This window comes from Channa argus, chromosome 7 (assembly GCF_033026475.1).
Source record: "Channa argus isolate prfri chromosome 7, Channa argus male v1.0, whole genome shotgun sequence".
NCBI classification, from domain to species: Eukaryota; Metazoa; Chordata; class Actinopteri; order Anabantiformes; family Channidae; genus Channa; species Channa argus.
The window spans coordinates 4217565-4339460 of NC_090203.1; the positions used below are offsets into that span (position 1 = coordinate 4217565).

At 40.3% G+C, this 121896-nt stretch overlaps 6 protein-coding genes across 18 annotated transcripts in view; 4 read left to right on the forward strand and 2 right to left on the reverse strand.

The window, feature by feature from the left end:
- thsd7ab (thrombospondin, type I, domain containing 7Ab) overlaps positions 1–33216 on the forward strand; it is a 140489-nt gene extending 107273 nt beyond the window's left edge. For 3 of the 8 annotated variants that reach the window (XM_067510482.1, XM_067510487.1, XM_067510488.1), the window contains 11 exons: positions 829–970; positions 6723–6838; positions 7417–7534; positions 9915–10060; positions 11868–12042; positions 18474–18647; positions 20501–20599; positions 21467–21549; positions 24410–24623; positions 26868–26955; positions 31769–33216. In XM_067510482.1, the coding sequence (XP_067366583.1) occupies positions 829–970; positions 6723–6838; positions 7417–7534; positions 9915–10060; positions 11868–12042; positions 18474–18647; positions 20501–20599; positions 21467–21549; positions 24410–24623; positions 26868–26955; positions 31769–31859 (1446 nt within the window). In that variant the 3' untranslated portion in view covers positions 31860–33216. Of the gene's footprint in view, positions 1–828; positions 971–6722; positions 6839–7416; positions 7535–9914; positions 10061–11867; positions 12043–18473; positions 18648–20500; positions 20600–21466; positions 21550–24409; positions 24624–26867; positions 26956–27034; positions 27356–31768 lie in introns of those variants that run through there. The other 5 variants (XM_067510481.1, XM_067510483.1, XM_067510484.1 and 2 more) reach the window with 4 other exon arrangements.
- A 1927-nt stretch (positions 33217–35143) lies between these two features.
- LOC137130960 (neurexophilin 1) lies at positions 35144–46795 on the forward strand. Its single transcript, XM_067511692.1, has 2 exons — positions 35144–35479; positions 42284–46795. The coding sequence occupies exons 1-2, from the start codon at positions 35399–35401 to the stop codon at positions 43049–43051; spliced, it is 849 nt and encodes a 282-aa protein (XP_067367793.1). The 5' UTR covers positions 35144–35398; the 3' UTR covers positions 43052–46795.
- Positions 46796–55030: 8235 nt separating this feature from the next.
- ica1 (islet cell autoantigen 1) lies at positions 55031–64697 on the forward strand. 2 transcript variants are annotated; one of them, XM_067509751.1, is made up of 13 exons: positions 55031–55200; positions 56868–56911; positions 57009–57180; positions 57446–57518; positions 58744–58867; positions 59056–59254; positions 59914–60039; positions 60268–60366; positions 60466–60566; positions 60736–60782; positions 61063–61293; positions 62805–62894; positions 63108–64697. In XM_067509751.1, the coding sequence occupies exons 2-13, from the start codon at positions 56895–56897 to the stop codon at positions 63227–63229; spliced, it is 1401 nt and encodes a 466-aa protein (XP_067365852.1). In that variant the 5' UTR covers positions 55031–55200; positions 56868–56894; the 3' UTR covers positions 63230–64697. The 2 variants fall into 2 exon arrangements, with proteins under 2 accessions (XP_067365852.1, XP_067365851.1); XM_067509750.1 differs by having other exon boundaries at positions 55041–55200; positions 61033–61293.
- On the reverse strand, positions 64694–84170 carry LOC137130067 (glucocorticoid-induced transcript 1 protein). 3 transcript variants are annotated; one of them, XM_067509749.1, is made up of 9 exons: positions 84012–84170; positions 83484–83867; positions 78561–78706; positions 73426–73515; positions 70689–70814; positions 69681–69818; positions 68433–68622; positions 67297–67417; positions 64694–66977 (listed from the first exon to the last, which is right to left on the reverse strand). In XM_067509749.1, the coding sequence occupies exons 2-9, from the start codon at positions 83788–83790 to the stop codon at positions 66626–66628; spliced, it is 1470 nt and encodes a 489-aa protein (XP_067365850.1). In that variant the 5' UTR covers positions 83791–83867; positions 84012–84170; the 3' UTR covers positions 64694–66625. The 3 variants fall into 3 exon arrangements, with proteins under 3 accessions (XP_067365850.1, XP_067365849.1, XP_067365848.1); XM_067509748.1 differs by having other exon boundaries at positions 70689–70811; positions 78561–78709; XM_067509747.1 differs by having other exon boundaries at positions 78561–78709.
- Positions 84171–85306: 1136 nt separating this feature from the next.
- mios (missing oocyte, meiosis regulator, homolog (Drosophila)) lies at positions 85307–98690 on the reverse strand. Of its 2 annotated transcripts, XM_067509745.1 has the most exons (12): positions 98552–98690; positions 96260–97126; positions 95622–96115; positions 95021–95115; positions 94626–94880; positions 92606–92775; positions 91942–92007; positions 91595–91753; positions 90684–90836; positions 89496–89700; positions 89093–89222; positions 85307–86769 (listed from the first exon to the last, which is right to left on the reverse strand). In XM_067509745.1, exons 2-12 carry the CDS (start codon positions 97076–97078, stop codon positions 86679–86681), a joined length of 2637 nt encoding a protein of 878 aa, XP_067365846.1. In that variant the 5' UTR covers positions 97079–97126; positions 98552–98690; the 3' UTR covers positions 85307–86678. The 2 variants fall into 2 exon arrangements, with proteins under 2 accessions (XP_067365846.1, XP_067365847.1); XM_067509746.1 differs by lacking the exons at positions 85307–86769; positions 89093–89222; positions 89496–89700 and adding an exon at positions 91021–91058 and having other exon boundaries at positions 90688–90836.
- Positions 98691–99363: 673 nt separating this feature from the next.
- Positions 99364–121661, forward strand: col28a1b (collagen, type XXVIII, alpha 1b). 2 transcript variants are annotated; one of them, XM_067511819.1, is made up of 35 exons: positions 99364–99542; positions 100000–100142; positions 101382–101968; positions 103703–103723; positions 103809–103868; positions 103982–104035; positions 104114–104158; positions 104265–104291; positions 104402–104446; positions 104531–104575; positions 108469–108522; positions 110031–110099; positions 110426–110494; positions 111310–111378; positions 112549–112617; positions 112735–112803; positions 112929–112997; positions 113251–113319; positions 113616–113687; positions 113771–113839; positions 113954–114025; positions 114668–114736; positions 114820–114888; positions 114972–115040; positions 115126–115194; positions 115439–115507; positions 115627–115695; positions 116176–116244; positions 116415–116495; positions 116614–116649; positions 116937–116973; positions 117064–117618; positions 119220–119404; positions 120441–120735; positions 121217–121661. In XM_067511819.1, the coding sequence occupies exons 2-35, from the start codon at positions 100001–100003 to the stop codon at positions 121384–121386; spliced, it is 3618 nt and encodes a 1205-aa protein (XP_067367920.1). In that variant the 5' UTR covers positions 99364–99542; position 100000; the 3' UTR covers positions 121387–121661. The 2 variants fall into 2 exon arrangements, with proteins under 2 accessions (XP_067367920.1, XP_067367921.1); XM_067511820.1 differs by having other exon boundaries at positions 101403–101968.
- The last annotated feature ends 235 nt before the right edge of the window (positions 121662–121896 follow it).

A 121896-nucleotide genomic window follows, 5' to 3' on the forward strand; every position in this document is an offset into this window, starting at 1 on the left:
ATGAAATTTGTAAAAAGACACTTACTCACTGCAGCAAAGCACATACCCAAAAGCTAAAACACATACACAATATTGCTTTTAATTTTTATAAAAAACCTCTAAAGTAGGAGAATATCCTGTTCAGCTCCTATGCTTCTGACACTGATTCGTGGTAAAAGGCCATTTAACTGCTCTGGTTTCACCTGCTGTTCTCACAGCTGCACCCTGCCCATTGTTAATCACACCCCATTCTCTCCCAAAGTGCTCACCACACGGACTTCCCACAATTCCAGTCTCGACATGGAGTCTGCAGTGGCACCAGCGGGGCCTCTCGCATGTTTTATTCATTGCACCAGCAATGGAGTTATTCAAAAGGCTGTCATTTTCTCCCCCAACTCTCTTCTCTGCGAGCAGCGGCTGTGTAGAATCTGGCACTTAGCCATTCCAGCTGAATATCTGTTTAAGCTGTCCTGTCATTTCCCACTGGACAAAATCCCATTCCCCAATCTGGGAATGCCAGGAGAGTGATGAACCGAATTATATTTTCTTTTTCCCTTGGGACCAGATGTATGCATACTCTAAGATAATGTCTTGTCAAGGAATCTTAAATGAATTGTTGTTCAGTCATTCAGGAAATTGTCCAGAACACGGGCAAATTTACACTGTTAGCTGCATTAATGTTCAATAAATAAGGACAGTGGCTTGATAGGAGCGCTGTAAACTCTCTGGCCTTGTTCCAGTTTAGGGATATGTCTGCATTCAGTTCTTATCATTCTCTGCAATATGCCCTCGTTTAATCATGTATGCTGTCTAAAGCTTACAGATTTTAATGGGGAGACTTTGTTTCAGCCCTGTACCAGAACTAACAGTCGAGTGAGGACTGCGTACACCCTTCGATCGCCTAGTGCGGGCAGACAGTGTCCAGAAACAACTGATAAGGAGCCCTGCAGCCTCAACCTCAACTGTTTCAATTACTTCTACAACATCACAGGTAAAATGATGCATGAAAAGAGTTTAAGGAGAATTTCTTCTCTCAGTATGGTCATGGCAGGAGTTTGTGGGCACGTGTGTCACCGCACTGTTCGTGTTTTGTGTTATGGATGATGGAGGTTTATGGGTTGCTGTCATGGGCGTGTCAGATTGATCATTTCTCAACTTTTACCCAAATAACCAAAATTAAAACAACCCTTTATATTGTAGTTTAAAACCTTGAAATGTTAATGATTGACAAAAAGTCTGAAGTTGTTGGTATCCTACTTAAAATGTCTATTGCGAGATCATTTTGAATGCATCTATTCTGTGACTCTGCATTTAAACATGGAAACAGAATCCAAATAAATACCCTGATAAATAGATATATATCTTGTCTCATAAGAGAAGAGGCAGGGTACAGTCCATCTAGCACATGGCAACCTATAAAGTCAGATAACCATTCATGCCTACAGGCAATTTAGAGTCACTGTTTTCCCTATCCTGCATGTTTTTACACTGCCCTTGCAGGCATGAAGAAAACATGGAAACTCCACATAGAAAGCCACAGCTTGCCAGCGGGTTCGAACATAACATGTGGTGAAGCAAAACTGCCAGCTATTTGGCACAATAGTGTTGTAGCATTTAGTATGCAACCTGGGCCACCATGAACGAGAAGTCTGCGCTGCCTGTTATCCTGAAAAACTGCATTACAAACATCAGCCAGCACACCAGATATTACAACTTTAACGCTAACAGTATGCAAATTATTATTTTGTTTGTTTATGATTACAGTACTCAATTGTTCTTTTAAGCCTAGGGGTTTTAAAATCTCAGTTCCCGAAGGCCCCAACATCTGGTATCATTCTCATCACACAAACAGCTTGTTTTGTTTGGACATCACACACGTGTAGTAGTAAGATGCATTAAAGGAACAGACAGTTGCACAAACTTAAACCTCGCTCCTTCAGTTAGCTTCAGTGCCGTGCTAATGCTTAAAAGGCTGTTGTTCATTTCAGTTCATGAGTCATAATTTATGAATGTGAGTCGAGTCTAGAGTGAATTAGGGGTGGGTTTCAAGTCAGGAATATATTTATGTGGGACTTGACTAGGACTTAAGTATGAGTTGGCAACTCTGTATTATAACCTGTTAATATTACTAAAAACAAAGCCTCGTTTTAGCATGAGCAGAATTTATCTGTCTTGACAGCAAGATGATTAACTGACACTAGTTTTTTTTTTTTTTCGGCAGCTTTATCGCTTCTGTTTCTCCAGCTAATTGCAATTGTTTTGTGCAATGATATGGTTTTATTAATGAAGCCTATCTGAGTCTTGCTTACTGCTGCTGATCTTGTCTGATCAAGGGCAACTTTGTTGGTTCTTTTCGGCTTCGCCCCGTATGAAGGTCGAAGTTTGTTTCTTCAGCATCCTGTAGTTACAACCATTAAAACTTGGAAGATGCCAAGTACTACTAAAAGGTTTTACTGTTGGCCACTGGAGGTTCAGTGTCTTGCTCAGTTGCACATCTCTGGTAATTACTGAGAACATAGAATACATTTTTGATTTACTTTGAGAAAGAAAAATCTCAAACTATGCAGAGTTGGCAGGCTTCCCAAGTGCTTGTCTGTAATATGCGTCTCCACTAATCATGTGTCACAGAAGCTACTCTTTCACATTCATTTTGGAAACCATAACAACCTATTTTAATAAAATGAGCAGAAAGGGAGATTGGCAGCATTCCTATATTTTATTTGTTGAAAAATTTGTTTTGTTGCCTTTGTTGCTGCCAACCCACATTGTTAACCAGCCCATCTTCCCTTTGCGTTGTTACACTGAGAGATGTGACATAGAATGTCTACTGCTGGGTTCACAGTGGCATACAGGCATCCCAGGGTATAACTACATAATATACAAGCCGGAATTATTATTGAGTAAAGCGCCCTGGTTTTCACTGTTGATGCCGAGCAGCTACCATCCAAGCTGCTCACTCCTTAAGTTTCTTCCCTTGGCTTGCTGTCTTTCTCTCTCTCTCTTTTACTGTCACTCTTTCTTGTTGCAATCTCCCTATTTTCAGTCCCCAGAGTGCCACAAAGCTCTTTGGCAGAAGGAGACACAATTCCCCAAGTTGAGCTTGCAAACGAGCTCACTGCAGCTAAAAGCAGCCACTCATCTTTGTCAGCGGATCGCATCCTTCATGAGTGATACCTCAGCCTTCCTGTTTTTGCAGTGTTTTTTAACAACAGCTGACACGCTGGTATTGACACTTTAAGTCTGAAATAAAATGTAGTCTTTAAGCTACAGGGAAATCATTTGTGGGAGCCAAAGTTTAGCCTCATGATGCTTATTAAGGAAAGTGTTTTGATGCTTTTAAAACCCTAGTTACATTTTTAAACCGAACACCTACATCGGACACGCTGGGCAGAGTTTGCGCAAAACAATATTGATGGGCAGCCAGGTTTAAAACCTTCAATGACACGTTTGCTGACAAAGTAATCATGTGCTATCACCGGTGATCTTCACCAGCCTGAAGCTATTTAGAGCCTGACTCCAAACAGATAACAAAAACCACAGCGTATTTAAGGCATTTCAGTGCTGTGGCAGAATAAAGGGATGGATGGTAGAGGGAGATGTGTCACGCAACAAAGGTAATGAGCTGAAGGGAAACTTACAGTAGGGCAATTATAAGGCACGTTCACCATTCTGCTGAGTCAGCTCAGAGCCTAAGTGGTTCATTTGTATGCATGATCTGTTCGTCCCTAAAGATCCATCAAGTTGCAGTGCAGTGAAGCCATACGATTTTTACTTTATGTCAGCAAAGTAACTAGTAATTGATTTGATTGTGTTGCACTGTATCAGTATATCTTAGGGCAAACTAATATTTTATATTAAAATCCTGGTTCTCTTGCTTTCTGGGACATGCTGTACATCCAGATATCAAATCTCAAGCTACACAACCATTAAACGACACAAGGCAATGCGGTGTGATTGTGTTTTTCTCGTGTTCACCCAGAAAAGCACCAGGGTTGTTTGTGAGAAGTATAAAGACTTTGTGGAAGCGGAAATTTTCAACACATTTGAAACGGCATCTCCTTGTGTTTTGTCCCAGTACATCTTCCTGCATCAACTGAAAATACACCCAACTACAGAGGCAAAACACTAGTTTCCTTCATTTTCCTTCCTGCTCCCCTCTAAATTTTGACATCCTCTCAAATACCAGCCGACTCTGCTTGCACCCAGGGTGGTAACATCAACAGCAGCAACCTGCTGAACACTGGTAAATATTTGCTATATGTGGTAAAATTGTGTGCTTTTCAAGCTAACTGGTAACTGGTCCTCAATTGTGGAGTGATGTGGATCATTTGACAGTTGGTGGAAAAGAACATTTTCAAGCATTCTTACATTCAGAATTCAGCTCATTTTGTAGAAAAACATAAAAAAATGTCTCACCCAGATTTATGTCCCTGCAGTTTTTTAACCAGCAGTTAAATGTGAATCATATTTACTCTACAGCTGCTGTCGCAGCTCATCAGTGTTTTCATTTTTAGCAATGGCTGCCATATGCCAGCAGGGTCACCGATGGACTGTGTTTACATGCACGACAGTAACCAGGTTTGGCCTTTCTCTCCGGTGGTCTGCAACCTTTTGTCATGTCATGTTGCAGAAAGGTGAATAGAAATCTGGTTACACATATACATGGCAGAGGAATTGGAAATCTTTGTGGGGAACTAACGCTCACCTCATCGCCCCAATTGTAGAAACCAAGTTTCCCATTTACACGATAGTTAAGAAGACAGCTTCCTAGAGAAAGCCGACTGTAACTTCCTTACTTAAGTGCATGTTAATGCACTGATAGTGATGAGCTCTACAGCAGACATGGGTAGATGACACCTCACTGAGTGTATGACACAGTTCTCTAACTGTGCTGACACTGTGTTGACACTGTGGTCGGTGTATCGTTTAACCACGATAAACCCGTTGGGAGACTGAATTTGGTTCATCCCTTCTGACATGTGGATAAATAGTCCTGTTTACATAACCAGCTGATAATGATGTTCTCACTAAAGGAAAGAGAATTTATATTTTCCAATTAGGTTGAACACAGTTAAAATACTATGACTACTGGTATGTCAAATGCAGAATGTACAATAATGTTTTTGGCAAGGGACTATAAGTGGAAACACTAAGTTAAAGTGGGAGAGCTTGTGAACCTATGTGAGGGGGAACATTTTTATGAAGAGAGAACAGTTTTTTTAGCATGTTGGGTCCAAGGCCATTTTGTCTCTTTCAGACCAGTATTCCTGCTTTGGAAGAAACTCCCGTGTACTCCCACCTCATCCGTACCTAAGAATTTATAGCAACTTTGTAGAGGTGCATTAATGATGTTCTCCTGTTTATGTAAGACAGCTCTGTAGAGCAGAGCCGACATTCTACCTGCAAATAAAATGAAAAGTTAATTAATGTTAAATAAATAGATGAAGAGACCTTATGCATTAATTAACTCAATGAAAACTGAGCAAACGTGGAAAGAGGGAAGGAAAACATTAACCTTTTTGGCGTTATAAGATCAAAATGATCCCAGACTGGAGAAATGTACTTTTTCTCGATGGTTCTATAAATATCAGTGGATAACGATTAAATAAAATCTAATACGAACGGCACCAAACAAAGTCTCCTGTCATAAATGCAGTCAAAAGTAGCGCGGCTTGATACGTGCACCGGCGCTTTAGTATTGTATGACTCATCGCTATTCTACAGTGTTTTAGCATTTTCATTATATTTTTTTTTCATCTTTCATTAACTTTCATCAGCAACATTTTCGGACACAGCAGCAGATTTCGGCAAAAACGCTCTAAAATGCACTTTTCACTCCATAACCTGTCCAGCACCAAACTAAAAGAAAGTCAACTTTGGCACTTTACAGTGTATCTAGGGACCTGAAAACTTAAAGTTAAAACATTTGCTTTGTGAGTTGCTACAATAAAAGAAACGGAAGCAAACGATGAGGAAGGGCTTTCACAGATATGCTGATATTGACACACTTGAAATAGTGTCACAACCAAAATAGTGTCATTTACTAGCTTTGAAATGAATTTCTTCAAAAGGTGTGCGATTCTATTGAGTGTTCAAATCTAAAGGATATACATCCTGACTGGCTATGAAATTGTAAAGATCTGAACTTGATTTGATACATGCCTGAAACAACTTTCACTCAATTTGATTCGGTCATGCCCTGTATTACTTCTGCTTTGATGAAAAATTACCTTTTCCTAGAGCTATAGTAATTATATTCAGAGCATTTTTCCCGTGTTTACACTATGTTGGATATTTCTGTGGCATTTAAGTTATTCACACAAAGTAGACAAAATCAGTCATGTAAAATACACACTGCATATTCATTTAGCCAGTCAATATGTGATATTGTTTAATATATGTGTCTCAGAAAGCTATTGCCTGTTCAGAGAGCTATTGGCTTTAAGCCCTGATATTAAGCCTTGTGGCCATTAAGACATTTTGTTTGCCTTAGAGTCCAACTGAGTACGATGTGGGTGTTTCTCCATTAGGTTAATGGGCTAGTTGTGACACGAGGGACACACGGCTATAATGGGTGTCAATAAATAGTAATTGCTAATAGCTTACCAGTTCTACTGCATATTGTAGGGTATTGTATGTCATTGGTGTTGTAGCCTGGCACCTGTGTGTCTCTGTAGCATTTTACATCATGCACTCTGAGCTGTAAACCGTAAATGTAAATATGACTGTGTGTTTCTCATTAGACTGGAGCACATGCCAGCTGAGCCCGAATGCTGTGTGTGGGAGCGGCATCAAGACCCGGATGCTCGACTGTGTTCGCAGCGACGGCAAATCAGTTGACTTAAAATTCTGTGAGGAGGTGAGAGCTCTGAAAATTCCTCAAATGTCCTTAAATTTTGTACTGTTCCTTTTGTTTCTTGGGTAGTTTAGCTTTTACTTTCTTTGACACACGGATCTTTCTTAATGACTTAATCACATCACTCATTACAATATATTATCGCACTCGTCCAGTACTATTAGGCCTGCAGTAACATGAAATATTCAGACCTATTTCCATGCAGAGTGTTGTCGTTGCTTCAGGCTGAACGTTTTGTTCATTCATAATGCGCCTCTGCTCCCTGTAATTGTAGCCGCTGGGCTGTGGCAGAGCCATCCCCACAGCTATTTAACCCCTGGCCCATTTCATCATCTGGCTCATTCACAAAAAACACGTGTCAGAACTGCTTTCATATCCACACCGAAATTCCAACTCAGCTGCCCTGACGCTGCTCAGCACAGTCTGTCCCCTGTCACAACAAAGGCTTCTGGGAATTGCAGTGCTGAGGGGTCAAGCTCCCGTCTGGCTGTAACAGATTGCGTTTGCTGTTTGCCTGTTGTGAACAACCTGATGATTTGTCGTGAATTACCTCCTTCAATTTCTGTGCTACTGTGCTGCAGTTGAATTTGGAGAAGAAGTGGCAGATGAACATCTCCTGTGTAGTAGAGTGTCCCGTCAACTGTCAGCTGTCGGAGTGGTCGGCCTGGTCCGAGTGTTCACAGACCTGCGGACTAGAAGGTAAAATTCATAATACAAGGGATTTTTATCCTGAGGACAGATATCGAGAATGATACGGGCATATTTTAATGGGTCAGTGTCCGCTAAAATAAAGCTCATCAAAGTCCAATTCTTTCTTTATTAAACTCAAATTTGTTTGTCTAGCACAACTGTGGCTCTATACTGCAGATATTTGAGTGGGAATGTGAAAAATAATTTGTGTGCTTAACCTGAAACACTGATGTTGGCAAAATACATGGATTTACAAAGCTCTTACACTAATCATCAGCAAATTTATGGCTGGCGATTTTTGTGTCACGTTGAGCTGATGCTCTCGTATTGTAAATTTGTAACCTAAGTATGCAGAGATAACGTAACCATTTATTTCTGCATAGTCCTAACTCCAACATATAATCACTTGCCTTTTCTGCTCCTCTTTACATTGGATTAGTTAGAAAAAACATAGCAACTAAAATGCAGACACTATACATTTATGCCAAAATGTCCAATCTGCACCTGTTTAAAATAAATTAAAGCTCATTTCATTCAGGTTTTTAATGGGAATTAGTTAATTGGCTGTTTGTTTGTTTGTTTGTTTTTTTTACTTATCTATTTGCCTTTTTTTTCCAATTGAATTACACGTATTTTTAAAGTTGACTAAAAGCAGCTGGTAAAACTTGTTTTTTTTTGTTTTTGTTTGTTTTTTTATTCAATAAATACACAATGTTCCCAAAGTCAATGTGTAATTATCTTACAGTTATATTGACCAGAATAATATGATTTGTGCCATAACTGAGCATCCTAATGTCAGTATTTGTATCAATTATCTCCATAAAAATAAAGTGTGTCGCATTAGGTAGGAGTCGGCTTTTATTTCAGTTTGATGCATTTTTTAATAGCATTTAATGAAGATAAATGCTTTAAAAATATTGGAATGTATACAGTGCCAGCATTTATCTAAGAATTTGGATTGGTCCAAAAAAAAAATAAAATAATTATTAAAACTTGTTGCATCACCAGTTTCCTGTGCATGCGTATACCTCCTCATCATGGTGTGGCTGAAGGGAAAAACATGCATTCTCAGCAAATTGTGCTTGAATAAATTTGAAAAAGTCCCATCTCAGACACTTCCTGCTCCCACTCTGGGCTACAAAAATGCATAGAAGCACAAGAGAGGAAATGTTTATTTAAGAGAGAGGGATTATATTACAGTCCTGCCAAATGGCCGGCGAAAATTCGTTCGCCCGTTTCCTGGTTGGTATTCCAGTGGTTCATACAATTGATTCTGTCTATTTACATCTTCCTGCACCTCAGGGCTGTGGGCTCTGAAGCAGCAGTTAAATCACAAGAAATAAGATAAAAGTTTGATAAAGGCCACTGGAGCAAGAAGAAACCTAATTTGATGGAATTCTGCGTGTGCATGTGTGTACATGAGCCGGATGTTTTTGTTTAAATCGGATATGAGGTTGTACTTTTATTTAGTGTTTTTTTTAGTGTTTTTTTTTTTTTTTTTTTTTTTTTTTTTTTTTTTTTTTTTGGTGCAAGTATGAGGGAGGGCTGGTTTGTGTTTTATGTGTTGAAAGGTGTCGTGGGTTGGTAAAGGTGCATGCTGGGGTGAACAGATTGCTGGCTAGGCAGTGTGAAAATTAAAGTGGATATGCAGCAAATGAAGGGTTCTGAGATTTGAGAGTGGGCGGTTTAAAACAGGTTGACAGCGAGGTCGTAGTTTGAAATGTGTGCGGGGCATGCATTGAGTTTTTTTTAGCTAATTCATTGCATCAGTTTTGCACTTCATATCAAATAGTCTCTGAGATGTTATCTGCCGTGATTTATTGGATTTTTTTTTTTACAGTGAGTTTGCTGATGGTACAGGGATAAAAGCCATTTTACTCAAGTGGGCAATAACCAATCAAGATGGCACAGAGAAAGTGCTGTATTTCAGGCCGCTTTAGAAAACCCTGGTCTGTTAAACGAAGTGCTCTTGTGCACAGTAAGATAATTTTCGAGCGTTCAAAAAAAAACCCGTGCGTTTAAAATGAGTTGTTTATAGAATGGATGACTGCTGTGTGGTAAACCACAATGGTCACTGCATGTGCCAAATGTGTTTACATTTGTTTATTGTGAAGACGCCACTTTATACTTTTTTAGAAAGAAATCCAAACCTCCAGGGCTGCGGAAAATTAAAAACAGTGAACATTTATATTGTGCTATCTGCTAATGTAGACTCAAGTTTTAATAATTGGACAGACTGTCACAGATGTCACAACTCGTTAGTTTCTAGCTTCCATGATGTCGGACAATAATCTGAACCTTCACAAGTAAAGTTGTACAAGAATACATGAAGGACAGAGGAGCATGATTAATACTTAAAATGATGCTGCTTCTTTCTTTTTTTGTACAGGTAAGATGTGGAGGCGGCGGTCAGTGGTCCAAGCATCTCAGGGTGATGGCCGGCCCTGCCCTTCTCAGATGGAGCAGTGGAAGCCCTGTCCTGTTCGACCCTGCTACCGCTGGCAGTACAGTCCCTGGTCCGAGTGTCGAGTAGAGGTAGGTCAATAAATTGTTACATTATACTCTAATCCGGGGACATTAAATATTAATAAGTGTATTGGCCTCTGTCAGCTACAGGAAAAGCAACTTTGACAGGTCCTGGTTTAGCTGATATCAATAGACATAAGAACTGAGCCAAAATCTCTTTTTGCAAGATGTAAAAAAAAAATAAAATAAAAATTAAGTCTTCAGTATTGATGAACAATCTCTTCAGAGCTATGCTCATACTATTATTCTGAGAGATGGACACTGAAAATCAATCTAATGCATCTTTAATGCTGATACATTACTGTAAACCAATACCTTAGCCAAGCAATTTGGCAGCCTCCATCCTTCATTTTGCATTGTGTGCCACCAGGTCAGATTATTAAAGATTTGCACTACATTGCTTTATGACAGAACAAAATGTTGCAAGTGTAGGTGTAGTTTTATGAGGAGACGGGGAGACGTTTCTATTAAAATTAATTTACACAATTTGTTCCGCTTAATTAACTCTATCAAGTGCCCAGCAGTCTTTTCAAGTGTGTAAGCGAGATAGATAGCCAACATTTTCTAACTAAAGTCACGAGAAAAAGAAAATATCACCGTTTGCCCTGTCCACAAAAATTGGACAATATTTCTAAACTCATTTCATGTCTTTATTGAACATACAAAGGGATGGTGGAAAACGTCATGGCATCACAAGCCTTCTTATGTCCCTTAATGTCAACTGCAGTCCAGCGTTAGACACCCAACAGTGTCAATCTACTATTCACAAGCAGCATGAGCTGATGAGGGCCATGCCTTGCAAAAAAGCTATTTCTCAGAAGACCCACAATCTAGAGTTTTTGATTTTCGATAAAGCTGATAAAGGTTACAGAGTAATATCAAAGACTTCAGGTATTGCAGCACACACAGGCTGCAGAGACAGATTCATACCCATGGTAACAAACTAGAGCTCTAAGAGAAATGTGGAAGGATCCATTCCCTTTGGAGGGCTATGTTTTTTAAATCAGTAAAATATCACTTCTCTTCCCTGTTGACAACTCTGTGAGCCCTGATCAGATCAGATCTCTGACTTGGATGACAAACTTTCTTACTCCCCTTCCTAAAACATCCAAGCTGCCTTACTAACTAGCATCCACACTTAGATATATCTCCATAATCTGTATGAACTAATGCCATCACCATCATTTTGTGTGTTTAATGGGCTTGTTAAAAGAAGAAATGAAAGATAATGACAGTCGGTGTGTAATCAGCTTCAAAATAGGCTTTTGTTAATTGTGACTTTGGTGATCAGATCACATTTCTACGCAGAAAACCAGAAAATTGCAAACCATTCCATTGTGGAAGGATCCACAACTCTATTTGATTTGAGAAGGTCAAAAACATTCTTCTAAATTGAGTCTCTTCATCTGCCCTTTATGACTGAGTATTGTCTTACATCTGAAAGGGACATTAACTCTGACCTTTGATCACCTTAAACATGATGGGATAGGGAGCGCTATGGCACTTATTAGTACTTTAAGCTGTTAAGCACTCATTAAGAACATTATTATACACTTTTCAAACTTTTTTTTTTAAATCATCCACTGCACTTATTTTATTAGCTGCATTTTTTTATGTGACTTTTAGTTAATTTTAGTTTTCCGTTGAAGTGGCCAGACACAAAATTTAAACATAGGCAGAGTTATCACCAAGTAACTGTAGGGTCATGGCCCCCCCCAACCCCCCCCCAACCCCCCCCCCCCCCTATCGCTGTGTAAGTCGTCATCTTCGTCATCATTCTCCTTCTTCTACTTCTGTGGTGTTCCTGTTCTATCAGAGTGTAGTGTGTGGACACGGCACACGCTACAGAAACCTTTCCTGCTTCGTGTCAGATGGCTCCAGCGATGGCGAGAGCAGCCTGGTAGATGAGGAGCTGTGCAGTGGACTGGAGCTGGCTGTCGATGGAGACAAGCAGATCCGATTGAAAGAGGCCTGCACGCTTCCATGCCCAGGTATAAATGATGTTCAAATTATGATTAAAAATACACTTTGTTTAGAGTTATATTATAATCCTGTAAATTGATTCTAAATATAATATTGAGTTTCTTGTGATCCAAGGGTTAGATTAGGTTATAACCTAGCTAGTGTCTTCAGTGGTTTGGCATACATGTAGAGTAGTGTGGGTCACTCCATTTTAAATAGTTTGCATCGAGATAAACGATCTACAATCAAGTACAAATACTGTTGTCCTTCTCAGCCTGAAATTATGAGTAGCACTATTCAGATGTGTGCCCCTGTAAATCATACTCTTCGTGGCTTCAACCAGGAGGAGTGAGCCAGTTAGAAGCAACATTAGCCTGCAAGTCTGTTGTTTTTGTGGCCAAATCTTTGACTCTTATATGAGTTTTACTATAATTATCTATTAATCTTGACACCCAACACAAAACATTGCAATCATTACTGGAGAATGTGTCACTAGTGGTAAAAGAAGTACTAAGATAATTTACCTTTGTATGGAGAAGCAGAAAACAGTGCATGTTGTGCGGCGTACAACAGCTTCTCAACCTCCTGGTTCAGCCCCCGTCTTTGCGATTTTTTTTTTTTTTTTTTTTTTTTTTAAAACATGAGTGTGAGTGTGTGTGACAGAAGGTGTGTGAAAACACTTGTAAGTTACAGTACAGCTGAAGTCTGCAGAATCAGATTTTTACTAAATCTAAAATCTGAAGGTGGGAAGGATATGGTAAGCAGGAGGAAGCAGTGCACACAGAAGCAGAACAGGGGCAAATGAGGTGGCTTAGCTATGCTAAGGGCCACAACTGACAAGGGACCAGGAGATGAAGAACTGTTGTGCACTTTTGACTGAAAAGTGGCTGAATAGCAACATACTGGACTTAGCAGCATGCTATTCTTCTTCGTCTGGAAAACTTAGGGAGGACGAGTTGCTGCAGAACTAACAACCTCCACATCCATGTGAAGAAACCAAAGGAAAAGACCGTGGACTTCCGCCCTCTTGCATCCCTCTGTGTTTTAGGAATAGTTGTTGAGGTCATCTGCAGTCTAAATAAAGAGAGCCCACCAAGGACCCTGTATTTTCTGAGCAGGTTTAAGTGGGCTGGCTGGGGCACTACTATCCTTACATCCCTGTTCTTACATTTATACGTGAGTGTGTTGATGAGTAAGGTCATCATTTTTTTAGCAGTTGATTTACATCACACAGCACCCACTGAAAAAAAAAGCCTGTTCCACTATAGACTTTACTCTAGTCAGTGGTCACTTTTAATGACTTCCAAAGTCAAATGTATCGTAGGCGTTACCTAGAGGCAAAATAAATGGACTCCATTATAACAGATACTTTGTGTAACTGTGCCTTTTCATGGGAGTTAAGTTACTGTTGGTTTCCATTTTACTGCCTGTAGCAACTCGGAGCCCTCTGCTCTCCTCTCCCAGTGAAGCAAGTAGTCTAAATCAAGATAGATGTTCCACTGTATTGTACTTGCAGATGAGTTTCTCATATTTAGGTCAGTTCAGTTCCAGTTTTCTACATTTTCTCCCTCTTTACTTGATGTCTGTCATCAGTTCTGACGTGTAAGACAACAGTAACATCTTTTCACCTCCATAGTGAGAGGGCTCATATGAAGATTCTCACTGGAGTTTTTACCAGTGCAGCAGGCAAAACACAATTCCTCATAGCCCTCCCACCAACAAACACGGTTAGTTGTTTGTTGAAGTGCAAGAACAAGTCAGAGGCACTGCCGTCAACTATTTTCTGATGTAAGTGGAAAGCACAGGCTATTTGGACCACCTGCTCTTCCAGTGAACTGCGTAGACTAAGATGACATACAGGCACATATGATTAATCTAATGAAGGGTGAAGATGTTGAGCTGAGATACAGTCACACTGAATAACACCTCTGCTAAGCTGTGACAAAGTTGGAATTTTATGCTTTTACTCACCTCACAACAGAGAATAGAGATTCTGATTAAGATGAGAACAGACTAAAGTATTAATATTATCAGTGTTTATAATAAGACTGGCTCATAAAAGAAGGAGGAGATGCAACTTGCATGCTTTGTATAATCACTGTACAACAGGTAATTTTGCAGATTTCATACATAAACACAGTTCAACGTTACTTACATTCTATATTGAAATATAGCTTATTAAAACAGTAAATAAAAGTATAAAAGCAGGCAGGAAATCTGGTATTTAATGAGCCCCAGGGCTAAATTACTAAGGACCATACTGTAGGATCAATAAGCTTCAATGGTATCTGTTCTGCTCTCGGTACTGGAGGAATTAAGAAAATTGATTTCCTGTTTATTGTTGCCACTTAAGAGTTATCCTGAAGTTTTATCTGGCCAACTGCATTTCGGATCAAGAAATTGGTCTATGATGCATTGTCGCCATTTCCCGTCATGACGAGATCAGTCTGAAGCTGTGTGCAAAAAGCGGGGGCAGCTTCTCCTTCGCTCTCTCTCGTACACTGCAGCACCATGCAGCTCACACACGGAAAGAGAAACCAGGCTTTAAGTAACAATGGCAGACAGAAGTAAAGATTCAAAATTGCGATTACTCTTCACTAGAGTGTTGAAAACACTTTAGCAACAACAAGTCTTTAGCTTGTAAAGGCGAAAACTTGAACATTTAGCGATCACAACAAACAGGTGGGGAAAATGCACAGTTTGACTGATTACTTGTTGCTCAGGAATGTTATGTTAGCAGCCTGGAGCCCACACGCCGTACCGCACAGACATTGGTCTGTCACACTGTGCAGTCCTCTGATCTGAGCTCAGATGCTCAGATTGATTTTAAAACTAGTTGGAGCTACAATCACCCAATCCACTCTTCCCTCTACTACAGCTGTTACAGTTCACTGGTCAACAATGTTATTTTATATACAGTTCACTTGAAATAATAAAACACACGGATAACAGTACTGTTGAAGTAGCAGATCTGTAAGAATAGTAATTCTGTTAAAACGTCAATGACACCGAAACCTAGAACGAATTTTAAGTAAGTAAAATAGAAGTAAGAGGTTAGGCTCAATTTGACGTCTTTGTAAAATAATGAGGTTAATCTCCGTGAGTTGGTTGAAAGCTGTCAGCTGGCTGACTTTAATGTTTCTGGGTGACTTGTATTAAAATGGAAAAATGTTGGAGTGTTGACGGCTGCATACTTAATATTCTGCTAAAAGACAGAGGGTGAAGCTGGCCGGTCCCAGGCAAAACATCAGCCTCCTCACCAGTTCACGATCCATGTGGGAGTCCTAGAGAATTCTATGGTTACTGTTGAAGGTTATAAAGTGCTCCACTAGACTTGCTGCTGATTGCAGCTTATGTTAGAGGAGCTAAACACAAGTTAATTTTGATACTATTTTTTTATACGGGTTAAAAGATGACTGATCACTGGTTCAGGAGAGTTTCAGCAAATAATGCATTTAGTGTACTTTCAGGTTTTACCTATTTCTGTGTTTTGGACATAATTTTCGCAGCCTTTTTTTACTGGCTCCTGTTCAAACTATTCATGCATAAGTGTTAAGCAGACCCAGATGAAGTGTAGAAAAAAAAACTGGCACCTTGTGCCATTTGGTGTTTGCTTTTACCCACAGCTTGTTCGTGTGCCATGTGTGCTCACACTTTCAGCATGGGTAGCCCCAGTAGGGAAGAAACCCTCAAACCTGGCAATGTAAGCCCACGGTCGAGCGGCACAGGAAGACCTTATTTTATTTGGTGAGTGATCAGGTCTCAGCACAGTCTTAATGCTGAGCTGGACATCTGGTGTGATTTACATGATGCATGACCATGCAAAGCACAATCTGTTTAAGGCTTATACACTGTCACTACACAATGTTTTATTTAATTACCATTAAGTCCTTATGTGGTTTATTGCCTCCTGTTTAAAGAGTACTCGCACAACCTGGTAGTTTAGAGCCCAATATAACTTCTTTTCTCTGAACATAAAGTAAACAGACTCCTCCTATTCTCCAGTCGCTTGTAAATTAGCCTTGCAACTAGTTGGAGAACACTGCTTCAGGGTAGTGATGTTTTAAAAGTCAGAGTTGGGCCTCACAGGTCAGAGATGGATGCTTTCCAGCAGCAACAACAGGATTTCCTTAAAAATAAGTAAATAAATGTGGTATTTAGCAGCAGTAAACATAGTGGATATAAAGTATCAAGACAAAATATAAAGGCACTAGTTGGCCAACGTAGCCAACTGACCCCATTTTGATTTCTCAACATTGCAGCACAAACACAGCACAGAGTCTGCTGCTGCCAGTGTCAACCACCAGCCCAAACAAGGAAAATTCTATGGGATTATGACTTCAAAAGTTGGGTGTGATGAGTTGTCAGGTTTTGTGACAGAGGCTTGTCAGCTGCAGGATTTGATGTAGCTTTACAGTCTAGAGCAGAGCAGACAGACAGGTGAGCTGCTGGACTCTGTCCATCAGGGCTGCAGCTCAGACATATTAGTATCAAAGAAACACCAACATTTTGCTGCATATGAAGAAATGAACACAAATATTTCTTTTTGTTAAATAGGGCAAAGCAGCATTCCAATAAGAAAGGTTAGGAGTCTGTACCCAAAATGTACTGTATGATTCAGCTTGATAACGAGTGTATTTTCACACACTATCTCTCTTATTTTCAGTGTCAGTCCCTAAAGGGGGAATTATTGTTCCTCATTTCTGCCAAAAGACAAATGTGGAGATCGTTTCCAAAGTGCTATTTCGGGTTATTGTTGATCGTTCATCATTCATTCAGTATCACCAAAAAATATAGAGGAGGAAAAACGTAAGCCTTTCTTCAACCCACAACATGCCCCAATCTGAATGCATTTTATATTTTAAAGTTCACGGCCTGTGTTTAAACTGGCAGATTTCTCATTTGGGAGAAGGGGGAAAAAACTCATCAGATGTCTGCTGGTCCCTGAGATAGAAAACACTGAGAAACGCTGCCCTAAATAACAAGTCAGTCCCACCTCTTTTGCCAAACTGCAGGGGCACCAAAGTATGAAATGGCTATTAAAAGCACAAACTGCTTCTGTGCAGGGATGGTGGAGGAAATTCAAGGGTTGTTTGTGCAAGACTGGGGTCAGCTTGGGAATTCTGGATCCACACACACACACACACACACACACACACGTACTGCCACCCTTGACCCCCATATTCCATTTCCTCTGCTGTTTGATGATCTGTGGTTGTCAACTGTGATCAAAACCATCACAGTTGACAACTGCAGGATCATCACAATTTTTGGTTCATCATCGCAAAGACTTTCCTCCTCCTCAAACTATTCAAAGCATTTTAGCCAGCATATTAAATGTGTAAATATATATATTCTGTAGCATCTCCTCTGCCTGAATTAAACTGTACTCATCAATAGATAAAGACAGATAGTACTGCATTAGTACTGCTATAGTTGCAGATCTAATTTCCACTAGGTACACCCACACTAATGAAACCCCAAGCAGATATGTTACGCAAATAAATGAATAGTAAACATGAAATAAATCTAGATGTGTAACGTGGGACAAATCGTTCCGGTCAGCTTGAGCTACTCAGCCCTGATTGCAAACGTCTAGTCACCTTTTAGTGTTAAACTCTGAAAAGGCCATAAGGGCCGTTTTGGATGACCATCTATGTCTGCACACTGACGTAGAGGAAATTATAAGATCTGTGATATGGCCAAGGGACAGAACTAGCAACTTTTACAGGATATTGGTCAGTTATTTCAGAAATTCCGGACTGAACAGGTAACAGCAGAGATGCCAGTGTGTCGTTGGTGGCACATAGTACATTCATTTGTAAGGATTTCGTGTAACTTCTTAAACCTAACTAAACATCTGATGTTGGTTTTTGTCCCAGTAACCGACCGTGGACCTAGTAACAAAGCTGACTAAGTGGTTTCACATGTCGAACACCAAACAGTGATGCTGATGTTCATTTTCACGTGTCACAGTAATTAGGGGTTATTGCTTTCATTTAACTGGTTTCGTTAAGTTTAGCTACTTTTTTCCTTTGATAATATAAAATTTGTTTCTTTAAAAAGATATTTTTCAGAATGTTTGTTCTAAATGTTATTTTAATTACCATTTAATCTCCAAAGACAGTGGAGTGCTCCCACAAAACAAGACAACTTGTTGAGAATCATTAGATCTTTACCTTCTCATTTATTAGTAATTCAATAAGTGTTGTGTAAACATTGCTACACTGCAAAGTAATTTGACATATATTTGATGGTCTCACAATGTTAAAAAAAACAGGAAGTTGGCAGAATAACAGTTGGTAATTGTAGCTATAAATATTACTGGGATCGGGAGGCTAATTATGCATGAGATGAGATCAAATATAATATTAAAACCATCCATCCTCCCACCGAGAAATACAGCATATCTAGTATGAATGGAGCTCTAGTGATTTTTCATATCTCTTTATGCCTGCAGGTGAATGCTACTTGATGGAGTGGTCAGAATGGAGCTCGTGTGTCAGCATCTGTGTCAAAGGGGCTGGTGTGGACTTTGGCTCAGTTCAGGTTCGCTCAAGAGCCGTGTTAGCCCAGGAGCCAGAAAATCTGCAACTCTGTCCAGACCAGGCGTGGGAGTCACAGCCCTGTACTGGTGAGTGACTGCTGCAAGCTTCACAAAGCTGAAATTTGAACTTTAATTGAATGCAAATTAGCTGGGTGCCCCAAACTTTTGTAAATTAGTTTAGATCCTTCCCCAGGTGGTTCTAATATGCATGATCACTGAGGCTGGAAGATGGTAAAACGCTTGACAGTGCGTCAGAAAGCGAACGAGAAAGTCACATATATTGAGGGTTGTACCCGTAGGCTATTTAGTCTCCCATCCATCAGAAAGGTGCACGTTTGTACTGTCTGAGAAAAGCGGAGCAAAAGAATTAGTGCTCAGAAAAAACATTTCTTTGATGGAATGTTTGGATTTTTGACAGGAATTGGATGAAGATTTTTCTTGCTGTGAGGTGACAACATTGACCCCTTTGGTTCCAAGTCCCAAACATGACACCATCACTTTCTGTTTTCCCTCGGTACACAGGCTTAATTTGCACTCACCCACATGGGATTTCTCAAGTCAGACCTCCAAGTGAAGGAAACCCCCAACCGTCATTTACTGTTGTGCTCTCTGTGGCTCCCCAGGCTCTAATCACCCATTAGATGCAGCTTGGGCTGCGACCGCCACAACAGCTCAACATATCAAAATAGACTCATTGTGTGAAGCATACAGCCCCTCCCATCCCCTCCTCCCCTGTCTCCCACTCTTCCCCTCCTCCCTCCCTAGCTACTGTACACACCCCCACAGCAGTTTGCACAGTCCTGACCTGGTTTCACAGCATCACTCAAGGCGCTGTGGGGAAGAGTGGCCCAGTCAGGAGTAAGAAAAACTAGGAGGTGAAGAGTTGAGGGAGGGGGGATGGTAGTGAATAAGAGTGCAGCTGGGGACACAGCAAAAAAACAAAGCTCTGTCCTAATTACACACTTTACTGTATATAAAATCTTACCACGTGTTCTGTCTGTTACGTACACAATGAAATTTTAAAACAAAACCAAAACAAAAGAATGATTTTGCTTCAGTGCAGCCCATAAAAGCAAGTACTCAAGGACTTTGCACGTTGGACGAGTCTGAGCAAGAGTTAAGTTTGATCTTCTTCTCTCAGTTGCTCAGTAACAAATGTGATGTAAACAAACATCATGTGCAAGGACCAAAAAAAAAAAAAAGCAGAAAAGCACGAGGAGGATTTCACCGCAAATATTGGAGCATCAATGTTAACAGTAACATCTTTTAGCACTATGAGGATGTGCTCACAACAAGAATGCAAACATAATAATAATAGTCAGCAGTGTCTATTTACCATGTCCACCATCTTGGTTCAGTGTGTTGTGGTAACATTTATTAGCAGCAAATACAAAGTGAGGCTGAGGCTGAAGGCACTGTTTCCCCAAAAAATTGGTTTAAAAAAAAAAAAAAAAAGAGATGAAATGGGAAAATTTATGAACATCGTCTGAGCTGCAGGCAAATAGTCTTGTGAAAACTACAGATAGAGCTGGGCCATCGACTGCAACAGAGATACTGTACCCAGGCCTGCGGAGAATAGATCTTTCTTTTGTTCAAGGTTAAATTGTTCATTTACGGTAGCTGGATGGGCTGGACAGATGATTAGTTACACAGGACTCTATAGGGAAATATGGTCATTTGCTGCACTGATGGAGATATTGATAAAGTCATAATAGCATTGATAGAAAGTCATTAAGCAAAAGCTCTTACTGAAGATTAAAACACTGACTGGACCCTTCTGTGAGGACAGTGATATTATATGACAGCAGCCTATTATACAGTCATAATTTAGCAGCTGCTTTATTAAGCCGTCACCCATATGATTAATGGTCTCTGCTGAAGACTCCCACCGTCTTTATAGCTGTTGATTGTTTTTTTTGTTTTTTTTACTTTGTTCTCAGGGGGTGAGTGTTATGAGTACAAATGGTTCAGCAGCGTTCGTCCCAACTCCACGCGACCACTCATCTGGTGCCAGCGCTCAGATGGACTGAACGTTACCAGTAAGGAACAGTGGACAGAACAGACCGTACACAGTCTTGAGCGTTGGCCTCTTATCAACGAATTACAAATTGAACCTTCATGACCTACACCAGCAGTTCCAAACCTAATTTTGGCCACTTAAAAGATATTAGAGCAAAAACTACTCATTTTTTTTATTGTTTATTCTGGTGATTATTTTACATCATGGATTTGATCACATCATCACAACTTCTAACTGCTAAAACTGACAAATCCAAACTGATATTTTGTCAGAGCAACAACACAAAAGAACCACTGTACTGTTTATCAAAGAAGACTAAAAAACTGGAAGCTGGACCCACAGGGGAAAAAAAACAGTTGTATGCTTAATTGATTATCAAAATTACAGATTAATTTTCTGGCAGTCAGAATATTCACTTTAGACTTGTTTTAGTATTTTTAAAGGGGTGATAAAACATTTTATATCTTCATTTACCTTTAAAATGAAAAAGTGGGAGGGTGCAGTAGCTCCAAGTCTAAAATTTACACCAAACATGTCAGAACTAACACCCAGGCCTGAAAAACAAGGGACCTCATTCTATAAAAAGCAAAGGTGGTGGGTGATGGCTGCCTGTGCAGCTGTTCTTCTGCATAAAATGAGCATGTGGTAACACACCAAAAATAGTTAAAAAAAATAAATAAAAAATCTCACTAGATCAGCTGTATGAACTATATGAATGTACAGAGTTTGTAATGAAATATGAAAATGTTGTTTTACTTTTTGGAGATAATACTAGTTTTTAGCAACAGAGCTGAGGATCCACCAGGACACAGACAATGTTTCATTTCTTGAATTCCTGTAAGATCTTGATGTACTCTGTTTGATTCAGTGGTCTTTTAATCTGCAGAAGGTTGTCCTCCAATGAACCCTCCAACAGACAACAGCTCCTGTGACCCTCCCTGTCTCATGTCAAAGTCTTTCTGCAGTGAGGTAGGGCGCTCTTTGTTCTCATATCACCAATTTAACCTCAAATGAAATAAGAAGAGCAGGCTTAGAGAGAAAAATTTGATTCTGGGACAAAAACACACAATAAAAACCAATAAAAAGACATAAACCTGAAAGCACAGGTTCTGTAGATGAATGGCAGCCTCAGTACTCGCTGTGACACACTGCTGTCAGAATTGAATTTAAATGCAGCAGGAAATTCAATTATGGCAGCATAAAGATGTAAAACCTAAAAAGAAAAGAGGTTCTTGTCCATAAGATGCATCAGCTGGTAAATTCAAAAGTTTATCCATTTTAATAGCTTGTATAGTATTTAAACAAATTTTGTCCAGGCAATATAAGGTGCTGGTCAGCTGTACTGGCTGTTTCGAGCAAGCAGACTCGGAATAAGCAGGTCAGAATGATCTGATGAGAAGTACGCTTAGGACCACCGAGGTCACTGGTTCAGCATCTGGATCTGCATGATAATCGGTCAGTTTCAAACTATTGTGGTTTTATACAGCAATCCCATGATAAGTGCTATAGTCACAAGGGTTGTAATGCTCAGTTCAAATGTTCAAATAGTTGTATAAACCTAATGATAATTTTGAGGCAAAAATCTGTAGTGGTGTTTATGTTTATGTTGTATTATACCAGGAAATGTTTCACCATAAACATCAGCTATCTTCTTTAAATCTGCTTGAACAAAAACTTAAAACATTATAATGTTGAAATCCCAACTTCAAGTTAAGTGGCTTCCAAAATTATTGACAACCCAATTCCAAAAGAAGTTGGGACGATGTGTAAAACTTAAATAAAAACCGAATGCAATGATTTGCAAATCTCATCAACCCATATATATTATATATACCCATATACATTAAAACATAAACGTATCAGATGTTGAAACTGAGACATTTTACCATTTGGAAGTATTTGATGGTAATGTAAATAAAAACAGAATCCCAGGATTTGCAAATCTCCTCAGCCAATATTTTAATAACAACAGAACATAAACAATATATCAGATGTTGAAACTGACACATGAATCAGCATTTACACATCCTCCCAACTTCTTTGGAATTTAAGCTGTAGACTTTTTACCGTTTTGTTGTGTTGCAGATTTATTTTACATTGATAAAATTTCCATTTTGTTTTTCAGTCTAAGCCCAATGACACATAATGACCAGCAAAAACATGTTTCAAGAAGAAACTGAACTCTCTAACATTTCTTCATCCAGAATTCACTCATTTGGCAGCAAGTAGCTTTAAGTCCTCTGGGATAAGTCTCTACAAGGTTCTCTTACCAAGATTTAGTTTATCGAATTCTTCCTCGTGGACTCTTCTGGAAGTGCCTGAACGGTCATTGGGTTGCGACACAGATGTGCTATTGTTTTGAAGTTTGGGATTTGGCTGAGAAACTTGAGGGCAGTCAGAGACTGAATTCACTCCAGTTTTTGTGGACATGTCAGGTCATGGTTGTATTAAATTGTTGTCTCAGTCTCAGGTCTCACGCACTCTGGAGAAGGTTGTCTTTGAGGATTTAGCTGCATTCATACAGTATTTCGCCCATTTCTAACCAATCTTTATTCATCTGCTTGTGTACTTCACATATGTGATGAGCTGTGCCAGATGTTTACCAGAAATAGTGTTGGGACTAAAATTGTTATGTCATCAGATAACAAATCAGGAGTCAGAATTGAAATGCTGTTTGTTGTCGTGTCCTCTCTTTTCTTTTCTCAAAAGTCCATTAGCTAACCTGCCTTTAAAGTCCCGATTGAACATTTGCTGAAATTTCTGCTGAGGACTTTGGTTCTTTGTCACCTCCAAAGACCTTGTTGGCCAGTTACTCAGCTTGGCCAGGCAACGAGCTCTGGGAAGGCTCCTGGTGGTTAAAAATGCTTTCTATTTTACAAATAGAGGTTGCTGTGCTCGTGGGAACACTCAGAGCTTAAGAAATTGTAGTTTTATACCCCTTGTTCAATCCATCCATCCCCACAATTTAGTGCAGAGGTGAGTGAGTTTCTTGGCACAAAAACCAAATCACGATCATGAACGTGCAATATGAATTCTTGGACCTTTTTATGTCTGGTTTGTGTCCTTCATAACTATGTACAAGAAACTCAAAGTTTTCTCAGTTTTTGATGAATTGCCAAATTCCAGACGTTTAAAACCTGTAGAGACAAAACCAAGTGGACTTCAAACTCTGTGAATTTTATCCATTTCAAACTAAATGTACAACACAAAGTGTGTAAAAGGTGATGGGGTCTGGATACTTTCCTGAACTCTATTACAAGATTGTGAAATGAGACTGCGAGTGTTTTAGGTCAGTGGACCCTATAATCTGTTGTGAGTGAGTTTTGGATGTCCAACCTCAGCACCTTCCCTTCCCCCCATTACCGTTAAAATGCCTATGAGCGAGGCGTGTAACGTGCAAGGAAGAAAGTGTGTCACTATGTGGAGCAGCAGGTCTACGGTCAGCCGTTTGACCATGGCTTTAAAAAGAAGGTAAAAATACAGCACAGTTTAATGCCATCTTGTTTCATAGATTGGAAACAGGTATTAGCAGAAAATACAGTTTATGAAAATGAGGCCAACAGGTCAAAAACGTGGTTTGAAATGTTTCGTTTTTTTCTGGAAGCTGATGCTTTTATGTAGATTGAAAGAATAAGAGACGTGTCAGCACATGTCAACTGAGGACAGTGACTAAATCAAACTCTGACAGATAAGTTCCCCTACTGTACCAAGGTGCAGGGTCTCTTTCATCCTCTAGATTAAATTCGCTCCATCCTGACGCTGCTCTACACCCCTTTGATATACTGTACTGCTGCTTAAACCAAACGTGATTCTCTGCTGCCCCCTGCAGACTGGTATTTGCATGTGTGAGGAGGGATTCACAGAGGTGCTGTCACCCACTGGGCAGCTGGACCAGTGTGCACCCATCCCAGTCTTGGAGATCCCCACAGCAGGGGACAAGAAGGGAGATGTGAAGACCAGTCGTGCCATTAACCCCACACAGCCCACCACCATCCAGCCTGGGCGCGCCGGGCGCACCTGGTACCTGCAGCCCTATGGACCAGGTCAGACCACCTCACACTCTGATTAGTTAAAATACACATTGTTTTCAACTACATTCATGTTCACAAAGCTACAGGACACACATGGAGTTGGAAAAATTGTTGCTGTGAAGTGCAAAGCTTTTAATCTCTTAAACTGTCATGCTTTGGGTAGGTAGCCCAGCCTTAATGTACTCTACAGAAGCTGTAGACACAAACATGGAGGAAGTCAGACGCATATGAACATTGGCTGGCTTTTATTTTGGGAAATACCACCTTAACAGTCTTCGTCTTTTACAGAAGCAAAGCCACAAACGGCCTGTAACGATAACCAAAAGGCAGTCAGTCAATCAACCTATCGAGAGCAGACAGTGGTCAGCTAAACACAGCACATACTCGGCAAAGCTCCCATTTGCAGTATTTATTTATTTGTGTACAACATATGTCAGAAACCAGAGTGTCCTCCATTTCTTTTTTAGTTCATCTAAAAGGAAAAGGTTTTTAAAAGCCCAGCATTTGTAGAATTTTCTGCAGAGCACCACGTAATCCTGGACGTGCAGTTGAGTCATGAAGCTGCGAGGTTTTCACTTGGCAACAGCAGAATGTACGTTACTGCAGTTTATGTTAGGCAGGATGTAATTATTAATTAGCTTTAATGCATTTGTTCTTAAAACTGGGCATTAACCAAAACTGGCCTCTTATTTATTAGACATGTTAGCAAACGTCTCCTCAGATGCATGAATGAATCTTCCCACTTACTCCCAACTACTGCTGCTATATTAACCTTTGAGAACTGTTTGCACAGAGTGTTTTGACTGACAGTAAAAGAAACCTTGCAAAAGAACAGAGAAGATTTGGTTAAAGTCTGTCAGGAGCAAACACTTCATACAGTAATGTTAATATTCCCAATAATTGCTCGTTTGTGCCTTCTCACAAAGAAAATGATGGTAGCAGTTTTTAATACTGTCCATGAATTACAGTGCAATATTGTTGTATGGCTCCTACTAATACTTGAATGTTGGTGCAGTGGGGAAACATAAATATGATTAACAATTTGGGATTTTAATTGAAAGGAGAAATGAATAAATAAACCTACTACGCTGTGTTATGTTAGTAATTGCTGGGTACAAATACACAGAAGCAAATCTGATAAAAAAATATTTTGGCACTATGGCAGTTGAAAGCCCTGCATGATTAGTTGATCTGTTGAAAATTGACGTAAGACTATGTTCGTAATTTACTATTTGAGTTGTTCATTTTTCAAGCATAAAATTCAAACATACAGGGTAATTGTTCCTCTAGTTAGCAAAAGGTAAGGTTTCACACTAACTTGTGAATCCGAATCAGTGCTGTCTGCTCTGCCTAATTCTTCTAAAAGTTAAAAGTTCTTGTCCTTTAATGTTGTCAAATAATGAAGAAAATAATTAATCATCGATAACAAAAATAACCATTAGTTACATTTTCAGACTTCATGCTAAACTATGCTAATTTTCTTTTTTATCTCTTGGCAAGAAAGAAAATAAGCACATTTCCTCAAATGTCAAAATAGCCTATTATAAGTAGCTTTCTAGTGTTTTCCTTAGTAACCACAATATTTAGCACACCTATGAAAAGTACTCGTGCAGAAGAAGGACCTGTTTGATCCTTGTAAATATGAAGAAAGTCTTGAGTTGAAGTTGATTTATTGAGCCCAGTATCACAGATTTGCCTGAAGGAGCTTTATGGTCCGTACAGCAGAGTGTCTTCTACATGCTGTGTCTACAGAACAGGGGAAAACTACAACTACAGCATGAGGAGGACCAAGGACCGATTCCAGTGCACATGCTGATCTCTGTAGAAATGTTTGCCTTTTCCCTGTGACAGGTTTATTACTAAGCCCAGGTGCCTTTTGCACTTGTTAATCTGGTTTCTGTCCGACCAAATCGGCTGAAGCAAAACACTGACAGATTTCAGCACAAGCTACACTCAAACTGAGGTTTTTAAATCTACGTTTAAGTTTTGTGAAATAAAAAATCGGTACATTGCGGATGAAATATTTCTCCTTTTAGCTAAAATGTCCATGTTTCACTTTATGTATATCATGAAATGACACTGTAAACCGTGGGCTGTATTATTATAAAGTGTTAGATAAAAATTAAAGTAGCTATTGTACCAATGTGTTGCAGTTCCCTTTAAGCTTTAACAGAATAAACTGTTGGAGCTTTAAGTGGCTGTTGGTGCCATGTTGAAATGTAAACAGAAACTGACGAGCCGCCTCCTCCTCCACAGATGGGAAGCTGAAGATGTGGGTGTATGGTGTAGCAGCCGGAGCCTTTGTGCTCCTCATTTTCATAGTGTCTATGATATACCTAGCTTGGTGAGTTGACCAGTTTAATCTCCCCTATTTTACCATCATCCTCATTCATGAAACCAAACCCTCTTCATTTTCCCACCAGTTTGAGTTGACGCATCCTCTCCCTCACATCAGTCGTCTCTTTTTGATTTTGCCTCCTTCATGCCATCCTCTTGCGAGAGCAGCAAATACTGTGCCAAGGTGCATCACTCTCTTAAGGCCCAAGAGTCTGACGCCAACGGGACGGCGGTCTGGATGGGCCAGAATGCACATGAGATGAGTTACACCTGTCCCAATTGCCAAGAGCTGGCTCAAAGCAACAGCAGCAGCTAATAAGGATGCAAAGGGTTTACCCCTCCCCACCCCCACCTTTCTCTGTGAAAAGTGTCACATATCCTGTCTGACTAGCTGATTGCAGGTGCAGGTGAGGACAAACCACCCAGGAATGTTGTCTTTTCAGCCCTTGTAGATTGTATCGTAGTCCACTCACCAGTCTCTATTTGTCCTGTTTAGATACAAAGTCTTTAGCTGAGATTGTTCTGCCTACAAGCTTTTACTTAACCCAGTTTATACCTACTTTGAAAAGTGACCCATATCTGATTGTGTTTACACCAGGAGCCTTTAATATATGCTTCAAACTACAGGAAATAAAATCACCAGGAGTCTGAGCAGCATTTATAGCAGAGTCATCATTATAGGAAACAGTGTTCGGTACTTTGTTTTAAATTTACCTGTGTGTCACAATACTGCTTACGGACGCAGTAAGTACTAACAGAGTACTGATACACAATGATGGAAGTATCAACCAACCCAACACAGTAGGACATTTAAGCCCCTTTGCCATTTATTCACAGTCTTGCTTGGAGTAAATACCACAATAGTAAAATTACAAAATTATCTCCCTTGAAATATAAATAAAAGTCGCTTAAAAAAAGAAATAACAAGTACAACCATCTCAAAACTGTAGTTAAAGCTACAAAATGCAACTTTAGCAAGTGGCTTTAGACTTAAATCAACCCAGTGAGCATTGTCCAGCGCTGCTATGCTGCACAATGCTCTGCATAACCCTTCAGTTTGTCGTTAAAATCAATTTGCAATACGCAAGAACCTGCAAACGTGCTAAAACAAGCAGAAATATGTGACATTCTCTAGTTGGTTAGACGTGCAAGCGCTGCTCAAAAACATTTAGCAGTGAACATCTCTGCAACGCTGCCAGTGCTGCTCAATGGATCTGGGTCACGGGAGGATGGATAATCCCCTCTGCGTAAAGAGAATTCTTTACATCATTTCTAGCTTGAAACAATGTGGTATGTCAACGTAGTTAGTTACATTTTATTGGATAAATTTGCAAACAATTAAGTGTTTTTAAAAAAACTAAATTACAGGCTTGTTTTTTTTATTCTTTAAGCAAGAAGAGTTTAAATTTGGTACATTTTGTTCAGCAGAAAGAAGAAACCTGCTCCGTGTCTTGGGTGTGATAACAAAAATGTAGTGTTGTGGATTTAGTTAGAAAACACTTCCACGGTGATGAAGAGAGAGAAGATTGCAGCACGACTGCAGCTTGGGCGACAGTGATTGCTGTGTATTCTGGCTCAGCAACAAGTGTTGTAAACAGTATAACTGGCTAAAGCTCCTTTTGGCAAGAATTCCCCATTTCTGTGGCTAAAAAAAGCCTTTTAGTTTTTCATAAAGATTATATTAATTGAGAGCGTCTGGTGGCGTAAGAGGTGGAAAATCACGTCTGTCACATTTAGAATCACATATGAACGTGTAAGAAATTAAGCCTGCAAGTAGTCAATTCATCAGTCCATAGAAGAACAAACTAATAATCTTCTTCAGCCAAACATTTCTGTTTCCAGTTTGTTGTGTTAGTTAACTCACCACATTTGGGCACAAAACAACATTTGAAGTCATCGTCAAGCGTATGAAGAGCATTTTCACTTGTTTCTGACATTTCATTATCAAAACAATGAATATTGAGTAGAGTGGCCACATTATCAGCAATGGGTCCTTCACAAGGAGGTGCAAACAGTAAATGAGTAGGTAAACATAGCATAGTATCCCTGTAATACTTCATGTACTGTTTCAAATTACTACAAGCACAATACATAGTATGTAATGTCACAGTCTACATTATTATTTGTACTTCTGTATTGTGTTATTACATCCTGCTGGATATGTCAGTATGACTGTAACTTTGTACAGCAGAGAAACAACTTAGCATTATTGACATTTGACATAGTTGTAACATAATTTGGATGGAAAACAGGAGACATCTGAATATTACTGCAGGGATTCGTTTCTGTACCACAAATGAAATTTAAATGTGTAGATGCTGAAGTGAGTGAGCTTCATTAGCCTGATGTCACACTGCCATCCTGTGGCCAAATGAGCTAGTAGAGCAACACGTCCCCTCCATGTCCTGTCATTTTAGGAGCTCATGATCATTTCTATTACTTTACAAAAATTATTTTTATCTCAGTTTAAGTAACATTAGCTTCTGATCATTTTTAATTAGGTGATTAAGGAAAAAATGTTTTTTTTAATATAATTAATTTAGATGCTAGAATGATGGACAGACAAGACATATTTAAAGTCACATTAAGGTTCGAGCTTTAGTCGTATTCTTAGTAGTGTTTGTGAGCCAGAGAAACAGGATGATTTTTCTGAGAAAATTAAGGGTTTACAGTTTTTTTTTTGTGTGTGTATCTTTTTTCTCATCTTTTCATCAGAGAAAATTCCCCCAAGTGCTTTTGTGATTGTCCTTTACAGAATTTTCTTTTTGAAGCATCTGAACTCTCCAGAGATAATTACATAACATTTTTCTGTTCTCAGGCTTTGGGAAGTTCTGGGAAAAAAGGTTTCCATGGTTAGATTTGATAATTGGACTGTCCTCCAAATGTAGACGTACTGGATTGGAATAATACAAAAATGATAATACAAATGACAGCACACATAAGTATTGGGTTTACTGTCTTTCACAACCATTTTCTAGAGGATAGAAAATAACTGAGCTTCTAAATAATTCTTATAAATCATGCTGTCTTCCTCTGAGGGAGATTTTCTTTCCTCCCTAAAGGGAAAGTAACAAATGTCTGGCATGTGCACAGAGTTTGCATGCAAATTAACTGACTAATACCTCTAACGCTTCTAGGTCTGGACATATCTGCTCTTATTCATGAAAACAATCTGTGTTTATTCCACACTGTCAACCAGTAGTTCATGTAAAAGAAATTATTCTTTGACTAGTTGATACTGGTTTATAGGTCTCGGGTTACCGATGAAGCCAGATTCCTGTTCTCTGTGCTGCACTTAAATTAATGTATGCGGGCATCACTGAGTCCACCAGGGACAGTGTATAGAAATCATTACAGTCGGCTACTGAGCAGGGCACCTGCCTGCAGACAAACATCATAAACTGCTGACAAGATGGTCGACTCTTGACCTCAGCTGGAAATTGTCAGTTTTCTTGGAATGTTTCGGGGGCTTATTGTCTTCAACCACAGCTTAGCCCGATCCCAAACCCGTGACCCGGATTATCTTTGGCTGCTATTGAGTACGTTTTGGTGGAGTCAGTAGTCTGCTCCTTCACTGCAACCACTTTACCTTAGTAATGTGTGAGGTGAAGAGGAGCCTGAATTAGGTTTTGGGTCTTACGTAGATTCTGTGTAAAAAGTAACTGCTGTTCAACATCTGTTACTTCCAGCTCAACATTATCCGCTCGGTTTCAGTCACCGGTGTTTGTAGAAAATCAAAAATGCAGACGAGTGTAAATGCCCACAATGGCCTAGACCAGTCAAAGAGCCTGCGTAGGTTTGATGCACCAGTAGAAATCTTTAGATTTACCAACATAAATGGAGGGAAGAAACTTTGAAGAGGAATTTAGTTTTCTATTCTCTAGCTGCTCCATTTTCCTCTTCATTTCTAAGCAGCCTCCTGACATGCAGGACTGCACCTGTTTTAGGAATTTGATGGCTGCTCCTCTGTGAGCCGACAGTGACCTCCAGTAACCCGCAACACGCTTCTCTGCACATGTAGACCCTTATGTGCATCTTTGAAGATGCATAATTCTGGCTTAAGTCTGGTGATTATCTGTGTTTTTGTCGTCGTCTTTAGAAAAGACTCTCTACGAAAAGACCAAAACCAACAGTGAATTGCTTCTTCTGACAAATCTTGTCTGTGCCATTAAAGCAGTGGTAGTTATTCCACGACGTCGAAGCCTCAGCTCTGCTCGTTTTCCAGCTGTTCCAGCACTACCCATTGCTGACCGACTTAGCACACCTGATCCAGGTAATATCAGCATGGGGGAGGGCAGGGATAGCTCCAAAACTAGCAGCGCTGCAGCCCTCGATGAAAGAGTTGGGCAAACTGCAGTTTCCTGGAGGTGAAGGATATCGCTGAACTTTAGTAATGAAAACGTTTAATGGTTTTGTTTCATCATCAGAAGGAACCGCTGGGCTTGAAGTACTGACAGGCTTAAACATCGTTAGTTTTGGTCTTTTCATAGCATCTTAAACTAGAATCATGTCTTTTCCTTTAAAAATCTTTGTCATTTTTGTAGTGATTATCACTAATTCGGACTAATTAGAAGCTCTGCTTTAAATAGGATAATTGCAGCGGACAGGAACAAAAATCTGATGTGCTAAATAAATTTGTGTTAAATCCTCCAAAGCTTTGTTTGGTAACAGTAAATATTAATGTCGTAACTTGTTTTAGTTGATTTGGAAGGTGCCGTGAGCATTTTGAGTTTCCCAACTACAGTATTTAGACTTCATTACCAGTGTGATTATTTATGGTTTTTGTCTTTGTCTGACTCCATTTTAATGTTTCCACACAGCAAAAAGCCAAAGAGACCTCAGAGACAGAGGCAACAGAACAACCGATTAAAACCTCTGACTCTCGCCTACGATGGGGACACGGATATGTAGTCCTCTAGGAGACACTTAACCAAGCATTTCACCTGTCAAAGAGACCCACTTCATCCCACCGCTACAGTGAGGGACATGGACGTCTGCAGCGTGAATGGACACATCACACAGCAGCTAAAGACACGAGCAGGGTTTGGCCATTCGAGTAGAGCTGCATTCATTCCCGTTTTTTTTTTCCTTTTTCTTTTGCAAGAGCCTTCAAGATTTCCATTTTATTCAATTATATGCCTTTTTTTTTTGTCCCCTACACGTCCACATTCTGTAAAGACCAACTCTTCCCTCGCGCTTTGCTGCTTGTCCCTAAAAATGCTGAGTAGCTGGAGGCTTAGGATGCTCTGACTGTTCATACGTTGCCAAAAGTCACCGGGAAGAGGAGGAGGAGGAGGGAGAGGACAATCTCCATAAAAAGGTTTGGATTCCTTTTTTCTCAATCCTCAACTGGGTTTTGACTCAAATCTCTTTTACAGTCTTGAACAAAAGAGAGCCATTTTTTTTCTCTTTTTTTTTATTCTTTTGCTTGAATCAGAGGCACACAGGCCTGTGTTTGTGGGATAAACTCATCCATATGATGCTGATGGAGGAGTAGCCTGCCATCAGTTGTTCTTGGAACCTACTGCCTGCCTCCACCTTGCTTCGTTACAGGCACTACATTGCACTATATTAGTGCAGCATGATATGCACATGTGACTTCTACCTTCTATTGCCATAAAACACTGCCTCTTCCACATTCAAAACCACAGAGCAGAGGAACAGCTGAGGTCAACACCCGAACATTCAAAAGAAAACGGCGGCAAGAGGAAAAGACGTCTAGATGTGTCACATACAACACAGGTGTGAATCTCATATGTATAGATTTTATTTCTCGCAACTGAATTTTTTTTGGTTGTAGTAAAGTACCTTTTGTGGTTTGTAGAGTTTGTCTAGTGTTACTTTATTTCTCCCCAGATACAGTTCAACTGTCAACAGGTGATTTCTTTGAACGAATCACCTGCTAAGATTCTTTACTTTTTTTACCTACAGTATTACATTGTGGAAATTTTTTTTTTTTATTTATTTTTTTGCTGTGACTAAAGAATAAGAGACCAATAAATTTAAAAGACGATTAGTCATAAATGTCATTTCTGCCTTACTGACAATACTACTAACTGTCCTGTACTACAGTTTTTACATACTTGAATGGGGCAAACATACACTTTAGGAGTAGGCTTTAATATACTAAATTTTGCTTTAGATTTCAGTAATGATTCCGGCTTTTTATTTTTTAATTTTAATTTTCATGTAGTAACCGTATCATAGGTGCTCTATTGTCACACTACATGAGTTGATATATAGTAAAAAAATAAAAATAAAAAAAAAATCAGTAAAAAGAAATTATACCCATTAATAAGAGAACATGCTTCTGCTGAGTTCGACGTAAAAGCAAACAGATGTGGAGAATGTTTACTTTTTGTTGTGGGATTTGTAAATAACGGCAATTTTTTGGGGGGGCGAGAGAAAAAAATTTAAGTATGTGTACATTTATTTTGTATTGCACAGAAAATGTTTAGTTTGAATATTGCAAAGTGGGTGTATGATATTGCTGATTGTTGTTATGCAAATTGTATGGTGTGAACACAAAAAGGACAGAAAAAAAAGAACCAGAAAAAGATGAAGGCTCGGCCGTTTTGTACAGGTTGTTTACATGTATGGCAAGAATTACTGAAAATAAATAAGGAAATGGTTGTAAACACACAACAATAAAGTTATTGTGTCGTTTTTGTACTTTTCTCTGCTTACGACAGAAAAGAATCTGATCATTTCTTGTATAGTTTGCTTACGGTCAACAAATCCCATAAAAAAAGTCCATTGCTCAGTTATCACATGATGTATGGATTCTTGACACCAATGCTGACATTTGCATTTTTTCCCATAACTATGTGTCGATCTACAGTAAGTTAAACAACTAACGATTTTGTGTATTTGCTGGGGACCATTTTCAGCAGTGGGTAAGATCTAAACTAATCAGCATCACATAGACATCAGCAGGTCGGCAGATTATGAACAACTCCTCTACGGCACAGAGCAACGACAAGCTTTCAGCTACACGGTGTTTGTCAGAAGGATCTCTTCATATTTGGTTTTGGACTTTTCATGTGATTTGTTGACAATATGAAGAATGTCAAGATTTGTCCTTTAAGGCAGAAAACTAATGAAACAAGTCACTCAATGTGTAAAAGGACACCAGAGTGAATCCCTTCATGTTCATACAGGAACAACTACAACTACTTGTGTGTTAACACTAGTCTGGCTGAGCTGGATGACTTCTGATAATTATCATCTGATAAACATATATCCTTCCACTTAAACCACAACAGGTGCAGTTTTTTTAATTGCCGCTATGAATATAACTAATAAAATCGGTGTCAGTGTTCTCACGGGCACCTGACTATAGTTTTAAGATTTGCCAGAAAAACATGAAATGTTATTTAAACACAAAGAGGTTGTAGATTTGGATTCAAACTTAATGTAGCTGTGTATATAGTGAAATGTGTTTTTCCCCCATTTGAACTATTCTCTTCAAATATTTAACAAAATAAACTTTTTCATGGAGTTTGAAAGATGTCATTTGCCAGAAAGGGAGAGTCTGACGAAATCCCCAGTAAATTATCTGTATCTAATGATTTTGGCGCTGGTTCAGCTCTGATACTACAGGACAGCACTACTGTGACTGCTAGTGATTAGATTTGGAGTTTGTTCACAAGCTGATAAAAAAAAAAAAAGGCTTCATCACAAATGCACAGTCAGGCACAAACTTACCTCACACAGTATATCAAGACTGAATAAGCTACTCACTGAAATGAAGAAAAAAGTCGGGACTTAACTTCTGGATATTTAGATTCTACAATTAAAAAAGCGATTAATTTATTTTTGCGTGGCCAAAATAATAAAAACACTTTACCGAAGTACTTTTCTCTATTTGTTGTGTCGCTGTAATAAATAAATAAAAAAATGGATGTTGCAGGTCGGAGAAAAGCCTCTGCAGCTCACGGCCACTAGATGTCAGCCCCTGACGACATTAAAAGAAAAGTTGCTTCTGAAAGCTCTACATTGTGAACCTCCTTCTCTGCTCCCCCCTTCCTCTCAGACTCTTATTTCTCTCTCCATCCCTTCAACCACCCCCCCCCCACACCCCTCTCTCTCTCTCTCTCTCTCTCTGTGTGTGAACCTCAGAGCGTGCTATATAAAACATCCCTCCACACTGACACTCAGATGTACAAACACCTCCGTTCTCACCCCAGCGCCTACAAATCCTGCACACTCCCCCCCCCCCCCACCACCTCAAAAAAGAAACATCCCAGTAGTCCTTTGAACAGTTTTGCCAGTAGACATCTGACCCTACTGAATGAGACAGAAGATTCATCTGCGCCCTCTCTCGCCTCAGGACCATCTCCCTCACTCTTTATTGCTCCTCAAGTTCGGCTGCTGATTCCAGCTCCGTCAGAAGGAGATTTTTCTGTTTCGGTTTCTAATTCTTTTGTGAAGATCGAGGACAGTTTGACATGAGGGGAGACACTCCACAAAGAGACATGAAGACCACATGTCTGTGGGCTACCGCTGTGCTGCTGTCATTCATCTCGCTGGTGAGTTAAATGTCATTTTGATTTGACCTTTTTTAATTTCCTTCACTTGAAATATCTGATTTCTAGAATTGGTGTTTGCTCTTGTTAAGTCTGCCAAGAGACATCTGGACAAGTGTGTTTTAGATGAAGGACCTCAAATGGTAAAAACAACAAGAAATGCTACTGTGACAAAGTTCAGCTCTGTCTCATAATCTGAGAATGTAGATTTTCTAAGAAGCGTTTTCTTTCTCCGATTTGATTTGTTTCCCCTCAGACAGTTTAAACATGTTTTTAAATGTGATTTCCTAAAATGTGACACACGTGATGACAAATGTAACTGCTCCGTGCATTGGCTCGTTCTAAACCCAAATCTGCATCTTGACAAATCCACCCACGCACCGTCCATCCAGTCCTTCCTTTACGTTGCATTTCCCCCCCCCCCACTCGTTTCTTCCATTTTACACGTTTGGTTCAGTACGACGAGATCTCCGGGTTCGGCGGAGAGAAGCCTGAGCCCATTATGACAAACACACCAGAATGCTCCTAACTCAGTGCCTTGACAGTTTGTGACAACCCAATTCCTTTAATCCTCGGAGAAACAGTAACCCCTCACCCACTGATAAATCTGTCAACAAAGCAATCAAAGCAGAGCAGGAACCAGTCCTGTCTCCAACAAATATTCCATAAACTTAATCCCCACAAACTCGACTGGCCTTAAAAAACTCCCGTGGTGTTATCTGTGGTTAATTTGCATAGTGATGGAAAGAAGTCAATTACTATTAATTATTCTCTACAAGTTAATACCCATTATCGAATTGAATTCACCGTCTTGAAAACCATAAACTCAATTTCACAGCTGACTAAGCACACTAATCATTTCACCCCCCTTTTTCTTACTTTACAAAGCCCTTCCTGCTTTGAAGCAACACAAGGATTCTTCGATTTCTGGAGCAATAACATTAATGAACACACACTTCCCCATTGTCACAACATAAAGATAAACATTAATCTTTAACTATGTGAGGTATATGTATAATAGCATCATGGCAGAACATGGCAGCACGAGCTGATCTCTCAGCATCACTTGATGGTAGTGTTTTTTTTTTTTTTTTTTTAGGTTTTTTTTTCCCAGACTCAGCTGCCAAATTGCTTCGCTATGCTTTAATGGGATGATCATAATTGTTTCGTACTTGGTGCATCCTAAGCTTTCGCCTGCAGCTCCTTCAACAGATTGACAGACCCATGGGAACCTCACAAACTTATTTTGGCCGCCTTTGAACCAAGTCGTGTGTGAAATAATATGATTATGCATTTTTCCTCTGGGTAAGTTGGAAAACTGGTGGCTAGGTTTTTTTTTTTTTTTCCTTTCCTCCCTCCTTCTCCGTCTTCTTCTTCAAACTGGCCCACTCTAATATCCCGCAGTCTGTCCGCGTACAGTATTTATCCTTCTCAGAAGTCATGGTAATAATTGTGCCCTGGCCTGTCAAAGCAGTGCTGCAGTGATAGGACTCCGCTCCATCCACAGCTGCCTGTGGTGTCTTGACACACTCTCTGATTTGTCATCATCTCTGACCCCCCCTCAGGCCGTACTTTGATATCACTGGGAGAATATAGACCTAAACTCTTAGTGGGTGTCAAATGCCCTTAGTTGGTCCATCAGCTCGACTACAGGGGGACCTTACAAGGCGAGACAAGTTAAATTCACTGTAAATGACTGTGACGACAATCATACCCCAAGTGCCCTGTCAGGAGACACGCTAAGAGTGTAAACACGCCAAGAACCCAGAAACGAGCCTCGTGTCTCAGGAACATCTCTTAAAGACAGAACAGTGGCTCCAAATAACGGAATATATTTTGTACTCCTGAAGTCTCGAACTTGTGACTCATGCCTGAAAGTCATAAATTAGATTAAAGTAAGCTTTTGCTGAATGTTGAAGCCAGAGGTTGGAGTTACTGTCATGCCCCAAAGGTCACAGGTTTGATCCCACCACATCCCTCTGTCCTTGAGTTAAACTCCAGTAGCTCCTCACACTTTAAGCCTCTGTGGATAAGAGCATCACTTTAATACCTCAAATATGAAAAGTAAATAAATCCGCACAGCTTCCTTTTTTAACTTATGGATGTAGAAAACTATTAAAAGCACAACAACTCTATTAATATCTGAACGTTGCAGCCGAACTCCGAGCACGCAGCAGCCAATCAAGATTCAGAAGTGGCAGCACAAATCTGCCATCGGCCCCGGTGCTTCTCTATTCCAACTCTGTTAAACTAGAACTGTCGCACTCACAAATCTTGCCCACACAGCAGTCACAGCAGCCGCAGCATTCAGGTAAATGAAAAGTGACACACACTTTCATTCTTCCTCGCAAGGTTTTGTGTACAGCCCACCGCCAAGTCATCTGGCTCCTCCGGTGGTTCTATTAAAGGTGGAATTTGTTGGCTGTTCGAGGGTCCAGACCATAGAATATCCTCCGAGCTCCCGAGGGAAGCCGGGGTTGTTTATCTTCCTGTTTCAAAGAGCCGACGCCGGTGCCTTATCACAGCCTCGCCAAGAGTAGATAGCATTTAGGTTTGTCCAACAGCCTGGATGCCGCATCTGGCAATCTGAGAGTCGTTTCCTAAAGGACTTCTGCATACTGATGCTGTTTGTGTTATCGTGTTGAGGGATTCTGCCTCATACACTGAAACTGGAAATAATATTAACAGGCAGTTAAATAGGGTTTGGAGGATGGGAGACTCCTGCATAATAAACTACAGGTTTGAAAAGTAGGAAAAACACTGAACAATGCAATAAAAGCCTCAAAATACGATTTCGAGATACAAATCTTGGAATGAAAACACTGCACTCAATGTTCATCTGTTAATCTTGCATTCAAATTTTGTCACTCGCTGCACAAGCCTTTGACAGATGTGACTGTGTGCAAGCATTTTTGGCATAAAAGGAGCAGGCCAGTGAACGAGCCTGGGGTTCCAACTGTGCAAGAACGGTACCAACAAGTACAGTAGGACCAAACAATAGCACAATTTGGATGATTTAAAAAAAAAAAAAAAAAAAAAATCTTAATTCATTTCCTTTCAGACTCAATGCTTCACATTTTTCTAAATTAAAAAAAAAAAAAATTGTTCTCCTTGCATAGACATTGCCATATTTTGTCCCTGTGGGGACTATCAGAGAGTCCGACTCGTCATCATGCAAAGCACAACCACATGAGTGATGGCTCTTTTGTCTGTATAAGGGCTGCAACTCATTAATCTACAGGCTTTCTGGAATAATACCGGTGGATAAAAATGGCAAATAACTGCTAATAAACTCATCACAGTTTTATCAAGTTGAAGCCAGTGTCTTGCAGATTTATTTTGTCAAAGTTCATTCAGTTCAATCATTTCAGTGGTTTTTAATGCTTGTTCTGCTACTTACAGTAAAAGCACCTGACAAAAAGCTCACTTCACCGTATCTGGCCAGTCATCAGTCATCAGACGTTTCACTACAAGTCTTATTGATTTGTAGTAAACATGCAACAATGTCCTTTGAGGCAGATCTGAGAGTTATTCTCCCATGTTTGGCTTTCTCTTAAAAAATAAAATGCTGGACTGTTTTACTTTGACTCGTCTTCGGAAAATGCTGAAATTAAACAGGCTGAGAAATCGAATGGGAAATTCACTCTTTGGTTGAACTGCTCATAATTCATAGTCGGACACAACCTGTGATGAACCGTTGCAAGTAATTACATTAAAGGCATTTTTACTTCTGCTCTGGGTGATATTGTTTGTCCCCTGATCTTTAATAAAAACCAGCGTTGACAAACTAATATCTGTTAAACCCAAAGTTATCAAAGTGTGACTGTTGACCTTTACGCTGCCATGTTTGTTTTTCTCGCCGCTGCTTGATCCAGCCCTCCCTCCATTCTCTGCAGTATCTCCTTCAGACACATTCATACATCCCACACTCTCTTTGTGCCTCGCTTGCATGTTTTCGAAGCAGGCGAGAGGTAAATCTTGGCCCTCCGAGTGTTGGTGCAGTCAGTCGGGGTGTTCTGGATGTAAACGTTGCTTTAGTCAGGACTGCCTCTGATCTGCCTAATCTCCCCGGGCTGGATTACAGGTTGGGTTCTAATCCGTGAAGTGGGGTCTCTGTGAATGTGCCTCCAAGTGCTCTAATCCAGAGACTGTCAGGTGCTTTAGATGAAAGCTAATTGCATGTCACAGTTTGGGGACCATACACAGCACCGGTGACAACAGAGTGAGCTTCCACACAACGACTTAGGTCTGATGACGACTGGGCGCGCATTGCAGATGCGCTGTGTAATTTTGATAATCTTGGAAGAAAACATTGAAGAAAACTAATCTGGATCCAGTGACACCACGTCTTCGAAAATTATTCATAGCCTCAAGTTGCAGAAAATTGTGGCACTTCAGGCAAAAGGATAAAACCCGAACCATCTGAATCCTAAACAGGTTTAGATTCATATCGTTTATATAATATTTTCTACATTTACGCCTTAAAATCCAATATCTACACATGCACTGCTCTTTATTAGCCTGACAGTCTTTTAAAACCCGCTCAGAGCAGTTTCCTAAAATCCCTGCTCTTTTGAGACTGAAACCCTGTTACTGAGAAACATCAGTAATTACTGCACAATGGAAATGATATTTCATTTGATCATTAGAGACTAAAGACTTTTAACCACTAAGAATAGAAAACGGCCCTAAAAAAAATAAATAAAAAATAAATGCTTTTACAGTCTGGATTATTAGTCCAAGGCAATTTAGAAATGAAGTTTATGTTGAAGTTTGCAGGGGGATTAACGCTTTGCAACAAACATCTTGCATGACGGACGAATTTGACTTTATTTTTAGGGTTAGTTAGCAGCTAGTAACATTCATTTGCACCACTATAACTTCAAATGAAACATGATCAAACATGAAATATTCTTAAACCCCAAAGTAAAAGTAATGTCATAATCAAATTTACTGCTGCGTGCCCGTCTATAAGATACTATTTCACTGAACTTTTACATCCTAAGGAGCTTTATGTTTGACTATAATGGTGCCAATAAATCCTGAACAGGAAGTCGCCCTCATCCTCACACTCACTCTATCTTTTTTGCAATGCATCACCAGCAAAGCAACGTGACAGTTTTTGGTTTCCAGCGATGAAAGACAAAAGGAGATGTTCATTAATACAGTTTAACTGCCCTGTTGCACAAGCTCCAGCTGAAAATCCATATTTCTCGTCACCTCGTCGCTGCAAATATTGTGCTCTGAAGCTGCAGCTGCTTTTCCTGCTGCAAACGTTCGGGCCACTCTGAAAGGGACCAAGGATGTAGCAGCTACCAAGCCAAACTTTTCACAATGCCACTAATGGTTCATATCAGGTCATTCATCACAGGGGCCTCTTCAAAACAACTGGAGGCCATCTTTTCAAACTCCACCGCATAAAAGGAGCGCGTACGTCTCAGAAAGACCACAACCCCTGCCACAGTTTACTCAGGAAGCGCTCCACTCACACTCCGGCCTACAATGTCATTCGGTGAACTTGGTGAATGAGAGACTACCCTATTTTCAGAGTATCGATCGCAGGGTGAAGGTACAAAATGTAAACGCTTCGGCCAGATAGATCTACTGTCACGTTCCTCGACTGGGGCTTGGACATCACTGTCATGGATCTCTGTGGGGTGCACGGGGAGGCTTCGTGCTCTCATCTGTGTGATTGTTAAAAAAAAAAAAAAAAGGAGACAGACTGAATCATTAATCATCCATTCAGGGCACATTCAGCAGGTAATAGTCTGCTGTTGCATCACGTCTGCATCCAAGAAGCGCTTCATTCATCTCAGGAACACCCTTAATCTTGATTAGGACGCCCCGCACAAGACATTTCACACACTGTAACACTTGGATACACCATTAACACAGTTTGTCGTAAGTGCTGACATGCGTGTGGATGGATGAAGCATCTGTAATTGCTGGTGTTTTCTTACCGCTGCCTAGGTTTTGTTGTGGGTTACAGGATCCATTAGTTAGACAGGGAGCCCAGAACATGTCAAGACATTTTAACTGTACAGCCCTCAGAATGCCTCTGGCAGGACACTGCTGTTGGACTCCAAAAAATTTTATTGGAGTGTTTTTATTGGACATGTCTCTAAATTATTGCACTGGAACTAAAAATTGGCTACGGTTGTCATTTTTGGGGGGGATTGGGCTCATCCACCAAGGCTGCACAAGCCACTAATTCTGTGGATTTTAAAACAAAAACCAGATATTTACTGAATATGGTGCAGAAAATATCAACAACCCTGCAAAATGTCTCATACTGTCCTATCATTTAGTGCCAGATTCTTGAGAGAAGCTGCCATAACTCTCCAACAAAATGTGACTGAGCAATCATCCAAGCTACGATCACATTCTACCCTTAGCTTGAGCTTCTCCACCATGGCAGAATTCAACCCCCAATAGCCCCCCGAGCCAATTAGAGAACTTCTAACTACAATATGTCGACACGCCCCTCGAAAAGGACAGAGCATTTTCTGATTTGATAATCCAATCAGCAGGACAATTTACCTTCCTAAACCTGATCTTACACCGTTTTGGATCAGGTCTGGTTAGGTACGTAAATGAGCTGGTTAAGGTTTGAGAAACCTAAGAATAACCGTGTTTCAATTAAGTTAATAGTAGAATTATCACCTTCCTGACAGTTTCAACCTAACAACTGACTAACTGTAACCTTGTAAAAGTACAAATTATGGCAGAGCTGCTGTATTGGATTTCACTTATGTTCTTTCCAGTTGAAATGTCTAACCAAATATATATATTTTTTTATTTTTCCAGGTTACCTGTGCTGATTCACCAAGTTCAGAGAGTTCAAAGTCTAAAGTGAAAACCTACTGGACCGAAAGCAGCAAGGCCTTGTCCATCAGCCGCCTGCTATCTCAGAGCCTCTATGGCAAAGAAAACTTCACGTCTCTGGATCTGAGCTACGATGAGGGAGACACCTTCTCTAAACAGGAGCACTGGAACTGGCTTTACAATGTTTCCAATCCCCCCGACCCTCGGTCCAGGACGAAAAGGAGGCCCATTGTAAAGACTGGCAAGTTCAAGAAGATGTTTGGTTGGGGTGATTTTCATTCCAACATTAAGACGGTGAAGCTCAACCTTCTCATCACGGGTAAAATTGTCGATCATGGCAACGGGACCTTTAGCGTCTACTTCCGACACAATTCGACCGGTCAGGGCAACGTGTCCGTGGGACTGGTTCCTCCGACCAAAGCTGTGGAGTTCCAGGTCCACCCGCAGCACCAGCAGTACCACCACCAGCAACAGCAGACGGCCCTGGAGACCAAGGACACCAAGCTCTTCAACTGCAGGGTGGAGTACGAGAAGGTGGAGAAGGGCACCAGGAACTCACTGTGTGCCCACGACCCCTCGCAGAGCTGCCCACAGGAGCAGACCCAGAGCCACGTGTCCTGGCTGTGCTCCAAGCCCTTCAAAGTCATTTGCATCTTCATCACCTTCTACAGCACCGACTACAAGCTGGTGCAGAAGGTGTGTCCAGACTACAACTACCACAGTGACACCCCCTACCTCCCCACCGGGTGATCACATGATCAAACGACTGGAAAAGGGAATGATAAGATGCGGGGACAGACTGTTTGGTATATTATTTAAGCAAAAATGGAGTCGAGACACTTATAACCCGAGATGTTGACAGGCATTTTAAAGCTAACATATCCTTATGGCAAGACTTATATTGCTCCAGTGAACAGACCTTCCCCCTAAGGTCATTATGAGAGCATTTAGGGAAGCATATACAGGCTTGCAATACTCATATTATATGCATAGCTGCTTACACTGAAAGGAAAGTTGCTGATTGTGTTTATGTAAATACCGTGGATTTCACACCAGACCAGAAAACAATTTTGTTAATGTTTTCTTCTCCTAATTTTGTTGTTTTTGCTGATAGTGTATTCCCGTCTCAATCATGCTTTCTGTCATTTCCAATCAGTCACCGGTAATCATTGCAAACACATAAATGTCAATGCAAATAAGAAGAATCTGTCAATATGCATTAGAGGGCATAATGGAAAAAGCAAACATGTTCCGAGTGGCATCGTTTTCTGCAGTGTGATTGTTAGAGTCAATATAGCTCTGATATTGTTGGAAATCTCGTCCATGTTCTTGCATGAACCGAATGTGGTAAACAACTGAATAATGTCCATCTATGTTCTCACGTTATTTTAAAATTTCAGAAATAATCTGGAGGGGAAAAAAAAAAAAAAAAAAAAGTAGCACTTCTATTTTGATTCTGTGTCATGTGTTAGCAGGCATGAGGCCATGGAGGGTGCACAGTTAATGACACCGATGGAGGGCTCCCATCTGATCAAACACAAAAAATAAATAAACCTTGCAAAAGACGCACAAGATGACAGAGATACAGAAGATCATTTTCTGCAGAAATATATCAAACATTACTGTGCCCCAATTCTGCTGTTTTCCAATCGTGCATTTCCATTTTTGACATTTAAGCGTTGCTCTCTACTTTGATTTACAACAAGTCCAGTATAATAAGTTTCAAGTCTTGCATCACTAACATGACAAGCAGCCAGTAGTAAGAATTGTCAGAGGCACAGTGCCCCCGCATTATCCAAAAATAACTATGGAATAATCACTTATATAGAAAAGTGCAGAATGATGTGGAGAAAAAAAAAAAATAAAAAAAAAGGTCAATAATGTTTTACAAAATAGATCTTCAAATAGGTGAAATGAGTAAGTTCATTTAACAAAGGGTGAAACAGAACAATGTGGTAAAATGTGAGACGATCCACAGAAGACAGCGTATACATTAAACAGCAGGTGCTAATCACACATTCCACCTATGAAACATTGGCACCTCTGGTTATCAAAAAAAGGCGAATTGTGCATGAGACGAACGCCGGCTGTTAATGATATTGGATGTTCCAATTGGCTATTAAAGCTTCATTACATAAATTGGGAGCCAGTGGCTCCACACGAAGCATTTAGAGGAAATGAACACAGTGTAAGTGGGAGCTCTGCAGAGTCAATACCACAGGAAGAATGAATTAACGTGTCAATAGAAAACCTGTAAAAAAGTACAAATGTGCACCTAGGGGTGCAATCACTGCTGTCTATTTAAATTCAGTGCTCTTTTACAGTGTACGCTATGGTACACGCAACACAGTAACTGCTAATGGCAGCCTGGACAGCATCCAACATGCCAACATGGGGTGTATTTTCTGACAAGGCAGGCCAAAGAATAGGCTTCTGCCTGTGGGATGAGTGAGCATAAAGAGGAATTTATGATGTGGGGGAACAAGGCTGGCAGAAACCACTGGAAGCACCTGACTCGTAAATTGAGAGCATGCTTCTGTCACCAAGAAGAAGGAATGACTAATGTCTCAGATTGCCGTTTGGGCCAGTTCTTTCATCTCAATAAAGTGACTTTGAAATCTCCGCACCCCTGCCCAAATGTGCCAAGGACAGTTTGTTCGGCTTCAAAGAACTAAAGCAGCGCTTTGCGAGACAATGCAGCCTCATTATGCACACGATCTTACAAGTGTAAACAGCCGGGCACGAAACTGTTGATGACTGACTGATGTTGTCTGAGGGCAAATGCAGTGTATCGTGTTGTGCACAGTTCGGGGCCCAAGTAACAATGATGACAGAAATTTAGAAATGTTACTTAAAGCTGCACTAATCAATATTTTAACGCGAAAGGTTGGTCGACCGCGATGAACCGACAGACTGTTTTTCCTTTCAGCTCCACGAAGCATTTTAGCACCTTTCAGCTCATTGTTTTGGCTCCACAGTCTGTATTCGGTCCGCTCTCATTATCTACAAACAGCTGAAACAGCGACTACATGGAGAACATACCGACACGTTTAGCAGTTTAAAAGCCGGAATTTTTAGTTTCATTTTTACTTAAGAGTAAATACTGAACTTGGCAAATGAATACTTAAATCTCCCCATTTTGAAACTAACACATTAGCCAAATCCGTTTAGGAGGTGATAATGTGTTTACAGGTTGCTGTGATGTCTGCAAGTTGCCAAACAAATCAATTAAAAGCGGGTTCAAGAGTTTGATGGAAGGTGTTTTAAAAAAAAAAAAAAGAAAAGAAAAAAAAAGTACTGCATGTTTCTGATTGTCTTGCTTCTGTGATTCACTAATTCAAACCATCCTTCATCACCTGGAAATATTAATAACTTAGATTTAGGTGTTCAATCTAGTATTAGTGCCTATATTAGTACGTGTCAGTCATTTTAGGAGGACAGCACGTTTAAGCGCAGGGGTTATTCTTTTGTTAACTTTCAGATCACTTATTGTACTTTCAACTGAACCCAATGAAATGATTAAACAGAGGAGGTGTTGAAAGTGGAGTTGTGTAATTAAAACGAAGGAAACACAGCTTTTCAGAAATTAAATTCAAACCAATTTCAAATATCTAATAACCTCAATTCAGCAGCAAATCTCCCTCTCGGAGACTGATTTGCACAACTGGGAGCGGCTGGGTTCATTTACCTCCTCTTTAAAGCTAACATTGTTTAAATTATGTTAATTTCAGCACCATTTCACCCAGCAACAAGCACAACGAGCTATTTCCTTTTAGAAACCGTCCGTTCAATGAGCTCTCCGCGTATGAATGAAAGCGACAGCGTTGCAACCCAGCACTGCCTGGTCCTCTAAGTTATCTCTGGGCCCAGATCTTTTCCCTCGGTTCAGCTGTCCTGGGCTGGAGCCATCCATGCCTGCCGTCTATCCCCTAGCTCGCCCACAATCCCTGATTAATGTGGTCTGGGCGGGAGCTGTCAGAAATGGCAGAGAGAATCATGGGATTTCTCCTTCAGAGTCCCAATGACACCCAGCAGCTGCAGGAGTAAACAGATGACTAACCACTGGCCTTTTGGCAGCCTGTGGAGATTCACACGGAGGGAGAGCTGCGAACGTTGCTTTGACATTTAGGTGGATTAGAAAGTTCTTGGGTTCTGCTCTCGTGGTGTCAGAGGTGGCTGGCATAGTAATTATTTGCATCTTGGTTTTCTTCTGCCTGACCCACAGCGAAAATCGGAAGCTTTGATTTTACCACCTACATCTCAAATGAAATGATTAAGTGCAAAACATGCCTCGCGTCTCATTTATAAACAAATCACATTTTGTTTGTGCTGCTAAAGAAGAAATTATAGATAGAAAAAAAAAAAAAAAACCCAACCAATTGTCATTTCACATTATGTCCTGCTGCAGAATTTATTTCAAATCTGGGGCTGAAGCTGTCCTGAGGCACCGTATTGTGTGAGGTATTGACATATTAAAGGTTCTATCAGACAATGGCTGCTGTTTTTTTTTTTTGTCTTTTTTTTTTTTTTAAAGTCACAAATAAATTACTCTCCTCAAAACACTATTACTCTTCGGGAAATGAAAACTCGCTCATTGTGAATGTCTCATATCAGGTAAAAATTGGAGAGAATTAATTAACCTTTGTCATTTTAATTGCTTTAGTGACAGCTGTCCTTTGGTGCCGAAGCTATCCTAATGCACATACTGTGGGCTTGTCAATTACTTTGCCACTGAATAGATTAAAACGCCACAGAGGATAGAGTCATTTCATTAGTCAGACTTAATGCCCTCCAGACATAACCAGGTACAAACATTTCACCCCTAAATATGCAGGAAAATGAACAATACTATTAAGCCCATATGAATCGAATAAATTGTGGCAACATGAAATTAAGTTCACGCTCTATTTAATTCCGACCTGCTGCTTATATTACATTTGGTATACAGAGTTTGCTTGGGAAGGGTGTAGAAATTAAGAGTATTTGGACCCTTAAAAGACTGAAATGAAGGGCACCTGTGTGCTACAATGTAATTGCTCTAATGGATCTCAGTATTGTACCACTTTCGATTCGTACAAGGCTGAATAATGGCTAAAAGTCTAATTCTCCCATGTTGCCGTTTGCACACCCATGATCCAATGCTCCTCAACTCGTAAAACTGTCAGCTGGATGTCTCGGCATCTTTCAACAGCTAATGTCTTCAAGTCTCCACCCTTTAGCACATTCTATGAAAACACGCGACTTTCACATTTTTTTAGAACGCCAACCCTTTTTTTAAACCAACTGTGAGGATGTTCACACTCGTACATGTGAAGTATGAGGACTGCTGCTGTAAAATTACAATAAGTGCAGCAAAAAAAAATATTTCAGATTGCTGATGTTCCAGAATCCTAACTTTACTTGAAAGTAAAGACGGCAACAGTTTGAGAGTCTCTGTAGAGACCCTGAAAAATGGACAATATTGAAATTTTATCCAAGAGCTTTGGATAAAAAAAATTAAACTGAAGACAACTGGTTGTTCTGATGCAATATCACCCAGAATAACAAACACAGTAGCAGAGTTGGGCTATGAAATGGTGGAAGAGGGAAAGAAACTGGGGAAAACACAGATGATTTGGAAATGGCTGGAGGTTTCTAAAGTTAGATAAACATCACGGAGCAGGGAAACATCTGCTCTAAAATAAAGCCAACTAGGTGCTGACAAAGACGTTCAAACCTTTTAAAAATGGAACCTTTCCATTTCAGTTTGTAGGGTTCAACCTTAAACTGAAATTCAAACTTCAGAGGAATCTTGTTTCTTACATCATGACCGTGTGCATTATGACTCCTAATAAAACCCGCTGAACGTCTTTTCTTCCTTATTATTATTATTATTGTGGTAAATGTATATATCAATGTGAAAAATATATATACTTTCATATCACTAATTATATCAATAATTTCAGATTACCATATCACTTTGCAGTACACAGCAGCAGGACTGTTAGGATTTATACTTTAGTCACACTCTTTTACAAATAATACATTTTCTTTCAGTTTTAAGGTCAAACCTCAGCTTTTTCAAAAACAGTCTCAAAATAATTTTTGGGTTAATAGTCCAAAAGTAATATAAAAAGAATAACACTAAGTCCAAAGATCTTCAGTTTCAGTGGTTTTTTACCCATGTATACCAACAGTGCAAATCACAGATATTTATGTATGATGATATAAAAAACTGAGAAAAAAAAAAAAAACACATTCTCACAGAAGAAACCACATTTTAATATTTCTGATGGATAAATAAATAATAGATATGATTAATTTGGTAATTTTCTGTCTATGATTCATCAGACAGTAGTTATGTATGTAGCAAACAAAAGGGTCAAACATTGAAATGTGAAAATACTTTTTATATATCTTTGTCAGCTGAATGTCTTTGGACTATGGAGAAAACAGAAGTATGTCTATGTGTTGTCAGGCACAATGTGAAAACAACCTAAATGATATTATTAATAAAATGTAAATAAATCAGCCAGTGTTTGCCACTGTATTGGTTAAAATGACATTGTCACTACAGAGCAGGGATTGAAATTGTTAAAATTTTATTAATATTGAGTTTGTGTATTGGACTGATTGTTTATCAACACACTTATTGATTCATTTTCTGTGTGTAAATAAAAGCTTTTCGGCATCCGTGCAACTTTTTTACTCTGAGTCTGAACAAGACTCGTGTTCTTCTGATGGTGAATTTCTAGCAGCCTGCACGCTGGGTTCGAGGTCACGGCACGTGAAGTTTTGCAGTGTGCAACTGTAAGAAAAGGCTGCCAGCACCGATAAAAGGAAATGATAACCTGAACGGGATACGACTCTGGTGGATTGGACAATTTGGAACAAGACCTCAACTGGACCCAGCTCTCAATTTGCGTTCTTACTAATGAGCTTCATCTCTGTTGGTTTGTTTGTTGTTTATAATACTTCAAAGCCAAGAGATTGTGATGAGGATTTATCATCAATCAGCATCATGGTGTGTCAATGTGAATTCACAGTCTCCCAATTATGTTTCAATCGCATTGTTTTGAAGGATAAAGCTTATACGCATGACACTTTTGAAACAGGATCAGGATACTCTACAGCTGTTATTTTAATTGGTACACGTTTAATTACATTTTACTGTAGGTAGATAAGCACTAGATCGGACCCAGTATCACAGTAATTTATCACAGAACGATCACAATCAGCAACAGTAAAACTTTCCTTAATAAAAGTGTTAAATCCAATCCAAAAAAAATTTATGCTTTTTTGTTTTACAAAACATAAAAATAGAAATTTAGAAGGGAAGCTTATTTTTTTTATAATTTGCATTACTGAATACCAGTTGCATCCCTGCAGAACATACCTGTCCAACTATTAGTAGCTTCATTAAGCCAATGCTACAAGTATTGGTGGCAAAGATGTGTCTGCTTTTCAAAATGGCATGATACAAGAGGATTACATGGCTCATGAATACGGTCCGTTACTATCCTCTGATTTATCACCTCATCTTCATCCCTTACAGGCTGCCACACATCACAAAGGCAGATGTTCTCTGAACAGCACAGGTTCCATTTCAGTAAGAGGAAACAATTCTTCCCGTCTGAATCGAGCGCGCACCAATGCTAACCCTTGACAATTAGGCTTGTTCACAGGCAGCTGCACCTCAGAGGAAATGAACAACTGGTTGAAAATCTATTTTTATGATCCGCAATGCCCTCAGTGTGTATTTACTGAAACAGCAGCAGGGAGAAGTGATGATTACAGAATATCACCTTGTCAAAAAACATCGCTGAAGTACAGAGGTACTGTAGGTGATGCTATTTATACTAGGAAACCACGTAGCCAAGATACTTTTCTCCAGCATTTACTGTACTTCATAAAAAGGGCAGAGAAACCACCAATGTCCTACATTTTAACACATCGCCTGAGATGTCAGAACATCAGGGCTTTGTATTCAGTGTTAATAGCAGGTGCCCATACAAAAAGCTGTCCAAATGATGAGTAGTCCATTTTCCCATGTCATAGTCTAAATATATAGTACAGTTTTCCTTCACACTCCTGCCTTTAAAACAGGTTGGCAGGTAAAACAATCAGGGGCAGCTCGCTCCGGAGCTGGGGCTTCGTTTGCCATTGATTTATATCTTAAACAACCTCTCCTGGTGCTTCCACTGCTAAAGGTGAGATGCACAGCCAGTGTTTGTGACAGAGATGGACTAGCCACGGTGGCAAGAGAGAGAAGGATGATGCGGTTTTAAAAAATGCATCACCATTAAATCAAAGAGTAACCTTGAACGAGTTCAGGCCGGTGCCAGCTCGGTGACACGCTCTGCCCTCGGTGCTAGATGCCACAGAGCATGCCAAACAGTGGGGAGAGATAGCAGCAACGCGCAGATACAGGTTAGGCCGGTAGTGATGGGTGGCGGTCCAGCTCCTTGCTGACCAAGGGCATTCACGCCGACATATTTGTCCAAGTTGCAGCTCAACACATTACAGACGGACACAGGGAGGCCTAGGGACAGTGATGTCCTTGCGAACTGACTCCGAAAATAAAAAGTCTTGTTGATCACTCGGACTCGGTCCTAATCAAAATATGTGCACAGATGGTGCAGAGGGTTAGAAAACCACCGGTTTCAACATGTGCTCTTGCTACCTAATGTTTGACTAAAACCTGCTCTGACCTTTTCTCTCCGTCTCCCTTGTATTTATTTTTTTTATGTAGGTACCAAGAAAAAAAAAATTTAAAAAGGTTTAGGGTTTTAAAACAACTTTCATAATGAGAAAATACCAAATGTGAATAAGATTATTTTTATTATTCTTGTTTGCTCCGAGACAAACTCCCTAAGCTATTACATGGGTTTTAGCACAGCAGACTAACAAAGCATTAGAGTGTAGCCTAGAGTCGAAAAAATTAAACCCCAGCGGTCCTTCAGCTACACCAGCTGAACTTTATATATTACTTGTTCATGCAGATTACTAAAATCAAGGAAGTACACTTTTTTAGGCTTTTTAATAAGGCACTAAACCCTCAGAGGAAACTCCTTATTGAGACGACTGGTAAAAAAAAAAGGCTGTGCGAATGCTCAGTCCCACCAAGGAACCCACATTTTCAGTAAATAATGTCTTCTGGGCTGTTACAGTATACATAAAACAGTTAGCAGTGCATGCGACTAACTGACGGAATACACATGCACGCATCAGAAAAATACCTTACGAGAAAAACTATCCGCGGTGTGTAACTTATTTTTTAAATCCAACTTCCTCCACTTCTACCACATTCATTGAGACATGTCATCCATCTATCTCGGCCTCCGGCTGCAGTAGTTCCTCGACCATGAGTGGCTGCTGCAGCGGGGCTGTATTTCAGCATGTTGAAGTGCATGGAGAATTCCCATGAAGGGTAAGGGATTATGGATTTTGGCCTCTAAGCTGCCTGGATGCCCAGTGAGGATGTCTCTGAGCGTAGTAATCTTCAAACACCACGCAGAGTGATGAGTGGGCACTGAGGAGTTCTACTCAGGATCTAAATGTGTTCCAGCAAGTTACTGGTGAGAGAGAGAGAGAGCGAGAGAGAGCGAGAGAAATGGGGGGGAGAGAGATAGAGCAAGAGTAAAATAAAAAAATAAAAAGTCAGAGAAAAGAGGAGAGAAAACACCATTTGGTGCAGAAATGGAAAGGATCGAGTCAGTGGCTCCTTCAGGCAACAGACACTTTTGATCTTGTGACCTATTTTGAGCTATAGTCTGTGTCGAAATCCAGCGCGCCGAGCAAGGGATCACACTGGACTGGCACAAATGTAAATGTCATGGTTCCCCATCACCACACATAACAGCGAATGGAAAAAAAAAAGTCAATTGAGCAATTTTTGGGGTCAGGTCAGTCACACTCATGGGGTTGCAAACCTTGATAATGAGGGCACGCTCAAGTCTGGTTTAGACCGTGTCCCAGAAAATGCGACTCAGTGTGATGGTCATCCTGGTATTGATGAATAAATATAATACACACAAGTGGACACAGCACAAGTTGAAACAAGGAAACACTGGAGAAAATCCAATAGCGACTCATGACCCTAATCAATACTGGAAAGGAATTTCAAAGACTCTGTTCTGATTCAATCAAAACACCTGCAGCATCACTTAATTTAAGCCCCTAATTGTTTTTCCGTCTTATACAAGGGAATTCAGAGTGGTTTGATACCATCATGGACCAAAAGATAAGGTGGGTAAGTGCAGGAGGACGATCAGATGGGACAAAGGACGCCAGTCTTTATGGAGAGTATATCCTCTCCTTAAGAGATGCAGCTATCTGCCTGCTCATATCAAAAACCTTGACATGATGTAAAAGGTCATGATTTGGAAAAGGGCTTCGCTGGGCTAGAGGTATTATACTAAAGCTGCAAAATAAGCCCACGTGCACATCATGCTTGTTTCCTGCTCGCAACGAGGGTAAAAACAAGCTGCATTGTGCAGAAAGTGACCTCGGGCTGAACGAGGATCAAAAGGGTTCAACGTTCCCGTCATGATAATAAAATTATCTAGCTCCACATAAAACACTTTCCAAATATAAAACCATAATCGACTGGTTAAAGGTACCTCACTGTGCTTGAGTCGTAGAACTGAGTTGTATGCTGCTCACACACTCCTTGCGACTGTGAAGCACAAATACTGTCCAAGGCTACAAACAGGTACATCAATTTGGAGCGTGACAAGAATTTCCCTTTAGGTGACAACAAAATGTACATGCTATTAGATCAGCTGCAGTATAGTGTGATGAAATAAATTGAAGCCAACAGATGAAAGCTTGGGGCCCCAAACAGGGGGAAAGAACACTATGAAGGTGCCCTGCCCTTTCTTTATGCTACACTGCCATCCTTTGGACAAATGCAGAATTAAACACTGTGATGCTGGTAGACAATTAACACAATCTTATCAAATACAGCGCAGGGTCATTATGTTTAATAATCTGCCAATTAAATGATTGAATAAGAAGTGCATCAGGGATTCCTGAACTACGACACTGACTTTAAAAGTTCTAAATAATTTTAGAGGAAGGCGACAAATTCTAACAGTGGAGAAACTGGAACCAGAGAAAACGATTGACAGATCATCAACTTACTTGCTTCTGTCAATCAACTAGCAAATTAACTGACTAAAAGTTCCAGCTCTGATATTCTGTAGACACTTTACAGTTGTTAGTCATTTCACCATTAATTTATTTCAATAATGAGCAAGCAGCAGATTTTTAACTCCTCCGATAATCATCTACAGTGTGTACAGGGATGTTTTGTCCTTCATTTGTCATCCAAGTGCTTTACAAAGTTACTTCTAATTAAACCGTTAAACACACACACACACCTCAATTATCATCCAAACCTTTTTTGAATTGGGGTAGTCTTATTCTATTATATTTCAAAGGCAAAAGTTTGCAAATGCAAGTTTAAGAAACTTGTTCAAGAGCTACGCAAGAATCCAAAACTTGGCGTCTGCTACGCCCAACATCAGAAGATTTTAAAGCCTCCAACAACCAGTCAAAAGGCTAAAAATGAAGAGGCAGTGGATCCTTCATCCAGACAATGATCCAAAGTACAGTCAAATCACGAATGGTTTAAAAAAAAAAAAATAAGGTCAATATTTTACAGTGTCCAGACTGGGAAAAAAAATAAAAATAAATCAATAATAACCTGGTAGACTTGGAACAATTACAGTTTGTCATGAAGAAAGGGAAGAAAAAATTTAATCTGGAAGGACGCAAATGCTGGTTTGAGCAGAGCCAAAGAGATTTTAAAGGCAAAGGGACAACATCCAAACTATCAGAGAACATTTCTTAAAAAGGTGATTGAAAGGTTTGCACTTGTATTTCATTAGTTTACTGTACAATTTTTAGACATCCCGTGACCATTTTTTTTCTTCTTCTGACTATGAATAAACATTGTACTAAATAAATGTGCGTTAAATATTATGTTAATAAAAAAAAATACATTCTTTGCTTTACAGTTTTTGCCATTTCAATTTAAGAGGATGAAAACATTGGCACTCAGCTGTAATAAAGCTGCAACATAAAGTTTAAAATTTACAGATGAATTTATCAATAATTGTAACCTGGGGAGGTAGAAGGATTATGCAAACACAGCACTCAAGGAAAAACGTATTTCCCTAAAAATAGGCAAAATAGGTAAAAGTAGGCTACATGCTATAACACGGTTACTGAAAGTACAAATATTCCACAAAGAAAACAAATATTTTACACGTTAGGAAAATTAATAATAAAAAACAAAGATAAGACAAAGATTGGTATAATCCACAGTCATATAACATCTACATGATTATTTTTTAATGAGAGAGTGTGTGTATAAAGAGTAACAACTACTAAAGATATAAATGATCAATAAATGATCTGAATATAAATAAAGAAATAAAAGTAGTGCTGTTAAATATATGTACAAAAAGTAGATGTAAAAGCAACTTAATATATATACTATGTAGTAAAGGCTTAATTACTAAAGTACAGTTTTAAGTACTTAAACTTAAGGTTTCCGTATATAATATATCACCCATGACTACTTTACATAAGGGCTTCCTGCAACAACATGCTGTTTGCACACGGACACACACACACACACACACACACACACACACACACACACACGAGACAATTGGTACTTATGCACAGTAATAGCAGTGTTTGCTTGAGACAAACATGATGATGCTGGAAGCCAACAAGGAGCGGGACGCACACCCCGAATGACGTCGGCGGATGATGCGCTTACGTGACCGAGCAGCTGTGTGTACACGCGCAGGAAGACAGGGCCCCGTCAACTGGCGGAGCAGCGGTCCGCGCAACGACCGCAGGGACACACGGGAGCCGTTTCTACAGGTGATCGAGGCGGCGAGGTATGTGCGCGCCACACTGCGGCTTTTGTGCGCGGATTTCTGCTGGTGTGCGTCGTGATATTTGCGCGATGTTTAGTGGGCGCTGTCGGGTTTGCGCACAGTGAGGCGAGTCAGGCGCGACGCGTTGCTGTCACATCCACGACTGATTTGTGGGGAAACACTGCTCACGTTAATTGTGAACATGTGGCTCATTGTCACAGTATCGTTGCGCTTCATTATTAAAGGTTCACTGAAGCGTGTGTATCACAGGCAGCCAGTCGTGACGTCCGAGCCCTGTGTGAAATCCGATTATTAATTATTAATTTCATCCTGATGGGCAGAACTTCTAGAAACAGGATGCGATATATTTGGTAATATTTTACAATAAAGCTAAAATCTACTCGGGTTTACTATTATTTGGTCAGTGCACTAAGAATTCAGATCCTTTTCGTACAGGTACTAATGCACCGAGACTCGTATACTACGACCCAAATGGTCGTTTTGCTTCGGACTTGTTGACTGTAAGATTAGTGTTTGAAAAAACCCATTAAAAGTTGGAGCGCTGCATTCAAAATCCCACTCGTGTAAACACTTTGCGACATCACATCACATCTATCACAAAAAAGTGCAACTTGTGCAGCCATACTACCACGTACTGCAGTAATGTAGTAGTAGCAGTAGTAGCCTGTACTGTAGTTTAGACCAGTGGCTCCCAAGATAAATCTGGGGGTTTGTGAGATGAAGGTTGGCTACACATTCAGTATTTATATTATGTATTTAAAGGATAACTCTGCTAATTTTCTAAATTAAAACTGTCCACCAGCACCATGCACACAGTAAGCATACACCCATACACCCACACACCCACACACACACACCCACAGCAAGGAATTTCTCTCTCTACTCACGAATGGTCAATGTTTAGTCTCCAGGCTGGATTAGTTTGTCTGTCTGTGCTGTTAACCTCCACTGTTGTCCAAAAACAATTAAAAGGACATACAAGTCACACACGCCAGTCCACTGAATGACAGATTTCTTCATTCCGAAATACGTGGTCGAGTTATGGGGATTTACGTGAGTTTGGGCAATATTTATGTAGACTACATGTCATTCTGTGGAGCGGCAGGTCTGGCTTTTGCGTTTTTATCATCGTTGGACTAGAAAACTCTAGGAGAAGAAGTAAAGAACGAGTATATCAACCGTGAATTAATATTTGAGTGTATGTACTTTCTTAACTTCCACTTATGCCTGAGGTTACGTTTTACACCCAGGTGGGAGGAACTGCAGAACTACAAATACGCTTTCACACCTTATTATGACTTATGGCTTGAGTGGGCTCGCTTGTAAAAGACGTCATTTAGGTAAAATATGCTCCATTCTCAAGTCTGAGTCACCTATTGCCTAATGAAACCCTCAATTTTTTTTTAAATCAATGTTTAACTGAAGCTGTAGTGGTGATACAGCAGCTGAAGATTTCTCTCTGCTTTATTCCAAGAGTTAACACAAATATTTAGCACAAAGAGCCTTAGAAACACGAAATCACATTTCTGAGGCAACATTTGGCTTTTGGTGTGGTGGGGGGGCAAAAATCAAGGAATTCAATTTGTCTGTGGAACATTTGAATATCATGGACAATTCATTTTTGGATGGATTGATGTATTAAGTACATTTTGCTCCTCTCTCTTCAGGCTGTCTTACCAAAAAAAATAAAAAAAATGGAGGGAGGACATTTGTGAGTATACACCTGTTCACTTCTCACAGCTCAATGAGTTCTATCAGAATTTACTCAGGAGCAGTCACAGCCTCCTCCAACCTCTGTGTCGTTGCAGCGGCTACAGCCGAGACTATCTTGACCGCTTCATCCAAAGCCAAGACTCGTCTGTGGTGAACAAGTTCCAGCAGAAGTACTGGAAAACCAGGCAGACGCTCATCAAGGTCACGGGGAAGAAAGAGGACAAACATGTGGTTGCGTCAGATGCAGATCTGGATGCCAAGCTGGAGGTGAGGAGCAATCTCCAATGCAACACTTTAAGATTCAAACACATCATATGAACATTTCAGCCTCGCATCACTTCCTCTGTGTAGATTTCACTTCCTGAAATCAGTATGCTTTCAGACTGGCTTCCCATGGTTTACCTTCTCGAAAGCAACCGCTGCTCTCAGCGTTTGATCGGGCGGCGTGATACATAGAAATATTACTTAACCGACAAGCTGTTCCACAGTCATCAGCCCTTTCTTAAATGTTTATTTTTGCGCTGCTCTGCAGGTTTTCCACTCCATCCAGAGAACGTGCATGGAGCTGCTGAAGGTCATTGAGCAGTACCAGAGGAGGATCTGCTGTACGTCAAATAAACAGCATAAGTATTTTTGTAAATATTATTTATGATTTCTATGATGAGAGCAGCCTAGATTGACAACTCTGAAGATACATCCTCCACCTCCAGTGGATTAAAGTATTCTATCCAGTTTGGCTTAGTGTCTCCTCCCTGATGAACAAGCTTTGATTAGATCCACAAATGCCTGAATTGACTCCTCAGTGAAAGAGGCAACAGTTCCAGACTTGTATCTTTTGTTGCTTGAATGTTCATCTATTTTTTTTTTTAAAAAAACTCTTCTTCCACAGGTTTCACGTGAAGCCTGTGGGGACAGGGGTTTATGTCTCTCACCGATTCACATCTGCAGCATTTTATAAAAACTAAACAGCAGTATGACATTTAAACTTTTATTTGTTAGAATACTCTGGGTCCATCCCATTGCTAGGGACCTCCTGTCAAATTGACTTGTTTAAGACCCATGTTCTCAGTTTCCTTTCCATTCTTTAGCATAAAAATGTGCTGGTACAAGTCAGTCTTGTGCACTAACTTCTGCTTCAGCCTCTTTACGACTGGTGCGTAACAAGCTCATGATTCCAACAACAAAGCGCCGTTAATACTGATACTGGGGGCCATTGCCACTCAGTCACCACCTTCGTAGGTGCCCCATCACCTAAATCCTGCAAACCACAGTGCTCCCCAGTGACTCCCTCTCCAGGAGCTTTAGAAGCTAAAACAGCTGGAATGCATAGTGCAATGAAACACCTTTTGCATCTGTGAGACACACACACACACACACACACACACACACACCTGTAAGCAGCTACTGCTCTGGGCAACTCCAGCCATAGAAAAGTCCAATGGAGGCTGAAATGATAAATCACATTGCTGATTTTAGCCACTTTATTTATTTTACTTAAAAATTTCAAGGGTTTCTGGGGAAGCGTTTAACTTATCAGTGCTCCCAATCTCCAGTAAGTGGAGACCCTTTAATAAAAGCCTGACAATAGTGAGTCACACTCAGTTCACCTCAGCCCAAGAGGTTTCTTTCAGTCTGGTGCCTCAGCTGAGAGTAAATTTCCCTTCAGACACAACTAGTAGCATTTGCACTAGACAGCAAAGTGAAACAATATTTGAAGTACGCTGTTCACATCTCCATGTTTAGTTTGGATAATTAAGTTTCATTTCATCATATTAAAACTGCAAATCAAGTTTGCGTCATCTGACTACATTCACTGGCTTCTCTGTGCAGTTCTTTCTCAGGAAGAGAATGAGCTGGGTCGTTTTCTGCGCTCACAGGGCTCACAGGATAAAACCAGGGCTGGGAAGATCATGCAGGCCACAGGGAAAGCTCTCTGCTTCTCCTCCCAGCAAAGGTCAGCAACCATCAGTTTCTCATCTTTCACCTGCACTAGATAATCCTTGTAGGTAAACAAGGGAATTAAAAGCCCAAAAAAGGTTTCTATGTAAGAACAATTTAGCAAACTAAACCTAAACTAAAGCATAGTGAAGATAAAATATGTCAGACTTGTAATAATACTGGACTTTACACTACATCCTACAGACTGGCTCTGAGGAAGCCTCTGTGCCGTTTGTATCAGGAGGTCGAAACGTTTCGCTATCAAGCCATCTCAGACACGTGGCTGACGGTGAATCGAATGGAGCAGTCCAGGACCGAGTACCGTGGAGCGCTGCTTTGGATGAAGGATGTATCTCAGGAGCTCGATCCAGACACGCATAAGCAGATGGAGAAATTCCGCAAGGTTTGTCAGTCACAGTACAACATGCGCATCACGTGAGACCGATGGGCTGTTTTGGAAGAGCAGAATACAATTTGGAATTAAAACACTAACCTGCAACATTAAGCGTTTGATGTAGAGCTCCAAGTTTTTTTTAAGAATTGGGCCTTTAGGCTTTAAGTTTCTGTACCAACTGTTTTCTACAAACTGTCAGAAAACAGCGCAAATGTCTATATGTTAATAGAGCACAAGTTTCCAAATGTTTTTTTGTCTGATGTCAGAGGTTTTCTACTATAAGAAAAGCAGTCCTCTCACTGAAGAGTCAGTGGTATCAATGACTGGAACCATTAAGCAATTACCAAAAAAAGTTCTCATTAAACTTTCTGGCAGAGGACTAATCATGTCAGCACCAATTGTTTTGCAGTACTTAAGACCACACATGCAGCATAAAGCAAGAAATAAAGTACAAATACCACTAGAGGTCGCAACACACCATCAAATAGTCTACAATTCCACAAAGGCACGAACGTGCCCTTTTCTGCTTACACTTTAGTTAGTTACACATGTACAAGCACAAACATGATTCCCACCATTTGTGTTTTCACTGTTCACACCTGTATGATTCACAATACTGTGTGCTGATGTTCAGTTGGTACATTTTCTCCATCTATTATACATCTCAGGTTCAGGCCCAGGTGCGCACCACCAAAACAAGTTTTGACAAACTGAAGAATGACGTTTGCCAGAAAGTTGACCTGCTGGGAGCCAGCCGCTGCAACCTCCTCTCTCACGTTTTAACTACATACCAGGTATACCACAAGCCAGATTGTTTGCGTACACTCCATTGAGCTTAAATAGGCTGCTTTCAGTGACTATCAAATGCAGCAAAGGAAAAGGAAAGAGGACAAACATGAAGGGAACAAAGGAATACAAGACCCAGCATGGAAGCAGACAAGTAGACACTGTTCACTAGACATTCACTCATTCATTTCATTTTCCGTTGAAAATGTGCCTTTTCTCGTTTAACTGTGCTTCAGACAACACTTTTGCACTTCTGGGAGAAGACATCCCACACTATGGCAGCCATTCATGAGAGCTTCAAGGGCTGTCAGCAGTATGAGCTGCCCACACCTAAGGTCAGAGAGCATTTTACCTCATCTTACACCCTCAAAGTAGATTTAAATCTGGATCAACAGAAACTACATACCAACTGGTGACTTGTTCATATGCTGCAGACCTTACGAGAGCCCGTCGAGAAACAGGGTAAGCGTAAGGCGAAGAAGAAACGTGCGGATGACGCAGAGGAGGGGAACAAAGCCGGGTCGACAGAAGATCAGTGAGTTAAAAAGGAAAAACTAACCCATCCGGAATTTCACTCACGCACATAGACAAAACAGATGCAAGCCAACGCTGAAAAATGGCTGTTTAAAAACTCGACACCGGCACTTCTGCTTTGTATTTATGCTAAATATTATAAACTGACCTTCTGCTTGTCATATTTATAGACTCATCTCACTAGTAACTGAAAACACCAGCGATGAGACCAGAGAAGGTAAGAGGCAATATTAAATGTAGCATTTATTGCAAAAACTAAGATTTGAGAATGCAGCTAATAACTATTTACATTAAGAAAATAATTATCAGATTGTTTGATAAACTTAATGTCCAAACAGTCCGAAGAATATTTGATGCAACACTTTATAAGGTCACAGAAGACTAAAAACAAGCAAATATTAACTGAGAAGCAATAAATGAAAACATGTAAGCAGTTGCTGGACAGATGTTCTTCTCGTTCATCCTAGGAAATAAAGAACCTGTGTCTGCTTTCGAAGAGTCGGAGGAAGAGGAGAAAGACAGCGTGACCTTACTGAATGAAATCCTGGGCAGTATGTCTGTGGATGAGGGAGACTTCTCCCGGGAATGGATGGAAGTGTTTGGAGACACAGAGGAAGGAACAAGTGCAGTGTCTGGTAGAACAGCGGAGGTTTCCCAGCAAGAGGAAAACTCCTTCTTTCTACCATCTCAGCTGCTGGACCAGAGTTTAAACAAGGCTTCTCTCTCAGGTTAGAGTTCACTAGCCTGTGTGTGCATTTGCACTTATGCAAGTCAGACAAGAGTGAACCAGAGAATTGTAATAAATAGGTCCAAAAAGCCCTTTAGTATTCAAAAGAATATGTATGTATCACAATTAGACCACTTGAGGTTTCCCCCATTAGAATGAATTTCTCTTTGCTAAAACCAGTGTAAAACATCAAAATTAGCAGCCATTATCCTAATTTAATTAAGCACCTACGCTGGAAAAAATAATGACAAGTTATATTGTATTTCCATGAATGAGTGCAGTAACGAATGCAAATTAAAAAAAAAAAAAACCTTAAATGAGCGGCTTTTTCCCCTGTTCAAGCTAAATATTTCCACAGAGAGAAAAGATGCTTTAAAATGATTTATCAAACCCAAGTCTGTCAAAGTAATAGGAGGTTATTATAACATGGCAATTAAATCTGCTTACCCGTAGGTAATTTCCAACTACTTTCCATTTCACCCAGACCTGGGTACTGGCTCCTAGCACATCGTCTGGCTTTGCGGATTTGATTCTGTCCATTACCACCGTAGATTGCTATTAGCCCCATTATAAAGCTATATGCCACTGAAAACCTGTAATATGTGTAACGGGTCTGACAACAGTTTTGTTAGTTGGCTAGCGGTTTAAAGTAGGTGTGACAGTAACTCCTGCACAGAAACGTATATTTATGGGACCACAAAGCAGAAACCATCTCTATATGTAGTCACAAAACATGTCATAAGAATTCCACTAGAGCTGTGAACACACAGAATCCGCAAAGAGGATGCAAAACCCTTTTTTAATCATTGAGTGAGCAGAAAAATGACTAAAGCTGTAATCATCTTACAAGTGCAAGGCTGCAGATGAGTAATTGTAAATGAGAAATTATTTGAAAGCGTTTACAGGCTGTGCATGCAGTACATCTGGTGCAAGTACAACTTATTTAAATGATAAAATTATTTCTTTAAAAACTACTTTATAGTTGCATTGCAAAAAAAAGCCACTGTAAAATTTCAGGACATGCATTACAGATTCTGACTTTCTGCAGACCATCAAAACTGCTCAAGTGTCAAAGAGGGTAAAACAACAGTGACTCTAAGAGACGATAACATTAATGCACCAAAACAAAAAGAAAATATCCTGGGGCTTCAAAAAGTTATTTGGTCATTTAAGTTTATTAATCTAATGCGTTTGTATTTGGGGTAAAGTTTGTTTGTTACTAAACACAATATCAGCAGCACATTCCACTGTCCTCCCTTGTGATATTTACTGTCGCAACATGTTGTATTTTCTACATACAAACAACAAACTTCTCTGATGAAAGACATTTCACCATCTTTCAGCCAGTGTTTAATATCCCACTAATGTCATTTTTGCAGTAATAAATGTTTAGCCTATTGCTGTTTGCATGTTTATTACACAAGATCTGTGTGAGAGAGTTTGGAGAATTTCTGTGTTGGCTCATGCTTTGGCACATTTAACACTTCCAAAATGTGTGCATCTCCATTTCAGATTGGTCTGGGATCACTCCACAGCCCATTGGCCAAGAAACACAGCACTCATCTGGAGCCAATCAGAAGCCTTCTAAGCCAGCAGGGAAAGGTAGGAACAGGCCAAATGAGCAAAACACATGAGAAGATCTGAAAGAAACCAGCGACTCATTCAAGTCCAAGTAAAATCTGTCTGTGGATGTTTTCTAGGAAGTTATGCGTCGTTTCCATTCATAATTTTACTACTCAGTCAGATCTGGACCATTGCTTTAATAAATGTGAAAACACTTTTAGTATCATTCACCCTTTCTAACTCATTTCACAGAGGCACCAGGAACCTCCAAAGACCTCTCAGCGTGGTTCAACCTGTTCGCCGACTTGGACCCTCTCTCAAACCCTGATGCCATTGGCAAAACTGACACAGAGCACGAGCTTCACACTGCATAGTTCTTCCTCTGCATCATGTTGATCTCTGCTTGATTTGGTACTTTTGTTAATGGGTGTGGTGGAAAAGGATGCTACGTTGAGCAGAGGAAAAAAAAAAAAAAAAGCCATTTCAGTGTAAGAAGATATAAACTGAACCCTAAGCCTAACATAATGATACACATTCTGCCAGTACAAATGTTCCAGTTGCATCAGACGTAACAAAAATGCTTACAGAAACAGTTAAAAATAGTTAAAGAGTGCATAAATGAAAAGCTATAATAAAATAATCTAAAACGACATTAAAGCTAAAAGTTCTGTCCCCTTTGATAAATTAACTAAAAATGAACTTGTTGGGAATTTCTCACTAAATAACATTAGTACTTGCTGAGTGTGACCCACTAACAACCATCAGCTCTTGTACTTTCCATTGTGAAAGAAAAACATTTACAAGACGACCCTGTTGGGCGTGCTGGCTGCCAAACTGGGTTAAACATTCAGTGCTTAGCATGGATACCTCAGTACAAGTTTGGAACAATAAGCCTTTGACATCAGCTGCCTTGGAGATCCTTATTCTCTCGTAGCATTCATGCTTTATTTCTGATTCTCATCACTGAAAATTGCAAACAGACAAAACTATGTCGTGAGAAACAACAGTGGAAAAACCAAACATGGCAATAGTTTGTGTGTTTACAAAATGATGTAACATGCAGAACGGAAGAAACATAATGCAGTCAGAAAGATATCCCAAACTAAACTTAATGATATTTTTTCTGCCATTGATCTTGTTACTGGCACTGCAATTATGCTGCAACTATTTCACACATGTCAAGAAAGAACTAAATTGATCTAAAAGTTGTGCTTCTTCACACAGTAACTTTTTCCTTTGATATCTAGGAGTTTATATGATTTGTTTGATACATGCCGAGTTTGTCATCCTCTTGAATATAATCCAAAGGTGTGACCATAGATTGTTATTACGTAAAAATGCACCTCTCACTTATTGCATGTTGAATGCATGTTTTATGTTAAACAGTAACAGTGTGACTGAATGTGGTTTATATTAATGGGGCATTACTTCATCAATATTTAGAGGTTCAGTGTGTTGCTTTCAGCGCCAAACTAACTGAAAGCTTCAATAATCATGAAACTACCATCAAATACTGATTTTGAATGCAATGCTGCATAGACTAATTTATCAGGATAGACGCCTTAATCTAATCACAGGTTGACAATATAGAACCTCATTAGAATTGTTGCAGTACTCCTTATACAGTTTACTACAACTGTGTGAATACATTTATTGTAACTTGTGTAGCCTTGTGTAACTTTTGATGTTCAAGCCATGTGACATTTGTTAATATTTAGTCATTACCAAATACATTGATTGCCTTACCCTGACTATTTGTTTATGAATGCCATGCTTCCTTATACTGGTATTATTAGTCTGGCTACAGCCTTTGAAGGAGGATTACATACCAAATCAAACAGATTTTGTTGTTTCTTTATTGAAAAAAACAAAACACACACACATACACACACGATCTACATAAAAATGCGTAATACACAGGGAAACTGAATCATAATCGCCCTACTTTGCCACCATTTCTTAACTGCACTGCAATATGAGCTTGTGATTAAATTCTTAATTAGTATGATTTAAAAATCTTTGAGCTGCAAGCAGAACAGAGTATTTCAGCTTTTATCTGTGAGAAATGTGTTGCATGTTTTTTTATGTGTCCACAAACAAGTTTTAGAGTGAAACTAGTTAATGGTCCCATTCATAGTCAACCTGCTCTAAATCATTCACGTGACTGTGACAGAATTTGTAGAAATAATGTTAGGGCACGTTTCCTTGGGTCTGTATTTTGTAAGTGTTACACAAAAACATAAAAAACGTGTTAGTGTAGATTTACTTCCAACAATCAAACAACCAAAAAAAAAAAAAGGAACAAAAAAGGAAAAAAAATCTCAACTGCACACTAAAGTTCTGATTGTTTTAACTTACAATTTCATCTCAATCAAAAATAGACATCTTACTTCCAAATAAGTGCTTAGGCTTTGTTTCATTGCCTGTGTTTAGAACACATGAATTAGGGTTTATATGTTTCCCTACTGTTTAACACACACACACACAAACACACACACACGTCCAAAATATATGAAAGGCCTTTCATTGTGTTCATATTTGCTTTGGTATTTATTTAACAAAAGGGGCAAAAACAAACAACATAATTGTCAACGTCTTAATTTGTGAGGGTGTAGCTTATGTAGCTTGTTCCATGTATACGAGCACTCACGGTTGACCAATGCAACACTAAATGTGGAATGTGTCATAGCACCTGAAACTCTAACCTGAACAGGTTAATGCAAACAATCAGCTGATTCAGTCTGCAATAATATCCTTCCCTCTTCAGGGGGAAAAAAAAAAAAAGTGAGTGAAAGACTGGAATGTCTTTCTGTAGAGGAAAGTCATAAACACATTGGAAAGGCAACATAGTCAAAGCAAGTACATTCCACAGGACCTGAGTTACTGATCTGCGTAGTGTGGGGAAATAACAAGGCAATCAGGAGGATTGTGTGCTTTGATTGGTCATTTGGTCATATGTGAGGAATAAGCTTCTGACATTAGCATTCATTGTTAAGCTTACAAATTTTTGATGGTTATCAGACAATAAATGCAGATCTAGTTTTTGGCTTGCAAGCCTTTACGATGGAGCCTGCACTGAAGCGCCTGCTGGTTTCATATAGACAGTGATATTTAAAACAAACAAAAATAGGCCACGGTCTGTATGATTGTGACCCAGGCTTCATCAAGTGCAAACACTGTGGGTAACGTGGGGAAAAGTACTGTATTTTAAGAAATCTTGATATGTTATAAATGTGAAACGAGCAATTCTCATCCTGCAAAAAGCTTATGTATATGTAATTCAGATGTTAGCTCGCTGAACACTTAACAGCTAATAAGCTGGTTAGATAACATGTGGACATTGCTTTTCTGATATCTTATGAAAGTTTTGGATTTTTCTTTTTTTTGTTTAAACTTGACACAACAGCCATGCGCTTTGTAACAATACTTTGAGCAGTCATCTCTATTATTTGCAAAACAAAGCAAAGTAATTTCTGTTATGGGTGTCGTCATGGTACAGAGAAGGTGGCTAGGTTAGTGACGGTTGAAGGGAGGTTGTGCCCAAGGTCGGCACACTCTATAATGACCAAACCAAGCGAGCTTACCAACAGCAAAACAACAATATGGTATCCTCCTTTTTGTTTGTCATTTATAGACCTTGGATACTCCCTGCTGGCTAACGTTAAGACTAACGGAGTGCAAATTTCTTTTATTTTGCTTTAAATCCATACCACCTGACTAAGATTAAGATTTTATCATCTTTTGGTGGTTTGGCCATGAATACCTGAGGACTAGCTGGTGAGGAGAGCTTGTGCTGAACCATCTTTCGACGCGTCTCCTTCGGGGCTGTGGCTGTCTGTGCTGTTGTCTGCATTTACACCTGTGCTTGTGACAGTGCTCCTCTCAGTGGAGGCTTGAAAGGTAGCTAGTGCGGCAGTAGGCAGAGTTGGGGTCACCTGAAGCCCAGGACTCTCATTACCATGGAGACTGGGGTTGGTGGAGGAGAAGGATGAGGGAGAGATAGGGGAGAAGAGGGTGGAGCAGAGGAGTTTGACTGGACAGAAGGCAGAGCCCCTTGGAATGAAGTTCACCTTGTTTTTGTCCGGGCATGAGAAGAGAGGGAAGCCTTTTGATTTGCCAGACCTGAAGACAATAAAAATTGAGCTCAATTATTTTGCTTGTTATATTGCATTTTTATGAATGTACTGCTTAAATAAAACGTGTTTATCCTAAATACGGTATTTGCACTCATTCCTGCTGGCCACAATGCAAATAAACTTACTGCTCTCTAACATGACCTCAGAGTAGATGTAATTATGCTGTAAACTGAATTTCATTTTTATTTCAAAGTTCACATGCTCAGTACAGTAGTAGCACAAGTTTAAAGTGACAAACTGAAATTTAAAGGCTGCCTTTTAAAAATATATTAAGGTCTTAAAATGAATAAGAATAAACTACTTACACCAACTCATCAAATACTTTGACCCTCTCACAGCCCTCTGGAGGCTCTCGTTTGAACATGTAGCTGTTGTTAGGTTTGGGGGAAGTTGCAAATTTAGGAAGAGGAGAACTGCACACGCTGTCTGTAAATACAGCAAAAAATGTAATGTTAACTAAGCATCATTAAAGTTTTTAAACGACATTTGCAAACAGAAAAACAAAGCTGGAATTAATGGCACAAATTCACCAACTGCCAAAGTGAAAGCCAACTGAATAGGTCAAAATTCCAGCGACACTTGCAATATTATAGCAAACATCTTTATTGTTTGGCAACCAATCATATGCCAACACAAATGAACAGCTAAATTCCCATGGGTAGGTATGGTCATGGGATTTTTACTAATCATATTGTCAAATTGGATGTGTGTGTTAGGTAACTGATACAGGTGACACCCTATTTGATCAGGTAGAAAAAAAAACTGGTAGAAGAAAAATATGTAATAAGTTATTAGATATACTGCAAACAAGGCAAAACAACTAATTTGGGTACCATTTCTAATTAACTCCAATGTGGGACACAAAACTATAACAAATCTGCAATGAAAAACAACAACTTGTATATTGATACTAAACATATAACTGCTTTTACTACTTGGTTTTAATAAAACATGATCAGCAATTTCTACTTATTTTTTCAGTAAAAAACTGAAATCAGCTGTAGAAAATGAAGTGTTAAGCCATTATGCAAGAACTTTGGTAGAATAATTAAATGCCATCTAAAACTGGACCAATTATGACTTAAGAAACTAACAGTATCAAGGTCAAGGTCTTGAAAAATGACAATACAAAGCAAACTTAAATGATCCTTTTTTGAGCACACTGGATTGAAAGAGTTGAGCTTTCAGTATCCACAATGTCACTCAAATGTTTGTGCATTTGATAGTTCTGGTGTGTTATGATAGCAGTGGGGATTGTAAGCTGGAGACTCAAGCAGAGATAAAAAGTGGACTATAGAAGTCTGGGAGGTTCACTTATTTATGACCCTAAAGAGCCAATTGTTTCCCCCCCCACTAATTTTTACATCTACAGACCTTACCAATAGGGCAATTTTTTTAGCAGCACTGAAGCCTCTAAATCTGTCACATTGTAAATTCACACCTTTGTCGATTTCCTCTGCAGAACAGGGGCTTCCATCAGGGGAGTGGAGGTGGTCAGAGCTGCAGGGACGGGGTGAAGGGCTGGAGTCGCCGCTGGAAGGGGCCTGTGTGTCTGTGTCACGTGTGTCCCCGCCATTGCTGTAGCGATGTGGTGGAAAGGGGGGCCGACGGCCATCCACCACATCCATGGCCTGCAGGTTCAGGTGGCGGTGAGAGGATTCAAAAAGATTCAAAATGCCTTAGAGAGGCTCATAACTCAAGGTCAAATTCAATCCACCATAAAGGCCACAATGTCCTCAAAAACCTCTGCTCAAATGTTGCACAACTACCTACTGACTCACTGGAAAATGTCCCCCTGGTTTGGAGCGTCAGCTAAAATGTCCTAAATCTAAGAATGAAACTAAAAAGGCCAATAGTGTTTGCTTCTCCAATTGCCCTTTAAACAATAAACACCACACAAGCTTATAACATGACAGTAGAACAGAGTGATTTACAGAGAATACTGTGTACTGTGTTACAGTTCATTTACATGGGAAAGGCTTGGTGAACATCAAACTACAAATCTGTAGTGGTGTGCACGCTTGTTAGAAATGGTGTATGTGTGTTTGCGTATGCTTAAGAGGGGAGCTTTACCAACCCGCCAAGCTGTATGACTCAATTTACAGGTATACTTTGCTTCTAGGTGAGTATTTACTGCATGACTGTACATCGTACATTTCTATACATGGCTTCGGTGTCAAACGACTGTAAGAGTGTTGCTCTATGAAGGGGAAACAGCTGTTTTCTGATCAAATCTGAATTCTGATTTGTAAAATTAGGTTTTTCCTTAAATTACTTATTTTCTCATAGGGCGTTGTCTCTGTGTGGTCTTGGAAAATTATTTTGTGAGTAAATGATTGAACTGTGTTTTGGCCCTAAACAGTATATATTTGCTAACCTGGAACATATTCTTATGAGATTTTTTTGAAAAAAGTGAATCTGCAGGCGTTTTGCTTGATACAGCGCCCAGACGATTCCGACTTTTATGAGCAAATGGCAACACACATGTGAATAACAGCATAGCATTTTGGTTCACCTGGATCTTTTCTATGTGTGCCAAACTGAAACATGGATAAAATAGACTGTGCGTGGTGAGTCTATTCAATGTAGTTCAACTAATCTAAACATTTAATGTTTACTAGTCTTATACATTGAGAGGTCAGCAGCACGTTTCTTTTTCGTGTGTGTGTGTGTGTGTGTGTGTGTGTACCTGAATCCCCTGCTCCAAGTCTTCTCTGATAAACACATTTTCTAGCTCATGATTGATGCCCTCCACACTACTCGGCACTCTACAAATGAGGGATTTTGGCAGAGGGATGGTCGAGAAGGCTGATGAAGTTCCCTTGTACTAGAAAGACAGGAAATAAAAATCATTACTGGAAACAGTACTGACTAAATGCTTCATTCTCCCTGATTATGACTCAAAGACATTCAGATAATCTGCGCATCAAATATACAACACTGTGTCTTGTAATGTGTGATATCAAGATTTGGGATATTCTTCTTGTTGATCTAGTTACAGGGCATACTCATTGGTTGGAGGCATTCAGTTTGAATATGTTACAGGTGGGATTAAATGTCATAGGTAACAAAATACACTCATGAATGTGATTTTTCACAGATGAGTATAGGACAGAGCTTATCCATGGTTTTATTAATTTTCCCACAGTGGTTGATGTGTACTGTTGCTGGGCATGTGTTAATGAATTAACTGCAAACAGTCACAAACCAGGACATGCCCAGACACATACCCCCAGTCGCTCTCCCTTCTCATTTTGACACAACTAGTCACAATGGAGACTCAGTCTGTCGAATGCTGTGCAACATACAATATTATGAGTTTATAATCCTTCACTCTACACAGTGGTGACATTATTTTAATGTAGAGAAACATTTAATCCATGCTGATAACTTAATCTAATGTCGCAGATGAAAAAAAAAAAAAAAAGCAAAATCCTGCCACATTCATTTTTTTAAATTGGTAAGTGTATAGTGCAGAAAGCCATTTTAGTTACTGCAGATAAATTATTATTAGTTTTCTTGTCTTTAACAATTGGGATATTGTTTGGTCAGTCTTTGTATATTTTTGCTGGTTGCTAAGCTACCTTATCATATCGCCACTGTCTAAGTCCGAGTAAGTTAATGTTTTCACCTCCAAGGAGCACATTGGTGATTCCATTTGGAGATGAAGGTGAAGGTGAGATGAAGAATAGCTTACCTGAAGATGACCTGCAGCACTATGCTGCACCTGTTGGGGCAGCTGCAGTGAGCTCTGATCCCGGTCTTTGCTCTGCCGGCCAACTTGTTTGCTGCGCTGCAGCTGCAGTCTCAGTTTAGCAATCTGCTGAAAGAAGGGTAACATCACTTCAGTGAATGACATTGCATGGGTGAGTGACGGAGACAATGTTTCTGTCAAAATGAGATTTTACTTTTCCTGTCTGTAAAATGAATGAAGCCAGGAGGTTTCAAGCATAATTTGCTTCCATGTAGAGCTGCAGCAAATAATATATTTTAAATATAAAAATCAATTACCCTGACAATTTTATCATTTGATAATATTTTGCCTCATCTCATCTACAGCCCACCTCTAAACCCTCTTTGACTAACAGTACATACAGCAGTGTCCAGGAGCACACAAACAGAACAACATTTATTTTGGCCGTTTGGTGAAATGGAAAACATTTTATATAAATGTTATATAAAATGTTTTCTTATATCTTACATCTTATATTAAGTGTTGTCAACAAAAACTGAAGAGATTCTACATTGCATGCTGCTCATTGTGTGAGAACTGGTATCCAGGATTTAAAGTGCCTGAAATGAACGGCTTTAACACTTCTCTCCACCCTACCTTTCCAAGAGACACACAAAGTCTATGGACCACATGTTTGTAGCCAGATATGTCTTTTCTTTTTTTTTTTAATTGGCTAGATTTCAGTCAGGTCAGCTCTTTTGTCACACAGAGCCTCATACAAAATGTAGGTTTGTAAAAACTAATATTGAATTCTAATATGACTGAACGGCCAAGTAATAGTAATTCAATCCTTAATGAGGTGCATAATCTGTGAAACAAAGATTAAATTTCTTACTTAGTGTCCATTGATCTGATGTTTGACATTATAACCAGAAACTGTGATGATCAGTGCAAAGCAGACAAAAATGGGAAGTTGCTAGCTGGTTTCTACACTGACATTTGTTAACGACACTATCAGAACTCAAGAGTCTGTTGCACCGACATGCCCAAACAACTTCAGGAGTGTAATGTCTTCTTGTGCATTAATTTGACTGGTGAGCTTAAGACACTGTAATTTATTAATTCTAACAGGTTTTTTGCAAATTTCAAAGTGAGTGTACATGACAAGTTTGCATGGAATAAATGTATTTCTTAGTTCCTGAACATTCCTATGGTGCATTAAAATTCCATTGGTCCATTAAAAACAGTACTTGTATATATGTGAACCTTATTTAAATATTATTAAGAAATCAGTCTAGTATGTCTGATGATGAAACAAGTCAAAGGGTGTTTCTCCATCTGGCCCATTGTCAGTATAAAAACAGGATACTTTTTGAGAGTCTGACAGACACAGTTGTACAATGCAGACAAAGGTGTGGTCTTCACTGCTGATCTTGTAATCCTGGCAACACAGTCAACAAAGAGACTCGTTCTTTTCATAGATGTCCTCCCACACATGTAAACGCAGAGGTTAGAGAGCGAGAATGCAGAGCACTACATTCATTGAATGACCAAGCAGCAGTCGATAATGACAAGTCCAGGCAATCCCGCTGTAATCTCAGAGGATGAGAAAGAGAGGGTTTCCTGGTGCTGCTAGACTACTGATTGTACACTAGGATTGTCTGTTAAACACAATTTGTTTTTTGCAGTCCTAGTTACAGTATATGGCTACAATTACACTTAAGTGGGATTTATGAAACCCTATTTTACGGCTCACATTTCATGAGATCCCAATACAGAGCCTATAGCCAAGAAATGGGTCTTAAGCATCTCCTGCGGCCGTGTTTATTAAAAGGCATCTCCTCTTGTCTAACCTTTATAACTGCTAGACTGCAATGAGTCTACAAGGTAGTTTAAAAATCACATATTCGTGTCAATTTGCAATAAATGTTTGAACACTTTCAGGTGTTTTGAAATTCAATAGCAATTTGAGTGTCATTAGATCCTTGTGCATCCAGATCTGTGCAACTTTATGTCACAATATTAATTGACACAGTATTAACAGTATTTGACGTCCTAGGTGGATTTACGTAGAAGGTTATGCCATAGCAACCTTCATTCCGAAAAGCCGCATGTTGTACCTTAGGCTTTAGGCAAAATCCATAATTAACTTGTAAAATAAATATTTGAAATTATTTATTTCTGGTCAATAAAAACAAAAACATAAAAGAGACAAAAACTGCTCTAGAGCTGATGACAGAAAAACATGTCTGCCTAATGTGACACAGAAGCATGTGTGAGACTCGAGTCAGTTCACTCAGTACAGTCTAAGGAGGGAACTACATTGCTTCTTCACCCTTGACAGTGTCTCCTGCTGTGTCTCTCAAAAACAACAGGACATAATGAAATGCGAGGGGGCAGTTCAACAAGGAAACAGAGGAGAAAAAGAGGTTAAATTTAGACTGTGGTCTGGAGAGCTGTAGGCCTAATAGTTCCATGCGGTCTGCTGGTTGGCCACCAAGCCCAGCAGATAGAGTAGAAACCAACCTTTAGGAGCATAATATTTAGGCTGACCTCAGACCCGGACAAATAAAACGTGCTGAGTAAATGTGATGAATTTCAAAAATGACAAAAAAACATGGCTGTGAGAATGTTTTTAGCTACTCTGGGCTTTATTAGTGTCAAGACAGTTGATAACCTCATTATTCAATCCACTCTCTGTGGCGTTTGTTGTCAGATGAAGCCGTGACTTGGGTGAAAAGGTTATGACAAGTAAATCTACCTCTTTAAGATGGTCGGCACTGCCCCATGAGGCTGACCGCTGGTGAGGACTTCCCTGTTCTGCCCCTTCTTCGATCCAGAGACCGGGAGTCTGAAACACACAACCATGAAACCCACCTTTATCATACAATTTTCTCTGAACAAGAGTCGATTGTAGCTTAAGAAACTCAACAGCCAACACATCTTATGTTACACAGCACACAAGGAAGTTTTCATTGTGTGTGGATTACAACCTAAGATTAAGTAACCTGCAGTTTCTAAGATGTGTTTATATGGCAGGGTGGCCTATTGTTTACAGAGATCAGATAAATGAAAGGTCAGAGATGTAGTCCACGTTGAAATATAGAGAGAATGTCTCATGCGTTTATACAGTTAATAATAAATTATGATATGTTAATAAAGACATTCACATATATACAAATGCCTACAATAAGTTAATTACACAGCACATGAATATAAAAGTAAATAAAAGCTAATGCAGTACAAGTAGGTGGCAAAAGGGTCATGAAATGTCGTTGAAACTACATTTAGTGTTCCCCCACTATGAAGTCACTCAGCATGTAAGCATCAGCTAAATCCCTAGGATGCAAAATGTCAAGTAGTTAACCAAAATGTGAAATCAGTAATAAGTGCCGTATGGTCCAAAAGTAAAGCTGGAAATCTGGAATCAGTGAATGAGGAAAGCAATAAGAGGTTATCCTGGAGAAAAGAGTTCCATTAAACAGGAAAACAAAAGTCATGTTTGACTTCTTCAATTAGCCGATTAGCTCAAAATAAAGGCATCTGTGGGAGGGTACAAAACCTATTTTTGTCTACAGGTTGACAGAGTAGTTCAAGTAATAAAATTTTCACCTTGAGTAGTAAAAATGGACAGATTATGCATTTAGACTCAGATTTCTCCAATTTTCAGAATGTTTAATGGGTTTATATTATGTGAATAAATCCAAAGAGAAATTCTGTACCGTTAGTACAACAGTTAAAAAAAAAAAACATCTGATATACAAAACGTTCCCTTACATCTTTTCGACCCGGTCTGCATAAACAAGGAAACTGTTAAATTATGTAAATATATGCAAAACCAGAAACAGACGAAGGATGTTTCACAGGGTTGTTTGAAACCACATACTTCCCCCTGATTATGCACATCAACAGTGCCTCTGGTTCTCAAACATCTGACGTTTTCGGCGAGCACAGTAGTATAAAGCATCTAAAATGTCAGTGTCTTCACACTGCCTTATGTCCGACCCCACACAAACAGAAAAACCTCTATAGCTTCCCAACAAATGCACAAGCCTCGCCCTATGATATGGAATATCACACTGTGAATAATGAGGAACACCCGTGAAGCAGTTTGCATTGGCCTTCTGGCACTGGTTGCGACAGAAAAGGACAGCAAATTAAATGGGTGCTTGTGCTGTCATAAAGGGAGCACTGTGCTTGGCCACGCTGGATGGCAGATGTGTAGCTAGCCTTTAGCATTAACATTTTGTGCTTGGTCTGAATGGCTTGGGCTGTTTGATGCCTCTGCCAAACACTGAGGGACTTGATGCTTCAGCCTAATCCGTTCATGCAGAATGCTGATTGCTGTGAAAGAGCACACAGTTTCAATGGCTAAGTCCACAACTCCATAAAGCCTAAGCTCTCACAGATGTTGAGTGACGTCAAGTACTGTAAGCACGCTTTTTGCCGTTTGTATCTTAATTAAATTTGAGACTCTTCTCTTTGGCAGTGAGAGTAAGGTATCCATTTTTACAGGGCTCTACAGTACTGGTTAAAAGCACAGTAATTCAAAATCATAGGAACACATGGAGGGTTTCAAGGTAGAGGGTTGCTGGACATATCCCAGCTTGTTTTAATACAATTCTATTTAACCTTTTACAAGAGATACTTTCCTTCATCTCCAGAAATAAATCATTGGATTGAAGAGTGATAGCAGCTGGCTACATTTCAGCAGACAACTTTAACAATGTACACTTTTTATACACAACATGAACTCTGCATATCATTTAGTTTTAAATATCAGGCATGCAAATTACATAACAACACACACAGTAGGGTATTTATTTGTAGATATTCCATTTTTGGATAAAACTTAATTTTACCCCAGTTATACCTACAACACAGAACAGTTAAAACTACATCGGGCATTCATCCTTTATTGACTCATTTCCCCGTAAACAAATTGTCTGCCAACAAGAACACCCACCTTTACTTAGCTCAGAGGCCCTTTTAATCATGCTAGCTCTTGAACGTCCTGACCAGTTGTGTGATAATGTACTGCAGTACAGATAAAACCTCATTACTGTAAGACTACAGCTTGCTTCCAATTTGAATCCCACACAAAGGGTAAAATACAGGCAACATCCTCAAGAATCTAGCTATGTTCCAAAGCAGGAAATAATGACTGGGCTTCAATAGAATTTCAGTGGAATTTGTGCAGGTTTGTTTAGCTTGCTTGTCGAGACGTGTGCCACCACCATGATTTGGTGATGTTTAGAGATGGGGAGAACATGCATCTTGATTTTGCAGGTATTTCTGTGTGTCTGTTATCTTTTTCCATGACTGAAATTCACTAAACTAAAGAAAATGAAAATACCTCAAAAGAACCTCATTTCTGTTACTCTTTAAACTACACTCAGATAAACAAATATATTTCCATAGAATTCCAACAAATGATGTAGTATTGGATCACTAATGACAGCATACAATATCAGAGCCCTAAAGTACAATTGATTGTGAGTGTGTCTAACAGCCCTGACACATCAAGTCACACAGTAAAAATAGGATGTCTGACAACAGCACATTGTCATTACACATTTGTGGGTAACTCGTGTTTGGCACCATTGTTGTCTGGTAAAGCAAATCTTTACCAGACAGTCTCAACTCATATTCCAGCCCAGTAATGAAAGGGTTCAGATGCAGCAGATGCTCAATGGTATGAAAAACAGCAGGCTGGTTTGTTGTGTTTGTCTTTCCATTAAGTTTTTTGACTGATTAACAATTTCATCTCACACGGGTACAGAACATACATGTATACGAGTGGTCCGCTCTCTGATGGCTGTAGCCTTTGTGCGGTTTTCCAGTGCAACACAAGACGCCGGGCATCGCACACTGTTTGATCAGTCTGCATTTGTCGGTGGTGGTTCTTTGAGGTTGGCTTGGTGTGTCAAGGCCCTAATCTTTATACAGACATTCTCTGTGTTCTGTAACCACAGGGCCCAGGGCATACAGACCTATCCCGGAACAGTGATTAGCATATGTATGGACCCTCTGCTCCTCAACTCCCACACAAAAGGCAGGCGGGCTGTGAAGCCACGAGAGCCAGGTGGTAAGCAGTGGGATTTCTTCTCGCCTCAACCATAGCCTAGGGGACAGGTGCAAACAACTTCACCTCCATGCAGAGCTACATTACCGCTTAAAAGGAAAGGCTGTCTTGAACTTGTGCAATGCACAACACAAGAGGCCAGAGACCCTTTGTCTGCTGCTTTCTGCTGCTGTTGTCTTACAGTATAAAAGAGTTGGGCTGAGGCATTGCTTGTTAACAGGAAGTGGTCTCCATCTATCCTTGGGGGAGTTTGTGGATTTAATTGCTCAAGGACTGTCAAGTGTGTCACACTCCCCCTCATGATTACAACACAGCCAAATGTTTTCCCATCTAAAAATTTCCACAGCTTTGACAGACAAATGCCGTGACAAGATTTTTATTTTGGTCAGCCTTCAATCAGCCATTTGCTGATAATGGCTGGAAAATAAAGCGGAGGCCAAGTCACCATATAGGAATATATTCCAAATAAATAGCTGGATAAGATAGGGGACTGTATTTGTGCCCAGGCGGTTTTCACGGCCTGATAATTATCAAACTGATCTTCCATACTTGTCCAGTCTTTCCAGGGCTGTACAGGAACCCTGTAATTAGAAGTGTTTATTCTGCATACAGCCACTTGAAGAAACCATGCAAGGCCCTCTTACCACTTCCTCAGCCTACACACAAAGAAATGCAGGGTGAGTGAGGGGTTAAAGGGATGAAGCCCATGTAAATGAGGCTTGGCGGTCTTCATTCAGTCACATGAAAGGCTTCTGTTAGCAAAGAGGGAGCAGTCATTGTCATGATCATACATATTCAATATTCCTTCATAACACAAACCCATTCCAACCCCTCAAAATTAAGCTCCAGGATAATAACCGCATTTACCCATCAGTCACAGGGCAAGATTAGCGGGTGATCATATGTAGGGCTGCTAACCAGGGATACTGTTGTCAGGCTCAATGTTGAATCCATACATAGATGCTGTGCAGTGTGATAATTTACTACTGGGGACGGTGTGAGGAAGTATTAGGTAATTTCTACTTAAGTCTTTTAGGTCTGTATTTGCAGCAATATGACAAAACTACTGACCATTGTTTGTAAATGTGTCACCTTCACCAGTATTACGTGCAAGCCCTAATTACCATAATTTTCTAGCAGAGAGGTCAAAGTGGGTATCTGGAGATTTACGAGAGGCTCTGGTTAAAGCATGCGCATTAAATTATTTTATTTAAGGAGTTTTTTCTATGTCAAACTTGAAATAGACTTCAACTTAATGTCGCCCATATTGGGTAAAATGTGTCCAGCTCATGCTTATTACACTTAGGTCAGTCTAATCACTGTTGTGCAGTGATCTTTTCCACTCAAACAATCCTTTATAAATGTGAATTACTGAGCCCTTTAACTCCATTTACCCCAACTTCTTTTTTCCTCCTCATTGTTGCAACAGGTTGTCAGCAGAATTGATGTGATAATTAATCAGTGTCATCTGCTGAGCTGAATAAAACAGATCCTGACATTTTTTAAAATTGAGATTATTATTTTGCCTTTATGTGACAGTTGACAAAACAGACAGGAAACAAGATTAAAGAGGGGGATATGACAAAAGTCCAAGACCGGAACCAAACCGTGGATGCTGCCGTCATGTGGTTTGCAGCTCTGGCTACTCAGTGTGTCTCTAAAGGTTATTGTTGTTAAGCCACATGCACACTACCACAGTTCCATCTTCAGTCATTGTATATACATACATATGCACATGTAAATAGCTGTACGTGCCAAAATATGTCCCAGAGTCATATTTGTAAGACAGAATTCTCCAAATGGTATAATACCTGTGTGGCTTTGTCTTTCATGCAGGAGGGGTAGGGTCCATGTGAGTCCCGAGGCCACTGTCCAGTGAGGTATGGCCCTGTGATGGCATCCAGGGAAGATGTTCGCCGGATGGCACTGGAACTCCGAACCTGTAACCGGGGCCTTTCTGCTTTAAAGTACGACAAATAAAGAAACAGGATAAGACGCACACCAACGAAGCAGTCTGTACAATTCCCAGTCACCCTTAGGCATCACTGACATTCAATGTGCCAATTCTCCTGAGTACAAATGTGTGGCCAAGGACTGGAGGCCAAATTTTCAGAGACCCAGCACCTTTTATGTTTGGTTTTTGGCAAAGAAATCGTGTAAAAACAAACAATTGAAAAACAGTTACTGTCAAGTATAATTGGTTCTTTGCCTAGTTCCTATCCCATGTGCTGTAGTAATGGCAAAAATAAATAAATAAAAAATAAGGACTGTAGGTAGAACGACACATTACAAAATGATGTGGGTGGTCTGTGCATTTCAATCGGTTACCCTGAATTGTTAGGTCCCTGTATTCAACCCTCTGCTCTTCCTCACTTATGCTACCTAACACAGTTAGAGATTTTATTTTAAGACAAGACGCCTTACAGTCTCCATTTAGTTTGGGTTTAGGTGCAGAGATAAAGCAGGCTTGAGAGCTGAAGCCTGAAGCCTGAAAATGTAAATGGCTGAGAAGTAGTATCTGATAATATGAGGCGTCTGCTGTGAATCAGAGTAGTTAAGCACACACCACCCACATAAGAAGTCATAAACAACCACACCACAATGCACATCAATACTGCCTGCATTCACTCCACATTCCTGCAGTCACAGTTACAAAAATAACTAAAAATATCACAAAACACAATAGCTTGAGAGCACCATGAGCTTGCAGTGAGAACTGTACTTTATTAACCTCGATTGCACTTTGTGTGATTACCTAAACTAATAGCAATAAATGGGCCCAATTTATTTGAGTAGGCCTTTCTAACATGAGCACACAAACTTCAACACACAGACTAAACAGACGACATGAGGCTCCCTCTATCATAGCAAAACTACAGAGCCATTCATAGTTTCTCTTTGTTCATGGACTACACAGGCCTACCAACCCAAAGGTATTGCCTAAGTAAGCTTACTGGGCTACAGTAAAATTCACTCAAGCCCTGTAGACAAAGGAAGCAGGCTAAATTTCCATCAATATTGATATAGGCCAAGCCGGTGCTCTAAGAACTGGGATTGTGGTTATTTTCCATCATCTCCCCATTTGCCATACTACACTCATCTCAAAGAGGGAGAAAAAAAAAAACTACGCAAAAGAAACCTAGACCTCAAAACATCCCATATTCTGGTAGAACACTAAAGGTGACCAAACGTTTGATGCAACACAGCGTTTACTGAAACTCTCCTACCTCCTTTCGGTAAAGTCTCCTAAACTGCACAGGAGACAGTTCTGTTTCCATCTAACAGAAATTATTGGTTAGCAGCTTCACACTTCACTTAACACGTGTGGGCAAACACACCAAATGAATCCCTAAGTCATGACACTTAGGCCTTTCTTTTATACATGTGAACGGCAATGTTTGAAAACCCTTCCAGCGAGGCACGAATCCCACCTTTGTGCACCCTATCCAGGTGTGTTTTTTAGTGCAGCTTCCGGTGAACATTTGCTCGATACTGCCAACTATACTTTGGGTGTGTCTGTGTTGGTGGTGTCAATATACGTCAATTCTTCTGCTACTTACTAGTTTAGCATAGTCACATTTTACCAATTGGATTAGTCCTGGAACAATTTGTCAATTTCTCAGATAGTTAATCAATGTGAAAAAAATAAAAATAAAAAAAAATTATTCAAGAAAATTGCCAGTTTAGTTGATTATGAAAGCAATCATTATCTTGAATTGTCAGATTTGTTCTATTGTTTACTGTATTATAAAAATATTGGAGCAGCTAGTAGACTTTTAAGGTAAATACTCATGAAACTGTACATATATACTGTACTATACAATTTTTTTAGTGCATAATGTTCATCATTACAAGTAATTTCAATGTGAGCACTAATCTTGACGTCGATACAAGTTCCTGAATGATACATATATTGAAGCAAATTTTATAATATCCATTTTAACAAAAAAGTTAACTTTAATTTTATTTTCTTAGCACCTTGGCATTTTCCTACTAAAAGTAATTTTCACATTAATAAAAGGAGGATTTACTGTAAGACTAATGAATTAAACTGACTTCTTTTGAAACTAGTGTACCTAATGTCTAACAAACTGACAATTAGGGCTGGGTATTGTTAAACGTTTTCATTGCCTGTATGATACCAACACTTTTTTTTAATCCAATTTTATAAAATCCATTTTACGAATAATAACTTATGCTACACATTAAGCTACAAGTCTAGTTGCTGTGAGATGCTGCATGCTTACTGGGTCATTAAAGTTGATAAGTATTTCAAATTTAGTATTAAATGACAAGGTATTTTTCAATACTCTACATTACTGTAGAGTATTGAACTGTACTTCGAAGTATTGTACTGTACTTCATTGTGTGCCATAAAAGTAAGAAAATACAGTACCCAGCCCTATTAATCATACCCTGAAAGAAAACTTAAAAGTACAAATTTAAGCCTTTCATAGAATGAAAATTATGATACAGATCATGGCTGTGAACTTTAAAAGTTATGAGTTTCAACATATGTCCCTAAGGTGGTCAGAAAATGGCTTGTTAGCATTATTAGCATCTCTAAATAAGTACTGTGGATAGCTCCTGAAACAAGCTAGCTTAGACTAGTTTCAGTGTTTTTAAATGAATGAATAAGGTATGCCTGCATTGCTAACTATTCCCCTTTCAAAACTAAAAAAATAAATAAATACTACATTATCGCAAAAGGTCAAAGTCCAACTCAGATGCTTCCTTTTGGGTCCAGATTGTTGAAGCAACAGAAAGAACATTGCAGTGCTCATTTTCACATTTGGCCCTACACTGCAGTTTGAATGGGTGACAATAAAGCAGGGCTGTTTCAGCACAGCTGGCACTTTGACAGACAGCGAGGGTTTCATTGTTCCAATACTGTGGTAAGAGAATGATGTCACGGTGGTGAACCAAAAAGGTCATGATGTAAAAAAACAAAATAAAAAAATTAAAAAAATACTCTTCACGCTGCCTTTTATTATCAGGCCAAGCTGCAACATCAGTGCAGCCCATTGTGAGATTCAAATTGTCTGACACTAACACTTATTATAGTGTAAAGCACTTTGGACTGAATTTTGCACCAAATGGCAAGCATTATGTCTTTGAGTGGGTTCAAAGTACTACAGTGAACGAGAAATTACAAAGTGCAAAGCCCACCAATTCAGTCATGTCAAACTGGGCTGGTGTGATAAAAGATGACAATTACCATGTTATGCTTGCATGGTTTTACTTCTTTGCTTCCTGAAACATGCATGACAATTTATTTTGACATATAGCAGCCACCAGCCTCTCAGTCATCACCGAAGGCCTCTTGTGAGTGTTTCGACCGGGAGGTCATGGTAATGACAGGGGGGGTCAAGTCTACATCATCATCACTGACATGGGATACTGGTCTGGGTTGGCATTTCACTGGGGTGGAGAGAGGAGACCAAAAAAAAAAAAAAATACAACCAAAAACAACAAATAGCCATCTAATAAGGTAAAATTGGTTGTTTTAGTAAGTCAATCTACCCAGTTGTTGTAGAAGAAACTACATTTGCTGCATTGCATAGAACATTGGCCATAGTTCAAAAATTTCACACACAATGCCATTATAACCACTATGCTGCACTGAGATAAGTGGGATGCCAATCTGGTTAAAGGTAAGAGTTATTAGAATGTTAGCTCTTAAAGCTATTAAACATCACTCGTGGAGGTAGCATTGATCCAGCTGGTGCACTGTTGTTGTTGTGTAACATCTGGCAATATGTGAGCTTATCTGGAACATATCCATTTACAGATTCGGTAACATCGAGTAAGGTCAACAGAACTAGAAGATTTATCTTTAAATACTGAAAAATCAGGGTGTGTTCTGACATGTCCATTTCACAATGTGCCTTTAAAATTTGGCATGCACTTGGCGTGTGCAAAGACAAAAGTGTTTACAGAAGAAAAAAAAAAAAAATGTATTCCAAATAAAAAAAACGTGTACTGCTACCAGAGTGGAAAAAACAGCAAAGTGCTGATATTTGGCAGGAGGGGGTTTCACATAAATAAGACTTTGGGAAGAACTGGGATACAAGGATTTAAGGCTGACTGGACTGGTACCTGTATATGTCTTCCTTAAGCTTGCCTAGCTCAACAACCTCCAGGCCAGTGAGTAGCTACAGTAGTTGGATTATGGGCCCTGCTCAAGGGCACCACAGTAGTGTTGAAAAAAATAAATAAATAAAGAATCCAGAATCAATGCAGCTGGTCACAAACCCTTTAACCTTTAGGTCACCACTGTCCTAAACCGCAAATCTGTGCTTAACATATGGATTAAAAACACCTGATCTTTTCTTCAGCACTGCTTCAACAGCGCCTGACGTGGCTCCTTTAACAACTGAAAGCATGTCTTTCTGCCAATGCTCTCCTCCCTCTCTCTCTTGTCAAAAGTCCATAGGAAATAAGAGAGCCCATAGTGCACTCTATTCTCTTTATGAGTGCCTAATTGTGTAAGTGGATGACAGGCTAAATAGTTAATGCATTAACCAAGCTCAAATCAAGAGTCAGCGGTGTTCCAGACTGCCCTTATAAACTATCGAGCCATTCTTTCAAAATTATTAAATTAGTAAAAGTGTTCAATTTGATTAATATAACTGTATACGTAACACAAATACAAAAGACGCTATCAACGGACACGTGGTGACGTAGCATTTCACAGACTATGCAAGTTAAAGCAGACGAAAAAGTGTTTTTACCTCTGGAAACGGGAGAGTCAGGGGGACAGGAGGAGTCCTTATATTCGGGGGACAGTCTTTGCTTTGCATGTGCACTTCCTGAAGTTAGGGTCGGGCTGGAAGGGGGGCTGGAGCCTCGGCTGTTCGTGGCTCCGCCGTACAGGGTCTGCGCCCGCGTCGGACTGCTCTGACCCGCACGCAGGAGCTGGTAGGGCACGGTGGCACGGATGGGGTGCAAACGGCAGCTGCCGTTGCTGAACGAGCCGGGGGAGCCCGCATTGTTGCGCCTCACCCTCGGCTGCTGAAGCGAGTTGCTCGGGGCTGACATCCTCCGAAACTGTCAGCAGTTCGTACTGCAGTGGGAAAAGCGCACTGCCAAAGTTGCTGCTTCGCTAGAAGACGAGGCTGCGAAGGTGGTGGTTGAAGGGGAACGGTAAGATAAACATTAGCTTGTTAGCAAGAAAACGTTAGCTTCCCTTTTAAACACTTCAACTCATTCACTCGAAAGGAAAAAAAGGTCCAACACACATTATTTTGTGATAACCTTACCTGTGAGATACTAACACATGCCTAAGTAAGCTGTAACCACTACACGTGTAACTTTAAATGTTAGTTTTCACACTTTCTAAAGCGTTTAATACGTGCTTCCTAGCTCTAGCTGTGTCTTCCCCATCATGTCCACTCTAAATGACAATTGTTTCGGCCACACTACTGGCTGATGCCTGGGGGCGGGCTACGCTGCTCACTTCTCGGCTTTTGATTGAACGCTGGCGTTTACACTAACGGCACTTGATTGGTGCAATTTTAGCAATGACCGTACTCCTAGCCAATCACGTCAGCAATGGTCTTGTAAGGGTTGGTTTTTTTTTTTGTGAATATCAATACGTAAAAATACACTACAGCAAAATACAAATATGCTGCACAACTGAAGAGCTAATAAGTTCAATATAGGGGGCCTCTGTATCTATTCTGGAGTTTTCTATCATTAATAAACGACCTTCCTCACCAGATGGAGTTCGGCCAATTGTCATGTGAATGTACATGTTTACTTTCGTTTTTTCCTCTTAATTTCTTTCGAGCACAACTAAGCTCTACCACATCTTGCAAAGATATATTAAGTATCCAAATTATGTCCTATATGCACATTTTACAGCGCTGTAAATCTATAATGAAATGGAACACATTTTGCCACCAATGTGCACAAAATAACTCGCAGAAAGCGATTCCTTCATGTCTAGGATACATTTGCTCAATTTGTCTGACACACCATGGAAACCCCAGATGAATTATTATATCTGACAAAGAACAGATGTGAAATTTATTTTGCCTCTTCAGAAAACATTTACTGAAACTATGTAGCCTGTATCCTGCCCATTTATTAATAGTGTAGAAAAGTGCACCTAGAGCTTCTAGAAACCTGAATTCCTTATACTGTATGCTGAAACACACTTGGCCAGTAAAGTTCATTTATATTATGATTGTGGAGAGTGCTCATCAAACTGCTAGTTTGTATTGGCTTAAAACCAATGCAATCCAGATTTTGTTTCAAATACTGAAATTTGAAAAAGTGTTAAATGATAGCTAAACTCTAGAACAGCTACTAGTGAGTCTAACAGTGATGTGGAAACTGCTTCACTAGCTCTAAAAGCTAAAAAGTATTATTTTTTTCCTCTATTGTCTATTTTCCTGCCTGTGATTCTGTCTGAGTTCCCATGGGAGAATAGGTTACTCAATGCAGCCACACTACTACACACGACAGAAACCCACGCCATCTGTGTCTATGATATGTGATCATGTAAGAATAAACCGTGTCAACTTATGTAAAACACCCCATTCAACAGTGCTCCAATTTGTCATTTGGAATTTATTTAAAAGGCAAACACAAGAAACACTGAAAGGATGAAATTCCAGCCACTCTTGTTTTTTGGGATGGTACAAAACTTGCCAATTTGTCAGCTCCACTCTAAAATAGTTCACAAAAGGGCTTGCGGGCATATAAAACCTCCCACACCGGGAAGAGATCCTGGTGAAGACAGCATACAGTAGCTTGTGCGCCCACCTCTCCACTCCATGACTAAGTGATTTATCCAGCTCTGGTGCAGGCCGCCTCTCGCTTACAAAGCCTCCCTGAGTTAGTGATAGAGCAGGGAGGGTGGCAAAGAAAGAGAAAACCCATTTACAATGCAGCTTACACACAGCCGTCCACCCACAGACGGCGCCCATCCTTGAATTAATGTGTGGTATGCATAGTTTTTGGGTGCAATTTGGGCATCAGAGAAAGAGAAAAGTAATAGAGAGCGAGTCTGTGTATATCAGAGGGTGTGCGCGGGGGGGGTTCGGGGTTTAGGCTGTCTGTTCTCTCGCCCTCTCTTTGAGTCAATAGTGTTCCGGCAGCTGAGGTTCTTTTTGAGGGGAACAATCTGGAGGGTCTTGTCAGAGTGCCGAGCAGCTGCTGTTTTCTGGGGAGAATCTTTCATGGACCACAGGCCTGGAGTGGGCCGGTGAATACAGACCTCGCACTCTCCTTCCCCTCCTCACCCACCACATTCTCCAATTCCTCATACTCTCCCCACAAAACCACCCCTCACACTGGAAGCCCTCCCACACAATGCCAGATGAAGAGTGGCACAGAGGAACATGAAGAGAGCAAGAGTGTTGCGAGCTACACTCTGCGACGTCACCCGGGGTCCCGTCCTTCACCCCAAACAATGCTTTCATGAGGTATGTGAAGATCCTTTCGTAAGACGAACACAGACGTTAAACAGCACATTAAAACACACAGACACTTTATATAGCTCAGACATAGTGGCACATGTGATCACATCTTTACAACATTAAGTGTGAACTAATAATCGATTTTTTTTAATAGATTACAATAAACCCATAGGCCTGGTTCATGTTAGACTAAAGGAGGCTGATTACAGCATTTCTCCTGAGCAGGACTTCCATTAGCAGAGCAGTGAGTTAGCATTTGCTCTCTTTCGGTCATTGATTATGTTAGTCAGATCAGAAACACACACTGCCTCCCTTCTTAATATAGTTACATTCACTAGACAATACAGTATTTAATTCTTTTCAAGCAGCCACTTCAGAGGAGGACACTGCTGGCATCCCTTTTCCCTTGTCCAGGTCTCAGTGTGGCAGATGCAGCAGTGAACCTGCACCGGTTGGCTTTTGGCTGGGGATTGTGTTCAGAGAAAGACAATCATCTCCCGTTTAGCTGCTGTCTGAAGGCACCAGGTTCCCCGTTGTGTCCAGCTGCATACATTTGCAGGTACAAGCTGACACTGGGCACTCTGTGTGGTCTCTGTAAAGGACACGTGGAGGTCAGTTAAATGTCTTTTTCAATATTCAGTTTTGCTTTGCAAACATCATAATTTTTCACAACTTAACCTGTCAGTAATAGATCTATAATAGGCTATTGTTAAAAGGCAAGATATTTACCTTTAATGTGGAAAAAGTGATCCTCCTAACCAACCAGTATATACTGTACTTCAAAAGGGAATAATCTACTAAAAAGGATGCCAACAACAACACAACCCTTCCGGTTGGTTGTGGTTGTTGAAATTACAATTAAGACAAAGCTACACAAAGAAAGTACATTTCAAATCTTCTATTTAGAAGGGGTGAGCCGTGCTCAAGTGTTCTGAATCACTGCACTGCTGTCTGTTTTCAATAAGTGTGGGTTTTAACAGCACCTCCTCTCACAACATATTTCTAGCAAAAAAAATCTCGTTTACGAGGGCGACCTGGCCAAGAGGTCAGCAGAACACGTCATAATTAAATGAATAGTTTTAGGTACATATTACAAACAATAAGTTACAATAAACAATAACTAATATACTAATAAATTCGCATACTGCTTCCTTAAGTCACAGATAGCAATGAGGTTTTAATAGATCAGAATAATAAGTTTGCCTTTTGTGGTTATGTCGGAAAAAGAATAGAACATTTTGGGACAGCATGCGTCCACTTTGTTTTTAACACAGGACCTCTAATAACTTATTATTATTAGATTTTAACATTTACTATATCATAATCATAAAAAATCATGTCTGATTTTTTGAATCTAAGGTTGGCTACACCTTGGCTAAGTGCATTCAAACTTTTTCTTTTTTTATTTTTGTTATTTTCACAATAACAAACATTTTATTGCAGCAAATATTAGGGCTGTCAATAGATTCCAGTAGATTAGATTTTATTGCAAGTTGTCTGTGTTTTCGCAAATCATTAACATGCTTTAGCTACTCAGAATTTGCCATAAAAGGACATTTTTCAAGTTTTAATACTTTTAACATACAAATGGACACATGGTACTGCTGGTATAGACTTGGTGAAGCTAATGAACTGACAACTACAACATCAAAGTCAAATATAATATGTCCCTGATCTACATGAAATAAAAAACACACATATTAATCACTGGGCTAGGTTTGAAATAATCATAGAACTCTGTCACTATCACTGATCACTTTTTTCTTCATCTGATGTGCAGAATTTAGCTAATGTGATCAATCAGGCTAAATGTTTGGCGTGATATACAGACAGCTGTTGATGTAGTGTATTGACAGCAATTATAGATCAGATAAACCCAGTGTGGTTAAACCAGTCACCGCAGGCTGAGCTGACATTATTGTTTGGCATTTATGCTTATTCGATGGAAGTTTTAATGAACTAGGTTTGTCTTTTTACTCTCCAAGGTGTATTTGGATGCAAAAATACAGTAAAAACATTGTCCCCCTGAGTGTCTGGCTCAGCTGGGATATCTATCCCCGCTGCTGCAGCAGCTGCTGTTCTGTGCTGCGAGTTGGTGTAGTGTGGACGCTGCCCCGCCCTTCATTAGAGGCAGACAGCAGAGAAACTGTATCGTGGACATCAAAACTATAACTTATTCTGTTAATCTCAACCAGCGCACTCATCAAGTGCAATTACAATGCTAAGAATCAGTCAGCATTGCTATTTCCGTTCACTCACCAGTTTGCACCAATGAGGCAACAAGTCATCATACCAACCATCGTGTTAATGATGACAGCTCTAATACATTTTCCCTCTGTTAGTTTAGTTAGTCTAACTACTTAATTTTGGGGATGTGAAACTTCAGAATCATAGTACTATAATAGACTATATAATAGTCTTTGCTTTTAGCCTTATTGTACTGTGTCTTATTATCAGTGTCTCTGGCCTATTTCTCCCAGTTGAAATTGTGCAACAAGTGAGGTTTGTGGGCCACCTTGCATGAAACTGCATTTTCAGTTTCAGTCCACACATTTTCATTGGATTAAAGTCATCCCATTGATAAGGGCACTTTAACACTTTTAAGCCTTAAGCCATGTTTGCCACCATTCTGCAGGTATGCTCAGGATTGCTAAAACATCCATTTGCATCCAAGCTTTTGCTTTATTTTTTAATGTAGGTAAAGTAACTGTATGTAAAGTTGTGACCTTAACTGTATTCGTATCTTTGAAAATTTGATATTGGAATTTTGCATTTGACTGGTTATGTAAATGTTTTGTTTTTGTTTCAGAATTGAAAATCCAATGGACAGAAGGTACACGGACCATGTCAGGAACCACATTTAGATATGAAAATTTCTTCCACAGTGTGCATCCAGTATCTAGTGTGACTCCCACCTGAACCAGCTGAGCATGTGGCCAGCGTGGCCACCATGTCGACAGTTGTGACACCAGGTGAACCAGTTGTTAAACTGAGCAAGTTTATTCTCCCTTGTCAAGTCCACCTTCTCATCTGACCTCCCCGTTCCTGCCAGAAAAAAAGGTTTGTCCGTAAGTCAATATTAACACTCCATAAAATTTGACAGTCAGTCAATGCTGATGTGAGTGACATCACAGCAATAAGGAAAGTGGATTGGCCACTCCAATCCCAGGTGCCCCAACTGCCCCTAGGTGCTGATCAAAGTCTACGCATTCTTCCCTGCAAATGCCCAGTTATGCATTACAGCAACTTAACTGCTCCAAGTTGCACTAGAAATATCCGCTGAGCATGTGTTGACATACTCCACAAAGTCAAGCTCACCTGGGCAATTGGAAACAGGTGTGCCCATGTTCATGAGACAGAGGGCACAACGTGGCAGTGGTTTCCTGCAGCCAGGGCAACTGGTGACTTTTGACTTGGTCGGGGATCCACTAACACCATACTGGCTGAAGCCGCGACCCTGGTGAGGTATCGCTGAGCAGCTGTAGGAGATGGACTTCCCACAGAAGTTGCAGCTCACAAACACCTGCCGCACAAAGGTCAAAAGATAAGGACCGGTAAACATGAAGGGAAAACCAACAAGCACACGCTCACCAGCTGTCTGGATTTCAGCTTTTAGAGAAGAGTGAGATATAATATAAGACAGCAATAATCCCAACATATTTTACTGTGAGTAAGATGTAGTCAGGTGGTGTGAAGTTTTGCTTGCAGCTCCAGCATACTCATAATCAGCCATAAAAAGCATTTTGTTTGCTTTCATTAAAAAAAAGTGTATTACAGTGCAGCATGTGTAATGTCTGGAGCAGCTTTCTCTGATGTAAAAGGAGAAAACAACAAAGATCAATAACTAGAACACAGGTTTTATGACAAGAATTTGAGAGGAGGGCTGTGGGTGTTTTGAGCTTGGCTGACACTGCCTGGCATAAACCTGTGCTGTAATTATAATAGTACAAGCATCCCATTTTGTTCATATGGAGCAACGTATAAAACAGCAAACAAAGATTGCTTCACACTTGCCAGTGCTGTTTCCCACAGCAAGCAGTGTCATTTTATGTCGTCTAACACTATTTAACAGCATTTCTACAAACGTTATCAAATCAGTAAACTGTAATGAAGACCAATATTATCTAAAACAACTATTTATAGCTGTAACGTGTGAATACTTTCATTAATAATCCATCAATTGACTATTTAATCTGTATAATGTTCATAAAGTCCAGGTTAAAGGACACCTTCACTGATTTAGAATTTGCTTCTTTTGGCTCTAGTTTGGGTAGTACATGTAAATAAATGCCATTAAACTAGCTTTTCCAGAGCTTCTCCAGGTCATCTGGAGGAGTTTTACAGCTAGAAGCAGAGAAACACTTAGTCCGTAGAAGTTTTAAAGCATTAATGTTCGTTTACACACCAAAATAAACCCACAGAAAGCAAGTTTGAAATCAGTCGCCCTTTAAAATGTTCAAACTGTTCACTATCCACATTGCTGTTACTGTTCCTAGAATCTGTTACCTGGGCCAGGGGCTTAGAGCTGGGGTCCAGTTTGCCTCTGAGGATGTCAAACTCGGCGCGCTTGTGCCAGAACCTCCATGCATCCAGGAGGTTGCGGTAGTTTTCAATCCAGCATTGGACTCGAGGGTCCTTCAAAACTTCACCCGAGGAAGCCTATTAGGAGAGATTTTTTTTTTATTCTGACTTATTCTGCTTCCTGAGCTCAGTTTGGTAGCAATGTAAAAAAGGTCACAAAAAGAGTAACTGAACAAAATAACAACTGTCCCCTTTCATGCACCCATCCCTGAGCGGAATGTGTATATATTTCCATAAACATATCTGAGGTTAATTCATTTACCACATAAGTGAAGGATGATTTGCACCGAGGAGTTCTAACTTTTCAGGAGCAGGTTAGAACAGGAAAAAAAAAAAAAAAATCAAGTGAGACAGGAGAGTTGTTTTACAACAAACTTAAAAATTACAGACCTGTTCCACAACTTTCATTTCTGTAGATTTTCTTAAAAGAAACAAGTGCATGAAAGCAAACAACTACATTCAGCTTTTCTTCATATTGTTAAAGGAGGTGGTTACTGTGTTAAGAGTAACAGCTGTGACCTTTTAGAAATGAACAGGCATGTTACAGCAGGCACTGATCTGTCCAAGGATGCAATTAAATAGACAGCTCCTTTTGTCTTTGTTGCAGCCTCGTGTTTAGTGTATTTACTTGTATATACATCATTTGGAATAACTTGATTTAGTTTCAACAACTGTAGAAGAACCCAGCCTGCAGTTTCCTTTGCACAGCGCCAATACAAATATAGTCTCTAGATACAAATGTAAAGCATTACCAAGATAAACATCAACCCCTTTTTTTGCAATAATATTAATATGTAAAAAAATATACTTTGTATAACCTAGATGTGTTTTTCTACCTTCAGCATGCAGAAGCTGGCAGTCTGAACATCTCCAGTTCGGTCCACGTAACTCTCCATAAGGTCGACGCCATCTTTAGTCAGCCCTGTCAGCAGGATGCCCTCCAGGTTGCCCGCTTCCTTCATCTCATTAGTTAGTTTGTCAATGTATCGAGGCAGCTGGAGCCAAAAAAATAAGAGTTCTGCTCATCAGAACACAAGTGACTGAAATAATATCAAGGCCACAACATGCAATTCTAACAAATTTGAATTGAAGATGGTGCAACAGAATTCGGCATATTCACAACTGCAATATGGTGATATCAAGACATCTTCACAGTAGAAAGCCTGATTTAGTAGTGTTTTACCTGCGCATCACTGAGGAACATACACGCAAAGGCGACTCTGTCCCGAACAGCAACACTGCTCTCGTACTAAAATAGAGAAAAAGAATTAAATTTTTTACTCTCAATCCAAATAAACATCGTTGGATCACCAACTGTAGAAAATGCTTTAGTTTGTTACCATCTGTACACAGAGGTAGCAGTCTGCTCTTGGACACAGTACAAACATTCGTCCTTTACACTTATGTAATTCAATGAAATCAAGATGGCATAAAAAGAATGCAAATAACTTAATGTGTTTATTGTGGAGTTACTTTAGGCCAAGAAAAGGTCTAATAAATTATAAATAAATGTGAAAGCAGCTGGTGGCCAGAATCTGATGCAGCTGTGGAAGGAAAAAGCAGAAACATTCTCTCTGTTCTGGGCACAGGTTCATTTTCTGTGATGTGTTTTATGACTTTCGGTGCTGGTGACGGAAATGTAAAACACATCTCTTCCTGTGCACCTGAGGATTTTTCCAATAAGACCCCTCAAGCATTACCTACCTATTCATCACTGTGTTAAAAATACATACAGGTAAAATAAACAGCAACTGTTAAGTGAGACTGACAAATGAAGCATCACATTTGTCTTTCTGTTGACTAACTAGCTTTTTAAAAGATCTTCAAGCTATAAAGAGATCAAATACCAGAACACCATCATAGGCTCCAGGCTCACTGGTGAGAAAGGCAAACATAACACAGAGGTAGGGGTTCTTCAGCTGCAGCCTCAGAGAGCTGCACATCTCTCTCCACAGGGAAGACTTCTCATCGGTGTAGCCTGACAGGGCCATGGCAACCACATTCAGGTTGAGGTCACCTGTGAATAAGAAGTGTGAATAAGTAGTCAGAGAAGCAGTTATATTTACTGTTTGGAGAGTATTTACTTTAACTGCATATGATAAAAACCACATCCAATCTCTCACAAAGAAGCAGAAGATTCAGAGACAACCGTTAAAGTTGATTGTGAAAGATAAGTAGGCCTTTGCACATTAAAGACAACTCCATGTCATGGGTCATGCTGTGGTCTTCTTCAGAGCGTAGCACTGAAAACAAAACTGAAGACAAGGATTTGAAGTAACCTTCGAGAGAAAATAGAGTTAAGTCTTAGCTCGCTTTCTTCTTTTTAAGACATACAGCTTATCTGGAACATTCGGTGATGCGGTGTGTTATTTTACATTTTGCAACATTCATCCATCCATTATCTATCCCCACCTATCACACGGGGGCTGAAGCCTATCCCAAACTTAACTGGGCGAGAGACGGGGCACACCCTGAACAGATCGCTAGTCTTTCTCAGGTCCAACAGAGAGACATATACAGAGAGACAACCATTCACACTCACATTCACACTTAAATGCAATTCACAGACACCAAATAACCTAAATTGCATGTTTTTGGACTGTGGGAGGAAAGTCCATGGAAGCACGGGGAGAACACGCAAACTCCACACAGAAAGGCTGCAGCTGGCCGAGGATTTGAACTACCTTTGAGAGAGCAGCTCTGACCTGCAATCTCAACAGTCAAAATGGTGTAAAACATATACAAACGTCTAATTCAACTATCATAATGTAAAGGAGGAGTTTATCTGTTCAGAGACAAGAATGTTCTTTTTCTACACTTAAAAAAAAGACAACATGTATCTGGTAAAGTTTACTGTTGATTTTGGAATTTTTTTATTTCAACTTTTGGTAAGGCAGGTTTAACTTTTTTCACTTGTTTTTAGTCTCTAAGCTAAGCTAATGTAATTATCCCCACAGTTTATGACAGTGCCAATCTGCTCATCTAAATCTCAAAATGTAAGAGAATATGTATATAAACAAAATAATCTTTCCGCAAAAGCAGTTTAGAACAAAACCTTATCCAAACCTCTATATTTAGTTTCAATGCACAGCTTCTATTATACACTGCACGAGACGTTTAAAAAGAATCAGGTTGAGAACATGTCAAATGTAAATTAACCATCTTCAGAAAAAAGCTAGTGCAGTGTGCAGAAAACAATCAGTACATGAAGTCAGAGCTGTTGTGTGAGAACAAACAAACACTGCAACTGCCAAGGTGGCTCTGCTTACATGCCTTATCTAATGAATCACCCCATCAGTCATGCTCGGGAAACACTCATTAGGACACACAGCCCAAAAATCTTTGACCTACATTGGTGGAATTTTTCTTGGTCAAGACTTTGGTAAACAACAGCCCTCTCTCTCCACTTTCATTTAACCTGAGTGGGAAAAGAGCTGCAGCTGATACAGGTTGAGTGTTGTGTGAAAAAAAAAAACAAGCTTCCCCTGCTGCTACATTGCTGAAATTCTTGCTGAACATTTGGCAACTAGCATAATGTACAACAATTTATCTTGTTCCATATCACTCTATCAAAACAGATCAATATCTCCACATTTCTGAGCTGTTTATAAAATGAATGGATGAGACTGTTGCGTACTATAAGTTTACAAAGGCTACAATGTTTTATGCTTAGTTTCCAGTTGAAACGCAATTATGCAGACACAGATTGCTAAAGTGTTTTATATATATCAGCACCACAACTACACTAATGTGCGTGATCAGAAATACTTCTCTTTCCTGTCAACACTTAGCTTCAAAGACACACCTGCTTCCTCTTTCTCTCCCCTCGCTTCACCCTCTCCTCCCTCAAAGTGCCGCAGTGCTCACCCTTCTCAGCAGTGGCTCCCTTGTTAAGGATCTGGATGGCCCTGCGGATGTCCAGGTTGAACAGAGCCACAGCGGCTGCTCGCTCCCACTCTCGTTCCTGCTCCAGGGACCGCAGGAAGGTCTCCATTTCGATTTCAGGACCCCGGCTGATCCAGCCGCAGAGGCGCAGGGCAAGGCAGCGCTCCTCGCTGTGGTACCGTGGAACATCTGTCTGACGGTCGGAGCCGCTCCAGCACCTGCCGCTCTCTGTCGTGCCTAGGTAATGAGAAAAACACACGCGCCGTGCAATTTTGAACAACTATTTTTTCTCTCCCCAATTTTATCATGTGCTGTGCGATTTTTTTTTTTAAATAAAAAACTTTCACACGGAAGAATACCGTGTGTCATTTTCTTACCTGAGTTGGTCTTGACAATATTTTTGATACCGGAGTACACCACAGACTGCTTGTTCCCCTGCAGTTTCAGCTCCATATCCTCTGCACACTGCTTCATATGTGATACTTACATAGGAATTGTAACTAATATTAAAGTTCAAGAGGACAATAAAAGGCACAAAAAGCTAAAGTGTAGTGTACCAATCCAGATGAAGTCTAGAAATTTCAATTCTGACAGTGTTCGCTTTGAAAAGGAGTGACTGTGCCTTTCTTTTTGTCATGCTTCAGTCAGCTCCTATACACACATACATAGCCGGGGGAAAAAACTACTTCTTCCACGATACAGTTGAAATCTGTGAGCCCTGCCGAATTGAGGCAGAGGTAACCAGGATTTTTTTAGTGTTCATGTAAACATGTCCCCAATTACTTTAGAAAGCTGGTTTCTCCAAGTAACCTGGTTACCTCAGTGGATGTACTTGCAGTCTATATCTAATGTACAGCCGACAGGGTGTTCTCCACACCTGATCAACAGGCTGTGTAAAAGCACAAACAAAACTTTAAAAATGTATCACTGCCTGATAAGGGATACTTTTACCAATATTTATCTTCCACTGTGCAAAGGATATAAAACAGATCATACCACAAAGACTTGAGCTGAGGGTCGATCCCTCCTGCTAGTAAGTGGTTCCTCCACACCTGGACGGTATCGTGCCCATATCTGGACTGAGCCCTCTCTCTCATCTTGGTAGCGATATCTTTCTCAATCACGTTCTCCACTCCTGCAGACCCTTCCTCAACACAGTCGTACAGATGTCTGCCACATGCCCACATGAGTGAAGTGGTGGAGCTCCAAGCCAAGGAGATGCGCTCAAAGACGGTGAAGTCAGTCATGACCCGGTTGGCTGCCGACACCACCACCATGCGGTTCTGAGAGGATGGGTGCCAAGCAAAGCTGCCAATCTGGCTTTCACAGGGATGGACGCTTCGCTCGATGATGGTCGGCTCGGTCTCATCACCGATGGGCGTAGGAGTGTGCTGCATATCATAGAGGCGGATGATGTTGCTGTCACGTGTTAGTGTTGCCAGCAGGCCAGTACGAGTTGGACACCATGCCACCTAAAAATAACAACGAAAGCACGTCACCTATTTCACCACCAACTTTGTGCTTACAATAATATTTAACAACAGACTTGCATAACTTATTTTATTGCCGATTCAGTTTGAACATTAGATTCTTCTCAAATACAAACTTAGTTATACCTTAGTAAGAGGTTTCGGCTGCTCAGTTAGTGTGAGGACAGGCTTTTCAAACTTCCTCAGATCCCAGATTGCCACCTGGCCTTCAAAGAAGGAAGCAACACGGTCATGGAAGTGTGGATCAACCGTCACCCCCTGGATGGCCTTGGTGTTCACAAATGTTTTCTGGCTAGTGTTTCTCAGGTCAAATATTGCAAGGTTCCTGTGCATGCCAGCCAGCAGTAGCTTTGGGTCACGAAGCAGCCAGCAGAGAGACAGACAAGCATCATTCTGGCCTAACTCATACAATGGTTTAGTCACTACTGTGCTCGAGTCCAAATCCACAGACGAGAGACGAATCCTCTCAGCTGATACACTAGCCTCTGGAGAAAACTTACTGCTAATGTCCCATATGAGGACAGAGAAGTCAGCTCTGTGTTTGTCCAGCCCAGCAGCCAACAAGTTGCTGTCCACGGGGTTCCAGGCTAATGTGTTGCACTGACGGGCATGTTTGGGCACAAACTCTTTCCCAACCAGGTCTTTACACGTCAAGTTGTGACTTTGGCCTAAACTGGTGAGCACCACTCTGCCGTTCGCCTGGCCCACAGCAAGCAAACATTCGGGTTCATGCTTTGGATACCAAGCCACGCATTTCATATAAGGGGTGTCTGAGTTAATGGCTAGTAAAGTGGCAGCTGTTTCTTCAGAGAGTGGCAGAGTGCCAGCCTTGATTTCTGCAGCGCCCACAGGTCCAATACGGTACAGGCCCAGTTCTGAGTCACATATGACATAACGGTCTGGATGGTGGGGAGACCACAGGATGTCTGGCTTTGAGCCACTCATGATTCGGAAATAGCTAGAAGAAGGTCAAGCAAACCTGGCTTCTACAACCTGGAAATAGGACACATTGACAAAGAAATGAATTCGAGGATAACACCACAGCAATATTATATTAAAGCAATGATTAATTGGGGTTTACAAAGTTAAAAGTAATTAATTTTAAGACCGTTTCAGACCTTTTAAATTGGACGGATACTTGGTCTATTTGAAGGCCACACAGATCAAGGTGTAAAATATATTAATTAAAACACAGCGGATATGGTCTAAGATTACTCTTAATCTAAACCTTGCTGCAAGTAAATGCACAAATAATAGCATTTTGTTAGCCCTTCTTGGTTATATGTCTCAATAATTTCTAATCACACGAATTTATCATTAATAACAACCTGGACCAGTAATAACCAGTATTACATAAAATGTTACACAAAACATTTTTTTATATGAACATCACTGACTTTTGAAATAAAACAAATCAAAACATTTATATTTTTCAATTCACTATTTTGAAAAACGTGACGTAAATGCTTTTTCCAGATACAAGGATGCCAAGCCCGTTAAAGTTCAGTTAAAAGCACATGGAAGGCATTTTCATACCTATTTAAGGACCACACAAACCAAAAAGTGTGAAATATATTCATTCAAACTCAGTGGATATGGTCTAGGGCAGGGGTCACCAACATGGTGCCCGTGGGCATTAAGATCCGATCAAAATGTCTGATAACCCCGTTCAGGGGTCGCCACAGAGTTTTTACGGATGCCCTTCCTGCCGCAACCCTCCCATTTGGTCTGGGCTCAGGACTGGCACCAGGGTCGCCCTTGGTGGCCCAACCCGATGCTCTGCCACTGAGCCACCAGACAAATACTATTTAGCTGAAAATTTACTTGGCTGAATTGTTTTTGTTTTACAAAGTTCTCATTCATAGTAATTATATTTAAGTGTGCAGCTGGACTTGCCGCAGAGGAAATGTCAATTTAAGGAACCATTTCAAGGAACAGACCACAACTACCACAAATCTTCCAACAATGAAAACGTACTTGTGACTGAATTGTTGCTTTCGCAATGCACTGTATACATCAGTTGTAGTTCTTATTTCTAGGTACCAGTGTTGAACTATATGACCACCTCTGTGTGATTCAGAAATCCGACACACACATAACGTTAGTAAAGTACCGTTTACATGCAAACCAAGCTAGATCAGCTGTTCGCGTAAATACAAGCGTTACTTGTGCTAATGGTGGAGCTTTGCGTGGAAAGGTTAGCTAACTAGCAAGTAAGCAACAAATGTGTTTGAAATAAAAGAGAAACGAGGATTCAAATTCGCTACACGCCGACGTGTTAAAAGCCTGTTGACATTGTGCCCTAACTAAGCTAAAGCTAATGACGAAAGGACGAGCTAAAACTTAGCCGTTCAGCTAGCGCGAATTTAGCTAGCAGTCAAAAACATCTTACAACATTAACAGTTAGGTCTCACTTACATGCATACTTAGGCTTTAAATGAGCGAAGGAGTTTGGATTTGACATACACATGTCGGACAGGGACAACTTGAATGTTGTGTGTTACAGCAAAACATGTCCGTGCTGCATGATAAGTCGGTTAATCAAAGTTCCTGTTACTCGTAGGACCGAGTACACCACCAGAGAGTGCCAAAGGCATTGAAAATGCGCAAAGACACCAACGTGCTACCTTTCAATTCTTTCAAAATATGTTTTAGATTATTATTCGATTATTTTACATAATGATAAGATTGGTCTGTCTTCTATGAATTAACAAAAGTACTATCACATTACAAGTGCATTACAAATACTACTTAAAACAAGGTCAATATTTGCGTGATATCTGAGCATGGGAATAACATTAACTCATCTGGTTTTCGCATTAGTGGGCGAGAGAGTGGAAAAGTAAAATAGAACTGATCTCATTTGGGACCTTTGTGCACAGCATCCAAACAATCTCCATGCGTAACAGCCCACAACACCAACTGATTCAATGCTCTTAACTTAAGCAAGAAGGACACTTTAATGTTCTTATTGAAAAGTAGGTGCACTCATTCTAACAGTATGAGGGCAGTGGTCTCTATTTCGATAATTAGCTTATGTTTAGATGTCAGTTAATAGAATTAGTATCTGCGTCGCCTTGCATCCCGAACGTATGGTTCATCGTATGGTTCATCCATAGCAGGCACTGGTGTAGATGTGAAAATATGATGCCTGCTGGTTCAGGAGAGTCAGGACAATTAAGACTTTTCTGTCAGTCGTTACGCACTGAACTGGACCCGCGCACAAATGTTGGAGCGGCCCCAGACCCCCAGACTACACACACACACACACACACACACAGCCCATCAGCTCATCTGATGCTCCTCACTGTATCTCGTCTCGGTTTTAAGGGACCTGATTCTGCTGCGAAATGACTTCCAAGGAACCACAATTGACCGGATGACAAGTGGACTGCAGCTAAATGAGTTGGTAGGTAAAACCTGTTAATGGGTTTTTTGCGCGCCCGGTGCAGGTCTTTAATGCTTACTTGAATTCCACTTCCAATGACACTTTAATGTGTTGTCCAGCTCCGACAAGGAAAATAAGGCAGAACAGTCAACTTTAGCTATATTTACAGATGTTTACTGTGCAACACAATTTCATAACATGGCTGCTAATAATATTAGGACTGCTGAATCTTAAACGTGTTGAGACTAATTCATATGTTCACTGATTGTTTTCGGATTTACGCGCAGCTATAAAATTACATAATGTATAAATATGAAGTACATTAATATCATTACTGCACAGCTCCCTGTTTGGGTGTGGTTAGTAGGATGTATGATAGAACACAGGCTGTAAAACAGGTGAATATAAATGGTTTTTTGCTTTATGTGATCTATGCACTTTGTCTCACAGTAAGTTATGTCCTTGCTTCATTTGCTAGAATGGAAATGTTGCTGAGGGGAAACCTGAGGAGAGGAGTGGGGCTCTGCATTCTGCTGTTGCTTCTCACACATGAGGCCACAAGCCAGAGAAGAAAAACAGGACGCAGGAACAACTACAAGCTGCATGATGATGGAACAAACGGTAATTCTTTATATGAGCTATCCACATGCTACTGGGGAAAGGTAAGTTTGTGGATCTTGTGAGAGGCACAGACTCCAGGTAGGAGGACAATGTCCTATTGGAAAAGGACAGTATTGCCACACTGAGAAAGACAAATAACAATCAGGTCTGCTGATGGCCAGCTGTAGTCTACTGAGTCACCAAACTCCCTGCATCTTTAAATTTCTGAGGTTTCTGCCCTAATTAACGCAGATATTTGTTGAGTAAAATTTGGCTTCTGTCTGCTTCTGTCTAAAATGTCTGCACACTGCACATTCTGAGAATCCAAGGATGACATCTTATATTTCTTATTTTGCCCAACCAATAGTCCAAAACCCAAAGATAATCAATATATTCAACCTAACTAAAATTGTTGGGTGTTTTTCTGTTCATCAGAATATCGATGCACTTTTCAATTCAATGCAATAAAGTAAAGGAGTTGCGTGAAGTTGCATGTAAAACCCCTTTGTAAGTACAAAGTCGACAAATGTCTGGTTTTGCCATTTGCAAGTAGCCAAAACGACATTATTAATTACATTTGAATTAAGTCATTTGACAGATGCTGACTAACAAGTGAGGTACAAACCAAGTAAAAAAAATCCAAGTCAGGAAGAAAACATTAAAGCACAGTGTTAAAAGAAGAAATGTTTCCTGAGGCAAAAGTGCAGGATAGAACAGATAGGAAATGTTGTTTTGTTTTAGGATAAGTGCATAGAAATCTGTGGAATAGATCCATATTCAACAACTTGTGAGGCTACTGCAGTGAGGCTGCTGTTCACAGACCAGATCTGTGGGTCAGGGATTAGGAGGTGAGGGACGGCAAGTCTGGAAGACAAAGGGCAGAGACTATCCAGACAATGAGAGTGTGGTGGAGAAGCTGTCAGTGGTTGTGTTTGTGTTAAGGCTGGAGAAGACCATTGATCGGGGGTAGGTCTGCAGACACATTGAAAGGGAACCGATGAGGATTAAGAAAATTGAGGTTGCAGCAGATAGTAACAAGTGGGGTAGGAGTTTGCTAATATCTAAGGAGAGAGAGAGTGAGCTGAATGAAGAACTGATCCGATAAATGCAGAGCAGTGACTGAGATGTTGTCCATGGAGCAGAACGTGGTCACTAGAACACATACAGCACCTGGATCACCTTTAGAATTTAATGAAGAGGTAGGAGTGGTTTCCATGCTAAAAGATCTTTTCATCTGTCACTTCCGCCTTCTCTTACAAGGGCGGTTTCCTTCTTCCACAGGTCAGACATGTTCACTGGAGGTGGCCTTCATCCTGGACAGCTCTGAGAGTGCAACGATTCTTCTCTTTAACAAGCAAAGGGCCTTCGTCCTGAGATTCAGCACACAGCTCTCCATGCTGCAGGTAGCCGGCTGGACGCTGAGGGTGCGAATGGCTGCACTTCAGTACAGCAGCTCCGTGTCTATAGAGCACAGATTTTCAGCCTGGAAAGACTTGGATTCATTCCAAGGTCAAGTCAGCACCATGAACTACATCGGTCACGGCACTTACACCACCTACGCCATCACCAATGCCTCACAGCTGCTGGTTCAGGAGACGCCGGCAGACAGCGTCAGGGTTGCGGTGCTGATGACCGACGGGGTCGACCACCCTCGCAATCCTGATGTGACTGCAGCTGCGGCAGAGGCAAAAGGTCACGGCATAACATTTTTCGCTGTGGGGCTATCGGACGTTGCCCAGCAGAGTCAGAATAGCGCCAAGCTCCGGGCCATCGCCAGCACACCTGCTCAGAGGTTTGTCCAAAGCCTTCTTGACACCCAGCTAGAGGAGAAGCTGCTGAAAGAGATGGTGAGTCCCATTTCATGTTAGGGGACCTCGTGTAATATGAAATATTTTAAGTTCTATGAATTCAAGTTCATTGAAACAACTCATTGTGTCACTGGTGTTTGTACCTGCTTGACGCTGTGTTGCCATTGTCGACCTATAAGCGACCTCATCTAAACTGCTACAGTATGCATGTCACAGCACACAGTAGATACAAGGTCTTGGGTTCAGCCCTGGTTCTGGTTTCCACTGGAAGCCTTTGTTCCTCACAAAACCACTATCATCAAAACTGTTTGTCTTTAAACACTGTGGCTTTTGAATTCATCCACACTCTACTGTAGTTTGGAAAGATCAAAAACAGAGCAGGAACCGTTACAAAATTAAGCACTAATTGTCCTAAATTAAAAATTGTGTTTTACTTTGTGTCTCTGATTGGACTTACTGTACCGGCATTTCTATTAGCAGAATGATCCTAGGGGTCACAGAGTTTGTCTCAGCTCACAGTGAAACACATCAAGCCAGATTTTACAATGTCCTCAGGAAGTTAGATTGTTGTCTGCGTGGAGCAGAGCCACGTGATGTGAATAAACCTGAATTTTACTTACCTTGTACAAGGATTAAAAAATCATAAAAACATAACTGCGGCTGTTTAAAATGACTGCCTTTAGAAAATGGTATATGTAATTTAGATTAAATCAAAAAGGTGAAAAATTATTTTAAATCTAGTCAAAACAGTCTGCGAAGCGCATCAATATATGAATCGCTAATCATTGACCTAAAGAGTTCAATTGGTTTAATTCCCAGTTTCTCTTGGTCACATATTCACGTGTACGACTCACGGGTAAGACACTGATCCTGCCGTGTACTTATTAATGCCTTTAGAAAAAAAATCGTCTGCCAAATGACTGAATTTAATGATTGACTGAAGAGGCCTAACGAGGGACCCAAGAGTTCCAGAGTGTCCGAGCCAAAGCCTCTTTATACAGTGAGTGGTTACGTTTCCTGGTGAAAAGACCAAAACAGACACAAGCAGACCGACCTGTCTGTGCCCATTTTCTCTTAATCATCCATTTTCTGGTCGACAGGCAAATACACTGGTGATTCTCTGCTATGTGCCACTGATGCCCAACAGTCAGTCTACAGCTTTGTGTTTGCAACCAGTTACCTCCATTACAGCATAATAATCTATGGCACAACCAGCAGCCTGTCACAGTGACAACAGTCTGCAGCTGTTCTTCCAGACGTGGACCCCCCCCCCACCCCCAACAAGCCTTTTTTCCTCGTACTGTTACACTTTGCTAACCTCAGTTAGAGTTGTGTGTGCATCGGGGGGCTTTCTCAGCTACTTTGCAATTTTCCACTTTCTCAGAAATGTCAAATATCCACAGTCGGTCAGGGCCCGTCTGAGAGACGAGCGTGGCTTGTTCTACATTCCAGACATGGATGATGTTATTCACTCACATCTCAGTCCCTCAAGGATTTCACAGACCTTTTTTCTTTTTTTTTTTTTTGTAGTGGCCTAAAATGCTGATTTCACGAAAGCTTTTTAAAAATAAATTGTGATGCATGTTATGTTTTTATGAGGTTTAAAGTTGCAATGTCGCGCAAAGATGTTAATTCTATTTCTAGCTTAGCAAAGAATGAAATATTCAGGTACCGTCATTTAAATTAAAACTTTATCTCTCTTATCAGTGAATGACATTTTGTTGAACCTGTCACTAACCTGCCTTTGACATGTTTTATATGCTTTGCTTCCAGGCTGCAGTAGCACTTGAAGAGGTAAGTCATTATTCATCTTATCTGTGCTTTGATGATGAAGTGCAAAATGACTGCACTGACTGTTTATGACTTTTGTGTCTGTTAGTGTCCACAGGCACAAGTTTGCTTGTGTGAAAGAGGAGAGAGGGGTCCTCCAGGGAGTCCCGTGAGTTTTCCAGAAATACACAGAGGAATACCAAAGAACATATAAACATATGCAGAATATTTCAGTTTCATAGCACCGAACTAAGGCGTAATATTGAGTCATTGCCATTCCAGGGTAAAAAGGGAGAACCGGGCTTCCGAGGGCCACCTGGTGCTAAAGGAGCGAGGGTAAGTTGTAACACGCATACAGACTTTTTAAGCATCTGATTTTCTGCAGCTCATTGCAAACTGGTCTCTTTTCACCAGGGGGAGTCGGGCTTGAAAGGTAAACCTGGAAGTGATGGCCTGGAGGTAAACACTTTGCCCTCTGTGTTTTGTACTGTGAACTACACGATTAAGGACCATTAACGTCCTTTTTGTTCCTTTAGATTCAGATTGTTCATTTCTTTTCCTACAGGGTCAGCCAGGGTATAAGGGCAACAAGGTGGGTCTCTGTTGTACAATTGGGAACAAGCCTAACTGTTTTTTGAGTATGTTGGCATGTAATGTACATAGAAGCAAACCCGATGGTCTGATCCATGTGTTGTCCTGTAGGGAGAGAGAGGAGACTGCGGTGCTCCAGGGGAAAAGGGTGACATTGTATGACCATTACATTTTAAGATGCTACAATAGACACCGCTGACTTTGTCCTGGTGATGAATGAATACATTTTGTCATTTGCAGGGACCCGAGGGACCTGTGGGTCCACGAGGACCAAAAGGGGAACAGGTAGAGTGGCCGACCATGTGTCCTTTTTGTTTAACGGAGCAGTTAAGCAAGTATGAATCCTGTTGTGATCATGTTAATCCACACAAAGAGATGTTTTTCAGGCTCATAATTCATTTAAAGTGGTTTTTACAGGTCACCTGCTTCTCTCTCCTGTTCTAGCTTGCTACTGCTTCAATTAGTAAAAGAGACAGAAACTAAATAAGAAAGAAATACTTTAGGAAAATACTTATAAAGTATATGTATGGCCACATTAGCAGCCTGCCTCTGCACAACAATGTTGCTTTGTTGGTTCATTACTTTTGCCTGGGCGTTTGGATGAATTTTGCAGAAATTCCCAATAATTACTGCTCACCCGCCACCATCTTTTCAAAGTTTTGACTTATCCTGTGCAGTATTTTAACATCTACTAGATGCACTAACACTAAAAACGTTGTACACACCGTTATGGTTCCTAAATAAATCCTAAAAACATTGGTCATGGTGGTGCTTTTACTTTAGCACTACCATGATGCTCACATTTGTGGTTTTGAAGGAAACGAACCATGAACCTGTAACTTTTTATTTAACACCATTAGACAATTTTTTTTATGTGCAATAAGTTTTTGTTTACAAATACCTGCAGAACTAATGTCATTCCGATTAAGTTTGGCTGTATTTGTGTAATGCTTACAACATGTTGGCGCAATAATATGTAAAACCAACTTTCATAAATTACTATTTGAATGTTTTCTTCTTCTTTTCCTTTGGGCTGTTCCCTTTCAGGGGTCACCACAGTGAATCATGTTCTCCATCTAACCCTGTCCTCTGCATCCTCTTCTCTCACACCAACTAACTTCATGTCCTCCCTCACTACATCCATAAATCTCCTCTTTGGTCTTCCTCTAAACCTCCTGCCTGGCAGCTCCAACCTCAGCATCCTTCTACAGATATATTCACAGTCTCTCCTCTGAACATGTCCAAACCACCTCAATAAGCCAAAGAGGCTGTCTGTAAGCCATACAACATCACTCACCACCGTCTTGAACACCTTTCCTTTCATTCTCGCTGATACTCTTTTATCACACAACACACCTGACACTTTTCTCCACCCGTTCCAACCTGCCTGCACTCGCCTCTTCACCTCTTTTCCACACTCACCGTTGCTCTGAACCGTTGACCCTAAGTACCTAAAGTCCTGCACCTTCTTCACCTCTGCTCCCTGTAACCTCACCGTTCCACCTGGGTCCCTCTCATTCACACACACGTATTCTGTCTTACTGCAACTAACCTTCATTCCTCTGTTTTCCAGAGCAGACCTCCACCTCTCTAGATTTTCCTCCACCTGCTCCCTGCTCTCACTACATATCACAATGTCATCTGCAAACATCATAGTCCATGGAGATTCCTGTCTAACCTCATCTGTCAGTCTGTCCATCACCAGAGCAAACAAGAAGGGGCTCAAAGCTGATCCTTGATGCAGACCCACCTCCACCTTGAACTCCTCTGTCACACCTACAGAACCTCACCACGGTCTTACAGCTCTCATACATGTCCTGCACCACTCTAACATACTTCTCTGCCACTCTAGACGTCCTCATACAAAACCACAGCTCCTCTCTCGGCACCCTGTCATACACTTTCTCTAAATCTACGAAGACACAATGCAACTCCCTCTGACCTTCTCTGTACTTCTCCATCAGCATCCTCAAAGCAAATACTCCATCTGTTGTTCTCTTTCTAGGCATGAAACCATATTGCTGCTCACAAATGCTCACCTCTGCCCTTAGCAGAGCTTCCACTACTCTTTCCCACAACTTCATTGTGTGGCTCCTCTGTAGTTGCCACAGCTCTGCTCATCTCCCTTGTTCTTAAAAATGGGCACCAGTACACTTCTCCTCCAGTCCTCAGCATCCTCTCACTCTCCAAGATCTTGTTAAACAAACTAGTCAGAAACTCTACTGCCACCTCTTCTAGACACTTCCATACCTCCACAGGTTTGTCATCAGGACCAACGGCCTTTCCGCTCTTCATCCTCTACAACGTCCTCCTCACTTCACTCTTACTAATCTTTGCTACTTCCTGCTCCACTCACCTCTTCTACTTTGTGTTCTCCTCATTCATTAACACTATTTAAATCTTTTAATCATTTGATTTATGAGGTCGGTTTACCTTATCATTCTGGTCTAACCCAGCTTTTGAAATCAAAAGCATTTCCTGTATTTTTTAATAAAGAAATGTAATACCTGTCACTTCCTCCATCTTCATGTGTCTGGTCATAACAATCAATCTCATACAAAAGGCACCACAATATGTCCGACCTCAGACAGTCGGTTCCCTCTTTAATATGAAAAATGAAAGGGGAATTTGTCTCTTTTTCAGCCCTGCACTAATGGAATGTGAATATTGGATTATGGGTAATCCTGATATTAATGTGGCTATCCAAAGCAGCAAATCCCGACTTGCAGGATATTATTCTTTTGCAGGAACAGACTTTGTGTAATGGGATTAGTGAGGGGACCAGGCCTCCCAGCACCACTCTTCCTCCTCCATGCTACTGGCACAGTGTCAGTCTAACCTTGTTATTTTTTGTTAGTTTGGCCTGAGAATTGAAGGACATGAAAGCTGTGAGTGTTAATCCTGTTGTATTTTTCACTCAGTAGAAGCGGGTTGGGTTTGACCTGCAGGTCATTCATACAAGAAGATTCATAATACATGATTGTTCAGTGCTGCTGGATCCTTTAAGAGAGTCAGTTTAAATGGTTGAGGGAATCAGTAGATGTGGTGCTTTATAAATGTGATTAAAGGTAATTTAACTGCTGCATTTAAAGGATCATTTTTGTGATTTTGTAAATAATTGTATTGTCCACAATAGCCATAGAATCGCTAAAAACAACACTGAATCTTATCTGTTTAACATCTAATTAGTTGTCAGCCTGCAGCCTGGACAGCCCATCCTCATCACTGAGCCATCAAAAAACAACGCCCTCTTCCTGGCTCTTAGGGTAACACACATTTGTGTTGGTGATCAACCCTCTGAGCTTTCATGTTATTCAATGAAACCCAGACGCTTCAATATTTGACACCTAAAGCAATGGTGTAGAATATAAAGTCAAAAAGCCTCATGGGGAGGTGGACGGGGTGGTGGACTGTATGGTACAATAACACACGGGACTTTTCCACAGGAGACCAGGGTTCGACTTTAGTGCGAGAGGTTTTGTGCTGTGCTGATCATAACATATGGTGGCGCATGCCGTCACTATTTTATATAATTTATCTTGTAATTTGACCTTACTCCGAAGTTCTAGTGCCTGACCCTAACCGTGTTTGTTTCTTAACATAACTTACCCTAACACAGTATTTCCGTGTATATAAATTCATTCCCGTGGCGTCAATTAGTGGCACTATTCTGACGCCAAAGGGTCCCTGTGATGACGGCAAAGGACGTAATTTAACGCCTTAGGAAGCGTCCTTATCTGACACTGTGGGATGAGAACGTGTTCCCCTAGATTAGCTTGTTTGCTTGTGCCACAGATCCTCGGGACAGACCCACTACTTCACTGGGTGAAGTTATTTATCTGTGAAGTTGTGTGGTCCCTGCATACTGTAGATCAGCATTACCGTGTTCTGCAGTCCGTCAACTGAATGTGCAGGTCTCCAGTGGAATTACGCCAACTCATATCAGTTTGGACAATATTTAAAGTTTTTTATTAATGACACACTGGAGGGTGCTGTCTGCTGACTGTTTTTAACAGCTAATCCAGGCTGGAGGCTGACAACTGACCAAATGTGAAAAGAGAAAATTCCTTGTTGCTTTTTGTGTCTGTATCGTGAATGTGAACCGATTAAATATGATGACGAACTTCAGTTAAAATGATCCTTTAACTTCTGTAACAAGTCACACACTTCTTTTGCAGGGTTCAATAGGACCACCAGGAGACATGGGTCCCGAGGGCCCGTCAGGACCAAAGGTAAGTATCCCAACAGGAACTGAAGTTCTCTTCTGCCATTTGTTCTCTGCTTGTTCGCAGCAGCAGCACTGTGAATGTCTGGCTCGGCCATTATTTGGAAAATGTCACCATACTGTTTAGACTGGCACGCAATGCCAAACAAAAGGATATTTAGGATATAACAAGACATTTCTGTTTGATTAAGAAGTGGCACGTGCTCACTTATATTTCCTTTAATAAGTAGCTAACTAGCTTATGCAGCTAGTTAACACACGTACACTTTAAAACTGATACCCTGGTTACAAGCAAACGTCAGAAGTCAGTTAACAGAGCGAGCAAAAAAAAAAAAAGCAAAGCATGCAAACATCTCTAAAGCTTGGGAACATTTTCTTATTCTTGTCTTGAATTTCCACTTAGTTTTTTTTTTGGAATGTAACTCCCATAAAGGCTCCACATGAGTCACCAGACTCTTTAAACAGCCCAAACGTTTTGTAAATCACTTTTTTCCACACATGTCCTTAAGATGAAGCTACCTTAAATATGTGTGTTTTCCCACTGTGTATCTGTTTGCGTCATGTACGAGTGGTCCCTGCAAGAGGATCCTTGAATCTTGTTTGTTTGATTTATGCACGAACAGAAATTTAAATGGCAATTTGTTGCTTCGAAGTCAATCGATCATTATAAAAGGTTTTTGTGATCATTTAGAAGTTTGGAATTTTCCCACAGGATATCAATAGAGTTTGTGACCCATCATCATTGTTATGTGGATCTCTCCAGACACTTTCCGTCTCAACATGTGTTGCAACATGGCACTTTGGCATCGCATAGAAACGACCTTTAAAATGTGTGCCCGAGCCTAATAAGATGCTGATGCCTCCATAACCATAGCAAAGTCTCAGCTGCAGCTTTTGAACAAGAAGTTCTTTATCCAAATGCAATATAATGTTCTTTATGTCACTTTCAAGAAAAACTGGAAGAGAAAGTTTTACAGCACTGTTCTTTATTTCTGAAATGCCTTAAAGGTTGCAACAAGAATAGAGACCATTTAGCTTGACTGATTAAAAGCAGTATAATGTGTATTTCATTCCATTTTTCCATCAGATATACACAAAATACTACTGAAGACATCATTGTTAAATTCAATTACCAACGTCAAATGACTTGGTTTTATTTAGGACTGATTTAATTAATGATTAAGAAAATACTTCCCACAACCAGGACAGTGAAATACTTATACATGGATAAGCATCATGGGCATTATCATTATTCCACTTTCAAATTCATCTTACAGACAATTTCATATCAATTAATGCTACAAGCTTCCACAAGCTGTTCACACACAACCTTTTAAATCTGCAGAAATATACCATATCTACCTCACACTACTGCTGTACATTTGGAGAAATTCAGTTTTACTGTGATTGTTCTTTGACCAGTTGGTTCCATTTTGAAGCTTTTGCACAAGATAGATAGATAGATAGATAAATAATTATATCGAACATGCAAATCAAAAGTTCTATTTGCCACAGGGAGACAGAGGGCCGAGTGGCGTTCCTGGACCAACAGGGGATATTGGTATTGGATTTCCAGGAGCCAAGGTGACCCTTTTATGTTAAATATACTACAAAACATCACCATCATCATATAATCTTGCTCAAAATTCTGTCCAGAATTGTGTTTAAATGTACTGTCAAGATGAGGGATGGTATTATTTCAATGAAACACCACTGCTAAGCCACAAGAATAGCCTAGGACAACTTTTACTTAAAGAGGGACAGAACATTTTATGTCAACTTTGGCAGCGATGCCAAAGTTGTTCCTTTATTAACTCAATTTTTCCTGATAGTAAAAACAAGGCTTGATTTATTACTACATTACTGTCATAAATTTTAAGTTGTTGACTGGTGGTGTGTGATGCTTTTAGGGTGAAAAAGGGATTCAGGGAAGACAAGGACCCACAGGTCCAGTTGGAATAGGAGTCCCAGGACCAACAGTGAGTATGGAGATTATTGTATTGTGAAGTTAGTTGTGTGAGAGAAGAGGATGCAGAGGACAGGGTCAGATGGAGGCACATGATTCGCAGCCCAAAGGAAAAGAAGAAGAAGATGTAAGAGTGCAGGTACTCAGCTAACATAGCATTTTACTTCAGGTAGAAATATCACATTCCTTAGATAAATCTTTAGCTAAGATCAGGTTGAATATTCATTCATAGCATGTGTAAATTGACAAATAAAATTGTACAGGTTTCCCTGCACACACAAAGATTTTATGCACAAATGGAGACGCGGTTTGTGTAAAATCCTTTAGTAGGAACGAAACCTTTTCGGACAGCAGTTCTCCATCCAGAAAAAAAATGCCTCATCGGTTCTCGATCATTTTCCTTTTATGTCCATCTGGTTTCTGTTGTGTGCACCCACACAGCCATGGCCAAGCTGTCCAACATAAGCATGTTCTGTACACTTGACCCAAATTCTGTTCCAGGACTCCCTGGGTGTGAACACCTACGTCCCATTCATAGAAAAACTGCCCACACACAAACAAAGCAGCAAAGAAGTGAAGACGTAGTTGAAGTTGTGCTGAACATTTTTACATTTTTCCCACTGTATCACATCCTGCACATGAAATTCATTTACCTTTTTAGTCTAAATGAATGGGACTCTTGTTCCTTATGCCATGATATGAAATGCCTGGATTCATGGACACAAACACTGCAGCTATTTAAAATTTTTTATATAACCCTGCTGCCATAGCAGCATCATATCTACAAATGTGTATATGTTTTTTTGAAAAATTGACTCCTTATTCCAGGGTCCCCCAGGTACGCCTGGCACTCAAGGAAACCCTGGACCTCCAGGAGAGGGGTTTCCAGGGCCAAAGGTGAGTAAAGCCCTGATGCGAACCAAATGCATGGAGAGTTGATGGAGCTACCCAGTGATGCCATAATAAGTGCACTGCAAACTGACTATAACGTTGTATTGTATCATATTGTCTCGTAGCGGATCGGATAGAACTGGATCTCAACCAAAACTGACTCTTACGTCATCTTCCTGTCTAAACGTTATAATTATCCCCTGCAACAGTTTCAAGACACTTTGTCCTTTATCTCATAGCGTTGTCCAATTGGAAATTATCCCATGAGGATTAAGTTAAACTATAAATTACATAGTAATGTGAATGAGAGGGACCCAGGTGGAACGGTGAGGTTACAGGGAGCAGAGGTGAAGAAGGTGCAGGACTTTAAGTATTTAGGGTCAACGGTTCAGAGCAACGGTGAGTGTGGAAAAGAGGTGAAGAGGCGAGTGCAGGCAGGTTGGAACGGGTGGAGAAAAGTGTCAGGTGTGTTGTGTGATAAAAGAGTATCAGCGAGAATGAAAGGAAAGGTGTTCAAGACGGTGGTGAGACCAGCAATGTTGTTCGGCTTAGAGACTGTTGCACTGAAGAAAAGACAGGAGGCAGAGCTGGAGGTTGCAGAGCTTAAGACGTTGAGGTTCTCTTTGGGAGTGACGAGGATGGACAGGATCAGGAATGAGTACATCAGAGGGACAGCTCATGTTAGATGTTTTGGAGATAAAGTCAGAGAGGCCAGATTGAGGTGGTTTGGACATGTTCAGAGGAGAAACTGTGAATATATCGGTAGAAGGATGCTGAGGTTGGAGCTGCCAGGCAGGAGGTCTAGAGGAAGACCAAAGAGGAGATTTATGGATGTAGTGAGGGAGGACATGAAGTTAGTTGGTGTGAGTGAAGAGGATGCAGAGGACAGAGTTAGATGGAGGCACATGATTCGCTGTGGCGACCCCTGAAAGGGAGCAGCCGAAAGGAAAAGAAGAAGAATGAGACACTGGTCCATGTACTACGTCTTTGCTTATTAGGTCATGGAGAAAAACATGACATTTTTGATCAGGTTTACTGCTTCTACAAAACATTTGTATCCCCACAAATGTACATTATGGCCAAAGTACTATGTGTGAGTACTCTGTGTGTGGAGCTTGTGTGAAAACAATTGAGAGAACAGTGGTTTCTCTATCAGAGTCACAGTCTTTGTTTTAGGGTGATCGGGGATACCAAGGTCTGAGGGGCAGTAATGGGCCTCCTGGTATTGGGGTCAAAGGTGAAAAGGTACGGTCTTCATATCATGTGATATTTTACACATTTTCATACATTTTGATTGATTGTCAGGGTGTTTCTAGTTTTATACCCCTTCTAAAGTGAAGACACGTTCAAACCTTGTCTCAGGGCAATCTTGGGCCACCCGGGATTCCCGGTCCAGTTGGTGCTCCTGGTTTAGGACTTCAAGGAGAAAAGGTATAAAATGGATTAACTGATGCCCGATTTTTAGTCCTGATTGTCGTTGTGTTACTTTCTTTTCTTACCAGCGTTTCCCCCCATGTTCACTGTGTTCACTTCTTCTTCAATCTTATTTCTTTCAGGGCAATCAAGGCCCAGTTGGACCTGCAGGGCCCAGAGGAGCTCCAGGTGTTGGAATATCAGGACCTAAGGTTAGATAGGAGGCACATGTCCACATGTTTTGACTTTATAAACAAATAGAATTTTTTTAACTGATACAAGCTTCACCATATAATTTGCTAAATTATTCTCCATTCTCAGCAGTCACACAAGCAGTTTCATTCCCAGACCACAGTATTGCCTACATTTAGCATCATATTTGCTGCATATTGCCTGTTCCTTGTGTCAAGCTCCATATTAGTAAAAACGCACACTGAATGTGTACCTGTTGGTGTGATTGTTCAGGGGAATCAGGGCCTCAAAGGTGAGATTGGACCGCAAGGTGAGAGAGGACTGGGAGAGCCAGGACCCAAAGTAAGTCATCTAAAGACTACTGCACTTCACATTTTACAGTACATTTCCTTTTAATGGTAAAGTGAAACCAGATTCATATTTTTCTAATTTTTATGAGAAATATAAAGTTAGCTTAGCTTAGCATTAAGACTTTTATGTGCCAGATATGAGTGTTTTTCTTTAAAATCAGTGTGAAAAATCTCGATCTGCTAATCATTGTCTGATTATCAGATCCTCGAGGGACTTTTTCTGTTACTCCACTGTTGCTTTTAGTCTGCCCCCCATTGTTGCTTTTGCACGTTATTTTCCTCTCTCAGGGTGAGCCAGGGGCTGAGGGGTTACAAGGTATACCAGGTGAACCAGGAGAGGATGGAGCCCCGGGACAAAAGGTAACATCATGATAAAAACCTGTTCTCTCCTGTTTTGGATTTTCAGTTTGCTGCTTCACTTAGTTATTCTGAAATGACGGCAGGGTGACATTGGGCTATCGGGTCCGAGGGGACCTGACGGGACTCCTGGTAAAGGTGCCCCTGGAGAGAAGGTAACAGATATTTTATGTATATGATTTCCATATAAATATCACAAATTCTCTTATATTTGAGTTTCCACACACAGTGATGTATGAAGTAATCTGAGGATGTTGTTTTTTCTGCAGGGGGACAAAGGAGACAGGGGGCCTCGAGGCCTACCAGGTGCAGTGGGTCCAGTGGGACCAGTGGGATCAAAGGTACATTTACCCACATGCATACTAAAAGTATATTATTTTAAATGATGTGCTATAAAAGTTTAGACGCTTCTCTAAGTCCTAAATATTGTGTTATCTGACACAAATGATCACATTTTACAAATCTGTCTGACCTACAAAACAGTAAGAGGTTGAAGCAAAGTCAAGTCAGTACATTAGGTCTGCAAGCAAACAAGAATCTTTGTCATAATCAGTTAATGTACCAATTAGTTCCGTAGTTAATCTACTGATATGTAGAATGTCAGCAAACAGTGTAAATTGCATAAAAAAGTCAAACGTGTGGTTTTGTCTGACCATTATCCAAAAATATTACAATAGCTATATTTGGCGAGGTGGAACTCCGGTACATTTTAAATTTGTGCTTAAGAATGAACAAATGGAATTTGAATAATTGATTTAATCTAAGGCTAAAGAAGCTGAAATCTTTTAGGACTTTTAGGAAATAATCCATAAAATCTGATTAATATTGATCTGATTATCTGATTATGTCTTGACAAAACAAGTTACTACTTACGTATACCTAACTGTAACTATTCCAAAAAATATAGAAGATCTTATTGCTTCAAATAAAAACATAGCTTAAACCTAGTAATAGTTCATTATGAGTTATTTTCATATTTACAGGGAGGACCAGGTATTATGGGTCCACCAGGTGCACCTGGACCAGTAGGGAGGGGAATGCCTGGGGCCAAGGTAAGGCCATGCGCTACACACTAAAGCTGTTGTTACTGTGAACAAGTAAAATTTGTTCATTTATGAACTCTGGTTTTGGTCAGGGAGAACCAGGTCCACAAGGTCCAGCTGGGGCTGTTGGAGAGCCGGGGATTGGGTTAACTGGAGCCAAGGTACGTTGAGCTCAGCTTCCCTCTTCCTAGATCCTCCTCAGAGACCTACAGACCAGTGGTGGGTGGTGTGTTTTGTTTTGTAGGGTGACAGAGGGTCACCTGGACCTGCTGGGACACCTGGACTGAAAGGTGAAGGCTTCCCTGGCCCCCCAGTGAGTAGATGTCAGCCACTTTTATCGCTTCACATTTACTTATCACCTTCCTACATTGTCTGATTTGTATCACCTGGTATCTTAGGGGGCTCCAGGGTCTCCTGGGTTGACAGGAGAGATTGGACCAGAAGGCGTTGGTTTACCTGGACCTAAGGTAAAAATTTCAGCAGGGAAAAAACGAGATCAGAACTTTTCTGGCAATTTCATTTGCAAAAGTGCTTTTTGGTTTGTTTGTTATTTTCCCCCATGTAGTGTAGCTGCCTTGATTTGTGTCTTTCTGTGTTTGTAGGTGAGATGTTACTAATTTGGCCTTTTTCAAATTAATATTGCATTAGTATGATGATCTGCTAATCAATTTTTATATACATTTTAGAACTAATAAATGGTTTTATTTCCAGGGAGATAGAGGCTTGCCTGGACCTACTGGACCTGCCGGGCCCCCAGGAATTGGTCTTGTTGGTTCTAAGGTAATCGGCCATGTTTAAAACAAACAATTTGTGTGTGATCTATATATATTGTTTACTCTAAATGTACTGCATTAATTAAGAATGACTTCACATTTTGGTTGGTATCTGTGTGCCTGAAGGGTTCAGTTGGGCAAATGGGGCCACCAGGTCCACAGGGGCTACCTGGAGAAGGAATTCAAGGACATAAGGTATCGCAATCATTTCCATACAGGTTAATGACAAACACGACCACAGAGAAGTGAAAATAAGCACAAAGAGGCACAAAAATGCTGCAAAGTAATTCAAATCAACCACGAAGGGGCCCATAACAATTCAAAATGACAAAAAAAAAGGCTTTTAAATGGTGACACAATGAGATGCACACAATGGCAACAAAGTTACACAAACCAACTCAAACACTTAATGAATGCAGCAAAACAAAATGATTCAAACTGACTACGAATATTCACAAAAAGACAACCAACCAAGAAACACAGTCTGTAACACAAAGAGACACATAAATATAGAGAGATACACAACACAAGTAATGCACTCATAAATCAGCAGGATGTAAACAAAGTCCAAAGTATTTTAAAGACACAAAGGTGTAGTATTCTGTACAGAAGTTGTTTCTGCTTCTTCTTGTCTCTTTATGTCTACTTTATTTGAACTGCGCTCAATGATTTCAGGGGGAACCTGGATTTCAGGGGATGCCAGGCCCCAGGGGTCCACCTGGACAAGGTCTGCAAGGAGACAAGGTAAGATTCTAATGTCAACAGTATATAGAAAATGATTAATAATAAAATTAAATATTATTTTAACTGAAAGCAACACTTGGAAAGTGTGCGTACTAATTGATTGCACCTCTACTTTGGGGTCGATGTCATAAACCTGTGTTATAAGAACAGCTGGTTCTGCCATGTTGCAGGGGGAGCGAGGGTTCAGAGGTGACAAAGGCACTAAGGGAGACAGAGGAGATCATGGAGAACCAGGAGCCACTGGACCTTTGGTACTGGAGTTTGTTGTCTGACACTTTATTAGTTTTGGTTCATTTGGCAACAGATTCTCTTAGTGACTTCAGAAAGTATGTGATTCGCTCGTAAATAAGGATTTCTTTCAAATTACAGGGTAGAATGGGACAGAAGGGAGAACCTGGGGTTACAGTAAGTACCACGTGTGCATCAATCACAACACTAAAATACTGCTGAATGGTTTGCTGATTAACTGACCTCGCAAATTATCTCCGTTTTATTAAGTGAATTAAACTGAGTTTGGACATTTGGTTGGACAAACATGTGAAAATGTTGACTTGACTTTTAGAGGTTTTGTTTAAAAAATGATTGAAACAATGATTGAGACATTTAAAAATCATAAAGTAACAAACCGCAGGCTTAAATAAATATGGAGATCAATTCAAGATCATTTTTGAAAGTGTTGCTGTGTTCTCCAGAGGGAAGAAATCATCAAAATTGTAAGATCCATCTGCAGTAAGTTAAACACATCTGAATCTTAGTTTTTTTCCTTTATATTGTTTTCGTGATTATTATAAACCATCTGTCTCTGCTCTGTGTCATCAGGTTGTGGAGTGACCTGCCGCCAAACTCCCCTAGAGCTCGTTTTTGTCATTGACAGCTCTGAGAGCGTTGGCCCTGAAAACTTCAACGTGATCAAAGAATTTGTAAACGCTCTGATCGACCGAGCCTCTGTGGGCCCCGACACCACGAGGGTCGGCGTGGTCCTCTACAGCCACATCAACATGGTGGTGGTCAGCCTGAGGCAGGGAGCCAGCCGGGACGATATCAAGTCGGCGGTGCGCTCCATGATCTACATTGGCGAAGGTACGTTCACGGGCAGCGCCATCCAGCAGGCCAACCAGGTGTTCAAGGCGGCACGGGCAGGTGTGAGGAAGGTGGCCATCATCATCACAGACGGGCAGGCTGACAAGAGGGACTCGGCCAGTCTGGAGAGCGCGGTGGCAGAAGCTCAAGAAAGTGGCATCGAGAGGATTGTGATCGGGGTGGTGAATGAGAGCGATCCTCTGTATAAGGAGTTCAAGAAGGAGCTTGACCTCATGTCCTCTGAGCCTGAAAGCGACCACCTGTACCTGATCGATGATTTCACGACGCTTCCAGGTGACACATTTCAGGATCATCTGCTGCGCGTTGAGAGTTTGGTTCATCCAAATTATAAAAAAACATTTCCTCAGTCACTATTCAGACATTGGGTATGTTTACTTCTGTATAAAGTGGATTATCAGATCATCCAGAACGACAAAATATTTCATGAAAACCTAATTAATTTTGGGTCCTAAAAAGGTGCTGAAAGTCCCTTTTCTCCTTTATCTTCTTGGTTTAAGTATTAGAATCCCACACGAATATTTTATGCTAATAAACTCACATAGGAAGTACATTCTAGTTTTTGTGCTCTTATGCCTGATTTCAAGTAGGCAACACAATAAAAAGGTGATGGGATTTAGTAACATTTGAATGTGAATCTAATGATACGTGGTGGGTTTTTTGGTCAATGTTACACGACGCGCACATAGTCCGGATAAAGCAGATTAGTGCATTTACACCAGAAGATTCCTAGTAGGCTACTTTCTTTCCCCCGGGACTAGAGTCCACGACAGGCAGCACGGTGGTGGAGTGGTTAGCACTGTTGCCTCTCCAGCTAGAAGGTTGCAGGTTGGCGTCCCTGGAGCCTTTCTGTGTGGAGTTTGCATGTTCTTCCTGTACTCACGTGGGTTTCCTCCCACAGTGCAAAGACTTGCATGTTACATTAATTGATGACTCACAATTACACGTAGTAGGATATTACCCGGTTTCAATCCCCCTGGGAACCCACACAGGATAAGCAGTTACAGATAATGATAGACAGAGTCCAGTCTCTTCCCTGTGGTCTCTCCAGGGCATTGTGATTTGCATTTCCCTAGCAGGAGCAAAGCTCCTAAAGGTTCACACAACTAGCCCCCCCACTCACTCAGTCTCTGACCCTTGCCAATGTAATCTACAGTATAGTGGAGATACTGCAGCCCCCCTGCTCAGCTGGATTTTGTAAGATGCTGGTTCGTATCTGACCAGTCAGCTACTTTCAGCACTGCAGGTTCTGATCCTTCAGAAAGTACTAACCCTGGAACAAAGACATTTGGGGGGTAGCACTACGGCCCAGAACTAAATTTAGACTCTGGGTCATCCGGTGGAGTCACAAAGCACCTGCTAAATGTCTAAATGTAAAATTTTCATAAACAGTTTGTAGTTCAGAAGGAAAGTTGCTTTAGCAGAGATGGGGCTTGGGGAGTCAATCTCCCCGGTTTGAATCCCCGGTCGGCTGGGAGTAGTGTAAAGCTTTTAGGGGCTTTAAGGCTTTGAGCTGCGTTCAGTCATCATGTAAAATACTGAAGGAGAAACACCTATTTCTCACCAACTCTGATTCATTTGCTAAACAAAAAATGAGGATGTGAAAGCTCAACTGAAACCCAAAACTTCCTAAACAGCTGCTGGACTCATTACTGATGTGTAAGACTCCAAAAAAAAAAACTATTGCAGCTTCAAAACACACAACTTGGTCATTAGTCTGATAAAAGTTCACATAACCACGACTTATGTATTCATCAAACGTGTTTGACTTAAAAAATTTCTGATTTTAAAGTTTAATCGTTTGAAATTTAAACTGTTAGTTACTGCACAGAAGCATAAGTGACTGTATTTACTGTTGATGCTTCTGTGTCTTTCAGCGCTGGAGAGAAAACTTCTGAGCCGAATCTGTGAAGATGGAGAACGACATTTGTTCAGCTACATACCAAACTCCAGACTCCCTCCGGGCATCCCCGATGTCTCAAGTAACGTCCAGGAACCCCCATACAGGACGGACACCGACACACCTACGTTCACAGGAGACGTCAGGAGACTTCACAAAGTGGTGAGGGGGGCAAATGGTTGATTTGGTCATTGGGTTTTATACCATTTTCACTGGAGTTTACTTCTCTGTTGACCTTTTAATGCTGGTTTTATCTGTTCTTCAAGCTGCAGTACAGTGTTGGTCTGTCCGTCCCCCAAACTATTTAAAAGCATTGCCAGTTAGGGGCACCTGGATCTCCCTGAAATACACACATCATTTAGTATGAAAGTGTTTGAAACTTACAGACCTCAGGTGAAAGTTTCACAAATGAACTCAAAAGGATTAACTCAAAGAGACATGAAACGACTGTAAAGAGACAGAAAATGACACATAATGACCAAAAAGACACATAATGACCACAAAAACATGATCAATGAAGATAAACATATGTACATTAATGACCAAAATGAGGCAGGCGATTATCAGACACGACATCTTTCAGTCTGGGGGTCCCATATAGGAGGGGGGCACTGGCGCTCAGTGTCTTATAATTCGTCCGTGTGTAAAGACACTGATGTTCCCCACAGAATGAATCCTACCGACTTTGGTGATTCTAACGCCATAGCACCAGCATGAGGTTTTCATTTTTGCATTTTATTAAAACACTGTATTAGAATAAATGACTGAACATTGTGTTAGCATGCAACCGTTAGCATTTACCTCGAAGCACTTTCGTGTCTCACTGCACCCTCACAGAGCTGGTAACCTTGCTAGACAACAACAAATGTTATCTAGGTTTTGGACAGTTTTGTCCTTCCTGTGGTCTGAGATGCTGCACCACAGCAACTAAGTCCCATTACTGACTTTGGTTTTACAGATACTTTCTGAAACAAAATAATACAATATTCAAAAACATGTTTACGTTTATCCTATAAAAAGGTATTTTAAACCAGGTAAAGTAGATTTAATGTACAGTAAAGTTGTTTTCCCTGAAACAACCAAAGTACTGAATTTTGTTATTTATTTCTTGAGTTTTACTTCTTGACACGTTTCTGGGCGGCGTTATCTTATGTTACCAGATAATTAAAGGCATTAAAACCTTCTCCCTGTGTTGCAGCCCGGCCCTCCAGGCTCTCACCAAGACAGAAAAACCATCAGTCCACAACATCAGCCCAAGATGGACGGCAGACTCTCCACGGAAACTCAGAGACTTCCTTTCTTCGACAGGGATCCATTCAGACCGGTGACTGAGTTCCTCTCTCAGTTTGAGTTGAAGAATCCCACAGACCATATGGTGCTGACCGGATCCATCCGCCCGGCTGGTCCCACTCGGAAGGCTCCATCTGAGGACATGAAGCTACTGCCGTCTCCACCAACTCCACCACTGCTCCCGTCTGAAGCCCACAAATCAGGTTCATGTTAAGAAAAGAGTCTTCTGCACACCCACTGTTGAATGAACACAAATGATTATACTTTTAATGAAATTCTTAAAGGTAAAAAGTTTGAACGTAAAACAAAAAACACCAATCAGACAAAAGGTACATCGTGAATTAGTTAGACATTTTAGAAAATACGTTAAATTTCTTTGTGTTAGATGAGAAAATAAATGCCACTCTGGTATTTGTGTGTTGTTGAAGCTGGAGACAGCTTAGAATAAAACCTGGGAGCAGGAAGGTAACAGAATTACACACATTTATACATTGGTTTATTCTCTTTTGTATTCAGAGCACCAAGAATTACTTTGGGACACAAGACGATTCCTGAAATCCTGAAATGAAGTTTATAGACTTTATGACATTAACACTCTTCTCCAACAACTGAAACCTCTGAATGATACGTAAATTACCACCGATTTATTTGTGAGCATGACACTTGTCTTCTGGTTTCCTGCAGAGCACTGCAGCAAAACCCTGGACCCAGGACCATGTCGGGACTATGTGGTAAAGTGGTACTACGATGGAACGGCTAATTCCTGTGCTCAGTTCTGGTTTGGGGGCTGTCTAGGAAACGGCAACCAGTTTGAGACTGAGAAGAGCTGCAGAGAAACGTGCGTCAAGGTCTAACATGCTCGTACCCGTGGCCATTTCTGGGTTTGCCATAAAGTTCACTTCATCTTCATGCCCTAATAATATTTCCTGTGCTGTAGCTATTTTGGGAAAAATACAGAGATAAACAGCAATTGGAATAAAAGCCCCACTAAAACCTAATTAGCCTAAGAGGGAGGTTTTTCTATTGGAGGATTTTTTTTGTATTGTATTAACAAGTGAATGCAGGAAATATATTTGTATTACTGACACGCTATTGTACAGCTATGTTAAAAACCAAATAAACTTCTGTAACCGCTACCCTTTCTATGCAAATCTCCACACTTTAGTATAATGCAGTGATGGTTTGATTATGTCTAAGTTTTTTTTTTAGTGTTTTTAGTGTTTTAAAAGCTCAAAACCAAAGCAAATAAACGGATAAATTTTAAGCCTTGTTGCAAGTTGCTGTGGACCAAATGACAAGAAAAGTTGCTATTGTTACTTGGTCTTAAACGTAGAAATGTAAAATGCTTTTGGACACTAAACTCC

Coding starts and splice junctions, on each gene's coding strand:
- LOC137130960 (XM_067511692.1), top strand. CDS start 35,399: ATGAGGGGAGACACTCCACAAAGAGACATGAAGACCACATGTCTGTGG. Junction 35,480..42,283: donor TGCTGTCATTCATCTCGCTG/GTGAGTTAAATG, acceptor TTATTTTTCCAG/GTTACCTGTGCTGATTCACC.
- ica1 (XM_067509750.1), top strand. Junction 60,040..60,267: donor ACGTTTTAACTACATACCAG/GTATACCACAAG, acceptor ACTGTGCTTCAG/ACAACACTTTTGCACTTCTG. Junction 61,294..62,804: donor AAACAAGGCTTCTCTCTCAG/GTTAGAGTTCAC, acceptor TCTCCATTTCAG/ATTGGTCTGGGATCACTCCA.
- LOC137130067 (XM_067509747.1), bottom strand. CDS start 83,790: ATGTCAGCCCCGAGCAACTCGCTTCAGCAGCCGAGGGTGAGGCGCAAC. Junction 70,815..73,425: donor GTGCCGACCATCTTAAAGAG/GTAGATTTACTT, acceptor CCCTTCTTTCAG/CAGATTGCTAAACTGAGACT. Junction 67,418..68,432: donor TGCAGAGGAAATCGACAAAG/GTGTGAATTTAC, acceptor CTGTATTTACAG/ACAGCGTGTGCAGTTCTCCT.
- mios (XM_067509745.1), bottom strand. CDS start 97,078: ATGAGTGGCTCAAAGCCAGACATCCTGTGGTCTCCCCACCATCCAGAC. Junction 92,008..92,605: donor GAGCCTATGATGGTGTTCTG/GTATTTGATCTC, acceptor TCTCTATTTTAG/TACGAGAGCAGTGTTGCTGT. Junction 89,223..89,495: donor ACCTGTTTCCAATTGCCCAG/GTGAGCTTGACT, acceptor TTTTTCTGGCAG/GAACGGGGAGGTCAGATGAG.
- col28a1b (XM_067511819.1), top strand. CDS start 100,001: ATGGAAATGTTGCTGAGGGGAAACCTGAGGAGAGGAGTGGGGCTCTGC. Junction 103,869..103,981: donor GGGGTCCTCCAGGGAGTCCC/GTGAGTTTTCCA, acceptor TTGCCATTCCAG/GGTAAAAAGGGAGAACCGGG. Junction 116,650..116,936: donor AGGGAGAACCTGGGGTTACA/GTAAGTACCACG, acceptor TGTGTTCTCCAG/AGGGAAGAAATCATCAAAAT.